Here is a 143,710-nt window from a genome sequence, read left to right as displayed (position 1 = left end):
GCCAAGTCTTCCGTGGGGGAGCACGGCCGAGGTGTCCCTGGGTGTTGGGACTGAGAGCTCGGTGAGACAGGGCTGGGGAAGGAAAGATAGATGTCACCCCAGGGGTCTGTGGTCCCCCTTAGGGACCTCTACTTATCTCCTGCCTTCCCAGCCCCTTCCCTGTCCCACCTCCCTCCTGTGGCAGAAGTTGGCTATATAAAAAGGCAGGATTTTTGAGAACAGATGAAAATGGTCTTCGTTTTCTTCCCTCTGTGTTTGCTCACTCAGTTGACTGACTGACTTCCTAAGTCAGAATTTAGCACCTGTCACCTCCCCCTCCCACCCTCCTAATTTCCCTGCCTTGTGATTTGGGTTTTCCCTGGGCATTTTCCTACCCCTTGGCCTGTGAAATTTCCTCCTATGGGCATCACTTGAATTTACATGCATGATGCAAAGGCTGACGAGGGAAGATGAGAAGCATGGCAGCCATGGGAGGGGGACATTGTTTGTATAAAGCTTCCAGAAATGATAGCAGAGCTCTGAGCTGGACAGTAGGGATGGCTCTGCAGCCTGATCCAACTATGCTGGGCCAGATTTGGGGTGGAAACAGGCTGGGGAAAAGCATCTCTCCTTGGGCAAGTTGCTAGAGGAGCAGCAGAAACTCCCGTGCGAGCTGAGCCAGACAGAAAGGAGCATTGTCATGTCTATTTTAGGATTTTGTGGTGCTGCTTCTCACCACCCCATCCAAATACATCCCTTTAATGGATGTCGCTTGAGAGGAAACACATACATTCTACTGTGAGAGGGTGCCTGTGCTCGTAAGCCTGTTTTCCCAACACTATAAATTGGTCCTATAAAAGATGTTACCTCTCCCTGCCTCTCCTTAATAACACGTTGTTGTGGCTATAACAACACTTCGCCGATGTCATATTTTTCACCAGGACTCCAGTCCCCCCCTTCTTTTCTCCTCCTGGGTACTGAACGGCTCTCAGTAAAATCAGGTAGTTCAGCATCCCTGCATCCCTGCATCCCAGCCCCGGTGGCAGCTGCTGGGTAGGGCAGGAGTGGCTGGGCACGTGGATGTGAACAGAGGGGTCTGGTGAGGATGCTTTGGGAGAAGGTGGGATGCTGGGCACAGAGGGGAGGGCGGTGGTGATGGGGCAGAATTTGGGAGATGGGTGGCGGTAGCCTGGGCACACATCATGAGGATCTCTTGGGACCTGTCTCTGCCATCTTGTGAGTAAACCCACTGCTTTTTCAGACTCACCTTCCTGGGATGATCCCTCTCTCTATCACCACGTCACAGTGCCCTTTGGGGACCCCAGCTTCAATGAGCTTCAATGGAAGCTACAGGCTGGTTCTTGGGGGCTCAGCATTCCTTGTGAGTGAGGAGCATCGTCAAAGGCAATAAGCGCCTGCCTGGCGGATGGTGCTGCCCCATGCGGCACAACGTGACACTCAGGGTGTGATGGAGCAGCGAGGGTGCCCAGCTGGTGCTGGGGCAGCCCATCTCTTTCCCGTCCCAGCCCCAGCACAGCCTTGGCTCAGTGCCAGGGCCCGTGGAGAACATCGGAGATCCTGCTGATGGCCCTTGCAACTTGGAAGGGGAGTGGAAAGGGAGACCTTCAGTTTTATTTAAAAACCGTAAATGCCTGACTCCCCGCCTCAAGTGACCAAGCTGGGAAGTGCTCATCTGCATCCTGTCCCCGCTCCACCCAGCACCACTGCGACCAGTAGCAAAATGAGGTCATCTCTGCATGACAGGCATCCAAGATGTGGCACCTGCTGGGTCTTCACGTAGCCGCTGCTTGGGGCTGCTCCTCTTCCTCGCATGCACGGGGAATGCAGCAGAGCAAATCAAGTCTGAAAGTTCACTTTTCTGTATTTTTTTTTCTCCTGAGGACCTCAGAGCCCTTTCACTGAACGCTAAAGATGCATCATGTGCTCCTTCAAAAATAAATATATTCCTTGGGTGCACAGTGTGTAAACAGAGTGCAGTGCGGTTGCCAAAAAACTGTACAAACCCAGCATCAGGGCATTACGTATTACAATAATGAAGGCTTAAAATAAGCTGTTAGAGGTTATTCTTACAGGTGAGACTTTGTGGCATCCTTTGGTCACTGGGTAAAACCTTGGGGGGGGGACTTTCAGTCGTAGTTCGCCTCTTCTCCCACTCGTACATGTGGCTGGGTGCCTTAGGGGTAATAGGGGCGGGGGGCCTATATGCTAGAGAGCATTCATACATCTGGGGTCAATCGGATCTTTACACTTAGAAATGAGACAAACGTGTCGATCCTCTTTGCCGTTCATTGCGTGAAGGGGAACATTTAAAAGGCAACAAATCTTGTCAGCTCACAGTTTTGGCACTTCCTGGCCAATAAGCTGAGCAAAAAAAAACCAAGCAGCTGAAATCTCGCGTCTCTCGCTTGAGCCTAGATTTTTTTTTTTTTTTTTTTCCACAGGAGATCCCATCCCCTTGCCATACGTTCATGCCCTCTCATCTAAGCTGTGTCCCTCCCGCCACGACGCTGCGGTAAGTCGCCATCCAGAGCAGCCCCTTCACTTTATGCTATTCCAGTAAAGCGTGGCCAAGTATTTGCATGACGACGGCTTTAATGAGCTAGTTTTCTGACGATGCATATGATCTTGTCATTTTCCTGACGAATTAATGCTTCTGGAAAAAACCTTTTTAACCAGCTAAAATGTTAACCATTATTGCCCTAGGGCTTATTAATATTTTGGTGTACAGTAGCGACACTGTGAAAACGCTGGGAAGTTGTCGGTATTAACGTTTCTTTGCCTGTCAGGGTATTTAAGTCTTAGGTGTGGGACGTGGGTGATTTAAATAATTCCCATAGAGTCATCAGCTTCCCTTGTCATATGTATGGGGACAGGCGAAATCACGCGTACGAGCATGTTTAACAAATGAGCTGTCTAATGAAGCGCTTTCGTCTACAGGCATTAACTATCTACTGTCAAACAGATGAGTGGGAAAAAAAAAAAAAAAGGCATAACCCCATGTCAAAGTTTTGTACTGTGTCCCACCATCTTTGACAATGGCAACTGGTCCCACCCCACACGTGACAGATCACATCACTGTTCAATGCATTCGGCCACCAGTGAAGCAAACCTGGTTGGTGGGAAGCTGGTGAATAACAGGAATAAACTAAAATAAACCCCCTTTATAGTCTGATAGCAAGAGGCTTGTTTAACAAACCCTAATGAATTCTTTAATTTAGCGGCTTGAGCAGGGAGTCACCAGCCACACAAAACAGAAGAAACCCAAAACGAATAGCCCATAAAATGAGAAGAAATTTCACAGAATCACAGAATGGCGGGGGTTGGAAGGGACCTCTGGAGATCATCTAGTCCAACCTCCCTGCTAGAGCAGGGTCACCCAGAGCAGGTTGCACAGGAACGTGTCCAGGCGGGTTTGGAATGTCTCCAGAGACGGAGACTCCACCACCTCTCTGGGCAGCCTGTGCCAGGGCTCTGCCACCCTCGGGGTAAAGAGGTTCCTCCTTATGTTTAGGTGGAACTTCCTATGCTCAAGTTTGTGCCCGTTACCTCTTGTCCTGTCCCTGGGCACCACTGAAAAGAGCCTGGCCCCATCCTCCTGACACCCACCCTTTAAGTGTTTATAAGTGTTGATAAGGTCCCCCCTCAGCCATCTTTTTTCCAGACTGAAGAGACCCAAATCCCTCAGCCTTTCTTCATAAGAGAGGTGCTCCAGTCCCCTGATCATCTTGGTAGCCCTTTGCTGCACCCTCTCCAGCAGTTCCCTGTCCTTCTTGAACCGGGGAGCCCAGAACTGGACACAGTATTAAATTTAGTATTAAATTTAATATAAGAAAAAGAAAAAAAACAAAAACCAAACAGTTGCATTAACTAAACAGAGGCTTTTTGAAAAGATGCTCTGACAGCACAGCTTTTCCATACGTAAAGGTCAAATATTTGCAATGCCAGGCCCTTCCCCCTGCAGCAGGGCTCGCTAGCCGGCCAGCGCTGCTTCCTAACAGCGCGGGTAAATCCAAAAATCCCTATGGAGGCAGGAAAAATGCTACTCTACGGTTGGCCCAAAACCTGTCCAGTGCTTCTGGGGCATGCGAAATGTCACCTGGTGCTGTTGGATGTGGGGAACAGCACTGGGTGGCCACCAGCTCCTCCCGGCTTGCTGCGAGCAATTAAAAAGCATCTCCTGGGGCTCCAGCCTTTCTTGCCCCTCGGGGTGGGACCAAGTTACTTATCCATGGATGGCATTTCTCAACCCATAAGCAACCTGCCTCTCTGTGTTCCCCTTGGAGCAAAGGCGGGGTGTTGGAACGAGGGTCCCTGTGGGCTCAGAGGGGACGGTGGTGGTGGTGATAGAGCATTGCTGGTGGCTGACTCCGCACCAGGCTGTTGGGAGGAGTTTTGCTGCTGGGGGGCGGGATGTATATAGGGGTCCTGGAGAGCTTGGTCCAACCTGTTGTCTAAGGTATAGCACGTATGTGTTTGTCATCCCCATATCCAGGGCTCTCAACACATCAGGTGGGATTTTTGCTGTGGATGTGGGCTGTGAGTTTCCACCTATTTCCCTGGGCTGGCTTCTCTCCCATAAGTGTTTCCTGGCTCCCCACGTGCGGGAAGCGCTTTTGGGGGATGTTGCGGAAATTCTTTGTCTCCGCTTCCTATTTCTTTTCCTGCTCGCCTTCCCTGCAACGCGCGTGCGCTGCTGGCTGGGACGGCCCTGTGCTCCTTGTTTTGGTCCGTGTCTGCTCATGTATACTTTACACAAGTGGAAAGGGCTGGTTTTTTTAACAGCTGGTGTCAGCCCCGTGCGCTCGGTTATTCCCGGGCGCTGCTGTGGCTGTCCGTGCTGAAGCACGGTGGCTTTTTGCCAGCCTGCTCCGTCCTTCCCGGAGATCAGGGTGGCCCTTGCTCTGCAAAATGTCCCCCGCTTCGGGTGGTGGTGGGGGGGTGCAGGGTGGGTTTGGGTGCAGGCTGAGGGCCTGATTCCTTCTTCTTCATGGCTAAATGGCTTTATTCCCACAAATCACGGGAGGCGGCGTGCTGCCAGAATCCTGTCCGCTTCTGACAGCATTGTGTCTTTTCCTCTGGTTTCCTTTGTTTGGAATGAAAAGGTCAATTATAAAAAAAAAAAAAAACACAAAAAAACTTTCTGGACTAGCTGGTGCTCTAGAAACACCCCCAGGTGCCTGGGTCCGTGGGGCGGTAGCCTGGAGCCACAAAGGAAAGGCCGTGGCCAATGTTTTCCCACCGTGACCCGTTTTTGGCAGTGGCCTGCCCTGCTCGGCCTGATTTGCATGACGAGCTCTATGCCTTTGTGAGCCAAAAAAATAAAAAGCCTGGAAAACTGGGATCCCTCGATGTCTCAAATGAACCTTGCAAACTGCTGCGCACTTCTGGGGCTGTTGTCTCGTGCATCCTGGGCGTCTCTACATGTCCCCTGTGCCCCCCAAGGGACGATGCTCACCCCGCAGCCCTGGGAGGGCCCCTCTCCCCCCCCCGCAAGCTGGAGCTGAGGGTGCTCCCAGTTTTCTTCCTCCTGCTGTAAAAAGAAATTAAGGTTCAGCCTCCACAATATGGTTTTAGGGCTGGGATTCTTTTTTTATTTTTCTTTTTTTTTAAGCGCAAAATTCCTTGGGAAACGTGAGGTTTGTTTCTACAAGGTGGGAGGGCAGCAGCTTCCCGAGATTGTTTAATAGTCACTTAAGCAGAGTAAGAGCAAGTTCCCCTGCTGGTTAGGCGGCCTTTAAAGAAAATGTCTTTCTTGTTGCTTAAGGAAAGGGAGGAATTTAATTTTCCTCCTGCAGATGCCCCCCCCCCCCACTCCTTGCCTGTGCCCTGGGCATGGTGCTGGCCATGTGCCTGTATTGCCTTAACAGCAGCTCAGGGATGGGGTGGGATGAGGTGGAATGGGGTGGGATGAGGTGGGTGGGACAAATATATCTGAAATCTACGGGCTTCCCTTGTCAATTTTAATGAAAGAAAGGAATTTATTTTTCTTTTGCCCAGAAGAAGACGCCACGGGAACAGAAAGCCAGCAGCTAATTCCTGGGCACCCGCATCCTCAAAGTGGGAAAGGGCTGGAGCTAAACTGCTTGTTAGGCAGCCATTTGGGGTGGTAGAACATGGATTTGTGCCACACAGCACGTGTCTGTGCAGGGGGGAGGCCGGTGGCTGTGCTTGCCTTGACAGCAATCGGGGGATGTAGCTTTTGGCCAGGAAAAGATGGGCACCTACACTGCTCCCGTCCCACGAAGCTGGGAGCGTGGCACCAAGCTGTGTCCTCGGTGCAGTCCATTGGGGCGACCTGACCACTTGCTTGTGGCCAAAATATTATAACTCACCGGGAACCTCCTTGCTTGGGAATAAAATAAAACATCTATGGACAGTAAGAGGTATCAAGAGGGATGAGACCCCACCTGGAGTACTGTGTCCAGCTCTGGAGTCCTCAGCACAAGAAGGACATGGACCTGTTGGAGCAGGTCCAGAGGAGGGCCATGGAGATGATCAGAGAGCTGGAGCACCTCTGCTGTGAGGACAGGCTGAGAGAGTTGGGGCTGTTCAGCCTGGAGAAGAGAAGGCTCCGAGGAGACCTTATAGCGGCCTTCCAGTACCTAAAGGGGGCCTACAGGAGAGATGGGGGGGGGACTCTGGATCAGGGAGTGGAGCGATAGGACGAGGGGTAATGGTTTCAAACTGAAGGAGGGGAGATTTAGACTGGATATTAGAAATTCTTTACTGTAGGGTGATGAGACACTGGCCCAGGTTGCCCAGAGAAGCCGTGGCTGCCCCATCCCTGGAGGTGTTCCAGGCCAGGCTGGATGGGGCTTTGAGCAGCCTGGTCTGGTGGGAGGTGTCCCTGCCCGTGGCAGGGGGACTGGAACTAGATGATCTTTAAGGTCCCTTCCAACCCGAACCGCTCTATGATATCTATGATTCTGTGTGTTTGGCAGCCTGATGGCACGGAGCATTTTGGTTTTGTGTTTCATAATCCAGTAGTTACCAGACTGTTATAGCAGAGATGCTGCTGGGGCAAGGGCCAGCCCAGCTCCTCGGCCTCTGGCGTGGCTTCGTGCACCGTGAAGTCACCCGAGCTTGTATGGGAACAGAAACAGGGTGGTCTCTTGGCAAAGGGGTCTCACTGTGGCTCGGCAAACCCTGGGCAAACTCTGTTCTGCGTCTCGTCCCCTTCATCGGTGCCATGGAGATGCTGATGCCTCTGGGGGGGTCGCTAGGCTTGGTATTATTTTAGAGCTTCTAAGTCTTCAGTTGGATTATTTTTTTTTTTTTCTAAGCATTTAGCCAGTACCTGCAGCTTTGACGGTTATCCGGATTTGGTCAGAAATCAGTGAGGTTGAGTCTTTCTGTAAGCCAAAAACAGCCCGCGGGAGGCTGAGCACCAGGCATCTGCCTTTGCCAGGGGTCTGTCCCATTTCTGTGCTCTCTGTACTGCACCGGGGAAAAAGAGGGGGGATTAAATGGGAATTAGGATGGCTGAACTTTGCAGCTTTAGGAGTGGAGAAAGGCAGTTTGGTAACTTCTCCCACCTGCAGCTTCCCATGGGCTCTGTGGGACTCTTGTCCCTCCTGCCAGGCCTCCGCACCCCACAGGCTTTCGCCACCCCGCAGCAGACAGGGAGACGGGGCCAGGGATGGCCGATACTTACCTGCTGCCCCTGGACAACTCCCATCCCGAGCTGGAAATATAATTTACAAACCCTAATTCTTTAACTATAGCCCCATCTAATGGTACGATCCCAGCCGTTCCCTGTACAAGGCTGGTATTTGGGTGGATGCGAATTTCCGCCTGGAGCTGGGGGTTTCTCAGCGGCGTGATGTGCCAGCAGTGCCGCTGGGCCAAACCCAGCTCACCAAATGACACAGCAGAGGTGGGGGCTGCCATTGTCGGCACGCCAGAGGCTCTGGCTGTGCCCCAGCCTGCTCCTTGCAGCCTCAGTATGGCTTTGCCCCCTGCTTTCCCTTTTTACTGGCATAAAAAAGCATGAGTGCCCGTGGCCGCTTTGCTGGGGTGTGTTGGGCTCTGGCTGCGGTTGCCCGAGCCTGCGGTGCCAGGCGGGACACCCAACTGTGTGACAAGGTCCCCAAGACCATGGTTGCTGGTTGAATCTGAGCTAGGATGGCAGCGGTGGGGCTCTCGGAGAGCCCTGGGGGCACGTGGGCTTTGGGAGGGAGGTGGCATCATCGGGCGTCATCCCTTTGCCTCGGGACCGTGCCCCATGGTGAGAGCAAGCCCCATCTCTCCTGCAGCCCAACCCCAGCTCCGAGTTACACACTATCCCGCAAAAACACAGAAATCCAGTAAACCAACAGCCAGAGCCTTCCGCTATTTCGGTTTTTTTCCGCTGTTTTTGGTCTTCGCCCTTCCCTTGGCTCTGGAGAAGGGGTTCCTCCTACAGCCAGGGCCAGACCAGGCTGCTCTGGCGCGGCTGTGGCTTGCTGGGCTGGCATCCACTGAGCCAGCCCTGGCCAGGCTGGGTGTGCCAGTGGCTCCCTGCTCTCCTACAGTTTTCATTTGCTTCGTGGCAAGCAGGACCAGTGAAGCTGGGGAGGGAAACCCAGCACACCTCCCGGTGGGCTGGCTGGTTTCGGGGGGGGAGGTGGGGGAGGGGAGCAGAGAGTGGCTCTTTGTGGGGTCCCATCTGCTGGGAGGGGGATCTCGCCCACCCCCCCCACATCCACCCCCACCCCCCCGCCGCTCCCCCCCCCCAGACCTCTGTTTACCCAGCACTGGCGGGCTGGCTACAAAAGACTACCTGTAAAAATGAGTTTTGGCACGAGCATCCCGGAGAGAGCCTTTGCCAAGGAAAAATATTGTTGCGAGGCTCTAGGAAAACAGCGTTACTCATCGAGGGGAAAATAACCCAGCCAGGTTGAGCAACCTGCGTGGATTTACTCGGCGCAGCTTCATCTCCGACCGGCAGCAGGATGGTGCTTTTCCTCCGTGTTACCTCAGTGCAGGCTCGAGGGTCCCCACCCCCCCGCTGAGGGATGCACTGGGCCAAAGTGGGGGGGCATTTGTGGGGTGTAGCTGGCTGGGGCAGGGGGTGGTTTCTGTGCCGGGGCCGTGCCGGGGTGCTGGAGATGCTCCGGGTGCTCTGCTGTGCCGGGGTGAAGCCCAGCCCTGCGTATGGGCTTGGCAATGGGCACAGCTGAAACCTGCGGGAAAACATTTCCCGCCTTGTTTGTCCCATCACCGAGTCTGCGCTGAAGTCGCTTCCCTGAGTCCATGAAGCAAGCCAAGGCTTAAGGACTTTTTTTTTTTTTTTTTCCAGATGGGAAAAACCGCTCTTCTCCGCAAACCAGACCCAAATTTTACAAGCATCCCGCAAAGCTCTGCGCATTGCTCTGCGCTCGCTCTGCAATCTCGTTTGACTGTCCCGATGCAGGCTGCAAATATCTTTCTGGTGTTTTGCAGCACTTGTCGAAGGTAAGAGCCTGAGAAATCGGACTTGAGTCAGTCAGTGACTGCTGAAACCCTCCGACGCAAATTCTGGCTGCACTGCAAAGGGCAGAAAGACCTTGCGTGGCTTGTATCAGCTTGGAGACCCCTTTTTCTTCCCCAGCGTGGAGCCGCCCTTCGGCTCCGAGCATCCAAGGGGCTCAGGGGACGGGGGTGTGAGCAGGGGCTTTTCTCAGCGCGATGCTGCAATATGCATCAAATCCATATCAGAGTTTGTGCTAATTTTAGTTTGTGGTAATTTGGGGAGTTACTTTTCCCCAGCAAGGCAGTGCATGAGGTCTATCCAGATCTATCACTAGAAAGTGAGCCTAGGTCATGGCTGACTGCTCATGGGGGTGCAGGAAGGGTTTGAAGGCCACGGCTAAACCAGATTAGCCAAACAGGGCCCATGCCCAGCCCCGGGGCAGAGGAGGGCTTCACTGGGCTCCCCACGGCTGTGGGGCAGAGCCGCCCCTCAGTCTGTGCTGCAGAGCCTGTTTCCACGTGCCCTAAACTCCCTCTCCTGCATCCTGTGCTGGAGCTTAATGGCTGTACGGGTGTTTCCCTAACGAAACGGTGGCGGAAAGCTGAGCTTTTGTTTCACCGGGGGGCAGCGCAGCCCTCCTGCCCACAGTTCACCAAGAGTGCTGGGGAAGAGCCCACATTTGAGCTTCCCCGGGCGGACGAGATGCCAGCAACCCCAGTCAGGCTTCCCCAGCACATCCCTGCCATGCTGGGCATGCAGCTGTGGCAGGAGAGGAATCCCAGAATCACAGAATGGTAGGGGTTGGAAGGATCTCTGGAGATCACCTAGTCCCACCCAGAGCAGGTTGCACAGGAATGCGTCTAGGTGAGCTTTGAATGTCTCCAGAGACGGAGACTCCACCACCTCTCTGGGCAGCCTGTGCCAGGGCTCTGGCACCCTCGGGGTAAAGAAGTTCCTCCTCATGTTTAGGTGGAACTTCCTATGCTCAAGTTTGTGCCCGTTACCTCTTGTCCTGTCGCTGGGCACCACTGAGAAGAGCCTGGCCCCATCCTCCTGACACCCACCCTTTAAGTGTTTATAAGTGTTGATAAGGTCCCCCCTCAGCCGTCTTTTTTCCAGACTGAAGAGAGCCAAATCCCTCAGCCTTTCTTCATAAGAGAGGTGTTTGAGTCCCCTAATCATCTTGGTAGCCCTTTGCTGCACCCTCTCCAGCAGTTCCCTGTCCCTCTTGAACCGGGGAGCCCAGAACTGGACACAGTACTCCAGGTGCAGCCTCACCAGGGCAGAGCAGAGGGGGAGGATGACCTCCCTCGACCTGCTGGCCACACTCTTCTTGATGCACCCCAGGATGCCATTGGCCTTGTTGGCACAGGGGCACATTGCTGGTGATCCTGTTGTCCACCAGGAGCCACAAGCTGGCCTGGCAGGGTGGCACTGGAGCTCATGTGGACCTGGGAAAGGGGAAGAGTGAACTGGCCAGGCCAAGGGAATGGGCTTTTTTTCATCCAGACCAGCTACTCCACCAGGGGAGCACAACCAAGGGGTATTTTTGCTCCAACACGCCGTGAGAGTAACACCAAACCTCCTCCTGGGCCCCGGCAGAGACCAGGCGCCAGGTTGGGTGAGAACAGTGACCATCGCTGAGCAGATGCTCCCTTAAAACGAAGGCGGGGATACAACACCTGAAGTCCAACACCAAGGAAAACACTAAGCTCAAGAGAAGTGTAGGCTGAAATAAGGGATTAATTCCCCAAATCTGGCCTGCCAATGTTGAGCCCCCTGATTAAAAGCAGCAGGTCTCTCACCAGCTTCATTGTGACTCTGTATGATGAAGATGGTACAAGGTGAAAATGGTGAAGGCCAGGAGCAGAATTCTTACAGAGAACACGCATCACCTCCTTTTTCCTCATTCCTTACGATTTTCTTATTTTTAGGATACCAAACAACAACTTTGCATATGTGACGGCTTTATTGCACGGCAACGTCTGTATTAATACTAATCTAAAAGCTTTCATATGCTTCTTTAAGCCACTGTGCCACCACAACCCACACCTTTGAAAGGCCTTTCATGTGCAACTGGCAGGTCTGGCAGACGAGCGGCATTTGGGGAAAGATTTGGGATACCCTCCCATGCTTTGGTTAATCTTCCAGCGCCTGGTGCTGGATGTAGCTGCGGTGTGAGGTTAGGAGTTTTATTTTTTAAGCCACAGATCTAAAATCACGTAGCTCACGTTTGTGACCTGCCCCATCAAACCTGGGCCCAACGCAAGCAAGCTGCTGTTGCTGAGCATGGGATCAATGTCACGGCAGGGACCGGCGCATCTCTACGACACATCTCTTTCTTACCACCAGCACGTGGCAAAGCAGAGACCCAACTCCAAAAGCGTCCCCGTTTGTGCGCTGCTTCCCCATGTTGCACAGACGGGCTGGTACTGGAAGCTGAAAGCACTTGCACCTGAGCTTGGTCTGCAAACGAACTCACAGCAGGAGCTGGGGGCTTATTAATTTGACCTGTGTTTCCGCAGGGAGGTGGAATGAGGGGGGACATCAGAGCAGAAAAAGCTAGGAAGTAACAGCTTCAAATAGGAAACTGTAATTTCCACAAATCCTGGGTGCGTATGTATTTTAGCTGGGCTCTTGCTCTAGCTGGTGCCTTTGAGCAGCACCACAGGGATGGAAGGTGCTGGCCCAGTCCCCAGAGTGTGGAGAAGTGGCAGCCAAACACGGCAGAGGAAGAGCAGGAGCTACAGGAGTTGAACCCAGAGGCCAGGAAGAGGAGTCCAACAGGCCGAGACAGCTTAGGGGGCTCAAGCTGGCTTCTTCCCTTGCAGTCTTTTCACTGCACATACACCAGGGGATGGAGAGAAGAGGACAGGGATTGCAGGACCTGGTGCTAGAAAGAGCATTAACAGTGATCTCTCAGAAAGCAGCCTTCACATTGCTACTTTAGATTAATAAGGCTAACTACTGCCCTGAGCTGTTAATCAACCTGGGGAAATAGCTGCCCCTTGGGTGAAGGATGGCTACGTTGCTTCTTTGTACTTCAACAGGTCCATGCAGCCCCTTCACAATTTCTAGAGCAACGGCATAAATAGGAGGAGGTTAAACAGCTAAACCATCCCTTAGACCTCCCCTGACAGCAGACCACTGATTTTATGACCCTGCCCATTACAGTTACCTCAAAGGTTGCATCCAGCTGCTCTGAATCACACAATGTTCTAATCTACGACTTACAAAGCAGAGCACAAGGCGGAAAGTGCTAAAAGCCAAGGGGCAAGGAAGGACAGCAAAGAGGATACGCAAGGATAATATCATACAACAGCCCGGTGCCTTAATTAGCAAGTTGTTTCAATTGTACTGCTTATCCTCCTGGAAGAGCAGAGTCAGGGAAGACCTCGCCTTGGCATCTCCCACGCAACCGCCTCGAAGAAGAGGCTGCACAAGCAACACCCATGTTGACGGTGGTTCTCAAAACATCGTCATTTCTAACACGGGTTTGTCCCTCTGATTATTCAGCTTTTCTCAAAGGACTGGTATATTTGGAACTGAGCTTTTCCAGCCTGTTTATGTTGCATCACCTGGATTTATTGCCAGTGACTCAGTTCATTGCAGATAGTGTTTACAATAACTCTCTTGTGGAAGAGAGCTGCCTTAAGTCAGCCGTGAGGAGAACAGTGCTTCACTTTTAATTGGAGAAAGGGGAATTTAGACATGCACAAGACAGGTAAACTAGGTCCAGTTGGGGTAGGCTTGCTGCTGTAATTACTTTGGTTTTCAATGCACCTGCACATTTCATGCGAAACTAGTTTGTAGCATGCCCAGACTATATGGTACATCGAACTTCTCGGCATCTTGCTTCTAACAGCGCAGCACTTGTTCTGCTCTCACTGAAGGGACTTCGGCTCCCCAGGTGGGGGCTGGAAGCACCAGCCTGAGGCCACTGCCTATGAGGGCAGATGGAGCCAAGGTGACCTGGCCCATGGATCAAACTAGTGCAAAACCCGCCTCTGGCCTCAGCTCCAGGATAAGCTACTTGCTAACAGCAGGTAAGCAGCAAAGCGTGATTTTGGCCAACTGAAACCTTCGCATAACTAGCCTTTGTGCATCGAGGTTCATGCTTTTCTTCTTGTTCAGTCTGAACCGTGGACAGTCCTGCCTGCCTCTCGACGTTTTGGCCAAGGGCTTTTCAGGACAAGGCAAGCCACCCCTACTGCCCCTTGGGGCTGGGTTCACTAAGCCTCAGAGCAAAGGCAGGCACCTTTCTTCTAGGCAGGAGAATGGCTCGTAACTTTTGGCTGCCCACATCCAATCCTTCCTGCTACAGAAGATCACTATCAAAACCCAAAGCAATTATGCTGTTCAAGCTGAGCTCTTCCAGTCCTGACAGCGGCCTCATCCAGCGAGCCAGCAACACCTCTCAGACAGAGCCTTTGGCCCAAGTGACTTGGCTGCTAAACCCACAGTGTTAACATTGCACCGAATTTTTAAAAACCAGCGGGAAGATGACCAGCTTATCTTAGCCGAATAGCCATACACAGCAATGCCAAGGTTTCCAAATTAATAAAAAGGCAACAGCATTACAGATAAATGTATTTTAATTAGGATTAAATACTATCTCAAGGTATCTTGAAATCGCACTTGTACTGTACTAATCAACAGCCAGAGGCAATAAAAAAAGTTTGAAAACGTAAAAGTTCTAACATCCAGCACATAACAGTAAGTGCTGCCATTTAAAGCGACAAACACCACTCCCAAGAACAGATATTCTTAGAGGAAAAAGTCATAACATTTTTGTATGGACAAAAAAAATTAAACTGAAGACCAGAAGAAATATATTAGTGCCTGCCTTTTTAAAAGTTTGTTTTTTTTTTTTTTACATTAAATACAGTTTTCTTTAAAAGCAAGGTACTTTCTAAAGTCATGGTTTATATACTGTATGTACACAAGAGCAGAACATTGTACAGTGTTTTTGGATAAAGCAGCACTAGCTAGCTATAAGCTGGTATGGTGTTGCTGAACCAAAACGCAAGATGACAAGTTAAGCACGCTAGGAGAAGTATCTCCACGGTTGGTATGAGAAAAATAAAAGTATCATGTATGTACAAACTGATTATTCAAACAAATCCTGCAAACCCAACATCATTTGCCAGGGAACTGTACATGCTGCAGCTAATCAATGGAAATCTTACTGCAAGGACTGATCTGACAGACCCAAAGGAACCGTTTTCTCTCAGTAACAAAGTGCATTACCCATGCAGAGAGCACTTACGCAAGTCGCCGCTGCAACACCTCACCCTGGGGCGCAGGGCTCCAAGGGGAGCGGATTCTTACTGTGACCTCAAGTCAAGTAGCCACCTGCACTTCTTCCACTACACAAAATATGAAAATGCCCCAACCAAACCATATGGAATTGAGATTAAAGCTACATTATTAAGTATCTGTATGTGCACTCTTTCTGCGGACAGTTACAGATTAAAGCAGAAAGTCTGCACCCAAGTATCACCAGTTCAGACTAAAATGGACTGGCAGCGATTTCCATAATTAGTGCAACATTAAACTCCTATACTTTATCAAAGTGACTTACTGTTCTTTAAATGCACAATGTGCTTATTCAGGTTTTACAAAAACAGACAAACCAGAACATTGTGCAGAAAACTGGTTTCAGGTTTGTACATATATTTTTTTTTTTCAAGTCTACCCCTTTAGAAACCCACCAAGCTTAGAAATAGTTTGTGCCCTTGTTCAAAACCTCAAAAAATGACCTTTTTTATTCTAGGGTTAACAGCGGGGCATAGAGATTAAGGTTCTTCTTGTTACATATACTTTTAATTGTCATTCAGTTTACATCTTCAGAAGAGGTTATTTGCTGTACTTTTAGCATGCTGTTCATCCTTTTCTTAGTCACTACCCTGGTTTAAGGAACTGAATGTTTCTTCGATGAGGACAGAAGCGAGACAACTTGTTTCTAAACTGCATCAACTTAAAGTTTCAAATTTTAATGGTGTAAAAGGCTGACATTCAATTACAGTTAAGAGAAACTTGCTACACAGCAAACTGCATCCAAATCTATCAGTTATTGATGGGACCTTTAAATTAACTGTTAACAAGTTATTCAAAGCATCCAGACCTGGAAACATCAGATCACCCGGCCAGTGAACCAGCAACTCCCTCCCCCTTTTTCATGAGGCTTTAACGAATGCAACTGATGTGACCTTAGCACTGGAGCCAATGACTTCCATTGGTTAACTCCAATACCCAAAAGGGCTAGGGAGATCCTGTGTTAAGCCCAATGCAATATGCATTAGTGTCATGGAGCAGGAAGATCCCAGTGTCTACTTGTTAAAGTTCACACAAACCATACAGATACAGACAGGATAAAACACAGACTCAAAAGGATCCATTATGCTTGAAGAAAATTCCAAATAAAATGACATCTTCTGCACAGCCCAGCCTCAGACACAGCCACACCTTTATCTAGTATAATAAACTCTGTAGTAAACTGTTTTTGACCTCCATAGAGAGTAGGAGTTGTCAAATTTAAGGAGATAAACTCCTCTCCCTGGGTACTGGTGGCTGCCAGCATACACTTCTTCGTGACAGTCTCGTCTGTACACAGGCACTATTTCATCTAGCTGAGGCTTGTTGGCATTCTTTTTGGCTTTTTCTTCACTGCTAGTATTTTCTGCAAGGAAAAAAAAGCATCAGTTAACATGGGTGGACGCTTTACAAGAGAAAGTCAGACTGATCCGTAGAGGACAAGGCACTCTCTGTCAGTTTAGAAATCAGATGAGTCGAAGGAGTCCATACCAAGGCTGTAGCTAAAGCATTCAAAAGCAGGAGGAACAATAAGCATGCTCACTTTATCGTTAATTTTACAGTTCAATATTAAAACCCACCACACCTATCTGCCCAGCACAGCTGGGTCAATTCACAGAGATGCCAAGCTCTAGTTTCCATCAAGATATTACCCCACATTAACTGACTGCTACTGATCTGACATACTTACCGATTACTTAGTAGTAATATCCAGAAGGCCACTGCTTCCTATGTCAGAGCAGTTCCTTCTAAGAAAAATCACATCCTCATTTCAAAATATTTTTTTCTGATGGTATGCTAATACTCCCTTGTAGGTAAAGGCTGTGACCTGTGTCCTGGCCACTATCAGGAATTGCTCTTTTAAGCTGTTTTGTTGAAGTCTCAAGGAAACTTTCCCCCTAGAAAAAGTTCATGAAGAGCAGGGCACGATTTTTCTTAAGGTTTTCAGTGTGCAGATCCACTATGTTCTATTATGGCACGGGTTTCAATCTAGCTTGCTGAATTGGACAAGAGGGCACACTAAGGAGTAAGTAAAACTTAGGAAAAGGATTTTCTCACCCTCAACTGCTTTAACCTATCTGTGATCAAATGAGGTGACTGAAGTTACTTTCAGAATTGCACTTCCTCTTCAAAATTGAAGACAAGATTACAGCTAGAGGGAAGCTGGGGGAACTAGGAGATTACACAAGACAATCAGTTGGGTCTTCCCCCATGGCAAGCTCTGCAGGACTGACAAGACTGGTTTATATAAATAACCATGCTTACCTTCTTCTTCATCCTCATCATCACTGGATTCGCTGACGTGCACACTGACTGCAGTATTAGGGGAGTCTGTCCATTCAAAATACACCCCAAAACCAATGTCATAATTGTCTGTAGCAAACTCCCAAAAGAGGTAAGACCCCTCTTCATGAGTTGGTACTCTAACTGTAACCACTTCTCCTCGGCCCACTGTGATCACAGAGTCTGCATCCTGCCGGATTTTTTCCTTGAAGTCTTTTATCTGGGGCCGTGTCCACATCGATGGGGCAGCTATCACTGGAACAGAATCTGGAGAGAGGGGAGGAAATACCCCAGTTAAGCTTTTTTTTTAGTTGTTTATACTGAATACTTAACCATGCCTTAGGGGCACTTGAGGACCACAAGCATCATAGTTGCTTCCCAGTAATTTTTTTTTATTATTTTTACTGAAGAAACATCTTCTCACAGTTAAAACTTGCATGAAATGCAGTGCAAGTTTAGATATAACACTGCACACTTAAATCCTAGCAGTTTACCCAACTGCCACATTTAAACCAACAGCGCTGCACAGAAAAGACTCAGATATAGTGCTACAGGTGACGGGGTTACACTGCACAGAACCCTTCACTGAAAGGAGCTTTAATGTGACAGAACCAGAGGTTGTGGATTTGTCTAGAAATTATCGAATATTGACTAAAATAACTAAATACCTCATTACGCAGACAGGGACTGTATTACTGTTGGTTCCATACTGGTATCCAAGCAAGTCTTTTGAGGACTACTGATTGTGGATGAAAGTATAGAGGTAACACCCAAAAATACCAGTGACAAGAGAGATGCTGGGAGGCTACTTTTCCTGCTCCAATTCCACAGCTTCCTAGAAGCTGTCTGAGAAAGATGGGAAATGTGAGGAGAGAGTAGTCCAGGCTGCACATAGGACAGGGCTAAGCCATAGGCATGGCAGGATTCAGAGAGAGTAAGAAGGATTTGGCTTTATTTTAATCTCAAGGCTAAATCACTCAATTTTGACCTGAGTTCAAATAAGAGTGAATGCATTTCTACACAGAACAGCTTTCTCCTAGGACTATTTATGTTTCTTTCCTTCAAATCAAGGGTGAAAGGAGGTTCTGGATCCCATCCACTTTGCCTACTTTTGCTGCATCCTACTTCCCTCCTCCTCAAAGCTGATTTTTGCCTTTGCAATATTGTTTTACCTTGAGAGAAACTGGACCCAGGAATCAAACCTAGCTCTTGCATAGCCCAATGAAGCCAAGCAAAGAGCCATAGTAACCATACTTAAGGCATTTGAATCCTAAGAAAGGCTTTCGCCATTTATTTTTAATTAAGGAATCTAGCTAGTCCTACCTTTTGGTCCATTCTCCAGTGCTTCTTCCAGAGCCTCAGGATCCAGCTCTTTTTCAGGGCTGTCTGCATGTGCACTGGCCTGCCCATTAATTGATGGGGTGTCCCCTGGGGCAGGTGCATTCACCTTTGAGGCAGTAGTCAGAGGCGTTCCTGTCGCTGCCACAACTACCTCCTGCTGTTTTTGTAAGGCTGCCTAAAACAACAGAAATTAAGTTGAATAAAACTAAAACCTTCCAAGAGTCTCTACATAAACACATAAAGACACATTAAAAAAACAAACAGTGTCACCCTCCATCCTCCGAGGAGGCTTGACACAAAAGACCAGAGGCAGCACATGTTAACCAGTGAGAATTACATGTACTTAGTACCAGGGAAAGCGAAGTCAGTTTGTTCCACACTGATGGATACAATTTGGACAAAAAGAGTCAACTTTCAAGTTAATTAGGGCACACACACGTTAAAAACTCTTGCACTTAACTAGGAAGCTCTCCATGTCAGTAACCCCTATAACACTTCTTTCAAAATTGAAAGTGATGACTCGTTTGCTGGTTTTTACCAGCGAGCTGAAAGGGTTTTGGCCTGAGCTCATGCAGGTCTAAAAAGAGCTGGAAGTATTTAAGGTCTATTAAGTACTTGCCAATTTGTGAGTTACCTTACTCAACAGGGTTCTCTATCAAATCCACAATGCCTGACAAAGGCAGTTATTTAATATGAAAGCAGGAAGCGTAAGAGCCACAGGGACAGCGAGTGGTCTGGGAGAAGAGTTATTAAAGCTCAGAGGTGCTGCTTTTAGAATATAACTTATGTACATTGAAACTCTTCAGACAGAATTTATGATGCTGTCCCTGTGCAAAGGATTAAATACAAAAACCAAGATTATACAAGGTAACAACCATCCTTTTGGTTTTTAAGTAGGATGCATTACCCATTTAGCTTCAAGGCTTATTCCCCTGCTCCTAGTTATCAGTACAGAGAGATTACATAGGCTTTTTTGTTGGACAGGGAAAAGGTATAATTGACAGTACTATTCTTTAAAGAATAACCTAATAAGCACATGATTTTGATGGATGAACGGAATATAGGTATCCTGAAGGAGTATGAAGACAATATAGTAAAACATTAGTTACCTTTCAAATTTGAGCAGTTGTACAGTAGACCCGCTTTCTATTACAGCAGTTCTATGCACTGAGACAATGTAAAGTGGTGAGAACTTTTCTAGAAAGCTATTGCATACAGCCTTTCCAGAATTAATTGTATCACAAGCTGGTCTGTAAGCAACCATGACAGAATAGCACCTTTTAACTGCACTAAGGGATTCCAAGGCAGCTGAGTTACAGGCATCTGAAAGGAAAGTATTCCTCCCAAGTGTTACAGAGGGTACCTGAGTCTCCAGGAAAGTCTGAAGTAGAATTAGGTAATTTTAGCTCTGTTACGTGCTTCTTTTTCATCCTTTCTTCTACAAGACTTGGACAAGTAGAGATTTGAAAGATAAACTTCATTGCCTGGCAGACAGGGCACAAAGCCTCTGACTTTCCTGTATCACCTCAACTCCATCAAATCATGATTTGGCTTGGAAGGGACATCGAAAGATCATCTAGTCCAACCTGCCTGCCATGGGCTGGGACATCTTTCACTAGATCAGGCCACTCAAAGCCCCATCCAACCTGACCATCAATACTTCCAGTGATGGGGCATCCACAGCTTCTCCAGGCAACTTGACTCGATCCAGTGTCTGACCACCCTCATTGTAAAAAAAAAAAAAAAAAAAAACAAAAAAAACCCCTCTTCCATCTGTCCAACCTAAAACTATACTCTGAGATTAAAACCTTTGATTCTTGTCACTACGGGCCCTGGTAAAAAGGTCTGCCTTCACCTTTCTTATAAGCCCCCTTAATATATTGAAAGGCTACAATAAGGTCTCCCCCAAGCCTTCTCTTCTCCAGGATGAATAACTGTGAAGACACACAGCCTGTCTTCACAGCAGAGGTGCTCCAGCCCTCTGATCATCTTTGTGGCCCTCCTCTGTACCCACTCCAACAGGTCCATGTCTTTCCTGTGCTGAGGGCCCCAGAGCTGGACACAGTCCTCCAGGTGGGGTCTCATGAGAGCTGAGTAGAGGGGGAGAATCACCTCCCTCAACCTTCTGGCCAAGCTTCTTGTGATGCAGCCCAGGATAAGGTTGGCTTTCTGGGCTGCAGGACCCCACTGCCAGCTCATATCCAGTTTTTCAGCCACCAGCATCCCCAAGTGCATCTCTGCAGGACTGCTCTCAATCCATTCATTCCCCAGACAGTACTGATATTGGGGACTGCCCCAACACAGGTGCAGGACCTTGCACTTGGCCTTGTTGGACTTCATGAGGTTCACATGGGTTCCTCCACACAGGTTCACATAGCTTCCTTCCTTGGACAGTTCTTTGCTAAGGGCATCAGCTTCATCAAAATACAAATGACTTAAAATTCAGTAACTGATTTCCTGTTAAGTCTTTAGCTCAAAAACAAAAACCTTAAGCTGGTAAACCTCAAAACCTTTTAAACCTTTTTAAACCTCAAAAACCTTAAGCTGGCAGTCATAGGCCATTTAAGATTCAGGTCCTGCCCAGAGAGGTCAGACACACTAGAATCTGAAGTCTGGCTTACATATGTTTAAGACTGTTACAGATGGACATCCCTGAATTTTAAAGTAGCTTGAGATGCGAATACATCATGTTTGCCAAAGATACAAGATTCCCCTAAACAGAAAAGCAGTCTTTCAAGTCCAGACACAAAACCCTTGCAAAGTAGTAATGTACCTCTGCTACCCATTGCTACCAGAAATATGAAAGTCTGTCCTCCCACCCAAACCACGAGCAGTCTATTGCAGGCAAACAACTTAATTAGATACTGGTGTCAGACAATAGATGCAAAAGGAGAGAGAAGTCAGTGGTGCTCAAGTCAACAGGGAGGAGCAATCTCAAACCCTGTAGTGATGTGACAGTGCTGCACGCATGTTCAGCTGGAAACACATGGCTGACCAAAGCCTGCTGCTCTGCACAGATCCTCAGGTGCGATACCTACATGGAGAATCACTTAAATAGGTTTGTTCATGCTCAGATGCACTGGCATTTACCCCCATTAAATTACACACACAATAGATGCTGCAGCAGAGCACTTCACATTTGGTCTCCAAGAATAATATCAATCCAAGTAATTAGTAAAGGCTGCTTAGAATTTTCTTAATGGCTGCTTCAGAAAACTACTTGCAAAAGATTAAATAAAAGGGCTTTGGTGTTTGAATCTGAAGCAGCATTAGCCACTAGGACACTATCTCCACTTGTAGCAATTAGCTTTTCAAGGGGCTAAGTGCAGACAAGTTAACATCTCCCAAAGACAGCCTGGGACAAAATTTAAGTTTCTCAGCTGGTCAGTCATACCTGTTGCTGTGCAAGCTGGACTTGATACAACTGCTGCATGTATTGTTGATAATGCTGTTCCTGGAGCTGCCGAATTAGGATCTGCTGCTGTTCGTAGTTGCCCGGATACTGTTGGGCTGCATACTGCTGGAACTGAATGGCAGTCTGGGAGTTCAGCGCTGCCATTATCTGTTGCCTAGATTGGTGGGAGGAGAGTACGAAGATTACAAGCAGCTGAGGGTATTGGGGAAATCCCTGTACTTAAGTGATTTAAGTGGCCTCAAAGACAGTTAATTCAATTCCTGTGAAAACCAATTAAAACAAATCTACATAATGAAGCAGAGCCCGGAAGTAATGTAAATGTGAATTTCGCCTAAAAATATGCTGAGAATATAAAGAAGGGAGCAACATTTCTACCCAATATTTGAAAACATCGAGTGTTAAAAAAAGAGCTCTTACATAATTCTCAATCTGTAGTCTGATAAAGAGGTAGTGCTAGAAAAATGCATGACTAAATTTCTCAATCAATGGAAAAATCCCAGATTTGGTTCTTCCAGAAAAGGCAGAAACCGTCCTTCTAGCAGCCCTTCTACAAATATTGATAAGAACAGACCTGCTGTGGTAAGCACAGCAATGCTTTCGGGTAAATCTAAGAAGAACACACCACATTACTATCTTAATTTTCCAGGACAGTATGCAAACATATGACTAGCATGACTGACTAATTCAGGAATGAAAAAAATGCTGCCAGATAGGGTATCTGTGCCTTTAATAAACTCAACTGCTGAAACTTCAGGAGGAATACGTGGGTTACGTATGCACAAACTCAGTTTTCCTCCTCTCTCCAGAGGGCTAACAGGAGCTATAGAGTGAAAAAGTAACTAGATCCAGAGCTCAGTTTGTCTCACATTACATCCATCAGTGACCAGCTATTGATGCTTCAGAGGAAGAATGAAGTATCACCCAAATGCAGGAGTCGTACTTTCTTTCCTACCCTTCTTCCTTCCCCCAAAATCATCCTCTAAAAGCTCCAGTATTAGACTGGTTTGTAACATAAAGGGCAAGATTTACTATTTCAGCAAAACGGTGACTTTAGATATACTTGGCCTGTATTTATGTATCTGCATTCCTTTTCTGTCTAAATTCTTTAACTCTGTAACCTGTTACAACCACTATTCATATAAAAAAAGTAATCTCTTAACTTCAAGGGTATATCACACTTCCTGTTACTTAGCGCTGTGCAACATTTTTCTGTTGTATTCTCTGCTCATTTATGTCTGTTTAACACTGTGAGAGCCAGAATAGTGTAAAATACAAACAGTAAAACTTGGGGATTAATTATTTGCTCCCTTCTCAAAACCACTACATAGCAAGTGCAGGATCTACTTCGGAGACACCCCGTGCAAAGACATTATTATTATGGAAAATGGTTGCTGACTGATGTGGAACAGCTTTGATAATTTATTATTCCCTTAAATATTGTATGTGCAAAGCTAGATCCATGTTTTCAGCATTTGGATGTCATGGAAACAATGAAATGTAACTACAGCATTCTAAGTAAACAATTTAATTCAAGCTACAAACAGAGGTTAAGTGCATTTGAACATGAATTTTGTACTTCTTTTCGAAATATTCTAAAATCCAGTGACTGCCAGTGTACAAATGAGATCCGCAGACGCTTTACACTTCCTAGAAGGAGAGCACCTTTAAGGAGGTAGTGCTAGACTATCAAGTTAGAAAGTTTCAGCCACACATTCAAAACACCCCACCGAACTGCAGTTACCCCTTTTCTAGGCTCCATCTTCTGCGAAAGGATAGAAACTTTCAAGTCACAGTTCAAACGCTTCAGAAGCCAGAGCCACAAGTTTTCATGAGGTGCAGCCCTTGAACCCAAAAACCCCCAGAGCTTCTCTTTAAACAAAGCTTCTCTGGCACTTTCATCTGAGAAGGCTGCATACAATAACATGTTAGGATAATTATTCTCTGCTAACTGTATCCCTCTTAACTAAGGATGCAAATGTCACTGCCAGACTCGAGTGCTCCGAACTTCAGGTATTCAATTCTAGCATAACTAGTTAGAAAGTTAGATACAATTGACTCAAGTGCAAGGCTGTTATTGTCTTTGAAGTATTATTTATTTCAGCCACTCACTTCTGTTGTTCCATCCGAAGTCGTTCCTCCTCTATTCTCCTCCTCTCCTCTTCTTCCCTTCTCAGTCTTTCCTCTTCTTCTTGCCTACGTTTTTCTTCTTCTTTTTGTAAACGCTCACGCTCCTCCTCTTCACGCCGCCTTCGTTCTTCCTCTTCTCTTCTGCAACATCCACTCAATAAGCTATTTCAGCCTTCCTACAATCCTAGGAGGAGTTACTTTCAACATGCTGTAACCTGCCTTTTGCCTGCCCAGTAAGGCTTTTTGTTTGGTATAATCTCCTCCCACCTAAATTGTCCTGGAATATTGTCTTATTGGACACAAGAACAAAACAGATTACTGTTTAGTTTTACTGCACTCTGCAGTATGACAAGTGTAAATTCTGTATTATAATTTGATTTTCATTCCAATATAGCAGACAACAGTACAAAAAAATTGCCTAGAAACCTTAAACACATCTTCCAAGCTTTAACATTATGTTCAATGATTACATCGATACTATAGTTTAATAATCACACGATACGTAAATGATAGTAGAAGATAGCCTTTGTGAACTTGCTAACCCATACTAGAATAGGAGTTTAAAGCACCTGACAATTTCACATTCTGCCTAAGTTTAGTCCACAGACATATCAGGGCAGACATTTTGTGAAGCATGGATTTCTTAAGCAGATGACAGTATTAGCAAAATTTTTAAAACTCCTTGTATTCCGGGTGTCTTCACCTCAGAAACAATCATTCATTACTGGCAAAATAAAAAGGCTTAAAGAGATTACATGGTACCACAGCCACCTAAGCTTCAAGTATTTATCCTCCCAAGACAACTTTAACCTAAGCTAGCTATGACACTATCCACAGGTCAAGAGTAACACACTTAATATACTTCAACACCAAAGGACTCAAACATTACCTTTTCTTTTCTTGTTCTTCTTTCTCTATCTTGTGGGAAGTGACATATGTTGAAAACAAGTGGCAGCACCTATTCAGGAGCTTAACAAATTCTGTCATAGCTTTTTGCTTTGACATGTTTCCAAGGGCAGCCCATTCCTTCCTGAGAGAGAGAAATAACAGAAGACTCAACTCTTCCGAGTCAGCAATGAACTCTTAAGAACCCAGCAAAGAAGAAAGGTGGGAGACCAGGGACCAAACTTCATCATATGCAGTTTCAGAGAACCAACAACTTTTTTCCCCAAAGACAGTACGGTGCTCTCTTCTGCCTGCACCAGAACAACTCTTTCAGACAGACATAACTGAGTGCTTATATGAAATCTCATACATACCATCAACCCTACTTAGCATTCTGAACTACATCCCAAAGCTTCCCAGCTACAAATGAACCCGAAATATTTTTTACCCTTCTTCCACTCTAGCTTGTGGAAAAAAAGCATACATTTTCCTGCATGAACAAACACTGTAACAACCATCAATTATAGTGCTTCAGACAGCTGAATGCAACTGCCTGTTTCTTCTTAAAGGAAAGCTACGTCCCTCTGGGCAAAAGCAGTACACTGGGTCGAGCTCCAAGAAGCCAGTGCTGTGTTGCACATCGCCTTCACAACTAGAAAAAGCAACAATGAACAAGAGAACTGCTGCCTGAACTGCAAGCAATACAAGAGACGTGCCTGAGACCGCTCAGATGTCATCAAAATTTACTCAGAGTTTGAATGCATCAGATTTCTGATTTCAGAAGTTACCCTTGGTATTAACAAAAGCTATGGTGAATGCTGTTACCATCAGCAAAAGGCTTGGCTTGTTGTAACCCTAGCACGGAGTTAAGGCAAAACGTGGGCCTGCACATTAATGCAGAGTTAGCCAAGTCTTAAACTACTATGAGAAATCAGACCGTAGGCACAGCAGCTTTTCCTAATGTGGTTTAAAAAACCCAACAATTTTCTGTTAGCTGCTTTACTGAACCGTGACTCAGATTTCTACGATGTTTTTGAAGAGGCCACTCACTTTCCACTACCATACACACACACTGACGCAACCCACATATTTCTCTTATTGTGGAAATTGGATGATGTTTTCTTCAGAGAGGAAAAGCAGAATTAAGACCAAGAAGAGCACCAGCCCTTTACCTTCTATCATTCCCCAGCACATCAAAGAATCCAACTTCAGGGCAAGTGTCAGGGTTATAAGGTCCCAGCAGAACCTGCTTGTGCAGTGCCACAAGTTTGAGTTTTTCTTCATATGTTGGATGAAAGGCTTTGCCATCTTTTTCTGCAGAAAAAAAGAAAATTTCATTGTTGTGATTAAGCAAGCACAGGACAGCAAAGAGCATTTTGAATAACCTCTACCATGATTTCCTCCGTAAAAAAGGAATAAGAAAGATAAGTCACAAAAGGTTAGACAAATTAATTCAGTTCTATTCAAATAAAATATAGACCTGTCCTGAAGAAACACATCTACTTCAGCTGCTGAAACTTAATTGTGAAGTGTTTTTCATCATACCATCTAGAGTTAATCTTAGCTAGTAAGTTATCATATAAATATTTATGTTAATTAGTTGAACATCATACCATATGGATCTATATCTCTGAAATATTTAAAAACCTTAACTTGAATTCAAATGTATCTGCCACGTCTATTGTAGTGTGGATAGGAAGGATTTTCCACAAAGAAAGGTGTGATGTTAACTTTATAGATTGCTCCCCTTTCATGCTCTTCGCATTGATGAAAGCAGGACAAGCAAGGTTCGAGGCAAGGAAAACTGCAGAGAGGGAAAAATTAGAATTAAGGGAGAGTTTTCCTTGAGGGAATTTGATTGTGGCACTTTGCCAAGGCAGCTGGAATAACCCCTCACAATGAAAAGTCTTAGAGGTGACTCCATCAGCACCAACACGTACAGAGCGCTCTGGCCATAAGACACGGGTAACATAAGCCTGAACATAATCAGAATTCCAATGGCTCCATGCCAACAACACTTCTGAAGCCGTCCCGGTTAGATCCTGCCACGCATTTACTGGTAAGAAGAGACTTGCATTGATTTAAGATTACATATGAATTAGTCAGCTAGGACTTACCTCAGCACAACTAAGCTGTCAAAACATATCAAAGAAACAGGCACCACTATATGTAATTACACTGCTCATTAAAAAAAGACCTTTTACTTGAACAGGAAAACAAATAAATAAGCATGATCTCCTTTTGGAAGGGCTGAAATGAGGAAGGTATTACCAGAGGCAAACACAGTCATTTCATACGACTGTACTACTAACTGCTCTCTGTTTAGTCAGGAACTGCAGGCAGAGCTGCCACTAGTTTCCAGCTCTCCTTTGGAGCAAGTTGTTTACAGCCCCAAACTGAACAGTCCAATTCACAGTCAAACTTTAGGGCTGACATTTACATATTGCAAAATTGCTCAGCTGATGCTTGTGAATAAGAGTTATTAACAGGAAAAGAAGCAGAGTCTCAGAACAAAAGGGGAGGGGAAATACCTCTACTATGGCTTATTGAGAAACTCAGCGCAAATACTTCTGAAAATTGGAAACAACCCCCAGAGGGAAAGCATTTGCAAGTCACAGCAAGAAGCTGTATTTCTGACAGGGTAAGTTCAGTGTGTTACTGTACTGAGTCAATTAAAACATCACAAGGAACCACTATGTGTATGCCATTCGTTTTGAAGCAAGAATCAAAGAATTAAGAAGGTAAACATTTAATTGCTTGTTATTCATTCCTAGAGGTCCACTTCACTCTTCCAGAATCTCAAGCATTCGCTCTTCCCCCAGTGTCACACCACCTTACAGCAAATATAGCTTTCAGCTTCAAAAGCCGGAAGCCTGTCTCCACAAAAATATCTACTTCCAAAAATACCTGGTGGGGTGGAGAAAGGGGGGATGTAAAGACTGAATCAGAGTCTATTCAGTGGTATCCAGTGAAAGAACAGGAGGCAGATGACACAAACTGAAATAAAGAAGTTCCACTTAAGCATAAACCAGCACTGTAACAGGTTGCCCAGAGAGGTTTTGAAATCTCCATCACTGGAGATATTCAAAACCCAAAGGGACACAGTCCCAAGAAGCCTGCTCTGAACAGGAGGGATAAACTTGAAGATCCCCAGAGGTCCCTTCCCACCCCAACAAGTCTGTGATCCTTAAGAGATGCAAATCACCACCTCCTGGTCAGCCCTCTCCCTGGGTCTCAGGTCTCCTTCGCTCAGGCCACCCAAATCAACCTTTGGCTTTATCCTCAATTCTTCACACTTCACATTTAACACAGAATTTCCTTATTAGGTAGCAAGCACTTCCAATAGCCTCGATAAACAGCCCACACTTTGAAATCATACTTAATATCCTGGGGTAGCATGCTCAAAAGCAAGTCAATTGATAAGGGTACTACATTGAAATTGTGACAGGCTTCTGAGCTAAGTACGCTTCTCAAGGGGGTCCCTATGGCATAGTTCACCTTGCACAACCTGTATACCTACAGTTGTCTGCCAAAAACCATAGCTGTTTGTTGTACTAGACTGCTACTTAAGCCAGCTATCATCATCAGTATTTTAACTCACTTCTGAAGAGGGTTAAAGAGGGGAAAAAAACATTGTTTCCTGTGCTATGCATAGCACGCCTGCATTTTCACAGAATAGAGAAGTCAGACCTCAAGCCCTAACTATCAAGGAAAGCCAAAAGCTGCATTTACTAAGAATGGTGACCCAAGGGAAAAAGAACAAACCAGCTAAATAAGAGAGGAAAACAGACAGATGAGAAAAATGAGACAGGCATTCAGTGACTTGTAGATAATGCAGATTGGAAGCAAACTCTCGAAGTATTTGGAGCCAGTCAAGAGAGCAAAGCTGTATACTAGCCTACTTTTCAGTTGAATTCTTCAGCGTTTGAGACACACTGTATAGTTATCCCAAAGATTTGGAATTGTTGCCATTAAACTGAACCAGAGGACCTGAAGCCATCTACAGGTCAAATATGCCAAAAAGAACATTAGTGAGTCCAGACAAGTAGAAGTGACAAATTTATTCAAGCATCCGTGAACATACCATTTAAGCAGGTATTACCCACACATCTAATACAGCTGCCAGGAAGCTGAAGAACTTCAAAGAGCTCTAGGGAACACACAAAGAAACCCAAAGGATGTACACAGCAGTAGTACAGCAACTATACAGCCCTCCCTATGCCATTGGTATGCCTGACCCAACAGGGCCAGAGAAAGGCTCAGCTTTCTTACAGAAGATCAGGAGACTTCTTTACCAACAATACTTCAAACCATCGTTCACCCGAAACGGCAATTTCTCAAGTCGAGTTACACTTAAGCATCAGCCACGAACAGATCAAACTCAAGCAGTGATTAAGGGTACGGTTACATGAACAAGGCAGACTATGGACCTACGATGCTTTAGGCATTCTGCAGTAAGGGCCCATATATATATACACACACATACATATAAACATGCACTTCACTAAAGACATGAAGCAGTTCACGCAGAACACAGAGAAAGACTGGCTCCCACTTACTGCAAGCTCAGGCCTCATTGACGTGTGCCACAAAACCACACCACGCTATTACTGTGTTGTCACCCCTGGAAGGGAAATCCCTGCATGCCTAATAGCCCTTCGTACCACTGCTCTCCTTGACAGTGGCTACTATGTTCAGACGCCCGCAAAATTGAGATCCATCGAGGGCAACTCAGTTAAAAACTCCAGAAAAATCAGTACTTACAACACTAACCACCCTCCTTGCACTACAGGTAATTAACTGCATGCTTGAAGACCACCATTTCTGTTGGCACGCGAAGAAAACGGAAAGATGAAGCTACAACTAGCAATGCAAAGCAGATAACAGAGGCTTATGTCACTACATAGTACTGCACTGCTGACATGAATTGGTATAAAACCACAAATTTAGACCCAAGGGAGTTTAAGAAATATTCTTAAGAGACTGCACATGCAAGATACTTTTACTGCTATGTAACTTCAGATTTCTTCCCCTGTAACAAACATGGCACAACATGCTGCAGCTTCCGCTCCGACTTCACCTACTGCACTCACACTAAATGCCTAATTCCCAGTGGATAGCATTCAGTTGAGTCACCTAGAAGCAGCCAGAAAACAGTTTGTGAAGTGCGATTTTTCACCTCATAGCTTTTAAAAGCAGAAGTCACATATGTTAATGCTGTTCATTTGCAAAGTTTTAATGAGTGAGACCAAAACTGAGAAGCGCAAGAACTGAATTGCTGCCTGCAGATCCCAGTACGCTCTTACAGTCTTAATTTTCCTCTCCTGAAGATGTTCTGCATCAACAGAAGAGTTACCAACCGGCCCTTTCAATTAAGCGTGATGAAAGCTCAGCTTCACATCAAACGTAGATACGTTATAGGGGTTTTCATGCTCTTGAAAACAAGAGCCTACTTAACTTATGAATTACAATCATGCCATCAAATTAGCCCTCAAAAAAAAGAAAAAGAGGTCAAACAATTAATTTAGAATGCTGTATTGCTGAGGTTGAAGATGCATTCTTGTTAGGAAGGGAGGAAAGAACTTGGAGCAATCAAAATTGGAGTACTTAACATACCAGGGGAGTTTTTAGATACCAAAATGATATGGTTTGTATACTGTCTATTGTACACTGTAAATCACTTTAGGCAGTGCATGAACACTTCAGGGACCGTCACATATTGAAGGTTGGGTGCGATGGTATTTCAATGACAGGATGTGGAAAACCATAACGCCAGGTTGATACCGGAAGAGATTTGCTGGCAGAGCGATGCAAGCCACCCCCTCCTACTGCAGGACACAGCTCACACCTTAAACAATGTACCTTCACTGGCATAGCTCGTACCAGCTCCACAGGCAGCATAACCCTCAGAGACACTTCCCTGCCAGCTGCCCTGGGGCACACAATTACAGACAGTCCAAGAGATGAAGAAACGTAGCCATTTCAGTAACATGACTGCGTTCTCCACTGTACACTGGATCCAGCACAGCGGAGCAGCTTCTTAATGGCAGCCAAAATGCTGGTCGACCTGAACTTGGCTCGACAGAGCAGCAAGGGAAAGAGTGCGTATTGTAAGGCAGGCTCTTGATTCTCACAGAAAAATGGACGGGAGCACTATTAACCACCTATTTTCTATGCCTCTGTTATTCTGAAAAGCTTTTTTCACAAGCCATTATGGATGCTAAAAAAAGCTAGCACGCATCTCCTGTGCGGCCCACGGCCTGACAGTTGAAGTGACCCAGGGTCAAGCATTTTAGATCTGCTTCTGTCTTTATCAGAGACAGAATAAAGTAGCTTTGAGTCTCTTTAATATCCTAGCCTAGTTTCAGTTATGTTTTTCACGTTGTTTATACACACTCCCACCCCGTCTTGTCTTCGGGCAATTCTGTTACATGCAATATGCCACCACAGACAAGTGTTAGCAGTCATTGTAATAAGCAAATTCAAAGTATTTTGATCAGATTCCGCTTTTCAAGAAAGATATATCACTAGTTACAACCAGACAACGCAGTCTGTACACTGGAGCAGAAAGGAAGCTGCTTAACTAGCGATCGCTGCTTACCCTTTGACCTCACCCAGCGACTCCTCTGGTGGACATCCCGACATGAGATCCTTCCATCCCAATAATCACAGTTAATCCCGACATCACCGTTTTCCCAAACAAGTGCTGCCCCAAATCACTTGTTTGTTCCATGGTAGCTGTGTGAGTAGCTAATATACACTGTGGCATAGTTATGAACTAGCTGTAAGAAAGACAAAGTTTTTCAAAGACACCCCCACCTCCAAATCAGTGTAGTTTTTAGAGGAACGGTCAGAAACAAGCTCTCAGCATTGACCTATTAACATGGATCAACCTTCAGATCCCTCGTATGTTCCTCCTTGAAGTAAAGGAGGAATCCATATTTGTTCCTTGGCATCTACAAGGCTGCTATACAAGCATGCCCACTCCCACAGTTGTTTTGACAGTGGATGCACGAAAATCCTTTGGAAACGAGACCAATTATTTTTGGAGACATGTAGATACAGAGCAAGCTAGCGGAATCAGTAATCCAAGTATTACGAGCTCCTGTAACTCACCATCACATTTATAAATAAAACCCCTCATGTTGTGTCACTTTCAGCAAAAAAACTACAGATGAAAATATGGGCAATGACTTCATGTGACTTTTATTCCAGCCATAAGGATAGAGGAACAAGGTCTTCATTTGGGAAGTCTGACAACTCCACACAATGTGGAAAGTTCTCCTCTTATAAGCAAACACATGCGTTACAAGAAATTGCAGAAAATTAAAAGAGCAGCAGCAGTAAGATGAAACATGTTGAAATTAAGCTTTTGATAAAAGGAAGGCAAAAACAAATCCACTGTCAAGACAACACAACAAACTGGAATCTAGAAGCAAGTAACACTCTACTGACTTTTCCCCATCCAAGAGGGGACAAATGCAGAGCAAACGTTTCATTAAAACCTGAGACATAATAGACATAGGTTATAAATAATGCAGATAAGCTCATTCATAGTGTGTAATTTTTACACCGTCAATACTGGTTCCAGTAGAATATTAAACCCAATACAAAATAAGGCCATGGTTGACTGAGACAAGGAATTTGCTACTGCAGAGACAATTCTTTCTGCATCATGTTTTAAGATCAAACGCTCGTTAAGGCAAACCAGAACCCTTTCAAGCAGCTTGTTTTACAGAAACAGTAAACAGACAGAAGTCACAATGCTTCCCACCTGACAGTTGATTGTAGCAGATTCCGACACAGGAAAAAAAAAGAAAAAAATTAGACTCTTATGATCCCTTATAGTTCTTATAGCTTAAGAAAAAAATATTCTCTGTAAGTTAGCATGCTAACAAAAAAAAATGTTTTGTGGAAGGCCATCAGAACAGGGTCAAAGAACTAGAGCTCAAGAAAATCACTTAGAGCCTCACATGCTCCTAACAACTATCAGGATGCAGGTTAGCCAACGTAAAGGAAATGGACAATTTTGTCCTTCTAGCACAGTTTCCACCTGCCGGTATGCTTGCCCTCAGACGTGGCAGCCTTCCTGGGGGGGGTCATCTAACAACTGCCTGCCTCAAGCCCAACCTTTCTAAGCACAGAGCTGTATCTTCCCTAGCACAGGCAGGTTGTTAAGAGGATCTGATCTGTGCCCCACGTTAAACAGCAGCCACCCGAGAGCCAGCAAAGCGATACACATCACTGCGAGGTGCTCACACGCTGTACAGCAATGCAACGCTACAGCGGAGGCAGCTCTTCCTCAAAAAACACACCGTCGATTTCCTCCTCTCAAGGAACGCAAGAGCGGCATGGTCCCTCTGCCTTCCTGTGGAACCAAACCTGGCTGCAGGGGAGCCCAAGCCAAACAGCTCCAGGTCGACAACCTTGTGGGCATCTCATGGCTCTCTCGCTCAGCTGCCAGCCGGAGCCCGGGCCACAGGAGGCTGCGGAGCCAGACATGGAGTTGGCATCCCATGGAGACGGCACGACATCTCACACCAGCGCCCGGGCAGTCAGCAGCCTCGGCGACACTCCCGGAGAGCACTCTTCACCTACGCCTGCAAAGCTTTTCTCCGCACGCCGCAAGCAAGGATTTTTTTAAATTTTTTTCTGTGTTTTTAGGTCGGGCGGTGCAAACCCTAGGAAATGCCTCCCCGGCCCCTCGCTGCGGGCACACAAGGCGGACGGGGCCGCCTCTCCCCCCACCCCAAGGAAACCCCATCCCCGCAAGCCAGCTCCGTCCGACCGCCCCGGCTCGCCGCCGCGCCCGCCACATCGACCCCCGGGGAATCCGGGGCTCCCGGGACGCGGCGGCTCCCGCCTCGCCGCCCCGGTCCCGGCGGGGGGTTTGCTGGCCACGTCGTCGTGCGGCCTCACCTTTAAAGAAGCGCAGCGCCAGGCCGTACAGCTCCTCCAGCGCGAAGCCCCAGCGCCGCTCCGGGCTCAGCGCCGCCTCCTCCGCCGCCTCACCGCCGGCCTCCCCCTGGCTCGGGGAGCCGGGGCCCGTTCGGCTTCGCCCCGCCGCCGGCTCCCCCGGCCCCGGATCACAGTGCGGCACCTCGGCGTTGGGGCTCAGCGTCAGCCCGTCCACGGAGACCTCCAGCCGGTCCGAGCTCAGCACCGCCGCCGCCATCCTCCTCCTCCTCCTCCTCCTCCTCCTCCTCCTCCCCCACCACCCCCTCCTCCTCCTCCTCCACCGCTGCCGCCTCCCTCCCTCCCGCCCGCCCTCCGCCTCCTGCTCCGCTGCGGCGGCCACGTCCCGACTTCCGGTTCCCTCCGACCCGGAACTTCCGGCCACGCCTCCATTGCACACGCCCCGCCCCCGCCCCGCCCCAGCGGCCGTTGGCGGGCGGTGCCTCAGGCCGGCGGGGACCCCATCCCCATCCCCATCCCCATCCCCATCCCCATCCCCATCCCCATCCCCATCCCAAGGGCGGCCTCGGCAGGAGGACGGGGCGCCCTGACCCAGCCGGGCGGCTGGCAGCGGGAGGCTGCGCCCGCAGGGGCCCGCTCGCCTCACGGGCTCCAGCGCCACCACCGTGAGGCGCCTGGCGGCCCCCTTCCTCCCGGCTGGCCGGCCTCCGGGGGCCTGTGGCGGCCTTTCTCCCCCCAGGGATGGGGCTGAAAATAAACTCGCCCCCTTTTTCCCCCGGGCGGGACGTAGGACAGCCTCGGCCCCGCATCCCAGGGCGCAGGAGGTTACTTTAGGGCTTGGGGAGCTGCTGCTGAAGGCTCAGTGTGCTTTTTGGCGGCTTTATAGAAGGGAATAGTGATTTTTCAGCAGCTTTGTGGCACAGATCGAAAGCCTTTTGGTCCAGCTGAAACGTAGCGTGGGGACTGCCACTGACAACTCTTAGGAGACATGCTTCAGGCACCACACAGGCCTGAAATGAGCCAGGGAAAGAAAAAAGTACAAGGGAATTATTTCTCCAGGAGCTGTATCTGCGCTTAGCTCACTGCCTTGTGACCATGAAACACCGTTCTACAATAATACTATTATCATGCGCTAGGCGAGGGGAGAGAGTCACTCCCACGCGTGGCTATGGAGGTTTGTTCCCAACGCCAGCGATCCTCCTCGCAAGACTTCAGCATTAGCATTAAGTGCTGTTGGTCACATTTCTCACCCAAACCGAGATGCAGACTGCACACCTGAGACACGGAGCATCCGTGCCTGGTGTTTCATGATGCCGATGCAAAGGAAGAGAGCTGCACAATTGTGCAACCTCCTGAAACTCAGGGGTCCATGCGGGATTTCCCCCCATCCCCAGTACTTCTGCCTGCCTTCCATTTCTGGGGTTATCCCCTGGAGTCAGTCACGCTGCCTAGGAGTTTATCTACCGTTCGAGGTAGTTATAGATCCATCTGCTGATCTCTCAGGAATGCTGAAGAGATTTTATTTACACACTTATAAAGTGTTTTGAAGCCTTTGGGTGAGAGGGAAAACTAAAGCTTAAAGTACTTAATTTCCAGTTAGCATTTCTTGAGAGAGTGAATGCCACACCGGACACTATTTACTACAAATTGGGCAGAATTTGATACAGATGATGATTCATCTAAGCTTAAAAAAGAAATTTTACAACCAGTGGAGGCCCTCTGTAGCTTCTTCACTAGCTTTCTGTTTTTGTTTTTTTCATTGAAGATCAAACATAGCACTGTATTATTTGCTTTTTCCTGACAAAGACTGCAGAACAAGGGTGTATCGTCCTCTTTTGATGGTTGGAGCTCTCCAGGGCACACAGTTCTCTGTAGCAACTATTTGGTGCTATCTCACAGACCGGACTAACAGCAGAACAGATGATTTTATCTCCTGAATACAAGCCTGCACCCTGCTTTACAAGTCTGTCACTCCATCTTCACTTTAAGATTTGTTAGTCCATTTATGAAATCACTTGTATTAAAACGTCTGTTTTCAAAGTTTTGATCTGACAGATTTCCTGCTTAGCTTGTGAAGTCTGTGCTTCATAAATATTTTCTTATGGCATCAGTGCTGCAGTTTCCCTGGCACACAGCCCATATGACTTCCAACACCTTCAGTGACTTGCTCATGAATCCTGTAAATGAAGAATTATTTCCTGAATGATGATGACAGAGTTCCCAATACTTTATGTATTTGGGAAAACCCTTAGCTTACTTCACAGATAAGATGAAAATGCTAAGTTCAGCCAGTAAATTATTCATTTATTTCTTGTAACAGCTGGTTCTGCACGGGAAAAGAAGCACAGAAGAAATTCCAGTCCCAGAGAGGTAGTCTAGTCCAGCAACAGTGCCCTCCACTAAGAAATGTAGACCTAGAAACTTTATATATCGATAATTTAATTCAAGCTGGTGAATGTTTAGCAGTTTAAAATACCAATCTGCTCTTTGCAATTTTACAGCGAGCCATTAAAATGTTCATAGAGCACTAGTCTCACTTAAACAGCTCTTCTACTCTTCCTGGTGTTGGCAGGTACCAGACCGCCAGCCCTTCCTCCCAGGCACCCATGGGTGAAACCCGTGTGCTTCCCGCGGCGGGGGCTGTCCTTCGGAGGAGTCCTGCTTGCACGGGCTCACAGAGGAAGGAGCCCCGCTTTGTAAGATGTGGCCTAATGTGGTGTTTGCTAGAGCAACGGCTGCTAAATATTTGATTATCTCAAATGAACACCTCCGCTGGGTCTGGCACTGCGCTATGGGCTCAGAAATGCAAATCATTCACTATGAAAATATCGTTATCAGCTTCTCAGGCATGGCTACGTTAAATAAATCAGGTGTGAACAGCACTCCCAGTCCTAGTGTTACCGTACCAGCCCAGAGCTCTTGTGGCTGGGACAGAGGAGAGACGACTGCATGGAATGAAAGGCTACATGCATCTCTGGGAGGGTGACCAGATTAATGGAAGAATTAAATACCCCAAGGTTTGGCAATTGAATTGCATTTGCGAGTAGTAACAGGATTTACCTTTTTCCAGAACAAGACAGTTCTGTTCCTCTTTTTACTGTCTTCATTTTGCATTTGTGAGAGTTGTACTGGCTGAAACAGATCAGGACCAGAAGGAAGAAAGTGTTCAAGTTCTTTTGCTTTAAATTACAGGCTTTCTCTTTGGCTGTCTGCCTTTCCTTAAAGGATGGATACAAGCTGTTTGGTTAAGGCTGATCTTACCCTGTAAAACCATCCATGGAGGCACTGTTATGGTGTAGTGGACTCCCAACTCTGCTAGCAACATAAAGGAAAATAAATTTGATTTGTGCTTATGTCTCTACATCGCTTTTGCTGATACAATCTAGACTAAAGAGTATGTGTAAATATTTTTGTTTTCTCCTTATAGGTCTCTTGATTCCAGTCATTTTATAGAAATTGATTTTTTTTTTTTTTTGGAAGCCTGTTGGAAAACATCTTTGTCCCAGGAGCTACAGTGGATCTGCCAGTGTTGCCCGTTTTGGTGGCCTCTCAACCTCATCTACCACCAAGCTGCTTTTTGTGGCTGTTTATTGGTTTTCCTGAAGTTTAGAAGCCCAGGGTGACCTTACTGAATGTGTGACAGACATTGGATCTTCTCAGTAGCTCTTTAGATGTTCAGCACACATTAAACTCAAGAATCACACTCCAGCCTTTTGTGCATGCGCAGTAAATTGGGCTTGGACCTACAGGGACTGGCAGATCTAGGACAACCGAGTGTGTAATGGCACCACAGGATACATTGAGAGAAAATTCTCTTAAGTCGTTTACATCTGTCCTTTTTTATTACTACTTGTTTATTCAAATGTTGTATATCTGTGGAGAAAAGTAAGCCAACGCAAGATTTTATGGTTCTACTTTTCAGTTAAGCAGGGGAGCACTTCGAATCCACTTCCGCAAGACCTCCACCACGGTCTCCTCTGGATTAAATAGTTTTAGTTTTTCTAAGAACTAATGGAAACTGGAAAAACAGAGGGAGAGAGAAGAAAAAAAAAAAGAGAAAGGTAATTTTCTGAGTAGAAACCTGTATGCAATTTCTGAGTAGAAGCCTGTATGCAATTTGGGTCAATGCCTGAAAATAACCACAACCCCATTTTCTTTTTCCTTCAAGAGGCCTCCTTTAAAGCATGGTCTAATCTTGCCTTACACCCCAGAGCAAACAGTGCTGTGTGCTTCACGTTCCTGTTGGGCGACTCTGAAATTCAGACCGCAGCACAGTTGCAATTTTGCAAACGAGCTGCCATCCCTTCTGGGACCTCTCTACAGCGGGGGGGATGAGAGTTGTCTCTGCTTTGAAGCTAACACCGTTGACTGCGCTGCTGCCTTGCATTTATGTAGTAATTCATGGCGACATTCACGCGGATTTCTCTAAATTGTTACACAAGGTGCAGAATAACAGTTAATCGGATGTAGGATCTGACAGTACCTTTTTAGCCGTGTCAGCAAACACTGCTGAAAATGGGTTTATTGACAGAGTGCTAGAGCGACTCCTGAGGAAACATACATGTGCTAAAGTCCATCTTCACTAAATATTCCCATTTTGACAGACAGCAAACATCCTGTAGCATGGACGCAGCCATACCAGCTACAGGTGATCATAAAAGAACAGTTCAGGGTAATAAAATAAGCGATACCAGTTTAATATATCTCACGCTGATATGATTGCATCTGCAGTGGCGTCACTCTGTAAACGATCACGCCTTTTACAGGCACATGAGCTGCGAGAGGTAGTACCGCGCTGTTATCGAGAAGTCTTTGCTAAACAAGATACTGCCAGGAATTTGAGCACTTCCTGAATTTAAACAACTCCTCTAATAAAGTGATTTTACAGAAGAGAGAACATGGAAATTGATGCAATTAGCAATTGCGTTTTTGGCTATCTGCCCGGTAAAAACTGTGAATCAACAGCCAAATGAATGATTTCCTCCCATGTAAATTCAGAGCACCTATGGATGCTCTTTTAAAACGCCTCCAGGAGGGAGTCGTTCCTCTGGGTCAGGGTCTGATCCCAACTGGCCTGTGTCCCCAAAGGGCCCTGCGGGGCCAGCTTCTTCCTGCCCTTGAACTCTTCTGATATTCCAGGCACATCTTCTTTTGTGCTGTACTATATACCACCAGTTTCTTCCCACCACTTTATTCCCTTTCCTTTCAGCTTTATTTGCAAATAAACTATATCTGCCTTGGGGCCTCCAAGCTGCCCAGTGGCACAGGAAATGATAGGCAGAGAGGGGATATCATCGCAAAACCGGTTGCTGGTCCTCCTGCCTGTCCTTTGGGAAGAGCAAGGCTGTGTGCGCGATACGTGTCACTATTCACGTCGCTCCTTCCATTCAGCAAACAGAAGGATAACACACCTTTCAAAAGCATGTGTTAAACCTTTCCCCTCTTCATCTAATTATCAGATGCACTCTTTAATGGAGAGCATGCAGCTGGTTCCCATCTGCTCAGCTGTGGCTCACTTTTGTATGTTGTTGTTTGGATAATTTTTTTTCCCTGCTTTGGGTTAAATTGAGAATGAGGTTTCATGAAATGGCTGCTGTCAGAAGGATCTGCCCTCGTCTGCTCCCAGCCACACACCACACACTCCCATCAGCATCCTTGTTGCCAGCTCATCAGACCTCTCAGCAATCCCCTTCACCTTATCAAGCAGGCAGAAAACTATTTGATTCCTGGGTGCTGGGTTAGTTCTCTGCTGGCTCAGAGAGCAGGCCTGGTTCACCGAGGGGTCAGGAAAGCACTGGCGGCAGCAGGAACATGCCAAATAGCAGTGGTCGCACTCCACTGCTGCTCCCAGCTGCGTTCTCCTGCCCTTTCCCTGGTGCTGCATCTAGCGATGGAGTGGCTTCAGGGTGAGTTGATTCAGCTGGCTGCTCTGGCTGAAAACTACTCATTTTTATGGCACGGTTAGTTTGCCGCTGTTATCAGCCAGATGAACAGATTCGCCCTGTGGCCACACAGCCACTAGATGCAATATAAGGAAAGCAACGTGAACAGGAAATACGGACGGCAACTAGCTTGTAGAGCAGCTCAGCTGTAACACCAAACTGCACCCTAAGAAGCAGCCACACCAATCCCGCCGCCCCGCTGTTACTGGAAGAGTCAGATCGCTAGATAGTTTGCTTCCCTGCCTATGCTCTTCTGCTCTAATGAACGTATTTTCGGTGCAGGAAGTGTATTTTTATCTCCCTGATTCTGTGCAAGTAGCATTGTACTCCAGCGGGCAATTTCAACCTCTTCTGATTCGTGGACTGCTAGTGGAGAGGCAGATCCTGCACAGCAGGACTAAATCTACAGACTTCCATTCCTTTGTGGCTTTTGTGGACCTTGGAAGTTGTTCTCAGCGGCAACAACCGTAGACTGAAATCTGCTGCGCAGCAGAACTGCTGAGAATCACACCGGCCCCATCAGACCGGTGATAGCGTTTTGACATCGTTTTTCTTCTCCCGTTTTTTTTCTTTCTCATCAAGGCTAATAAAATCAGAGCAGATTATGGTGCGCGGGGCTGATGAACAAAGACAGAAACATTGAGCTAAAACCTCCTCACTCTGGTTTCCGAATGGACAGCACAGGACAAATTACTGAGGCAGGACTTCCCATTGTCTGTATCTGTGAGCAAGCTGTCCTCAAAGGAGATAAGCAGTAACATCCTTTCTTACAAAAGTAAGGCAAGATCCTTTGTTGCAAGGCAGAGCCACAAACCCAAGTTTGCGTATGGGCTGCAGTGGTATCCGTGCCTTTTCTTGGCTTGCAGATGCTCCTTTTAAGAGAGACTGTGGCTGCTCTCCCCGTCACTGCAGAAGGCTGTGTTTTGGTACCATGGGGTTTGGGTGGCAATACTGGCTCGTGGTGACATGCAGCCTCCTTCTTTTTACCCCACCCTCTCTCTCTCTGTTTTTAAACTGGCTTTATTCCCAGAGCTGGTTCACAGCCCAGCCCCGTAATTGAGTCAGTACAATTGTCAGGGTGAAGGGCTGCAAGGAGCGGAGTGTGAATGAGGGAGACGGCAAAGGGAGTGGCAGGCAGGATCTCCCTAACCTGCCAAACCCTCATTTTTCACCAAGCCAGAGTTCAGGACCGGCACATTTAGTACATCCATAATCTGACCCAGCCCCTTTGGTTTAAAATGCCTACCTTATTTACACACCTCTGGTCCATACCTTGCTGAGAGGAATCCGTATCTTGAGAGGAATTGTTGCTGAACAGGTCATGTGTTTTTCCTCTTAAATATAGGGAGACGCTTATCCTCTTCCTTTGACATGCTTTGCTGCAAGATAATGAAATTTTTGAATGAGGAGGGGAATGATGTATTAACATATAATTTAAAGTAATCATGGAGTCATCCACTGGGCCCCTCATCGTGTATCTCATGTAAAACAAGGTCCAGGACGGCTGGCACGTGAGTGTCTCATCAGGGAAAAGCAGGGCAAGAAGTAGAAAAGAAGTTCTCAAAGGAAAAGCTTAACCGAGGTGATTACATCTCACCAGCCAGATTTCTGAACTGTATTCCCAGGAGAGAAATATCCGAGTGCCTGATTCAGTGGTGGTGCGCTCCTACACACCGGTCCTAAAATAGCCAAGGTTAACAACACTCAAAATGTCAGCACTAGGCCCCCGAGATAAAACGCTATCATGATGAAAGGAGCAATTCTCTTGCTTCCTTCCGTCTGCAGAATCTGTATAAGCTGGCCTCCACTTAAGGAGCCTTACCAGTGCAATTACGTGAGTTAAGAGCTGGGTCTTTTGCTGACATAGTTATGCTGATAAAAGCCCTCGTTTAGATGTAACTATACAGACGTACGCAGGAATAGCGCGTCTTTAACCTCACTGAGAAATTCACAGCAAAAAAAAAATAATAATCTCTAGTATAGACAAGCCCTTAGGCTCAGAACTACATGGATGTATGATTTCCTTTTGTGTGTTGCTTTTATTACAGGCCTCCACAGAGTGCCCGTCATTGTAATCATTAAGGAGCCTTTCTATAACAGCAAAACAACAATATTTTCCAGCTAGAGAACAGGCTCTGATATTCACAACAGCAACTGACATTTCTTTCCCGATCAAAACCTGGGGAAGGAAACTCCTTGCCAGATGGAGTCCCAAACATCACTAGTAGCATGCCCAGCACCTCCCGGTAACCTGTTAGCCACGACAGACAGCTGGTTCTTGATAATCCTCCCTATTCAAAAAGAGGGCAGTAGCAACCTTTGCTGGTTGAACCTTATCACTGTGGTGTGAAATGCCGCATTCAGGTCAGTGGGTATTCATTCCGACCCCCTCGCTATGTTTTGTGTGCAAAAATGTAATTGTCTCACTGTTGATCACTTTAACAGAATTATCCAGTCCCCAGGCTTTAGTGGTCATGTCAGCAAGGGTCTGGTCATGATTAGGACTCCCAAATCCCACAGAAGTAAGTAAAAGTAGCCAAGACAAGTGGTTTGATGAAAATAATACTTATTTAGAGGCAAATAATTGAATGCACTGCAAACTAAGAATTTCGATCTTTTTAACAGTCACCTAGGAGTCAGGAGAAAAAAACTTCAGGAGGACTGGGAAGTCCTGAAGATCCCAAGAAAATGTCTCTAACCACAAGTGAAAGAAACAAGATGTCAGCTTTAGCAACACATTCATTGCAAAAGGATCCAAGTTTTCAATTCATTTTCTTCTTTGAAAGAGCTTGTTTTCCTCAACTTGTAGAATATATTACAGGGAAAACATCTGTTTTGAAAGAAAAGTTCTTTTTTTGACCCCAGCGACACCTTGCAAGAGCTTGCCTCCTAATGCCTCACAGGAGTTAGTTTGATGATGCCTTCTGACACCCTAAAGCTCCCAGACTCTACAAAGAGGTAGCGAAGGGATTAAATAAATTACTCGGTCACTGTGAAAAATCATAGCCAGGGAGTCAGAGCGCCAGGAGCCTGAGGTTTCTATGGCTATTGTACGAGACAGACAGCTTCATCTTGTCACCCGTGTAGGATTGCAGTACCATTTTTTTTTCTTCTTTGAACAAACTGGCTCATGGCCAATGATTTACCGGTCTCACTTCTAAAAGTGTAGAAGCCACTTAGTTGTCACAAAGCCTCAGACAAAGGCAGGAGAAAAGCTTTGCAAAAAGTCTCAGCCGTCCCTATTGAGAATGGAGGCTGCTCAATAGCTAAAGAACTGAGCTCTTAGTTATCAAGGGATATAGTAAAGTCTTAAATAATCTGCAGACATTAGAGGACAAATAAAGGCTCTGGCTAGGAAGTTATTGAATGTTCAAGGATTTCCAGTATCCTGTTTCCTAGGTGCCATTAAAAGCCCACAACCTTAAATTCCGCAGCAGCTCGGCTCCCCCTGTGATACCATTATGCATACATGGCTGGACACAAAAAATGTGCCAGCTCTTACCTGAAAGCATATTGCTACACGCTGTAGCACGCAAATTCACCTCTGTCTGTTGACACAAGTCACCCTTCTTCAGCATCACTTTATTTAAACCACCGTACGGTGTGTTTGGCTGTGTATTAGAAAGAAGAAGAAACAAGCACCCCTGTCAGCTCCTCATCCTGCTAAGGCTGCTCGTGCCGCAGCACAGGGAACAGCCGAGTGCCCTGGCAAAGTGGGGGAGCCCGAGGGGTTTCCAGAGAGCCGGCAGGGAAGGATGGGCCAGCGCCCGCAGCACCGTGCCCGGGCACCGAGGCTGCTCCCCGGCTCTCTCCCCAGCTTCCCCTGCGACTGGAGGCCGCTTGCTTTCATTTCTGGGTGCCTCCAGTTTCCTCATGGATGAAACATCCGTGCTTGGGAGCTGGGTGCAGCCAGCGCTCAGAGACTTGGCCAAGCCTGTCCCGCCGTGCGTACATTTCCATCCCGGCGGCTTTGTCTGATGCCAAATTGTTCCTCACATTGCCTAACTGTCCCGTCACCTTTGGTAACAGCCGTGCTTGGCAGCCAACCATTTCCTCACAGACTGCTGAGCTCACCGCCGCTCCAAACCTGTGTCAGAGAAGTTGTTCGAGCTGTCTCATTTGGTTGCAGAAAAATGAACTGGCATGGCTCACTGGTAATGTCAGCCCAGCAGACAGCAGGCCCAGTGACGGAAGGGAAGGGAAAGGAAGGGGGAAAGCAGAACCAGAGCAACCAGGCTCCCCTGCTTGCTCTGCCGCTCGCTGGCTTTCACAGCTGCAAGCAGGTCGCTCAGCCTTCCCGTGTTTTAGCAGCCTGGATAACGTACCGAGGTCCTCAACAGAAGGAATTCCACAGAGTGAAATGCGGGGATTACTCCTAAATGTTCTGTGTTCAGATTTTAGGAAAGAACCGGCTTTACTGCAGCATCCACAGTTTCAGTGCTGTCCTTAGAGACCCAGCCAAGGCCCCATCTCCAGTACTGCAGTGGTGTGTCGTCCTAGCACAATTCCACAGTCATTCGCTTCTCTCTCTTCACTCTAGATTAATAGATCACGTTTTCTTGAACAGCCCTGTTTTTAGGGGAACTCTGAACGCGGGTGGTGTGTTTTCAAATATATGTGGCCCCATCCAGTTAAGGACAAAACCGGGCTTCATGTGTTGTTCATATTGCTGGACTTGCCCCACACAGTACAGACAAGCTCAATTTATAACCGTGTGTGAACAACAGCCAGCAAAACTGCCCAAAGGCAAGGTTGGCTGCTCGGTCGTCACTGTGTAGGCATCGCTAACAGCACGTAGTCGAGTGCTAGGTAAAAGTCAGGCTACATTGCAAAGCCAGATAGAATTACCTTTCTGTTAACAAACGGTGTAAAATTACCCAGCTTGGCTAACCTTGAGTTCCTCCTGGTTTCTGGGGAGTTTGTGTCCCAAATTCCTTGAACTATATAATGATTGCTGTAATATTTTATTTTGGTTGTGTGCACGTGAAATAGGGCGGACTGGTAATACACCAGAGACTGTGTAGAGCAGCAGCTGTTACACTTTCAAAGAGCATTACCGAGCTTTTTATAGTTGGCTGCAGTTGACATCACGGCTAAATAGAGTCTTGCTCTAAAATATATTCCACCCAGCCTATGCAACCTTAAAGCCATGCATTGCTGGGAGGAGAGAGGGTCATAGGAAGCAGTGCAATGCCAGCATGGAAGTTAAAGCCTGGGGATGCATTTTCTTCTTTTCCCCACATTCATTAGGAGAAACGAAAGACTTTTCCAGGAAGAGCAACTTTTCCAGGAAGAAAAGTCTCATCTTGGGACCCAGCATTCAAATCCGGCCCAGGTCTGCAGTGACCAGCAGCTGTAGTGACGTAGCGAGGAGGTGGCTCTCTTAGTGCCTCACAGATGACTGTCCGGACCGAAAGAGGCTAAAATCACAGCTGCTGCTTTTACACTCTTAACCACTGGTGCCACCGTGATGCTGCCAGAAGCTGAGTAAAAGCATCTGTGCAATAAAAACCACTGGTGAGGAGCATCACGCACCCAAGCCCCTTTATGGACCGGATCAGCAGCTTCCAGAGCTTTCAGGAGAGTGTCTTCCACCACACTTGCTATTAAGAAAATAACAAAGCTGTGTTTGGGGGAAGCTTATCCAGAATTTGGGATTGTTATTGGGAATAATGATGCCTTGAGGGTGACATCTGCTGCAGCACAGACCTCTGCAGCCCAGCCCAGCCCTGCCCTGAGGACCTGCTGCTGTGGCATGAGGGAGCACAGTTTGGGAACAAATCCCTCAAACCTGAAGACGGGGACTCACCACACTGACCCAGAGCAACTCCTGCCCATGCTCTGCAATCTCTGCAGCTAACACAAGGGGATTAGCGACTAAGGGAAGCCTTTGGGCCAGGATGGCCCTCCACATCACAGGGCTCCATGAACTCACCTGGGCACGTAAAAAGCCACACGCTTGCCCTGCCTGCTAGAGAGAGATGGGATGAGATACGTGATGTGCTTCTTCCCTATGCCTGCCCAGCATTTCTGTCCAGCTTAGCAATGATGCCAGCCCACAGAGCTGAAATCACACACAGTAATCAAGTATTTTTCCCCAAAGTATCCAAATTGTTGCCCGGGTTCCTTCCGGGTTCCTTCTTCTCTTTCCATCATGACATCTGTCGGCTGACGACAGACATGATGATACAAGAACAGGAGCAGCTGCTGTGACTGCTGTATGTAACTGGTTCTCTTCCACATGGGATATTTGGAAGACGCTTTTGGTCCAATTTCTTTCAAGGGTGCTGCTCAGGGGAATGTCCATGTGATATGATACAAGACATGCAAACTAGGATACAATAAAATAGTGGAGGCTGGAACACTGCTGAATTAAAGTTTAGTGCAGTGGTTTCCCCCGTGCTGACTGTATGAGCTCTAGCCCCCAAAATGTCTAAATCCACCCTGTATTTGCATGTGTCTGAAAATCTATACTACCATATTGCTGGAGATACTCCATGTGAACGGCCTGGGATTCCTGAGGTACCCTTCCCAGCTTAACATGCACTGCACCTGCCCTCTCAGTCTGTGACTGAAGATCGTTTGGTTTTCAGCTATGGTTTCTTCCGAGATCCTAAAAGACCTCACGGGAAAATGTCCATGTCTTACTCTTTCCCTGAGCTGCTCTGTTTCATCTTGCAGGGACCCACCATCCTGACAAGAAGTCCACTTAAAAGGCCAAGCCAGGGACGTCTAGCCTACCTTCACCAGGAAAGGCTACGGAATGCGAGGAGACGCATCAGCGCGGTCTGAGAGCCTTCCTTGGACATTGCTGAATTGAACACACATTTAGGTGGTGTGCCAAAAATATCATGGGTAAAGAGTTACTGGTACAGCCCTTTTCACAATCTGCCACTGTTTACAGTCTCAAGGGTGTGATGGCACAATTTGACCTTAAAACTGCATGGACACAAGCCTCCTCTGTGCTGGAAAACGCATCATCCTCCTAGCCAAGTGCATGGGCACGTACCCAGCGTAGCAGCCAGGAATGATCAGCACTACCTTCCCCTGGCCAAAATGTCAAATGAATTTCTGCTTAAACACGTGACACCGGCAGCCACAACAAGTCCTCTCCAGCCTCACCCCAAGGTTGTTGCTGCCCTCTTTATGCTGTGGGCCCACCTGGCACCACACGAGGGGACCAGTGGAGAGCGTCACTTCATGCAGGGCAACCGAGAGTGGTGCCCTCCAGTGTCCCCACGACGTTACCAGTGCTGCCCTCCGCTCCTCTTCTGCGCTGTAATAAAAACACAGTTCTAACAGCAAAATCTCTGTTTTAGCAAGTACTGGTTATTTTCTTCAGGAAGGACATGGAAAATAACACTTTGCTATGTAACAAAAGCCGCACTAGGAGTATTTTGCTAATGTAGTCCACCCATAAATAGGTCTGACAGAAACATTTCCTCGCCAAAAAATGTGCCAGACAAAGCAGGTACATCTCTTGTTTATTTCTGCCGAGTCTACTGGAGGCGCACCTGGCAAAGGTATTTTCTACTGAGCTTTCCCCTTCCAATTTATACCATGCTCAAGGGTCAACTCACAGATGGCCCAAACTTCACCCAGGGAAAAAAAAAAAATTGCAAATATCTAAACTATGGCTGTTCCGCAAGTGCTCCAAAGAGAACTTTATGACTCATTTTGTTCATTATTCATGATTTCTACATGCCTACACGGAGAAAACCAATAACCTGGGCCCACAGAAATAGAGAGGATTTCACAGGAGTCACTCTCCTTTTGTTGTAAAGAAAGCATTAAGTCTTTCCTACTGCGTGATGTGGTCCACGGTTTCTGCATCTGCTGAAAACACCAGCAAGAGTTTGGGAACTGACCCCAGGAAATGTGGACAGAGGAAGAAGGTCAGGCAGACCTGCAATGACCTGGTCTTCTGCAGCTCTTTACATGGTCCTAAATAAAATTCCCATCTGAAACCAGCTTTTCCACTTTGGTTTGCCAAAGGAACCTGGTGATTCCTTTGCAAGATGAGATAAAGGCCTGCAGAGCAGGAAGCAGGTACCGATCCTGCTTCTAGGATCTTCTAGGGACAACCCTGTGTGTCACTGCCAGCGTGCCATGCACCTTGCCTTCAGCAATGGGGCCACAGGCAAGTTACAGTGGCATTTGATGTATCCGTCTGGATGGCCCAGGCTTGGCTATACACTCTTAATGGCAACTTGCTGCTGCGGAAAGCTGAAATGCAAAGGCCTGTTTGAGATGAAGGAGGTCAGTGGTCACACACGTTCTGGACACTTTGGATGAGGAAAGAACACAACATCCAGGGGTTTGCTTGTGTGGGCACCTGCGTGGCTCTTCATGTCTTGCAGCTAGAAATTATCCTGGTCCCACAAGGAGGAGCCTGCTCTGTGCAGCCAGTGGAAAGATCACCGTTTGTCTGAAGAGACGCAAAATCAAGCTTTTTGGGCAGGGAGGATCAGGCTTCGATCTGTCAGGATTTTCAGCGTCACCACGTTCCCTGTTTCTGCTGGACTGTTCTGTACATGACAGGACTCCTGCCGCCTTATCCGATAAGAAATACAAAACGCGGGGGAAGAACAGTTCAACCAAGAGAGATTAATCACAGGAAACTCCTTATCTTCTCACTTCTGCCCTTTGAAGACCCCTTTTTCAATCCTGGCAAGATTTGAGAGAAGTACATCCTTTCTGGAACGCTAGAGAACCACAAATGCTGTTACGCTGGCACTGACCAAGGCAACCATGATGTAAAACACCCAGGTGATGCTGTGACTGACGTGATATCGTGTCCAGTTTTGCAATTTCCAGCCGCTGTCATAAAGACTTCTTTGTCTACAGTCACGCTTCAGGCATTGACAGTGAGCCTGAGGGTGGTGACAAGAGAGAGTAGCAGTGGTGGAACTGCACATGGAAACCTAAGCTACAATGCTGCTGTACCCTTTTTTGATCACTCAGCCTTGGAGCAAACTCTTGTCACTTCTTTATACCTTCGCTTACCTCAAAGACCTTCAGACAGCCTCCCACATGTGAAGATGCGACAGCAAAAGACGAAAAAAACGTGGTCTTGTAAAGATACGGTGGGATGGCGAGGGTGGCAGTAGAGAGCTGCTGCGATTGCTGCCGCCTGGAGTCACTCTCGATCTGGGATTGCAGTTGTCTCATTTGGAGTAATAAATGTATTTGCTCTTTGGCACGTGTCCAGCGGCACGGAGAAACTTCCAGGGGGCGGGGGAAGAAAAGCTGTCAAGGAGAAAAGTCTTAAATCCCCCAAGTAACATGTGTAAGACAAGCTTGGTCAAATGCAAAAGAGAGGGTGAAGAATCAAGGGGACTAAAAGATAATGGAGAAGGAGATAAAAGTACCAATAAAAGGAAGGAGAGGAAGACCTTTAGACAACAAAGGAGAGGATTAGACTAAGGAGGTGACAAGCGCGTGCCCCTGGCAAACAGGGCCACAGTCAAATAAAAAATAACCCTGCCAGAAATAAAAGCAGAGGAGCTGAGCTTGAATAAGAGGGGAAGGAAAACAGCTGTCCTATAAAATGGGCGTGAGAGAAGAAGAGCCATTTTGAAGGTCTGGAGCAGGGCAGCGGGGGGGGCAGCGGTGCCAGGTGGAGGGCAGGGACGCGGCCTGGAGAGCGGGTTTGCAGAGAGGAGTGAGGCAACACATGGGACGGTATCAGGATGGTATCGGGTGGCTTATCTGGGACGGTCGAGGCAGGAGGACGGGTACCTTTCTATGCAAACGCCTGGAGTTTCTGTGTGAGTCAGACACCAGAAAATTGTGCCGTGGGCTTACAAAAACCAGGATAACCCACGGGAATAATGCCTACGGGGTTCGTCGCGTGGTATTTTCCTTCTTTTTCTTTTCTTCAGTGCAATTTTAAATAGCAGAGAAACATGACTCAATTCATGCATGGAAGAGAATTACTTCATCAAATGGCATAGTAACCGCTGTGCTCCCCAGCTACCATCACCAGAAACTGCTGATTTAACGATCAACTGCAAATCCCCAACTCAGGTGGAACTTCCCACCTTCCATCTACATGTTAAAGCTGAAAAAAATCTTCCAAACTGTACAGAGGCCTGAATATCTTTGAAATGAAACAACCCAGGAAAAAAATGCTAGAATAAAACAAAATGGCTTTGTTGCAAATGCCACAACACACAAGAGACCAACAGTCCCTTGTCTCCAAAACTAACCAGAAAAGAAGATGGGGAAACATTTAGTGTGAATGATAAGACTGAAGCCAGAGCACCGGCCATGGCATGTGCCTGAGCAGCAGCGGGGACGCGCAGGGAAGCCAGCTCCAGTCAGTACCGCTCAGAGAGGGAAGACTTGTGGGGTTTCATAGCACCAGAGCGGCCAGAGGCAGAGGGTGGATCCGTGTTTGTACCGTAACAAGCATCCAACCTTACCCGGAGAGTCCCAGGTCTACGTATTTCCTTTTGGTTTTGAATCACTGGAGCAAAATTTGCTTCGCATTTCGAATCTTTTCTCCATAACCATGAGACACAATCTTTAACAAAAAAAAAAAAAAAAGAAAAAAGTGAAATTCTCCTAAAAAATCTATTAATTTCAGCAGCTCACACATCACACAGATCCCAAACACTGCCAGACAGAAACAGAGAATCTTGTGACTGTCACTTGCGAAGTCGGGGTAGAAGGAAGACCACCACATGCAGGGGATGATGATAAGGGTTTAGGAGTCCACCAAGAAAAGGCACAAACAATGCCTTAACACCGCTTGCTGAGGTCAAGGAGCCTGAAAAAGGAAGAGAGGGGACTGTTCCGAGCTTTTCCTTCTGTTATTCAGTGCTATTAAAAGAGGATGTGGCCTCTCCGCTATATATCACCCTGCCTTCCCCAGCCAGCCCTGCTGCGTCTGTGTATTCTGGCTGCACCCTGGAGGGCTGCCGCTCCTAAGTGGGTGCTGTATGAAAAGGAGGTAAACAAGGTCCTGTCTTTTTCCTTAGCTTTTCCATTCTTATCTTCTTCTTCTTTTTTTCTTTGGTTCACCTGCAGAGATGGAGTTTTTTTCCTTTGCTTGTACAGTGAATTAGTTAAACATTGCTGGGAGTTCAGATAACCCTGTAGTTTTATATATACAACCGCCTGCATCAACAGTCATTATAAAATTCTTCATTAAGGAAAATATCTCCAAGAATGTTCAGACCTTGTTCGGAGCATGTCAGTAAGCGAAGCAACACGGTGAGCTCTATTAAATAGAGGCTTTAGGTTCTCTCACCGTACCACAAGCTATAAAATCAGAGAGGGGACAGAGACGAATTGCAAGGAGGAATTGTTCAAGCCTAGGGCTTGCTGCCACAGGGATCTTTGTGGGGTGCCCACTCTCTGCAGAAGCAACAGGGAGAGTCGGGTGCACACATCCTGCCCTTCTCAGGGTATCTCAAAACTCAAAGGCAGGCTGAGGTTTAACAGCGTCTAAATCCAACCCTAAATATCCCCTGCCTTTTCAACCAGCCTCTCCCATCTCCAGGTAGCTTCCTCCCTGTTGCCCTTTCCTTTCCCTCTTCCCACCCCCACCATTTGCTCTTATCTCCCTCCCGCTCCCAAATCCTTGATCTTCCTCTCCCTCCGAAGGTAGGGAGCCAGCTGCCGGCCATCAGACTACTCTGCTCTTGCCCCTTTGCCACAGCCGGGTCCCCTCTGAACCTGGGCATCTCGCCCCAAATCTGCTCCTGTTGGGATTTAGCAAATGCAGCCCCTTGATCTTTTCATATGCATTTGCCAGGTTCTTACACTTCCCCCACGGCCGGCCGCTTTCTTCAAGGCTTTCTCTGTGTCTGAAGCTCTTATCAACTCCTCGGAACAGAATACACGAATGGCACCACCGGGTCCTGAAGTCACGTCTCACACCTCTCAGGAAATGGCTTACCCCACCAAGTCACATCCCCCTCCTAAGCACAGGGCTAAAGTCACAAGATACTATTAGTTCCTTGTTGCCGAAAACAGAGACAGCAGTTTAATTTTCAGAGGAAAATAGATCCTGCGTATATAGACGTAATCAGATCCCAGCCACGCAAGACAGTTCATCTCAGCGAGAACACAACCGCTTGTCACAGTGCATTTATTTTAACCCCGTGGAAGATTGTGCGTGGAGCTGTTGGGCAAGACTGGCCCTTTACTTTGTGATCTGGAATAACTGGTGGCACTGCAGCTGGGCTGGGCTGCTGACAGTGTCCTGCGTTGGGGATCGACGTCACCAGGCTCTAACATCATCCTGGTTCTCCAGTGCAACGGGCTCCATCCCATATTTCTTACCTGTAGGACCAAAAGCCCTAAAAGGGGTTCAGCCCAGCCCCTTGGTCACAGATCACACTACTCAGGACACCGTGGCCGCGCCGCCATGGGTCCCACTGTCAGCCGCACAACGGGGACAGCACCGCGCTCCCTTTCACTCCCCAGCCCCAGGAGCCTGCTGCCAACCGGGACAGCCTGGGGACAGCCTGGGAGGTGTCCGAGTCACGCTTCTGACCTTGTACTAAGACACTGGACCCACCTCACTGTCTCAGAGGTGGAGGCGAGCCTGAGGGTCAGAGACAAGTACAGCTATTTCAGTTGTGCAGACGGTGAAGCTGAGGCACAGAAGTCGGCATTTTGCCTGGGCCCACACGAGAGACCAGAGAGGGTGCTGGCGATGCAAGAGTGGCACCCGCAGCCTGCGGCGCTTTTCAAACAAGTCACCGTACCACTCACACCCACCACACACACGCGATGGGAACGGTACAGCCCTAAGCACGAGCGTGCCGTCGTCCATCCTTCTGAGAGGCAGAAGGAGCCCTGGGCTGATCAGGAAGGCAAAAGCCCTCTTCTCTGCAGGGTGCTGGTCCCTGTCTCCGGGGATGCTGGGATCCGTTCTGGGACTCCCCTAGGAGCAGAGGATGATGTGCAGGGTGAGGCAGTGAGGACCTTCTCAGCACCCTGACGGGGCTCTGGTGAGAAGGAGCTCTCAGGGACACCGATGAACATCCAAGATGGCCAGGCAGCTCAGTTCTCTCAAGACTATTTTTCAAGGCATCTACAAATTATGCCGAAGTGAGGACTATACGCAGCTCACCTTCTCAAGCTCTTCCTTGTTGTAGCCATGAGGGCTAAAACCGCAAACACTACAAAATGACAACTTTAAATCAAAAACACGACATCACTGTGAGATCTCAGATCTCTACCTAAAAGCCTGGATGTGCCTCAATATATATATCTCTCTCTGTGTATGTACACTGGGAAGACCTGATAAACCTCTAAAAGCATTTGGAGGCTGTAAAGAGCTTTGTCACAGTGACGAGAAGCAATTGGTGGGAAACTAAGCATTCATTTAAAGATTTCCTCTTAGGCAGAATGAAAAAAAAACCCTCAAAACCTAAGCCTAGCATGCATTAATGTTTTTTGCTATCAGGGCCCTGCTAGAGAAGCTGGAAATTATACGGCATTTTCATGCCAGCAGAAGCTCTGGAGCAAATGTAGTTATGTGTGCAACCATAAAAATGTGTCTGGTCCACAATTGATTTTATTTGTGAGATAGTTACACAGGCATTGCTTCTTCAGTATAGCTTAAACTTCAGCTAAGCTTAAAAAGGAAAAATGCATTTTTGTTTTTTCTTAAACTTTCTCTCAGTTAATGAAATGAGGTTTGTGTGACCACTGTTCCTTTTTTGGTCAGTCTCCAAAGCTTTTGAACCTGTTGGCCAGTTTCAAGTAAAAACCGATGTAGAAATCGAGATCTCCAAGATGCCAAGTCTTTGCAAGTTTAGTCGGGAAGACAAGAGACCGCTAAATTCACACTACTAAAAGCTTCAGTCTCAGGTTTAGGCACCAGAGAATTCACGTTAAAGATATCCACCAAAAAGAGAAAAATAATAAGCTTTGCTGGGATGAAAAAATACGGTGCAAGAGCTGCCTTCCCTGCAGAGTCCTAGAAGGAAGGAAGCGATGTGACAAGCCAGAGGAGACTGAAGACAGCAAAGGCCGTACTAGTGGTTACAAACCACCGCATGGCAAACCCCGTCGCATCTCATCCCCGGCGGGAGCGAGCCGCAGAACAGCTCAAGTGTGTTAGTTATCTAAAGGGGTGCGTTTGTTTTGGCAGCAAAAAGACACGGGTGAATGTCACACTGCTGCCTGCTCTTGCCATGCATTCTGGCATGCTTCCCAAGCCCCAGCTCCTCAACTCACGTAAGGCAGGATCTTAATCTGCACGTTTAAAAGATGACTTTGTGGCCTTTAACAGCCTGAGAGAACCTCCCCAGCCTGACATGCAAAAGGCTGAAAAGCCAGCAGCCAGCAAACCCTGCACAGGGCCCATCTCCCCCTTCTCCTCCAAAATCTCAGTGTTTCAGAGCCTGTCGCTGGATGCTCAGAGCTTGCAGCAGTGACGTGACAGCGTGTTCTCCACCTGCAGCTTAAAATTGTGTTTTTAGTGCAGGCACAGGCGCATTTGGTATTGTGAGAGACCCCTCAGCACAGGTACCTCAGTGCAGAGACACTCCCAGCACAGACAAAAGCATAAGGAGTTTCTCTCTTGACAAACAGAGTGACGATCAACGTAATCAGCCTCTGAAGCAGGCTGTAGTCTCTGTTATCTACACAAGGTAGGCTGCTCTTCCCTTAGTTATCTCAAGTTTAGCCATCTTAATTTCAAAAAGCGAGCCACTTCTGGACTTATGTCATAGCTTCTGCCTCTCGAGGGAAGAGGTAGAATCCCCCGTTTGCGGGGACAGGACACAAATAAAAGCAAGTACGCAGAATGGGAAAGGACAAAAAAGTCTGAATGTCTTCTTAAACGCTTCCAGCCCTTACCTAGGTATAGCACCATGCAGTTGCTGACACCCACAAGGCATTGGAAACCTCCTCGTCAGACTTACAAGGGGCACAGCAGCATGCAAAACCTCTTCAGGGAAAGGAAACTCTGCTGCATCCAGACACCGTGGGTTTCTTCTTGCTGCAGGAGGCACGCTGCAGTACCTCACAGGCATCGCTTTTAGCACATGGGTGGGATGACAGTCTGTGGGAGCTGCAGAGAGGTGTGCCAACGTAGGGAGGGGAGAGAAATGGCAGAAGAAAGCAAAGAGCTGTCTTTCATGCCCTCCTGCTTGCCTGGGAGGAGGCAAAAGCCTCCCACTCTGATCTCCAGCAAACTTTACAATTAGAGCACTGTCCCCTGGCCTTTCTTCAATCTTAGATCCCTTCCAAACCAAGCCAATACAGAAGGGTGGCCAGGAGGATCCCACAGAGGAAATTAGTGTGTAATGCTTTGAGCAACGGGAAAGGGAAAATACGATTCCTGGGCTCTGGTCTTGCCCCAGAATTACTCCGCTTTTGTGTCCAGCACATAATGCTGGTACGCAGAAGAGGACTCATCACTAAGCTGTATCAAGATGCTGGTGTGAGCCAGCCAGCCCAGAAAAGGAAACGGAGGCAGAGAGGGTGGAAGCACACGGAGGTCGGCACCAAAGGCGCGCAGCCAGGGAGGGCAGGCTGCCTACAGCTGCCTCAGCCACGCGCGGGTAAACTGCCGGAACGCCTGCTAGAAAATCGCCGGCAGACGGGTGATTCTGTGACCGAGCGTGAACCCCATTCCCTGGAGCCCGTGGGTGCAATCTGGGCTGCATGAAAGGCACCGGCCATTTTGCCCACGTGATTCAGTCGCAGCAGCAGAGGTGCACCTGGCCTGTTCTACAGAGCTGCAAAACACAGGCTTCCCATTCCGTACCGCAGAACTGGCGGTCAAAATGCACTCCTGTACAACATCTATTACAACAAAGTTTATGTAGAAGTTTGTGGTTTTTTCTTCCGCTGTAACAAAGTGGACTTTTCTTTTTTTATGGTCTATAAATGTTATATCTGTGTCTCTTAATGAAAGTTTTCAGGCCTAGACAATGCCTCCATTCATCTCCTCACCAGGGGAAGCATGCCAGCAGCTGCTACAGGAGAGCTATTGGAACACCTCTGGTACCTTAAACTGCAAGGGAACCGAGAAGACTTTTGGCCCGAAGGATGTCACAGCAGCCAGAGATCAAAGAGTCAGCCCATTTCCAGATTTAGCAGTTGGGAATAGGTCTATTAGCTCCCAGTACTCGCTCTTTCCTGAGTATGTATTCAATATACATTGATAAAGTAGTCGTCTTAATGGGAAGTCTGCCACTGAAAACCACCACGCTCCCGGGGAAGCCTGTCTCAGTTTTGTCCTCTTCTAGCTCAGCACCAGATGCAGGTGTTGGCAGCCCTGGAAGCACCCACAGATGGGATCCCCTCGTTTCCCACCTGGCAGTGCCCTCACTTGTACAGCCATCCCCAGGGCTGCTGGTGACCCACGGGTGGGGAATCCCAGAGCTGGATTTAAAAAACCCCCACAACTGCTGTTCCTGTACAGTTAATTTAACTTGGATTAGTTCCCTGATCATGCTGTGTGGACACACATACAGCTTAGCAACCCACCCAGCTAAAGGGAAAGCAGTGGGATGGGGGTGAACAGTGGGGGGCTGCTGCTGCTGAAAGAAAAACACGTGTACGTGTGTGAAAAAAAAACCCCCACATTTCCCTGAAAAAGCTGCTCTCTGTCTGGTGTACATAATCCACCCTGGTCAAATCATAGAAACTAAAGTCAATATCCCTATAAGGGCATAATTCAAAGCGGGATTAAATCCTTCAGAAACATAAAGGATGTCACATCTCTATTCTGCATTACACAGGAAAGAAACCTCTGCCTGTGTTTGTCAGCAAATGTTATTTGATGTAAAATAGACTAAAATATTCATCATGTAAATGTAATATGGAGTGATTCCCTTTTGATGCCACCTGTGGCATCTTCTAAATCTGCACAGAATCTGCAGAGTTAATTCAACCCTCCCCAAGTCTTTTATTAAAAACCTAAAATAATGCTGTCCATGCTTTCTGGATCACCACTCACCTGTGCCCTTTCTCCACCACCATGCCCTCTCGTTACACTGCTAATTGAGAATGCTGTACAAGGCTCATCTTTCTGACAGCTGTCTGCAGAGTACAGGCCATGATTTCGGGAACAAACGACCTAGAAGCTTTATTAATGAAAGCACCCTGATTGCTGCATGTGTAAAAGCACAAAGGTACAAATGCTTTAGGACTAAAACTTTCAAAAATGGCTGCTGACAATCAAAGCACTATTCTTTCATACAAAGTCACTTTTCATAGGAGACAGTCCTGTAAAGCAAAAAGAGGACAAAACCCTGTTAAAGCTCCTTGGTGACAGTCAGGTACGGCCTGTTGTAGCGTCCAGGCACGGGTTTGGTGCGAGACCTCTCCAGCTGGGAAACTGTTCTGGCTCCGCACGGGAGCACAGAGCCATTAGCAAGTGGGTGGGAAAGGTGGTGACACCAGCGTCCGAAGGTGGTGACACCAGCGTCCGTCTCTGCCCTGGCTGAGCTGCAGGGGCTCTCCAGGTACGTTTAACTGCCATCTGAAAAAGAAAGATGTTTTCGCAGCAGCGGCAGCAGGCACAGCAGGAGGCCGCGCGCCGGCCGCAGAGCTCGCAGCAAAGCACTGCCACCAGAGCAGCGGTGGCCAAGGGAAGAGATAAGTTTTGTTTACTTTGAGTCTCACACCATGCCAGATCCCCCGTTCACCAAAGCGGACAGCTGCTGGAGAACACCCACCTCCGCACCAGTAACTGGAGGGAGCAAACTCCATCACCGCATCAGCCCAGATGTTGTATCAGAAATAACCCAGATGTAGGACTCTGCCCCATGCAAGGCGACAACTTCCCAAAGTCAAGTCATTTTGCCCACGTAAGGGGGATGCAAACCCCGCTCCGCTCTCCCCTTTGCTGCCCATGTTTTGAGCTCGAGGGCCACCAGCCATCGCCCCCCGGGCCAGGCACGGCGGGGCTGTGGTGTCCCGGCCGCCGCCGAGGCCTCTGGGCTGGGCCAGGCAGGGGACAACCCCGGCGGACACCCCACCAGCAAGCCGGGGGTGCGGGGCCCGGCGGGGTGCCCGGACCTCCGCGCCCACCTTCCCCGCGGGGCCGTGCCACCCCCCTCCCAACCCCCGCCCCCGCCGAGCCCCCTCCACGGCTATAAAGGGCGTCGGGGCGGCCCGGGCCCCCTCCTGGCCCGCTGCCATGGCCGCGCTGCGCTTCGGGGAGCCTCCGGCGGAGCCGTCCGCTTTCCCCGCAGGACGGTGGGCGGGGGGCGGCGGGCCCGGCGCGGCCTCCCCCGGCCTCAGGGCGCTTCCCGCGGCGGGACGGGCGGCGGAGCCGTCGGAGGGGGCGCCGGCGGCGGCCTCACAGCGTCGGAAGCGGACCAGCTTCACGGCGGCGCAGCTGGAGACGCTGGAACTGGTCTTCCAGGACACCATGTACCCCGACATCTACCTGCGGGAGAAGCTGGCCGACGCCACACAGATCCCCGAGTCCCGCATCCAGGTGAGGGGCGCCGGCCGCGCCGCGCCGCCCGGGGCCGCCCCCGCCCGCCCTCACCGCCGCCCTCTCTCCTCAGGTCTGGTTCCAGAACCGCCGCGCCAAGTCCCGCCGCCAGCGGGGACCGCTCCGCACCGGCCCCGCCGTCCCGCCGCCGCCCCCGGGCTACCCGCCGCCGCCCCGCTTCGCCGCCCTGCGCCCTCCGGAGCGGCCGCGCTGCGCCCTCTCCGGCCTGGCCCCTATCGTCCCCATCAAGGAGGAGGGCTCGGCCCCCGGCGAGTGGCCGCCGGCCGCCGTCTTCCCCCCTGGCCCCGGCTTCGAGGGCTTCCCGGCCGGCCGGCCCGGCGGGACCGAAGCTGCCTCCCTGTCGGGGCCGCCCCCCTACCCGCCGGCCCGCGCCTTCTGCGGGCAGTACTCGCCCGTCTCGGACGCCGAGGACACCAGCGGCTACTCGGAGTCGGGCTCGGAGTGGGAGGAGAACGCCCTGGGCGCCTTCCGAGCCCTCTGAGCGCCGGCAGGACCCGCCCCGGCCCCGGCCCGGCTGCGAGGGGCTCCCCCGGCAAACCCCCGCCCGTCCCGGGGCTCCGCGGCTCAGGGGAGCCGTCCCGTACCGCTCTACCTCACCCGGCTCCGCCGCTGTTGCACTTTATCCGGTAGTAACTGATTTTACCTATTTATTTAAGAAAGATACGGGTCAGCGCCACCAGCTGAGGGCATCTTTTCACACTGTATTTAAAGATTTCCGTTAGCATGTTTTGTATTTCTATTTAACCTTCTTTAGCCAAAAAGCTAACCAAATCCACTGTGTGTCTTGGGAACGGGGGCTGGTCGTAAAAAAGTAGAAGAGTGGGACTGGTCTGTCAGGATTTTTTGACAGAGGGGAAAAAAATAATAAATAAAAGTTTACATTCTTGCTGTACTTTGTGTGTGTGCCTGGGGCAGGGACAGGGTTTCTTACCTTGGCAGAGGTGGGGTAGAGAACAGCGGTGGTAGATAGCCCAGCTGCAGGTTCCTCTTCCCAGGGCCTGGAGAGCCACGGCCAAGGCTCAGGTGTGAGTAAGAGACATAAGGGGCCTGAAGGACGGGTTACAAAAACTGCCTTAAACTATCGCCGTCAGTATTTGCTTTAGATCTGCTCTAAACAACCACCCCCATCCCTGAATGAAAATGCCAATTTATGGCCGAAGTAATAAAAACCCAAACCCTCAAATCATCATCTTGCTCAAAAGCCTCAACCTTGCCACTTAAGCCAAGGTTAATGTTAAACTACAGAAAAGCAGTAGTATTTTGTGAACACTGTAAAGACACATAAGCTTTGAATTTGAATACCGTAGACTATACATAAGCTGTTTATGTGATTGGTAGTGGGCTGAATGGCTCTGCACCGAGAACCCTTCTGAGAACACCAAAATTAATAGTAACAGAAGCCTCTTCTGTAATTCCATTTATTAAGGAAGGATATATTACTATATATGCATTTTGAGGATAAGGCCAGTTCTTCCTGCCTACAAAGCTGCACTTCAGAGCCTTACAGAGCAAGTTCTAAGACTCCAGTTATGGAAGAGCACCTGAATGCCGTGAGGCTCTGACGGTTTGGCAGCACAGAAAAGGTGACCCATGTACTGATGGCAGAAATACCCTATATGGGGAATCACGCCCAACAGAATACGGCTACCAATGCACAAAATCTCTCAGTGTCACCCCATAACGCACCTGTCCTTGCAAGGTCTGGGACAGCTGAACTGTGGTTGAACTGCAAGCTTGGAAGGCAAAGTGGCATAGCAGGATTGTTGATTGATATCCTCCCTCCAAAAAATAGAGCTGTCCTTGGAGACAACAAAAACCCAAAACCAAACAAACAAAAAAGAGGCATGAAGCAAAAACCAACCAACATCAGATGCGTGCACCTAAGTGGACTTCGGTGCCTAAGGAGCTGTTAGCCTTAGGGGTCAGGAAGGCCCCAGAAGAGAAGTACTCCAGAAGAGAAGTACTTCTAGCAGGAAACAGAAAATGAGACAATAATTTCTTGGTGGTGCAGTGTGAATTCAAGTTTACCTCCTCTAAGAGACCAAACTAACTTGTTCTGCTCCTGCAGACTCAAGTTACAGTAGTTGTATGAGCTCTGCATTAACTCTGACCCAACATACCACTAATCAAGGGGAAATGCAGCCTCCCGAGGGGGGGCAGCATGTATGTTCCCATTACCTATGTGCGTTGGCCAAATGACACGTGAAAGTACATGGATACTTTTATCACAAATTATGTATCTTCCTATTATTTTACATTACCCTGCAATGATTTAAAAACCTACCTCAAACAAAGCATGTTGGAAAGAGCACGTTTAAGAATCCACACGTAAAAAACATCATACCTACAGCACCAGAGTTAAGATTGGAGCGTGGTGGTTATTGCAACATATTCTGGTATCCAGTAAGAAATGAGTTTGTCATGAAATGCAGGTTCCCAAATCCTCTTTGCTGAACACCATTCTTGGTAGTGGTATCTACCAGTATCTACAACCTCTCTCTCCCTGAGTTTGGGGTGCTTTTATCAACAGCAAGCTGCTGCTGGAAAAGGTTGTCCTTGCTGTTTACTGGTAACCATCGCCCCTGGCAGCAAACTTGACACAAAAAGTGAACTTCAGCAGCCGAGCTCCCCGAAACGGCACACCAGCGCGTTTTATGAGCAGCAGATGACAAGGACGGGGGTAAAGTAAACAGCAAGGGGATGGTTCCTTTTTCATGAGTTACCCATAGATCGTGTTAGTTACTGTCAGACTAAACCTCTGTGCCTTAAGTCAGGCTTTGGCACCTTCCCCTGTTTAAATAAGAAGGGTGGTGGGAGAGGACCTTTCTATCTTCTTTACCGAACAGATGGTAACACCACAAAATAATGAGTAACGTAATTACAAAAGCAATTGCAGGGACCGCTAAAATGTTCTATTGTGTTATGAGATGTAAATTTCCATGGATCACTCAGCAAAGTTAGTGTTTAGCATTATTTTGTAATATCCCAGGTAAAGTTTCTAAATACATTTTAAAACAGCTACTCACCTTGTCCTCGTAACATTTCACTTTCAGCAATTAAATAAAATTCTCTTAAAAAAAAAAAATGACCTGAGACCATATGCAAAAAAGTTTGCGTTTTTGTGAAATATATCAACTCTCATAGGTCAATTTATTCAGAGTTACAAATTTTGTTGAGAATAAAAGATTTATGCATTTCTCTTAATTAACAGAACAAGTTTAGCTAAATATAAACTCTGCACTAAAGTTTTGCAGTGGCACAATACCAACACAGAATACAGAAGCATCTTTAAACTATACAAAATTTTAAAATTGAAAATAATCCTGTTTACATATTCTTTATACATTAACATATAAAAGACCTCATTTAATGAGGCATCTAAAAGAATCAAAAACATCTCTACAGCTATCTCTGAAAATTCATATCTGGAAACAATTCATTACACAGAAGCTTTACAAGACTATTTAAACAAACCAATACACACTTTTTACAAGATCAACATTCCCAAAGGTACTCATAGGCAGGTTGTCACTTTTCATTTTTGCTCTTTACCTCACTGGTTATCTTTAATTATAAAAATCTTCATATTTATATACGTTGGGTATTGTTGGATAACCAGTAATCTAATTTAAAAGTTGTGCAAAACAAACAAAAATTTGGAAAAACAATATGTTTAACCAGTTATTTATATAAAATACCAAGTAAAGCACTTCTTTTGCCCCGTGTGAAGGGAAAAAGCCATAACCAATCTCTTTCTGGAAAGCCACCAGTTACGTTTTTATATTCCTTCATTAGACTCCTTCTATAAGTTATGATAAATTAAAAGTTCCAACAAGACATCGACCGATCGATAGACCTGCCCAACATCCTCAAGTCTACAGCTTCTGTTTGCTGCCCGTGTCCTGCTGCTTCTTTAGATGAGGAACACTCAGCCTGCGTTGTCACCACCACCACCACCACCACGCTGCCTGAAGGCTGAAATGGCATCTCTCCATACCTACCCAGTAGCGCAGCTTAACGTTACAAAGACCTGCCATGGGGCTACTGGTTTGAGCCATTTCCTCTTCATCACTTCTAACATACCCAGAGCCAACAGCAAGAGGTGCGCAGAATTCATCTGAACTTTTAAAAACTAAGTTCGAATTATATGAAACTATGTTTTCAAGTTAATTATAATAAATGCAATTACTAAGAGATTACCAGTTAGCAAAACTACTGTATGTGAATAACAAATGGAGAAATCTAATGTAACGCTGGCCAGTAATGCTGGTTTTCTTAAGAAGCAGATATAATATATTTAAAAGGGTCCTTTCTGAGAGGTTTTCTTTTCCCTTATCTTCTGGCAGTTAGGATATTTGGTGAAGCCTATATAAAGGAAGAGGATTTTCCAGAACTACTTGCTGTACACTTGAAAGAAAATTTTCAGTCTCTGTTGGTGTTATTAGCTGCAAAAGCATGTAAATTCCCCATCTGGCTCAGACCACTCTGAATATGTGCAACATGGATCTCGACGTTATTCTGAAAACAACTGCAGGAAGAAAAGAAGAAAAAGAAAAAAAAGTGTTAAACCCCATATTTAAGAGTTGTGTCTGAATATTTCTACAGTGAAAGTCAAGGTACGAACACAGCCAATACCAAAATTCAGATGAATCAGAGAGTAGTATACACTAACGCAACTTGATAGAGACATATGTGAAAACAGCATTTGCATAAACAGCTGCATGAAATCAAGAGTTATGGACTCTGGTACTTTAAAGAAGACTTTAACACGACCAGAGTTAATGAAATAAAAATATTGCAAAGACATGTTAAAAAGCCCAAAATAAGTACAGTGAAATTGAAACATCATCACCTTCTTTGCAGTGTACGTCAACCTTTAGTTGAATCCATTCCAACATGCCGTTTGCAGTGTTGATTACAGAGAAGTTTCACTAATGTTTGGGGTTTATTTTTGTTTCTACTAATGAAAAATAATTACTTTAAAATAAAATTTTTTAATAATTACTTTTAAATCAAAAGGCCATCCTATTATCTTTACCAAAAAAAAAAAACCCCATGTGCAGCCTCCCATTATTATGTACCAATACAAGTATGGAGGGTATAAGGAAATACTAAGCATTTTGGTATATTTTCTAAATTATGTAATTTAGCAGCATTATGATTATAAAAAAAGTCATGGTCACAAATGGCTGGAGGCTGCGGGGTATTCCAGACAAGTATCACTGCATTCTTGCTATTTTTATAATGCTTCCTCGGGCACCTGCTTGTGACAACTGTTGAAAAACGGCCCATCTAGACTAGATGGGCCTTTGATCTGGCACAATATGGCTGTTCTTCTGTTTCTGGGTTTAAAATACTGCTAATGGAAGCTGGTCAGAAGCTATAATTGTTTCATATGCCAACTTTTGATATTTACAGACCAGAGCTTGAGTAACTATGCAAAAAAAAAATACTGGAATTGTACTGGTTTAAAGAACTTATAATACATTTACTAGTGGGATTTCAAAGTCTGAAAATATTCTAAAATAACTTATTAGTTGTTGTAAATAACTGAAGAGCAAGAAAGTCTAGTTGTTGCTGCCTCAATTTAACACTTTTTTCTTTCTTTAAAAAAATAAATCAGGTGACTTCACTGATAAGTTCAAACAGAAAACTGCTAATTTCACACTCCCTTTAAGAAGCCCCCTTGTTAAATGGGACCATTCCTATTAGTAAAAGTTACCAGATTAAAACCCTTAATTATAATCAATGTTCACCTCTAAAATACCATAAGAATTGCCTGCTGGCACAAAATGTGTAATTAAGAATTAAATATTCAAGAAGTAATACCTGATATTTGAGGAGTCTATTGAATTCTTAATGTCATTTAATGAATCTGTTAGTGATTTAAATTCAAAGGAATTCAGGTCACCTCCTTCTGCTAGACACTGCAGGAGAAGAAAACAAAAAATGTTCTCACAGTTTGGCACAAAGAAACTGACAGAGCCTTAACACTATGTATTTTAAGAGAGAAGCTTTATTTTTGCGAACATTTTACCTTAATCTGCAGTAATATTGCTGTAAGTCTAGCGATAAGATCAGTTAAATTTTCACTTTCAACACAAAGCTGTCCTGTTGTTGAGGAATTTGCTTGCCTGACGATCTCCTGAGCCTCCTCTTCACACCTCCGCCTCAGATCTGTCGGCTGGTCTGCAGGCTGGAGGCCTTGGTCAGGAGCAAGCTGCATAGATATAACGAAGAGAAATGAAGAACAAAGATCTCCTTTGCATTTGGTGTATGTGTGAAATGACAAATGATTTCAAAGAGAGTATATTTTTTTCTTCGTTTATGTACATGCATGTCTATTTCAAAACTGGACACTGGCATCACCAGAAGTGTCTGCAGTCTGGGAAAAGAAACACAGACAGACAGAGGCAGGGACAGAGAGAAGGAATCTTACCTCATAACAATACTGTTGAACTTTATGCAAAACTTTATTTAAGTCTTTGTTTAGCTGTTCTAGATCTAGAACAATAGTTGCGTATCTCCTCTGGAACTCAATGCCTATTGGCATAGAATAGGATTTCTGTGGAAAAGACAAAGCCTGTTAAAGTTAATGCAATACTGGACTTATATATCTTTTGAACTCATCAAAAGGAATTTTCACTTGAAAATAATACTGAGATATTTGAAATCCCAGTGTTTAATAGAAAAAGTCAACATACAAAATATCAAAACCTAGTATTGCTATTTAAAGCTGACAGCTGTGTAGTAACTACCATGCTTTTATTCCCTTCATAAAGTGCCATGATAATCAGTGTTGGTAAATGCTATCGAAGACAACTGTGGTCCGACCTCCTTATTTCTCCAGTAGTTGGGTATGGCTTCTCCCTCCTGTATGAACAGAAAACTATCCTGTCAGTTGGAGAACAGTATAGGACAATACAGCCACGACGACCTCTGCTGCAAGATGGGAGGCACAGTCATCTAGTAAGTTAGTGGTCACCTGAGGATGACTCAGTGCTACGTACCTTCTGTTACACCTAACAGTTCTGCCAAAAGCTAAAGGTGCTAAAGCTTATATTTGGTAATATAAATATTTAGGGTAAGCACAGTTTTCCATAAAAAATAAATACCAGAGTACAGTATGTTTTTCTGTTTTCAGAATGTGTCTTGGCACTGTTTGGGTGGTATTTATGAAATTGAAACAAAACATACAATATATTGTAAAATATAAAAAATTGTAAATATAAAAAAAGGGGGCTCAGGGGAGACCTTACTGCTCTCTACAACTACCTGAAAGGAGGTTGTAGCGAGGTGAGGGTTGGTCTCTTTCCCTAAGTAATAGGCAATAGGACAAGAGGAAATGGCTTCAAGTTGTGCCAGGGGAGCTTTAGATTGAATATTAGGAACAATTTCTTCACAGAAGGTGTTGTCAAGCATTGGAACAGGCTGCCCAGGGAACTGGATGAGTTGCCATCCCTGGAGGTATTTAAAAGACTGGTAGACATAGTGCCGAGGGACATGGTTTAGTGGTGACTTGGCAATGCCAGGTTAACGGTTGGGCTTGATGATCTTAAGGGTCTCTTCTAACCAAAATAATTCTATGATTCTAAGTGGGCTCTTGCAAGATAAGCAAGATATATTTCCACTGCTTCTCAGCCACAAGTTTGAGATACAGGTACCTCATACAATCAAACCTGTAGCCATAGATGTCACACCAAAAGATGAAGCAAATTGCAAAGTCAAGAGCCTTCATCAGGAGGATCCAGGTCAAAATCTCAAAACTGAGGTTTCAGTTATCAGTTCAGTTGTAAGTTCCCCATTAAACTTAATCACTGAAATGATTTCTAGGGATTTGCAAGCCTGAATACCAAATTCATAGGGCTTTTAACTAACACCATAACTTCAGCATTCACTTAAAAGCAAACTAGAAACCAGCATATATTTGACATACTTCCTGCGGCTCTGGAACATAAGGAAAAAGTTGTAACTTTCAGACCTTCTGCAGTGCCCAGCCCACCTAGGGCAGACTGGACTACTCCGGTTGTGAAAGCCGCAGACAATTATGAATTCCCCGTCAGATAGGAAAGGCTAAGGGCGTTCTATGTTAGTGACGGTGAAATAAATATTTCTCAGCACCAGCACTATTTCTGATCCAGGAGCTACCCGAGATCTGGAGGCACTGCACAAACAGCTGAACTGTCAGACAAAAGATGGATGTTTTTAGTAGACGGAAGCAGATAACATCTCTGACACTGAACATCTACATGCTTCCCTGGAACAACCAGCATCACCTTTACCTTGTCTTTATCACAGGTCAACTGGAAAAAATGAACTAGCCACCCTTTTTATTTAGATGTGTTTATCCAAATGGGTATCAGAAAAGTGTTTACTGTTTTATGTACATGATAACTTGTTTATAGCCTGTAACCAAGATTAGCAGTGATGTCAAGATGCTTAACTATTAATAAGCTGTCCTTTCAGAAAAATGAAATAGAAAATGTGCAGTTGTATGTATTAATAGCTCCTCTGAAGGAATCCCCTGCCTCATATAAATTTATTATTATTGCCAGAAAATAATGGACTTTATTCAGTACCAGTTCTGATTTTGGTCAGTTCCATTTATTTCTACATTGGATCAGCCACTACAAGAAAGTCTCCATAAAAGGATTGCTTTAAACCAAACAGCGGTGTTACTCTAACTATTATCAAATCACAATTGTATGAATTATCATCAAAGTCTGACAACTAAGCTATACCTGAATGAACTCAAAAGATTCTATTTTATTCATGTTCAGATATGTTACTGATATTCAAGTGGACTGGTGCTGGAAAAAGATTCTTGTTCGAAGAAAAGACATTTTAAAGGAGAAACAATATATACTCAGCAGCACAAACATAGACGGGATTGCCAAGGGACAAAGAGGATTAGCAGACAGGCTAAGAATATGGCCCAATAGAAAGGTATCGCTTCCTCTATTTTTATCAGGCCAGCCTTGAATAGTAACAGAGGTTGCTTTATGATTGCTGGTTTGCAAAGGAAACCACGCAAGGCAAGAATTTCAAAAGTATCTCAAAGTCCTTATCTAGGCTACAACTGAGCTAAAATATATCAAACTTAACATTTATTTCTACATCCTCTTCTTCCCTGTTGCTTTTTTGCTCTTTCAATTTTGTTATTTTCCTTGATATTCTTATTCTACAATAGAGTTAATTTATGGCATAGTAGCTAGTGACATGTTAATACCTGGATTCTTGTCAGAGGAAGGCTACTGTCATTCCTAAGGATGTCCTTATCTGTGCAAAAGTACTAATATCTCAGTAAAAACAAAAAGGTTTTTAGTTTAAGAAGAGTTGTTAGTTTTTCAGTATCAGAGTTACAGGTTGCAATGGTATGTTTTAATCTTCCTTCTTTTTGCATCTATTTTAATTTTTAATATGCAAAATTAAAAGACAAAACATTTGATGCACAGGAAAAAATAATGCAGTAACTGAAATGATAACAAGGTTTTGAAAAACAGCATCACAGCACAAAAGAAGAAAATTACAGAGATGTAGGGATAGGGCAGTAGGAACAGAATAACAACATGCATGTGCACATGATCACTGAAGGGACAAAGAGGGAAATCTTACCACAATAAATCAAATGCTTCAACATTCAAATATTTTACATGAAAAAAATAGCATTCTAGTTTCAAGAAATAAAAAGGACTCCTCTTTCTCTCCACAAACCTTTAGCTTTCTGTCTGTATGTTGTAGAGACAACTGTCTGAATGGATGTTAGCAGAAGGTTGAGACTGATAGCTTTCCACTTTCAAGTTGATTGATAGCCATGGGTGGTAGAGGAGACATTCTTATCATTTTGATTTACTGACTGATGATTAGATAAAGCCTAGCAAGAAAAACTATTCCGCTGCTGCTAATTATGCTGTAGCTGCTCTGGTATTGCAATTTTAAATGCTGGTCAAGGGCACTCAAAGCTTTATATAGAAAATCTCTGAACTGAGTTATTGTTTTAGACAGAAAGCTAAATAAATAAGTACCTACCATCCGCAAAATAAAATTATGACGAATGTCTTACCATACAAACTTGTACCCCAGATTCACAAAGTACATAGTACTTCCTTACTTTACGTGTCAACTGACATATGCTATTCCGATGTTAACGTTAATCAGTTTCCAAAGCATAATGCTTTCAAAGGAGAATCACATTTGAAACAACTGACCTGTCTGACTTGTCTTAAAAAAAAAAAAAACACCATAAAAAAGTTTCACATTGTGGAAAGCGATAAAAATATAGATTTTTATCTAGACTCTAGTTTTAATTGTGTCTATTTGCATTAGCTGTTAAAGCATATCCTGTTTTAAGAACTGAAAAGAGAACATTCTCACCAGCTTTTCTGCTTCTGTATTCATCTCTCTCAATTGTTTGATGTGTTCCTTCTTGATCATAAGGATTTTCGATAACCTGGTCTAAAACAAAGGAACTATTTTTAGAATGAATAGGTCCTTAAGCAGTTTTGAAATGCCATAGAAATTCAAGATAATAAAATGTGTTTCTTTCATCATTTTAAAATACATTTCTCAGTTGTTCATCAAGTTAAGACGCAGAAATTAAAATTAATTAAAATTAAATGATGGATTTTCCAGAGATTTTTAAAACATTTTCAAGTGCCCTGGATTGGAGAATGCTGAAATCCATCAGCTGAAATTCCCTACAGGAAGACTAATATAATTTATGGCCAGCTACAGCCTGAAGAACCAAGAATCTTCTTTTTTTGCAGCCTGAAGGAAAACAAAGGGTATCATCATGTTCTACAATTAATATCCCTCACCTTACAATACCTTTTTTCACACAGTTCTCATCCTGTTCTCAGCTGTGCCCTCGACCGAGCACCAGCCCTTAGTGTACACTCCCTACAGTAAAACCTGGTATAGAGATTGGATCTATTTTATACGGAACACCTCTGGGCTTTCCATTTCCTTCTTTCATAATGGAAACACCCTGTTTCTGCTGCTCTTGGGACCTAGCAGGTTGAAGTGGAAATCACTGGGAGTGCTCTCAACACACGCATCGCTCCTAAAACTATTCATGCTCTCGAGGGCCCCGAGAGAAACACTAGCTCTGATACAACCAGCAACAGCTTTATTACCGAGGTAAACAGAGACAAGATTTCAGGTTTTATATTGCGAAGGGCTTAACTGCGTCCTAGTAGTAGAACATGGGACTGGGAGAAATCCTAGTTCAACATACATCTGCTTATATACAATACCCATTGTTGATTTTCAAGTTCAGTCTTAACGCAGCCAGCTCTCTTGCCCTCACAAATCCTAATGGTAAATTGTTCCAGGACCTCTTTCAGCTAATTATTAATCTTCTTGGAATTTCCATGTTAAATGTGTTCTCATTCACTTCATAGTAATTTGTTCTGCCAAAGCTGTTTTTCAGCTAAGTATAGGCTCTCCCTTATATTTATCCCTGTTTATTCAGAGACAGTAAAAGCATCTCTTCTCCACTGTTCTTTCACTAGACCAACCACAACCCAAGCCTTTCCAGTCTCCTCTCCCATAAAAGGCTCTTGACCTCCTACACTTTTGTGGCCCTTTCTGTATCTTTTTTCCATTCACTGTCATCTTTCCTGAATGTGAGCAACAGGAAGCCTGTACCGGTATTCCAAATGACAGACTTATGAACTAGACCTGTCAACTGGCACCAATACTTCTCTCTTTCTTCCACAAATACTTTGCCAGATGCATCTTACGAGTGGATGGCAAGCCACGGTCAGACCCACAGGGGCAATACTGCATTGTATAGGTTATCACTCTTCCAATTCTAGCTGCTCATTTCTGTCCTTGTGCTGTCCCCCAATACCCATGCTGAGCCAGCACTTGCATTTTTTCAGCTACATGAAGTACCCAATCAGGGAACCAATAATAAGAAAACAATAAGTTCGGAAAAGGCAAGAAAAAAACGTTTTAGAATTGTTACTTGTGAGCTGGGTTGTCTCTCTGATAGTTTCTAACACACCACACAATTGCTCGTGTTGGCAAAAAAACACCTGGGCAAAGAAAACACTGTACACCATCCGCCACCGTGCCAAAAAGTTACTTATCAAGCTCTGCTGTCATCACCATCCGGCAACTGCCTAACATAGAATGGTTTGGGTTGGAAGGGACCTTAAATATCATCTAGTTCCAGCCCCCCTGCCGTGGGGACACCTAGAGGGACACCTCTCACCAGACCAGGCTGCTCAAAGCCCCATCCAGCCTGGCCCCAGGGATGGGGCACGTCTAAGTCCTTCTCCTTTATGAAGCTGGGAAGTCCCCAACTTAATGCAGAATATATTATTTGTCCCCCAACCTCACAAGGTATTTGGTGCTTAACCTCCCCTTTGACGTTCAAACATATTCAAGGATGCAAGGCCCAAGTTCTCCAGTTTATGAGCTTGGATTTTATATTATATTCATTCTATTTCCAGATATAGTCCTGTGATCAACATGATCTGATTCTTTCTACGAGAAACTCTGACCTTTCACTGTATCTATGATGTCAACCAACTTTCACTCATTGGTACATTTTATTAAATAGACTTCCATTTTAATTTGCCAGTATCATCAGTGAATGCTTTAACTCAGTTCAGCCCTATTTTCCTTAAGAAATTCTTGCCTACCAGCTCTATTTTCAGCATAGCTCATCCTGTTTGTCATAATTTATAGTTCTCATTAAACTGGAAATGAGGTTTTAGTACAATGCTTTTCCACATTAAAAGAGATGAAGGAACAACCCAAACAGTATGTTTAGATTTGTACTTTACATTTCATTTTTTAGTCAATATTTATAAGAACACAAGCGTTTCAAAGTAAAGTGTGAAATCACTTATTACGGAATATTTTCAAAATTTTCATAAGCAGAAAATAGTCAAAAAAACAGTATCCATTTTCAGATTTTTTCCTCCTGCATTTAAGCTGAGAAGCTCATTCCTTTTTCCACGGCAATCAGGAAGACACCAGTTCACCTTTCAGAACGTGCTGCGTTAACATGCTCCCTCTACTGGACACGCAGCAACCCTGCAAGCAATCTGGTTCGTCCTAGATTGTTTCCTTCCCAACCCAATTTTTTCCCCCAAAACAAAACAAGAAGAGGGGCGGTGGGAGCTGTAGCTGAGCGCTTGGAAAAACGTCCTCCAAATTTTAATCCTTACTAGAATGTAATCTATCCATTCTGACATGCAGTATAAGTTATGAAATATTTAAGGATACATTACATATCGCATGAAAGACTTTTTTTAAAATTTATGACTTGTTTATTGTTTACTTATTTCTTAATATCATAATGATAGTTTTTGAGCTATTCTTTTCCTAATATGCATGTTTTTCCACAGTGAAAACCAGAAAGAATAGCAGTCTCCGATGCCGAAATGTAAACATGTAGAAATTAATTTAAATAAAAATTTAGAAAAACTAAAGACTCACCAGTGTAGAACTATGATTAAAATAGTTGTTACAAGTCACAATGTTTGCTTAAAACTGCAAGTTATACATAAATAGAATATCCCTAACATTTAGTTGTTGGTGTCTGCACGTAATTTTGGCTACACTTCCTTTTGCTACAAATTAATTTCAGAACCCATAAAAGAGAACTAAGGGGTGGGACTGAAACCTTATTCAAGGCGTACTGCATTTTTTCCTGTTTTTTCCAAAATGAAATTTTCTCCTGAAATTGTTTATTCATGGCATCATAAATAATTGCCTGGCAATAGCTCTCCAGAAAGTTTTCTTTGAATCAAACATTTTCTGATCATTTACTTCCTGAATCACCATTAAATCAGAATGAGGGGTTTGACCTTTTCATCGTACCAGCATATAAGAAAGGCTAGAACATCTTTAATGGTCACCTTTAACATAAAAATACATCTGGACTGGTGAACACAGTGCAATCAATAATCAGTATTCACCAGCCTCACCTATTTCACAACACCAAATTTCAGTACCACCCTTAAACTTCTAATAAAGAAGTTGATGCTTAAAACCCTTAAGATTCTAGGCTTAAAAATAATGCATAGTAGTCCTTCAGTAAAGAATTGTGAAGCTTAAAAAACCATTTATCAAAACCTGGATAAAGTATTAAGTTGCTCACATAAACAAATGCCAAAAATCTGTGGCTTGATTTTGTTCAGAATCTTTTGACAATCTTCAAGCAAAAATACATATTAATGCGGTACCTTTGTAAAATGCCACCCTTTGTAATACAAGCAAGAGGCCTATATTTTTAAAACACAGATTTCCTTATAACAAGTAATAATATAACGCCAAACGTGACTGAGAAATCACACATTTTCAGGTTTAAAATTCAGAAACAACATCATAAACACATCGATTTGATGCACTGAATAGTTGCAGAGCTCAATACACCATAGGTACCCAGTTTCATTGATCACACTCGGTGACTCAAGTATGAGGATAACTGCAGATACAGTTTAGCAGCATAAACAAAGATCATATATTGTGTGTATTTCAATTTTTAACATAATTAACCTTACAGCAACTAACATCTATTTTAAATTTTTTTAGCTAAGCTAGATGCCAAACCACCTTTTTCAAAACTAGCTTCATACAGGTTTCCCCTAAAAAGCTGAACAGATCATTCTGTCAAATAATAAGTTTTATTTATATTAATATTTATACATATACAATTATATGTAATAAATAAATATTTAATATATAAAATTATATTTATTTATATTAATAAATTTATTATGTTGAGTGACCAAAATATTAGTGTCTCATGTGAACAACAGACACAATTTGATTCTTTTGACCAATTACACATACTTCAAAATATGAGAATCGTTTAGCAATATTATTTCTCAGTTCTTAGTATTTTAAACACAGATCATTCCAATCTCCTTTAGCATGTTCAAAACAGCTTTCTTTGTTAAAGAATTCAATCACAGATCTTAAGGTAAACCAATATGAGCAACTGCATTCTTCCATCACCCTGAAGAGTAACTTGCTTCAACGAGTTTTGATATTCAACGAATCTCAGATTCCTAACATTACTTGTCTGTGTTCTTCTGAACTGGTGTACAAAAATCGCTGAGGAATTATTTCATGAAGATGAAGATAAAAATAGTTTCCTTATCTATAACATGCATGTTTGCTCTCAGGGAAAAGAGTGCTTTTTTTTCTTCTGCAAGAGGGTAGGACACTACATAACATAAAGTACAACATTATACAATATATGATAATGCACATAGACAAATATTATTTGCATAATGCAAGTATATTTTAAATAAAAAAAAGTTTTAACACAATAAAAAGTTTGCAGGTAGAAATAATTTTGGTTTTTTGGAACAACTGGTAGAGTTGGGAAATATAAGACACACTTTTGGAGACATAAGTCCCTCCTGCCGTATGAAGAGCAGCATATTTCAAACCTTATGAACAACTGAGAATATTAAGAAGGGGCAGGGGGGGGCATAAAACCAAATATTATTAAGATATTTTCAAAAGTTATTTTGGGTATCACCATATCTGTCATAAATCAACAGAAGGTCATTTAGCTGCAGAAGACTTGGCAGAATAAGCACAAAAGGACAATATACAACAAAATTAAGAGTTGCAGTTAATGCTTACCACTTGAATGAGGAATTCTACCGGAAAGCCTCCTAGTGTTTCAGTATCTGTGCCTGAAATTTTGTTTTTCCACGAAGATTGTCCTAATAAAGGGTCACTGTCCTATACAGGAAAGAATATTTAATTTAATAGCTTAGTTTTAGAGGGATTTGCTAAAATTTTTATCTCTCTGAATAACCTCAGAAAATTAATCTCAAAAACTGTTTAAGGTAACAGCTTCAACATGTATCAGAAAATATTTCAATGATTAATATTACATGGAAAAAGTAACCTACTGTAATTGGAGACTGGAGGGAAGGTGTGTACTGCAATCGGGGAGGGGTCATAAAGAACCTTGACGGCCGCTGTTTCTGTCCAAAGGCAGCAATTGGCATGGTTTCATGAGGCTCGTTACTCTGTAAGACAGGAAAAGGAAGGATATACTGAGCTTTCAGATTAATTTTACACACTTTTTGGAGTACATTGTTTATTTCTGGAATCTGGACTAACCATGCTTATCCACGCCCCAACCCAACAACATTAAAAGATTAATGTTTTGCTCTTGGGCTAGCAGGAACTTCAAAATCATATTCCACCACTGGAGTTTTCAAAGTGTTATGGCATCACGTGAAATAAAGCCTGCAAGAGTATTTCCGAAATGGCTCCAAACTCAGATCACGACAGAGACTAGACAGATTACGGGCCCTTAACAGATTCAACACTATGCAAGATAAAAAAGAACGTGAGGTCCTCTAAAAAGCTTGCAGTCTAGGTCAGACTGTTTCGCAGGAACAATTCCTGGAGCTCATAAATTGATACAAAAGCCTATGAGCTAGGAAATAATTCCAAATTGTTTGACCAAAGCAACATCCCCGCAGGTAGCTTCATTACCATAAGAAGTTTCAAAGTGAGGTTAAATCAACTCATAACACTTGCTTGCAACTACTGCAGGCCTTTCCAGACTTTGGCAAATTACAAAGGGCCAGGTTTTCTTGAACATTTTCTGCAAATCCTGCCAGGATCCCGTAGCAGAATTTTCTTTGGGATCTTACATTACTTGTTATATTTCTTCATATTAATCTCAGGCTATTATAATAACCTATAATAGTAGGTCTAGCAAATTATTCCAGCGTGAGCCATTATGTTTTTACATAGAGGGTTATCCTGTTCTATAAAACCATAAACAGTAGAAGCTAATTCCCCTGGAATTTCTCATACGTCTATTATGCTTGTTTCTGTTTTATGACAATACCACCGGATGTAGTATTTTGAATTTTCTTTTTTTTGATTAAAGCATACAATTGTAGATTTTTAAAATTTAATTTTATTTTTTGTTACAGCTATTTTAAGAATGCGTCATTAATACTTACAAGAACTTCATAATCTGGGACTGTGTGTGTTCCAAGACCTGCCCTGTCAAAAGTCACTCTGTATGTAGCATTAAGAGTGTCTACAGCGTCTATTTGTCCAGTGAATAGTCCATCATGGACACCTCGTAAACGTGCTTTAAATAAAACAAAACAAAAGCAAAAAAAGAACAACAAACCAAACGTTATAATGTTCTGATACCATTAAGAAAAATAGACTTAATACATCTTTTGCAAGTAACCCTTTATATGTGTATTTAAAACCCGCAGATTAAATGGAAAAAAAAAAGTAAACCCACAAAAAAGATTGTATGCAATAGAAACACGACCCAAGTTTTTGTCAAATTTATCTTTAAGTCAAGTGTTACCTGAATCTAATCCTTAGCACTACACTTATGTCTAAAAAACCCACTATTTAATACCCAATACCTTCTGACTGACAGATTTTGCAGGCAAAAGTCAATTTCTGGATGATTTTGCATACCGTTTCTCTTTGATCACTTCTACTGATGCATATTTAGCAAAAGACAATGATGGGAGCAGCTTGAAGGACACATCTCTAGGAGAGCAAGGAGAGGCAGTGTTGTGCACTCCTGCTCTTCAGCAAGAATTAAGGGCAGTGTTGCTGAAGAACGCAAAAAGCAATGGACAGTAGTGGCTTGAGTGGGAGATAACATGCTTACGTGAAAAGCACCTGGATCACTAACAGACAGGACGGAGGAATTCAAGGTTTTTTAAAATTAGACAAAACTTGTGGAATGTTTTTAACTATATTCCTTCCTCAGTTATGCATAAGTTTTTTCAGTCAGGTAATGTCATGTTTAGTATACATGTCCAACTCCACTGCAATATCAATTGTATCTCTCTTTCAAAACAGATATTTTTATATTTATGGAAAAATAAAGCTCAAGTTTTATATTAGGTTAGATTTTAAACTTTCAGACAGCACTCCACTCTTTACATTTAAGCATCTCTCTTTCTCCAAGATTTATTACTAGACATTAAAAAATTAAAAAAAGTCTACAATTTTAACAGCAGAAATAATAAAACATATCACTGTTTTAAACAGTGTTTTAAACGGTTTAAAGCCATATCACTGTTTTAAAAATGCTAGCTAATCCTCACAAGCACCTTCTCAATAAGTTAAAAATAAAAACATACCGTTTTTGATGTTTTACATTTGTTTTAACTATGTGCACTAAATATATTATGGTTTACTAAAATTTCTGCAAAACACCTGGCTGTTTTTTTGTTTGTTTGCTTTTAAGAATTTACCTGTAACTTTTGTTCCTATTACAAGCGGTAATGGAATTTCTTCTGGAAGATCTTTGAACTGTGAAATATCTGCAACTTTCCGCTGCTGCAAAAGTCTTATTTTCTGACGTTTCTGTTTTAACGCTGATCTCTCTTCCTCGAAGAATGCAGAGGAACACCTATAATACAGTTATGTAAAACTATACTTAAATTCAGCACTGAAAACGTATGTACGTGAAGACATATCAAATAAATAGGCATAGTTTACACATCAGCAAGGGAAAATGAAAAAACCTGGGGCGAGGTGTTAAAGAGAAAAGGATTTTGTTGAACAGATTTAGACAGTCTTACTCCCCAGAATTATCACTCCTAAAATAACAGTTTATTTAAAAGTAAGACTCAGGAATGCTAGCTGTTGCATTAGTACCTCAGAAGAGTATGGCTTTTTAGGACTTTTTCTGCTTACAGGGATCCACCTGGTGTCACAACAAAGCTAAAGCAGGTCCCACATCCAGTCTATTCTGAATACCAGTTCAATGCATGTAAGATGTAAGGAGGATTTACTGTGAGATCCCTGGCTGCCATCACTTACTGATACATAGTAGATCCCTTTCACGTGTGCTCATTAGCTCAATTAAACTAACTTAGTATGAAAGGGCACCAGACTCAGAACATAAAAGGGCATTTCTCTGTCTCATCTCCTTGTATCTGTGCAGAGTACAACTTAGTCACAAAATCTCTATTATGCACATGAATTGTTCTGAGATTCATCACAGTAAAAGTACAAATTTGTTTGAACTTGGGCTATTGTGTAAAATCAGATAATCTCTAGCAGTCCCCTCCCCCATTTTGGGGGTGTCTTAACATGTAATGTAAAAGATGGAAGACTTACTCCCAAGGCTGTTACTTGGTTTTACTCATTTTCACTTTTAACCTACTGAATAGGCGCGATGCATGAGGGAGATACTAAAAGCATAAAGACATTAAGGACTCGATCCTGTCTCCCATTTCTTATTAAAAAAACACTTTGATCATTCTTGTGTCAATGAAAGAAGTCATTTAAAAAAGGCGCACAGATATTGTAGGTCTGCTTAACTGCAGAAGCAGTTATTTATCAAATAATTTACCACCTTTGTTAATTGCTTTACTGCAGTCAAATGCAATTTAAACATTTTCTATGGAACTCATACAGTTATATATTGATCAGTGATCAACAAAAAGTCCTATTTTATGAGGTTATTTTAGAAGACACTGACAACTCCTCTGTTGGTTACCTCTCCTACACTGCAAATTATTTTCTATTTAAAATCTTTCAAGATCTTCTTCAGTACTGAGCAGTCAGCTCCTATATCCAAGTCTGCTTCTACTATTCTCTTATTATACGCCAAAATAAACATTCTTATGTTTTCTTCTGTATACCTCTCACCTGGAGAGTTCCACAAAGTCATTTCGCTATTCTCCAAAATTTCCCTTCCTTGCAACGTGTATGAGAAGATCATAAGAACTAAGCAGTCAGGATGCTGAGACCACTTTCTTTTATACTGACCATCAGTTTCACATTCATTTGTCTGTATGCATATATCATTTGCCTTTTATCTTATACATGGTTTCTAAGTTATACGGGGCATAGACCATCTATTTTGTCCAGTGTGTACAGTGTTAACACAATGAGATCTTAGTCCTAAGCAAGACATTAAAAACGCACAACAATGAATGGGAATGAACTGAAGCTGTGATGTACTTCTGTCAGGCACGTGCAGTAATGTGCTGCACTGAAGGTTCCTTTAGGCTTCCAAATCCCTATCACTGCAAAAGTTGTCACTGGACAAAAGTCTTTGTATGGTCTAGAAACTCTGTTGTAGATTAAGCAACTGTAGGTGTGGGCCCCACTCACCAGTTTACCACTGAAGAGCAGAATGTGTTTACCTGGAATTATGTATTGCCTAATGATCCTCATTAGGAATTCAAAATACCTGGAAAGGCACATGGCAAAGAGAGAGTGATGGTGGTTGGGAGAGTTATGCAAAGCTTATTTGGATAGTCTCATTTAAAGATGCTATTCGCTTCACACTTACTACTGGGGAGGAACAAGTGTGAAATAATGCCTGCCATGGGCTGTGAATGTGAAGAAGTAAAATGCAGGTCAGAGTTTTTCCATTCCATAGAGGAAAACAGTGTGACAAGACAAAAAAAACCCCAACAACAACAACAAAAAAACAGCAAAAGGCAATACAGACTTCAGTATTAGTCCTTCTAATCATGTACAGGGTCTTGCATCAGGAACATCAGATATTGTCTGATGTTCTTTGACCTGTGCTCTTAGAAATACTAATCACTGACCTTGGAGGGCCCTACAACAGCAACTACTGTTCTACGGCTAGCTCAGATGTTCTTACAAATTCTTTGTTCCTAATGCTGTAGGTAATGGATGTAGAAAGTATTTGAAACATATTTCTAGCTTATGTTAATCTCCAAGCCCATCACCCCAAATATATTTAATACAGGTTATCTCATCTTTGTGTTATTCCTATGAAAAAAATGAAGATTAAAACCATGGTACAGATCACATCGCAACCTCTTTAGTTTTCTATGGAGATGTTTTAAGAGGTTAAACATTATTCTCAGTTTCTACCTCGCTCATAAGAATTTGAACTAACAGAGTAATCATTACCATCATACAGTGGCAGGACAAGCATATCTCAGCTTAATTCATATCCATTGCTATTTCACAACCCCAATTAAGTTTATACAGAGTACACAAGACTAACTATTACCTCTTCCTTTTCTTGGAGCATATCTTTCCCCACAGTCTACTGGAATCTTACAAGCTTTGCAGGCTCCCATGAAGAATACTGTTGTGCCAATCAACCACACTGTTGATGGTGTGATAGGACATTTAAAGTAGCAGCAGACATTAGAAAATATTACAATATATTTAAAACAAAATTTAAAAAAAAAAAAAGACAACCACGTGCACAGCTATCACACAGAGACACTATTATCCTCTGCCATCAACACTGTGGATGCAAAATGTCTTTTTTTTTTTTCTTCACTCATGGGGAGATATCAGTAGTAACACGGTATTTAGCTTACTTGCACATCATGAGTACAGACAGAAGAAATTTCTAACAGAATAGTAATGTAAAAAAACCTTTGCTCTAGAGGTAGATGAAAATCATCTTGAAAAAGCATTCAAATGATTTAGAATACTTCAAAATCTTGTAGAACTAAGGACAAAGACCACTCTGGACATCTTAAGAAAGACTACCTATAAATAATTTTTTAAAAATTATTAAAGAAATGAAGAGCAAACAGGAATGCTTATTTTATGTTGGTAAAAGACAAGAAGTTGTAAAGTTTTGGTTAACAAACAAAACAAGACTCTATATCCCATCAAATACTTGTAGTTCAGAATTCGGAGAAAACAACTTCCTGCCCATTTAGACCTGTGGTTCCTTAAGCATGAGTCTCTCTTTTTAAAAAGCTAACTGTATGATATCTCAAAAACAACAACAAAAAACCCAAACAAAAACCAACAACACTCCCTTCTTCCCTCCCCCCCTCCAAAAAAAAGGAAGGAAATTTTATCAGTGATCCAACAGACTGTTGAATGAGGCAAGTTGATCTTTTCTAGTAGTAGCCCCTTTTGCAAAAAAGTCAAATGTGTAAGTGACGCGTAAGATGAAGTGGTGTCCAAAGACACCATTTCCCTCTCAGCGGGAAGCATGACGATAGAGGAATGAAAAGCTATCTCAGTTAAGCTCAAATTATATGAAAGCCTTTTCAAAAGGAACTATTTTTAAGATGGCTCTGCTGCCTTCCCTTGACTGGCAATTTTCAGTTATGTAAAGTTGTTTATAGGTACAGGAGATGAAATAGCCTCCATCAGACAAAATATAATCTAACTCAGTACAGCGATCTATGAAATGGATTCAGTGCTTTGGTGTTTGCATTTTCATAAATAAACCACGCTTTTATTTCTGCAACACTACTTGTATATTTTTCTCCCGACCTTATACAATGACAGGATGGCGGAGTTTGGGAGAGACTTCTGGAGGTCATCTGCTCCAAACCCTCCAGCAGGGTCACCTACAGGAGGCTGCCTAAGACCATGTCCAGATGGCCTTTGAGTATTTCTAAGGATGGAGATTCTCCCACCTCTCTGGGCAACCTGTGCCAGTGCTCAGTTACCCTCCCAGTAAAAAGAAGTCTGTCTTTATATTAAAACTGAACCTCCTGTGTTTCAGCTTGTGCCCATTGCCTCTTGTCCTCTTTCTAGACAACACTGAAAAAAGCCTGGCCTCATCTTCTCTATGCCGACTCTTCAGATATTTATACACAGAGATGAGATCCTCCCCGAGCCTTCTCTTCTCTAGGCTAAATTGTATAGCTTCTGTGAAAAGGCTGAACCGAATCAGTGGGTTTAAGAATTAAGAATTCTAAATTAGAGAAAAAAAAACCTACGGCCTTAGTTAAATTCTGGCTTCTTCTCCAAGAGGTACAATATTTTATGGGTGACTTTATCCTCTCTCTGTTTTGGCAGCCAAGCCAGGAAAAGTTGAGGATCTATAAAATGGTTTAAAAATAATAAAATAAATGAGATGAAAATGTGCACTTGTTTTCCCCATGAAGAGCTAGTTATAACCAGAAAAAAATACTTAGTGAAAAATAGGCCTGTCTTCCACACCAGGCAGCACTGCAGCATAGAAGATACAATAATAGTTTCAACATATCCTAGCTTGGATACTCAGTTATCCAGATTGGGAAGAGCACATTTCAAGTATAGGCTTATGAGGACTACATGGACTGGACACAAGTATATAAGGAATAAGGTGTGTGTGGGAGCAGGGTGTGTGCTCAGAGAACACCTTTTCAATAAGATGTTTTTCTACTCTCAGCTGTTATTTTGCTTTACTATCTACACACAAAATTATTTTAGAAGGAACAATACCAGTAACATCAAAACTACATGTAGTTATTAGTTGAAAAGAAAGAAAGAAAAAAGAAATTACCTCCGTGGTTTTCCCATTAATCGTCTGATTTTCCCCCACTCTACTCTTGTCAATTTTCTGGTTTTCAAATTTGGAAAAGATTCTTTCAGGCATACACAGAAGTCATTATCTCCTTCAAATAGTGGTCTGTTGAAACACAATTGGTCCTCTGTTAACTACACTTAGTAAACTTTTGTCAAAGGATTCCAAAAAACATCCATCGTAAGAAATATATTGAAAACAAAAAGTATAAACTAGTCATATAAACAAGACACTCCTACTCAAAGGACAAATTTAACCTGAAATAAATTCAACGGAAAACAAAGACAGAAAGTTTCCAGGACTGTTGTTCTATTTGAGCCTTACTATCAGTGATGTTCAAAAACGTTCCTCTCTTGTTACTAGAGGGAAACATATGTATTCATCCTGCTTTGTAATGTATATAAAGGCACCAAATGAAATTTCAGTAAAGCCAATGCAGCATCATGAGGATACTGCAACACACTGAAGGAAACCATAAAGAGATGGTGAGGTATTGAGAATAATGGAAGGGACTATGTGACATTGAGAAAGACAGTACCGTTTTCATAAATTCATTCAATCATAACCCAGATACTCATCAGAGTGTTCCAAAATATAGGAAATTGAGCCAACTTGTCATTCTCTACAGCTATACAGGTGAGACTTATTGTATCATACCACGACTCCATGATGAAGCAGAGGATCAGTATTATAGAAGTGACAGTTCAGAGAACCTACCTACACAGCTTATGAATTTCTCTTTGATGCTATGACCTGTCTGTATCTCTATGTTTTATGACTGCCTTTTACTTTGTAGTACCACATCCTTCTTGGGCTGAAGTGACAAGGGAGCAGCAATGGATATGCCGTTCTAATAGCAGGTTAATCATGAAAGACTATGTGCAACCGAAATAGATCTCGCCTGGTGAGAACAAAAAAATAACTGCATCCAAGATAAAGCCACTTTTCTCCACTCTCTGCAGGGCACTGGGGCTTACAGGGGGATATCCCCAAGTACAGAATAAAGAGGATCTTGGAAGCAACACCACTTTCAAGTGAGTGTGCAGGGGGGTGGGAGAGAGGAAAGGTGCATGGAGATAAGGAGACTTAGGCAAGAATGGAAGAGAATATTTTTGCAGTAGAAGGATCTGCAGCTGTGGCATGAAGTGAAAAGGAAACCACAAAGAACGATCAATAAGGCTCAGGAAACAGACAAGGAAGCGTATAAGAGTTTTATTTTTTCCAGATTTACTGTCACTAAGGCAAGGTATCTGTGTAAAGAACAACTGTTTTGGGGTTTTTTTTTTTTGAAGAAAGAGAATCTGTATTTGATTGTTTTTACTATCACTTGTCCCTAAGCAGGCAAACTGTAAAACCACAGCATCCACAAGATTGGAAGCTCTGGGAAATGGTGTAAGCAAGCTACGACTGCATCTGGTTCTGAGGGCCTATGATCACTGTAGTAGTAAGCAGCTCTTTAGAAGTCTCTGTGTGTCAGAAGTCAGTGGGATTTTACACAAAACTGTCCTCTGCAGCAGCATAGAGAGAATCCAACTGAAACGGCTTCAATAATCTAATAACCACAGATGATAGTTGTGGAGATTAAAGTATTTCAAAAACTTATAGTAGACATGCCATTTAAATTGATGATTTCCATCTCAGATGAGACAATTTGATTAAAATATTTTGAGACTTGTACAGTGAGCCATATTTTGTCAGTTGACAGTTAGCTCTATGCTTTAAACTTTTTAAAGCTTCTCATTAAACCTCAATCATATTACTCAAAACAACATACATCAAAGGTTTTCTTCCACAGATATGTAGTTTCTTAGTAAACTATGTTATAATATCTTAACATGATTATATCTTACTAGCATTACAAGCTTACATTGGTAACTATCAAAGAGGTTTTCAGAACTACCTGCTAAACCCAAATTCTAGTCTACTGATAGATGTAAAGTTCCACAGACAATTATTTGAGAATAAACTAAAAGCTCTTAGACTGCTGTATAAATCATAATTATAAATGTCACATATTAAAATTACTACTAGGAATAAGTAGGGTTTGGGTTCTTTGTTCTGGGTTTTTTGGTTTTTTTTCAAATAAGGGGAAAAAAAAGCACATAAAGACCACTTCTTTCAAAGGAATTAAATCTAACTAAAACAGACATGTAATTTTTCTACTTCTGATGAACATATCCTAAAATGTTTTTCTGTTGCTATGACTGCCTTTTCAGTTAGGGAAAACAGCCACAGCAATCGTGATTAAAACAGGAAGGAAAAACGGTAATTATTTTGTTATGAATAGATTCTGGGAAAGAATGCTTGTTAACTCTGAAGCCATTCTTTAGAATATTAAATGCTAGTGTTTCATCTGTTAGTCAATAGTGTAGATTTTAAGATTCCATTCATCAATAATGATTTTTACATTTTAGAATTTTTAGTTTTTCATCATTAGGGACTAAATTATAATGGTTCTTTTAAACAATTCACACCACCTTGCTAGTGGCGTTAAGAGAACAAGCGCCAAAGACTCTGAGGCACAAATTGCAGAAACGATCTCGGAGACAGGAGATCTAAGAAGGACGCTGCTATCTAGACAACAGCCGAACAGTTACAACCTGGAGCTCTGTTAATGATCACAATAAAAATGGGATGATGGGGAAGAACTATCTGAAATCAACTTTTACACCTTTTAGAGAAGCAGCACCTTATGAAGCAGCAGATTCCTTCCCATCCCCCGTGAGCAACACAGATGCAAGGGTTCAAAAAAGTCTAAGTGTTCTGATAACTTCATGCTTAAGATACTAAAACATTATGAATAAAAGCTTGTATCTTTTATAATAAAGTCTTATTACATTATCTTAGTATCTTAAGAAAAGATGCCTCTTGATAGAGGCAGAGGTGATAAAAAGAAAATTATTTTCATGAAGGAAGGCTTTCCATAGAAGACTACCCAAGGAACTACTCAAGTAGTTGCTCATTATAAAAAAATAGAAAAAAAACCACAACAAAAACAAACCAATGAAATAATTTTCAATAACTAATAATTTAAGAATAAACTTTGGAGTATCTAATCAATATATGGAAATTTCCAGATCAATTTCAGAAAATGACTTGTTTCTATGCTAATATGACATAATTATATAAACCAAACATACTTATCTATATTTGAATAGAACCATTCGTATATGCACCACTTGTGAGCTTTGGGAAGTTTCAGCAGGTTACGAAGCCGTAAACCAATCTTCTGCGATACCTTCTTGTCTGGTGTTGGCATTGTTGTGTTAAACTTCTATGCAGTAAAATAAAGGAATCAGTTAAATACAGTCTAACGATTCTTCGATATTCAAATAATTAAATTAGATTTTCTTGATGAAACTTTGCACATTAATAAATGGTACATTTTAATCACATATACTGTTTCATGACAATTTTTTTTGTTGCAGATCTATAATAATCCTTACTGTGCTATATCAGCAATGCAATCAAACATAAGAGATGGCAAACTTTAGCACGATCAATACAACAAGTTATCTTTATACAAAACTCGTCTAACAGAAACATTTTTCAACATGGAAACTACATTATTGGTAACAATAGCATGGCACTAAAGTACACACAGACTTCAAAAGTTTGAGGCACCGCTGAACATTGTCTCAAGTGAGCATACGTGACATTGTGGCTCGGATGCCAGCAACACCCACTGCCTCATTTGCACTAGTGCTTTGACTCTTAATAACTCTTCTTAAACTGAGGATGAAGCTAGCACAGGAACGTAATACAGACAAACATTTGAGCAGAGTGCTTGCTTTTTAAAAAACTGCAAGAGAAACTAGCATGGACATAAGCAATTAAGTTTTAACTACATTGGAAAGCTATTTTATAAATTACAGAAAAGACAGTGTCTTAGATTGCATGCATGATACATAGACCTGCATTTAAACAAGACCGCAGAAAAATAATTCCATAATTTTGTTCCAGTGATGGCTGTCTTAACTGACAGAAAGAAAAACTTATTTGCAAAAAATAACAGCTTTTTGAGAATATTAGTTTAACTGGGTCCCCATGCCATGATCAATTGTTATCCTTCCCCAAACGCTCAAAAGTAGTTTGACCTTTAGTAGCAGCAATAATAGGATAAAGCATAAAGTAGACACCTTGCTGGCTCCTGCTGCACTTAACCACTACCTTCGAGATACAGGTCGCCTTTCTCCCACTGGAACTCCATGAAACAAAGCCTAGCAGGACAGTAAGATCTGTGAGCTACAGCAGCTGCAGTCCCTCACAAATATTTATCTAGCAATCACCGGACCTCCTGAACCAGACCTTTAAGTACAAACCAACCGGGCTTAGAACATTATCCATGCATTTTTACTGTTAAGAAATCATGGTTATGAATAGAGAGAAATGTCATGGTCCTCATCTCTGACACAACGGACAAAACAAAATGGCAACTGCTAAGTCCTCCCCATTTGACACTGCAGTTCAGAAGGCAAATAAGACCAGCATTCAAATAGTACTTTTTCAGTGTGGCAAATTCAGGCTCGTAAGGTGATGATACAGAGAAGTGATTTGGATGACAAAGCTACTAGAGAGCCAATTCTTTCAGAGATGTTGCCCTGTCAAACACAGCAAATAAAGGCCAAGAGAAATTACAGCTGCTCTTTCATGCTATATCAAGGAGTAGACAGTCAAGTGGAGGAGTAGAAAAAACAAGCTGTTTGAATTGGAAGACATTATCCTTATAGGATCAAGACAGTATAGATGGCCATGAATACATTTAGGCTACAAATCTAGAGCAAGTTCGTAACTGTTGGAATACATTAAGTTCTACAGCAACTTTCTAAATGATGTAGTGAATGCAAGAAACCTAGTCAGTTTTTAGCTGAAGCTGCATAAATTTATGCAGACTACAAGATATGACTGTTTGCAGGAACAAGATGGGCAGTTAGTCTGGAATCCCTTCTAGCTCTGTATGCTTATGTCCAGGATCAAAAAGAAAAGGTATTCCCATAAACAAACTGAGGAACCCAGTTGTGAGGAAGAAAAATATAAAACTGTTTTGAATTGTGGTTTACTCCTAGCAACAGCTTTCCTCACAAGAATATTCATAAACTGATAATGCAACTTGAAAAGCAAATGTATTCTAGTTTTCAGCTAACACAGATAGGACTTGTTCCCCTTTTTGGTAAAAATATCTGCATACATGTAGGTACCTGTGGAACCATCGCAACCTTCTGATTTCTTTTGGGTGACCTTGTGTTTATTTGTCTGTCATCTTCTTCACAGAAGAGTCGACTCCGTTTTGAATTTCTGAAGGGCTGCATGTATCAAAATTAAGAATGAATTACAAGAAAAAAAAATATCTGATTTCTCTGTTCATGCACAGAATTCACAGTGAGAGAAATGGAATGCATTTTCTCTTGCCACCTATTGGTTTTAAGGCACATGGTACACAATAAATAGTGCCTCCTAGCAGTTAGAGATCTAAGAGCTGAGAGAAGAGAAGAAGGAATTTAAGATTCCAGGCTTTCCAATGCTAACTATAACCCATTACTATACTGCTGGCCCAGTTCCACAGAAGTATTTAGAACCTAACTCCCACTTGTTTCCAGAGGAGTTAGGTGTCTAAACGCTTGTGTATCTAAGCTTAAAATAGTCCTTGCTTTGGTTATAAGCACATCTTTTAAACAGTTTGTTCTGAATTTTGGGTCAAAAAAAAGTTTATTCAAACAGTGTATTTGTTTTGGTATGTTCTCAGTAATAACGTTAGCTGTATATAATTTTTTTGCAATGAGTTCTTATAAGTCTAATAAAGTGTTGTGGGTTTGTTTTTTTTTTTAACTCATTGAAAGTGCCTACACTGCAAAATGCTAAGAAGCTGAAGTCTGAAGAAACTAAAGCTTGAATAAGTTATGTGAAAATATCAGAAAAGAGAAGAATTTAGAATTTATGCTAGTTAAAATTTACTTGGGTGCTAAGATCTTATAGCTCAAAGAGAATTAGAAGGCTGATTGAAAACAAGAAACCATATTGCAAATGTGTGTCATGAAAAAAATCACTTCATTTAGTTATTCCTCAACATTTTACCCTATAACAAAAAACTCATGCTTTTAATGAGGACAAGAGTAACCTATGACTGGCTGTTAGTACTGAGAGCTTTTCCTCTATGAAGACTTTGTGGCCCAACAGAGGAGCCAGACGCAACTGAAATGTGTCTCCTCTGCAGAACCCCAAGACTGCACTCTGTAGCATTCCTTGTACTTCAAGCTATTTACAAAGGTGATGAGTAAAGGCAGAACAAATGCAGATGTCACTTCTTCCAGTACAGATGGTGAAAGTGCTACAAATTAATATGGGTATGGAATCTATAGCACCCACAATGTGAAGAATACTGATGACAAAGATAAGCCCTTGAGTCAGAAACAAACAAAAAAAAAAATCAAAGTGAAATAAAACTTCACTAATAAGCATTTACACTTAAGACAGACACGTAACAAGTTTGTGACTGATTAAAGTATCTGTTTGAAAAGAGATATTCTCTATTAAATTAATCAGTAGTAGCAAAAAATCTGACTGTTCCATGCGATGAGAACAGCTGTAGCTTTCCCAGGAAATGTGCTTTTCTTACTCTAAATTATATGTATATATTAAAAATATAGCTACACAAGTATATTTAAGTAATAGTAGCACCCTGTATGTGCTAGACAACCAAGCCCATTCAGCACACAGAAGAAAACATCCATTCCTTGTTGATGTTACAAACCAGGAAAGTGACACACACTGAACAGAGGAACTACAAGGTAACCAAGTGGTTAACATAGCAATTAGTTTATCATATTAATTGTTATGGATGTTGTTTTTCTCTCTTCGCCTAAATACATCAAGTTCTTTACTTCACATCTTCCAATTCACTAAACCTTAAGAACAATGTTAAATTTCAATTCGAATGTCTTTATGTTCTTTTATAACATCTCTGCCATCCTTGACAAACCATCACCCTAAAAGAGAAAGGTTGGAACTATTCTAATTTTTGAGCAAGAAAACAAATCCACAATCCTGTTCCAACAATAAAAACTCATACATTGCAGAACTCCAGGACTTTTTAATTACAGCATTCTGCCCACAGGATGAAGAGCGAGGTTCCTATTGAATATTTGCAATTATATTTCAGTCTTGACATTTGAGATGATAGTTCCAGAACAACATTTTTCTCCCAAATGTCTATATAGCTCTTTGTGATTTTATGACACTGTACCAGATGAAAAGCACGTGCCAACACAGGAACACAAATGCTAAAACAATCTAGACAAAACTTAAGAGTTCCTTCAACCTTATGCTAAGGCTACGATCCAGATCAAGAGAACTGCTTTACAACCCTCAATAGAAGCAGACAAATTCTACTCCAAGGAACCATCCAAAATGATAAGAGTGTTTCATCAGTCTGGACTGACGGTGTCTCACACAAGATTAAAACAACAAGTGTCACAAAGAGGTATCATCCACGTTAGCTAAATACGTCAGGCATGTTTGGAAAGATTTTTCCACTAAGAGTACAACATATCTGCAAAAATTCCAGTGTTCAAGGAACTCAAGCTACTACAGAAGACAACATCACCTCTCAGCAACATGGGCCACTGCTAACACATCAGACTATCCACTGATCTTTCTCTCAGCTTTCTACAGAGTACTGAGCTACATTAAAAGTTTGACTCTTATTTTTAATACCTACAGTCAGCATACCTAAAGATTGACAAGGTTTTCGTACAAATTTTATGGTTAGTGACTTCAGTTCTTTAGCACACGCGATCTTTTAAGTTACCAGTAAGGCTTGTTTCTGTGAGAATATAAGCATTCCTGGGGAAGAGCTGAAAACTGTGACGTGAACTCCTGCAGGAATTAAGGGCCATCACAAAGTTCTGGTCGCTGTCTGGAACTGCATTTTGTAGACCTTATGTTCTCTAGCATAAACATATAGCAACATGTGTATATATATATATATATATGCGCATGAATCCTACCAAAATAAATACCTTCTCTGCATAAGTTTCTCTCTCCAGAGAGATGACAGAACAAGCTATATACGGACAGATGTTAGTCACATTGCTTCATGCACTACTGGATGCTGCTCAGATATTTTGATTACGTGCAGAGCAGGCAAGTGTGATAGTTTTCAAACATAATGTTTCCCTTCCAATAAACAGGCAGTTCACAAAAAATAATGATTTGAATTAAAAAAAACCCAAAAAACAGGTGATAGTTGGCAAGTTGGTTGCCGTTACGGTAAAAGGCGGCGGCACCAGAAGGGTATGGGAGCAAGATGTGCCCAGCAATGGCGACAGTGTTTCATATACTCTCCAGGGTGCAGTAAAAAGAGCGCACAGTAGTAGACAAATAAGGCACTGGGTGCAATATAGCTGGTGGCAAAACCAAACCCAAATCACGTAATTCAGTAAGGTAGAGAAGGTTGAGAGCAGTCAAGAAAAGCTTGAATGTGATACAACGGGGAAAGAAATAATAATGGAATATTTCAAAAAGAGAGAGGGAAATGGTCAACCCAAACACATGCCCTTGGAGGCTTGCAGGCTCTTTACTTTTCATTTCCCCACCCCAAGGTTGTTCTTTAACAAAAGAACTATGAGACCTCTCAGAATACCACACCACATTTCACTGACATTCCTTTATTTTTATTAAAATCTGCCCCTAGAAGGCACAATGATGGAAGTGCATTATGACATTTTCCCTTCCTTTTCTTTATGCATCAGTTCTCAGCAATAATTAGAAGTGAGGTATTTCATGAGATAAAACAAATGCCTGATCAGAAATGGTGATTCCTAAGTTCAAGGTGGTAGATACAGTACAAACACGTCGCAGCACTTGCTTTACAAAAAAGAGAGAAAATTCTTATGAGCTATCTTGAACAAGGTCAGCAATTTAATTTGTTTGATTATTCATTTACGAAATATGTTTTCACCTCATATTCAAACTGTGTAGACCTCTTGTGAGGGACACAGTTTAACATTCGGAAATTATGAAACTATAAATCTCAGCCAAATTTTTTGATCCTTAAATTTCACTCACTTTATGGTATTTTACTAATCCTGAAGTTGTCTTTTTATTGCTTCTTACCATTTCCACTGCAGAACCAGCATTCTTGCTTTTCCAAATGGGTGTTTTCTGCAGAGAATTATACTTTTCATTCCATGAACTGGATAAGCTTCCCTCTGTTGTGAGGAAATCATGTCATTAATATACATACACATATGCTTTAACATAACTACTATCCAAAAGCTAGCATAACATCATCAACTACTAATATAATTTTGTTACTTGCAACATCTTCTTTGGATTAAATTACAAAAGGATTTTAGATTTCAATATTCTTATTAAATTGTTCTGAACACTAATTAAAAAAATATTGAAATATATTTTCAGTACATGGAGAAACATGAACAAAATATTTTTTACTCCCGAAAACATTTAGATTTCTTGAAACCTCCTTTGCTGGAATCAGCTACTTCCACTGCCAGGTTGACCCACATCTAGATAGCTGTACCGTGGCTGTAACTGAAACCTGGAGAAGGTAAAGTTCTACAAGACCTGGCTTCCTTCAGGTTCTAAAAAATTAAGTGGGTGCAGATCAACAAGTAAATCAAATTTTATTGAAACAAACCTATATTAGTTACAATATTCAACAGACCATGTCTTCTTCCTTGTGTAATAGAAGCCTTGCAATATATATAAAGAAACTTTTATTGTTGGGCAATTATAAGTATTCAAAATCTGTATGAATGTTCATAAAGACAATTTCAAAGAAAAAGACATAAGAAACAGATTTTTGATGTAGCCCACAACTTGCTGACAGAAAACACAATGAGATTGTGAAACTCCTTCCTAATGTAAATTTTGTCACGTGTGCAGGTCTTGCTAAGAATCCTTCTCCTATCTCATCCTGAAGAGATGAAAGATTACCTCAATTTTCTCATCAAACCTGACACCTAGGCAGTACTTAGGAAGAAAAAACACATTTCAAGAATTCCACCCAGAAGAGCAGTGTCCAAATACACCACAACATATGTAGTTTCAACCACCAAGGATTACTAGTCTATAGACTAGTAATAGACTAATAGTCTATAGACTACTAGTCTAACAAATATCCACAATAAACCCAAGCATATTTCAACAAAAAAACCCACCCCTTCTTCAGTGTTATTTTCTTGAACTTTTTGAAGCCAGAAACTAATACCTGAAAGTCAGATTGGGTACAAGTAAATAACACATTAATTTCTCACCTTTCAAGCTCACAAGTGCTTTTGCTGAAGAACCTGCAATGTATCAAAAAGTACACATAAATCATAAGTTATTTCAGACCATACAACCTATGCACAGTCTATTCATTCTTAATTAATTCTTAGGCAGAAAGTGGAATTTAATATTAAATCTTTCACAGCTGAATGAGTGAACCCAGTGCGCCCTCCATAGCACAAAGTATAGCATTATATGTTTAGTACCCAATAAATCTTGAAAGCATATTCATGTTTTGTTTTTTTTTCCTTTAGTTTCACATCTACAAAACAGCTTCAGATGCTAGCACTTTTGTTTAACACAGCAAATTCTGACCAAGCTTTATGTCCAAACTACATACTTCCATGTGGCTGCTTGTTTGATGCAGTTGCAAATATATTATACAACTGACAAGGAAACTGTAACGAATACTACTTTTTTTTTTTAATTATTTCTACAAATTCAGAATTCTTCGATGCCAAAAATTTCCACGAAAACAGTAGCTTATGCTCTCTAAACTTGGTTCTCAAGTAGGGAGATGGATAGTTAGTTGCCCCCTGGTGGAACCTCCTTATTCAGAAAGGCAGCAGATGCGGATACTATAAATGCAGACGGAACCTTTAGTTTGGTTGAACTTTTCAAACTGTGCAACACATCCATCAAAATTTCACTGTTCCCCTTCCACTGTATCTGTAGGACCTCTGCAGTGCTTCTGGGCCAGGAAGGACAAAACTGGGCCTGGACAGGCCAAACAGGACAAAACTGACTACGGCCTTCATACTCTGGAGTTTTCAAGTGTCTCTCTAAGAATCAGTTGTTTGAAGCCACTACATTAGCAGAGGGGAAAGATATTTCTGCATGACAATGCTTCCACAGATTCATGCTTTTCTCTCAAATCAACTTTATCTTTCCAGTTACGTTCCAGTGTTGCAGCCACTCCATCTTGCATTGCATCCTCTTTTTCTCCTCGCTTTCCCCACTCCCTCCTTCAGCTTCTCTTTGGAATTGCTGTTCCAAGAACACTTCTGACTCCAAAAGTCTGGAAATTCCTACAGGCTGCCCTGTATCTGGGTCCTAACCACACAAACTTCACAGTGCCAGAGATCCTTGCCTCTATGCAGTTATGTTCCAGGGAATATCACAGAGACAAAAAATGAATTGTCCCTTCTCAGGGAACAGAGCATTTTGCTTTGGGGTAGACTGTTGAAGAGAATACAGGTGCAGCAATGGCAAACCAACCCCTACATTTCTTATTTTTTCATCATATTATTTTGTTTACTGATATCTTATTATGCTAGATGTTAAAAAAAAATTCAATAAAAAAGTTTCTATTATTTTCAAAAGATTAAAAAACCCCACAAAACAGTTTAAGATGTGAAATGGAACTAGTTTTAACTCCCTGACGGTTTAGAGAGCCTCCCCTCCAGCATATCCCAAGTTGTTCAAATCCACAACAGCTAACACATATGGTTTTACATATCAAAAACAAGGTGATAAACCTGGGCTATACTGTTACCCTTCTCGCACATTTCTTTTCTGAGATATCACTTTCGTTGTGTTGGAAACCTAACAGTGACCGGTACAGGAACATGCTTCTATGATGATCTGATTCACAATGAACTCAGCTCTTGTAACTAAACTGTAAGCTTAAGGTATCACAGGATTAAAGCCTTTTCTTTTTTTTTTTTCCCCTCGTACTAATAATCAGATACCGTACATCGTGCTTGCATAAATACATGGGTATCCTGCTATCAACTAAGAATGCAGTCCTGAACACTAAGAACAATGAAGAACTAGTGTCCCCCATAAATTAACACAAGGGACAGTGGGAAACGTGTGCAGGGATTAATAAGTACACACAGTTTAAGAACATGGGGAAAATAGATGTCATTGGCGACGGAGAGGCAAGAACCAGGGTCATCAGGACTGTCAAGTGGAGGAGATGCTGGCTTTTCAGAATGGATCACTATTGTGAAAGATCTGAGGCACTTCATCTGTAAGACTGAATACATAATCATTTCCCTCTTTTTTTTTTGACCACCTTGCTCATATGAATGAAGTTCAGTCAATTCAGTCAAGGGTGAGTATGTCAACAATGGAAATGAAACAACTCAGCAAGAGGTTGCAAAGCTTTATATGGGGATTGGTGTGAATCTCATAGCTGAAAGTGCCCGAGATCCTTTGCTAACCATCAAACTCAGATGCTTCACCTGTGAGACTGATGATGGGTCAGTAGAGCAGGGCATTAGATGACCAGCCTCAGAAACAACAGGAACAGAAACAACTTCTCTAAGTGATGGATACCAGAGTGGTACTGCACTACCTTCTAGCTTTGTAAGATTACCACTCCAAAACAGCATTAGTCACCAAGGACTTTTCCACATGGGATAGTTAATTTTTAACAGACGCATACTAGAATAAGGCTGCTCATTTGTTTTCACTTAGCCTGCAACTAAAGTAACGTAACTGGAAAAGGGCATCTTTATTTAGGAATACAAGTGTTCAAATAAGAAAATCCTGATCTAGGCAAGTTCAAAGTTAAACTAAAGTATTTTAACGTAACAAGTTGCAGATTATTAACACCACCACTTCTGTAGCCTAAAGCATTAGAATACATGTAGGATATCAAAATGACAATGGAGACGTCCTTAAAAAAACCTTAATTTTACCTTAAGGGCAACAATATGATACATGGGTTTTCCTCTCAAGTTCTTATGTATTGATTTTAGGGGCTACCTGCAACAACACCAAATTTAAAGGAATACAGTACACCTCCCTGCTTTTTCCATTTAGTTTGGCAGTATTGTACATACTACCAAGGACACAAAACCAGAAACTAGGATGGTCTTCTAAGCAATAATGTGTTACAATAAAAATCAACCAGCATTTAATAAGATAAAAGCATTTCAGAAACTATAAAAGCTGCAAAGTTTTTAAAACTATCAAAAACTTCAGTTAAAATAAGGATTAGATTTATAATATCCCAGCCTCACATTAAATGCCAGTAATTTTGTATGCTCCTGTTCTGCATAACAAATATATAATTATAGGCAGTCTTTTTAACCAGCATTTTAATTATAAATATACGAGATTAAAGTAGAATATACACACATGCTTGAGCATAAATACCTATTATGACAATGACACAGATTTCACTTCTACAAACATCAAACACTATAAAAAAACAGGTGGAAAGGAAGAAATAAGGCCTAGGAATCATTTAGAGTATTCCAACCAAAATCAGGGAGGTGACTTTCTTAGTATTAAGAGTGAAAAAAGACCTCGACCTAGGAAGGAAATACAGACAGCTCACCACAGCAGCAGCTCAGGAATTAGAAGACCTGCTTTTGGTAGCCTACGCTGGCATACTATTCCGGTGCAAACCGCACGATTAGCTTAGTCTTGTCTTAGTATCCTATTGAGTATTGCTTTGCATATGTTGTTAGTAAATTAATTACTTGAACACACTGTTCACACTTGGCTAAGTTTGAAAATCGGGAAAAGATTCAGAACAGAACTAGGAGAAAGATTAGAAGATCTAAAAAACATGCCTTATTGCGAGAAAGTCAAGACACTCCAATCTTGTTCTTCCCAAAGAAGGTCAAGATCTGCACTGATCACAAGTATCTACAAAGGAAGATAATTTAGACAGTAAATAGCTCTGCAGCCTTTTTTTACAAGGCAAGGCATAACTAGATTTGTTAGAAAATGACCCTGGATTAGTTCAGGATAGCAATGAATACAAAGTTTAACAGATTTTATGTAACTACACTAAGAAAGGGCATGCCGAGCTCTCTATCCTTCAAAATCTTTAAACAAAGTTTGCATCTATTTTTAAAGAGAAAACTATAGCTAAAAAGGAAGCATGGAACTGATGCACAGAAACTCCAAACACAAGTATCCTAGCATGCTTAATGAAGAATGTAAGACGATTATAATGGCATTTTCTGGCCTTAAAAAAAAAAAAAATATCGGTAAAATATGTGCACCACAGATGTGCACTAAAAATAACTGTGTGCTAGAGGATGAGGCATTTAATAGTAAGATAACAGGAAGCTCATTAGTAATGAAGAGTCAGGAATAGGTGTATTTATGTGTTTTATAACACTTGCAAGAAGTGATTTTCAGGAAGTCCATGTAAAACCAAATTAAAGAAAAATCAATCAAGATTAGAATAACCTCAAGTCCACCAAGTCTAGCACGATAAGGACCCTGATGTTTTCACGCTAGGCTAGCAAGGAACCCCATCGGCTTCAGCAGCTGACGGTGGGGCCCCGGTGGGTGGATAGCTCCCCGAGCCAGCGGCCACCAGGAATCCTTCCTCTAGCCCCAAACTCCTTCTCCCAGCACAAGGGAGCATGTACAGGGGATTGCCATGAAGAGAACCTAAAAAGCCTCCTCTAACTGCTCTGCCAGTAGGAACAGACTTAAGGAACTCTGATGGTTTGCCCTCCAAAAAGTATTTCTGATGTGGAGATAGGCTTTGAGGTATGGGAAAAAAGCACCAAAACTTTTCTCCTTTTCAAAAATCAAAGTTGGGTTTAAGTTTACAAACAAGCATCGATCCTCCTCTCCCCATTTGAAAATACCATAACTGAACAAAAGAGGTGGAGTCTGACTGCAATTCAACACGGGCAGCTGTGGATGCCCTGATGTATATTTTCAGTGCTAACATGAAGCAAAGCAGTTTAAATACAGCTTTTCAACAGCTGATCTTAAAACAGAAACACAGACAAGCACACTACATATGTGAAAGTGTTTTCAAATTTTTTTAACGAATTTTTAACAGCTGATTACAATTTTGAAAAAGAAAAAATGTTACAAGTAACCAAAGGGACGTTCCATAGCACCAATTTTACTAATGTGTGGGCACAAAGGGACACATGTAAATCAATATAGAAAATTCTAGGGTTCAGATAAGCAATTACATAACGTAAAACATTTCCTCTCCAGATCTTCAAACTATTTTGTCTAAATTCTGCACAGGTGAGCAGTTATTTTAACATCAGTTGCATGACTACCTCAAAAACCTATGTAATTAAACTACATCGCTGGCACTGAAAATGTGTGACAAAGGAAATTCACGGAGAAGAAGGGAAAAAAACAAGCCTTTATTATAGACTGAGTCATTAGCCCTCTGAGAGATCATTCATCTACACAACTACGGCACAAGTTGTTTCAGCAGAGGAAGCATCTCAAGTGATGGCCACTAAAAGGATAGCTTATTCAGGAAAGCTTAGAAAGTATAAAAAGCATGCATCAGAGGAAAAAGTCACTTCGGGTAGCTTTGAAGCTCCCTCAAAACTTTGGGCTTGTTGAAGAGGTAAATAAATAAATAAATGAACAATAATTTCTAGCTTCAAGTATGAACCAGTATTTCCCTCACCTTATGAGCCCACTAACAAACTGACATTTGTGTATTTCAGAATCCTAATTTAACTACTGGATGGAAGTCAGTTTTTCAGCCATATGAACCCTTTTACAGGACTCGTGCAGACGACAACCACAATACCAAAGCCCTCTTTTTGAAACACTGCATTCTCATGATGGACAATATGCTGATACCATGGTAACATACAATTTTAAAGGTATGCAGCACAAACAATCACAAAATTATTAGTTGTGGGTACTGTTTAGCAGCCACTGGACTAATCTTGCGCCTTCTCTCAAATGCTGTATTCTCATATAGTTCTGCTGATTTTTTTGCCTCAAATGTCCACAGCACAGTGGTGCTTGGCCTCGTGGCCCCTTGGGACTGGAAAATGGGAGTGGCAGAGGTGTGCCACATCCCTCCTCCAGCCATCCAGGAAGGCACCAGAGCAGAGCAACTGGCTGTGCAGGGGCAGGGTGCCTGTGAACCACAGCCTAAGGTTGTGCTGGGGGTAAAGACAATGATTTCTGCATGAAGTGCCGCCCTTATGCTGCAGCCTCCACCCATGCGATAAATGGCCTTGCAGAAAGATCCTTGTCCCTCTTCGCTGCTTCTCCCTGTTCTAAAACTCAAGCCCCTAGATACAGTACAGACATTGCGATGTCTAGCAATATGTGATATTCAGCAATATACTACTGTTTTTAGTATTTGTGCTGTAAAAGGTTAACATTTTGACATCCATCACTACTACAGTCTGGCTTCTTTCTCTGATTCACCTGCCACTTGTTGGTGTTTGTCTACATACAACACACAAACACCGCACTCCGCGGTACCTCAGCAGTTTACTCCTGGCAGCGTCCCCGTGCTGATGATCATTTAGTTAGCTAAGCATGCTTTCACTTCTGTCAAAAATGGCATCTCACTCTCACTTTTACAGAGCTGATCCTAGCCATCCTCCTCATGCAGACTTGCTTGGGCAAAAGAATGCACCAAGAGGCAGCTTTGCCCATTCTGCTGCCTGCAGAGCTCTGCCTCTACCAGGACTAGCAGAGTCTTCTAGTCACATTTGCATGTGTTGTCTGCATTATCGAAGTCTCGCCTCAGCTTTACTGTGTGTACTTCATAACCGAGTAATCCATAAATAAGATTGCTATGACGAGTAGCAAGACTCAGGACAGCATTATGCACACTCCAATGCAATCAACTCTTTCCCTCTGCTGAGGCAGACAGAGATAGCCATCTGGTTTGCAGCAGGAAAACTGCCCACCACTTACCTCCACTGCAAAATTACCAGGAGATAAGGGGAGGGGAAATGTATTGACTAAAATTACTCACTCATCGGGCACCAACCCAACAGTCTGCAGAATCGAATTTTGTCTCCAGAATATAAATCCAATGATTAGTATTGGAAGTACTTCTGCAATGGGGACTTCTGCAATTCTGGCATCTTTCAGCTACAGGATTTGCCACGGAATTGTTCTTTCTTCACAGAACTTTTCTCCATCCCAGGTTACTATATCCCTCTCCCCTGGCAACATTAGTAAGAAAACGCCTCAGATACAAGAAACACATGTAAACTTATGGACTGCCATCTCCTTCATTTTTTAGGTTGTCACTGTGAACTCTCTTACCCATTTCAAAAGGACAGAATGTCAGCCTTAAAGAATGGAACAATAATAACTTTAGCAGATAAAATAAGCACATATTATGAGAGTCAACTATGTGCATTACATTTATCTCCCTCCTGGGTTAAGGAATATTCACTCCCCAGTTGCACTACAGAACTTGGCAGAGGGCAAATACATGCTATTAGAATACTCTGGGACAAATTCCACTTAAGCAGATTTCCAATTTGAAAGTGAAACTGCACAGTTCTTACCACACTGCGAAATTTCAGTTTTCTTGTCACCGAGTATGCTGCGTTTACGTACAATTCTTTTTATGTGAAAATTCAGTTATGGCCTACTACTTTACTATAAAATATGCTGGAGAAAATTCATAGGGATTATACATAAATCTGAAAGTCTGGTAGTCATGAACTATTCTAACTTTTTTAGGAACTTATTTTTATACTGCTATGGAAGAGACCAAAAACAATGTTGCAATGCTTACTGTTATTATCCCTTATAAATTAAGTTGCAGACTGAAAGCCGCATGAAGTCAGTGTTAAATCAGTCAGCACTAAGTTTATACCTTCATTTTAAGTACAGGACTGGAAATGAAAGAACTATGTATGGCAATAGTTACAGTGTAATTTAAAAACGTCCAATTCACCAAAATTGGAAAGCATAGGAATGGAAGCACAAGGCAAACCCTCTTTGAAACTTTCACATTTCTAGCAGTTCATGAACACTAGAGAAAAAATTAAGCTCCCCCTCTATTTGATGAAAAAAACCCCAAAACATCCCCTACCTGCACCAAACTGAGTTAAATACAAACCTTGGGAGCAAGGTCAGCACAGAGGAAGCATACTACACACTGTGTCTGCTCCACCTGCTGAGCAGGTACTATAACAATGACACTGCTGGCAAGGGTCTGAGCAGTCCTGAGTGAAACTGAGTCACGCACTACTCTAGTATTGGTTATGGGTGAAGCAACGCACCTGTCAAATCTTCCTGATGTCACTGTAGGCAATATAAAGGTATCAGAGAGACAAAAAAATTATTTTTCATACTTTATGTTAACTTCTTGAAACACATGAAACGCTTCTCTGGAAAATGGGTAGGGCAAAAGCAAGAACAGTAACTTAAACACCGTCCATTCTAGTGAAGAGGGAATGTAAACCCAATAAGCAATAAAACATTGCTAATTATTAATTACAGTTGTCTCAGTTCATCCATGACTTACGTTAATCAGATTCTAATATGGTACAGTGTACATGACTGAGCTGTACCAAACAGAGTGTCAGTTACGATGATCCTTTATAAATCTGTTTGGTTAAAACAATGACACATACCATGTAGGGATATTAACCATTTTTTCTCCTGACAGTTGTCAGAGCTGTAACAGAGACCCACCCACCATAGTCTGAAGCCATATTTTAGCTTTGAGTCACTTCTCTCTGAGAATCTTCTGGTACAGAATAGTCGGTATGTTCGTGAACTTGGATGGTGATGCACAAAACTGTCATCAAAAATATAAGTCTACCCTCTTGTATGTACATTTATTGAAACTACTAAATGCCCAGTTTTGGCTTGGCACATATTTACAGTTTCATTTGAAGTTTTACAATGCTTTATATAAGCTCAGTTCTGCTAGAGCTGTATACAGAACAACAACAGATAGTAAGTGACAGACTCTGAAATAAATTTAAAGCTTCCTGGATGTCCGAGAAGCAAGTGGATTTGTTTTTTTTTTTTTGTCTTTTTTAAAGCAATAGTCATAAAACAATAGAATAATTTTGAGAAAGAAATGGTTATTAGTCTATGTATTTTCCTAAATTGCTCAATAATTCAGTGATTACTGAGTAATTTTCTATAAGGACTTAAAACCACTAAACTGAAACCATTATCAAAATTCAACTATGTCATGACTACTGTCAATATAATCTACAAGGCTACACGGTCAAGCCATTGAGGAGAAGCCCCCTTCCCCAGTAAATCCCCTCTGCATTCTAATCAAGTAAACACCAATGGATTCCACACATAGACTGATAGAACAAAATCTCAATGGAAAAATAAGAAAATTATTTTTCTCCTCAAAAGAGTAGAGCCCATAGTATCTACCGACAGTAGAGGGGCATTTCTCTACCAGGTCTCCATAAATCACTTCCAACAACAGACATCTCTCTCCAGAGAGCTCTCATGAATTTACAGATGCGTATTCACACATCACCTTTTCCTTGCTGAAATAGCTCTCTAAATAACCACAGTGAATGCGCAGAACCAACAGTTATATACAAGCAGCATCTGCAAGTATCCATACGCATGACTTAGGCCTGTATGTAATTGCACATATATGATCTATCTAAGCAATACCTTCACATTGGCTTTTTTCCACCTTGTTCATTATTTCTACCTTGTGCACCATCTCTGTGACAAAAGCTGTCTCAGCCTTCCAAATTGCCCCACACAAAATCCACCCTTTCCTCTGTCATCCTTTAGATCTCCTTTACTTAGATGCTGTCTTCAGTTGTAAGTGACAGAACTGAAAATCCAGCAGTGATTATGAGAGCATACGATAGGTATCAGTTGTTGATTTCATGCTGTTCTCTGTCTTGTGGCTTTTCAGACGGAAGATCACTACTGCAGCTTAGTGTAACACTAGAAGCAAAAGGGTAATAGGGTAAAGGAAAGACAGCAATACAGAAAGGGCTAAACCCATTACTTTTTTTTTTTTTTTAGGTATATCCTCCCGTTCAGCTTAGAGCTCTATTAGGTACTGATGGTTATCACGGAATCCTTGCCTTTTTCTTTCAGCAAGCAGCTTAGTGTCTTGTGGCACATGGACACAATTAATCTAGAAGCCGCAGCACACAGAAACTGTCCCACCAATTACTTCCAACGCTGCTGAAGAACACAAAGAAAGCACATGAGAACATGACCGATTTCTCCTTTACGTGCCCCTATTTATTGCCCTTCACATTTTCACTTTCTGGCATACCAGGCACCTTCAATTATCCACTTGAAAAACTTGGTCTTCCTAAATTCTATTGCATTCTTTGTAAGAAGACATATCAAGGTAGCATGTAGACACATTTTATATTAAATAACGTCCTCTTCTATAGCACTCAAGTACCTTGTGCATGAATTGATATATACAGCAACACATGTATCTTTCCCATGTACACTCATGTTTGCACTTAATCCTCATGTGCATTGAAAACAACGTTCACACAAACCCTATGCAGGCGTATAAGTCTGTATGCCCACAAGCAAGCATCTATTTTCATACTGTCTTGCTATACAGCTAGCTTTCACCTACTGACAGACAATGCAGGGTCTTTGAGCTCTTCCCTCTGCATTTATCAGTGCCCCCTAGATGCAATGTGCATGCCCTAGCCCCCCTAGTCCTTCAGAGGTGCTCACACTGTACACAGCACACCCTGCGCACACAGAAGTCTTCCTCCCCCCCTAGGACGACAGGAGGGACGGGAGCACAGGGCTGCTCACCCCTTCCCCGGGGCAGGACGCTCCCTCCCCCGCACCGCCCTCGCCCCCACAGGCAGGGCAGGCTGTCAGGTGTGCCCCGCACACTCACTCACGCCCTGCCCTCCCCTCCCCGCCCGCCTCCCGGTTCCCGCACCCCCGCCCCGCACCCCGCCCGCCCGGCAGGTGACGCCCGGTCAGCCCCGCCACCTCACCCGGGCGGGGCGGGGGGGCCCGGCCCCGGCAACCCCCCAGGGCAACGGGGGTCGCACCCTCGGGAGGAAGCTCTCCTCGCCCGCCGCCCTCCCCACCCCACCGGCTGGGCCAGGGCCTCGCCCGGGAGGGGCTGCGGCGACGGGGCGACGGCGGCGGGGGGGGTAAAGGGGGGAAGAGCCGGGCCGGCCCGGTTGCCAGGGAGGAGGCTCGGGCTCCGGCCCCGCACAGCGCCCACGACGAGAGGGAGGGAGGCGGGCCGGCGGCGGGGCGCAGCGGCGGGTGTCCCGCTGTGGGGAGGGAGGCGGGGGCAAGGGGTGGCGGCAGTGCCGGGCGGGCGGGCGGCGGCGGCACGGGTGGCTACTCACTCTCGTCAGGCAGCTGATCGAGCTCCGCCATCTTGAACGAGCCGCGCCGCTTTTTCAAAGGCTGCCTAGCGCGGTGCATTCTGGGGGAGGAGACGGGGCCTTGCGCGAGGCGGCGCTGCCGCGCGGGGGGACGGCGCTGGCGGGCCGGGCGCGTGCGCGGGGCGTTAACGGGCGCCCGCCGCCCTGAGGAACCGCCGGCCGAGGGGAAGGGGAGGGTGGCGGGCGCGCACCCCGCGCTGCTCGGGGCGTGTGGGGACGGGCGAAAATAGGCTGGTTATAGCCCCGATCCGCTGCGGTGCGAGGGGAAGAGGGGGACAGTGCCCGCGGCAGAAGGGGTACGCTGCCCCCGCGGGCCTCTCCAGTCCCGGCAGGATGAGGGAGAATGGGCGACTGGCGGTTTGGTGGCGGTGGACTGTCACTTGTCCAACGGGTCACCCCAAAGCAGCCGTGCTAGCTTACTGTCTTTGAACAATCCCTATATTGTGTCCATCTTCCCTCATTAAATAATATTTTTTTTGCTAAACTGTACTTCTTTTCTTCCTTGTCTCTGCTTTTCACTGTCCCATGCTTAACCAAAATGATTGCAAAGGCGAGACTTCAGGAGGACTAAGTAGGTGATAAGAATAAAAAAAACATAATCAGTCCTGGCGCTGTAGTTACTCTCTGCGGCCCTCTCCCTGAAGAGGTGACTGAAATGCTCGCCAAGGCCAAGGCCTGAAGGTCAAGGTCTCGCTACTTCCCACCCAGCGCCAGGGGAGAGCCAACAAACCACTGGCAGGGGATGGCTGTTGCCTATCAAACTCCTTGTCTTGGTCTGCCCTCTAATGCAGTCCCCTGCCATCGCAGCGGAAAGCTTTCAGCCAGCAGCAGAGGTGGTTTCCTTGAGTAGTCCCCTTCAGTCTCCACACCACAATGAATTTTACAGCTTCTGCATCAAGAAATCAAAGCATGGAGATACTACACTACACCACAAGCACCTTAAATGCTTATGGACCAGACTCTACGTATATTGGGCTTTGACAACAGTACCTACTGCTACTTACACCACCCACAATGCCTTTTTTAATGTATGAAAATGCAAAGTGAAGTTCAAAATAAATTAACAGTATCTCTTAGTCAAGCCTAAATCAGTGTCACGTCTTAAACATATTGCCAACAGCACCACGGTATAATGCAAAATGGACAGCATGCCTGTTCGTTTCTACCTCTTTAAAAGCACCTGCGTGAAACCAAGGATTCTGCAAAACACAGTAAACTTATCTTGGGACATGGAATACAGTTGTTAATTTGTGGTGTTAATTTACTCATGAACTCAGATGACTAGGCACTCTAGCAGGTTGAAAGGGACAGGATATAGGTCATGTTATTAAGCAATTTTAAAAAAAATAAAAGATCAACACTACCTTTGTGCTTAAGAGGAAGAAAGTGAGTTTCTAAGAGAAGAAACGAACTGAGTAAAATCCTTTAGAAGTTCCCCCAGGGCTTTCTATGTACATTGCAGCAGAGTTGTGTTTTTTAAAAAAAAAAAAAAAAAAAGTGAAAAGACAAAGCCTAGCAAGCATTTCCACCCCGTTTTTCAGGTCACTGAGAGGCTGTTCAAACAGCCTGCCTTCCCCTTAGCCCCCAAAGGGACTAAGACGCTTCAGCGAGAGCCTTCTGCACTGCGCAGCTGAAACAAAGCAACCGTGGCAGGCAGATGCAAAGCAGCGTAGGCATTAACACTAAAACTATTAACAAAAAGCAACAAAACAGTAACCTGTGCTATTTCAAAGGCAAAACCCCACGTGACATTAAACCCTCTACTATTTTCCCCTTTAATAAAACTTCTCCACCACCCAAAAGGCCTGACATGGACAAGACCTTCCAGGCTCCGGTAAACAATAACATGTTAACAACACTAATACTTTTCCTGTGTCTCAGCTGGGCTCCCCTTGCTCCAAGGGTTGTGTGTTAATGCTCAACCAAGAGTGGTGACACCGAGACTTCTGCAGTTGACAGGAGACACCGATCACTGGCGAGATTTTTACTGCTCTGCTTTGCAAACCTTGTCATCGGGTCTCACTGTGCTGAAAGCGGCGGTTGCCCAGCGCCACCCCGATGCCAGAGCTTTCACCCAGGAAAAGGATTTTTTTTCAGGGAAGGGAAGGGAAGGACAGTTTTCTACAACATGGTCACATTTCGCAACACTCCTCAGGGCCTTAATTTCTAGATGGGAAAGTGGAAAAAAGAAACCAAAAAAGCCTTTTAGGGTTTCTTTGTATATTATGATAAAACTAGAAAACAGATTAAAAAGCTGAGAGATCGCCCCTCGCCCACCCCCAACACCTCCTGCCGTTCATCTTAAAAATTGCCAGGTCAGAAGGCAGAATTCATCTCCCAATAGCATGACGCTGGATATTCCTGCATTTCATTCCAACAGTTGCATTTGGAAAACGTTTAGCAGAAGCTATTACCATTCACTGTGCTGAAAGGGTAACAGTCAACACCGTATTACAAGGATTCCTGCTATGACAGTTTTTACATCTTGGCCTTTCATGAATGCTGCAGTATCTCTAAATTCTGGTTTTTCATTTCTCCTGCGCCTGCTGTCTCCAAGTCACACAGATGCGCCCCAGCCGTAGCCAGTGCCATTTGTCAGCATCGTGGACAAATAACACAAGGTTTTCAGCGCGTCCTTTCATCATCCCGGCAAACGTGCAGTTTGCACTTGGGTGACAGGGAGATGACACGACTGTTCTGACGGACAGGCACGGTGACCAGGAACATTTGCCATCAGGTACTGCCAACTCACCCGCCTTCCACTGATGGAGGGAGATCTTTCAACTGGCTCCACTCACACCCTTCGCTCTCCCAGAGGGTCATGTTAGGCAACTGCTCTTAATGGTGCGCGCCGAAACGCTGCAGAAAGCGCTGCCGCCCTCCCATGTCTCCTTAATTACTGCAGATGATATTAAGACACGGGTTTACACCACCTACTAATCAAGGCATTCAGAGTCTTGTCAGCACAGTGCAGGTGGAGCTATGTTCCAGGGAGAGGAGACAGGTAGGGTGTTATTTTCTCACCTCCCCTAGGCAGGCACTGGTAGCAGGAAGAAAAGCACGGACAGCTGGCAGGAGAGCGTGCTCTCCACTCACTGAAGCATGTTCTTGTGAAGTCCGAGTCCTGCTACTGCATTAATCACGTTATGACATTTGAATTTGTAACAAGAGGGTGGGGGGAAGCAGTGGTTTCCCCTTTCAATGCTGGGAAGCCATTTCTCCTTCTCCCCTTCAGACTACACCTGTGGATCTCGCTTTCTGTGAAATGCCCACTGGCCCACATGCTGCCTTCATACTGTAATGAACAAAAACCAGCAAGGCATCTTGGCTGGCATCTACATCTGCATTTCTTCTCACAGGTGCCACTGCATCTCCAAAATGATCATTTCTGGAGAAGTCGCCTGGCATTTATTTGAAAGTATAAAAGGCCACACAAGCTCTTGGTCACATGAATGTACTCCACAACAGTGGAAAGTATTTTTTTTATGGGCATAACATAGGAGTGTGAGTATAATGGACCAAGTTAGGCGCCTCACCACATATATAAAAGGAATTTAAGCAAAATTTTAAGTGGGATATAAACTGGCCACAAAAAAACCACTTCAGCAGAACATTACGTCCCCAGAACTCATAGAGGGAGGTCTGGAACAGTCTTCCACAAAGCAAACGGAAGCAAAGGCCTCAGTAGTTACAAACACCGCACAACTCATTAAAGAACATGAGTACAAATCTTTATGGTACTGAGAAAGTTTGATGTGCCCAGAGGTCTTTTTCACATGTAAATTATTTGGGGCTTTTTTTGCCCCCACTTTCCTCTAATTAGAAACAGAAGGGTAGGGTGGATTTCATTAAAGGCCGTACCAACTGATTTAAAGATTGTTTTATGGCGGAAGTACAGGGTTGGGTGACCTGTGCTGTCTTTTTTTCTCAGCCACTTCTTTTCTGCATGAACTTGGGCAAATCACAAACAATTTACGCCGACTGCCAATCAGTCAGCCTAGGCTGCTTTCCTTCAGTTTACCCAATCCATATAAACTGCGCGGACTATCTTAACATTTGCAGGCCATTGTACAACAGAGCCTCCAGCCATGCTAAATAAAGATAAAATGGTTAAATATTTATACATTGCAGCTTCTTCTAGTTTAGCATTTAGATCAGAAGTCATTCCTCAACCTCCCTCCTCTGAAAAAAGCAGATGACGTCACGGGACCTACTGTCTTCACAACTCATTCTTTTCAAGTAGTTTTGACAGAAATGGGACTGCCTATTCATCCGGCTCTGCTTTGTGCATGTAGTCCCAAAGTAATGCCTCCAGTGGCTGTCACCCTGCTGCTCTTCCCAGCCTGGCCCCAGGGAGAGGCAGGCTGTATGCTGGGTCACAGCCGCACCAGCGACTGCTTTTGGGAACAGAAGGTCCACTTTGCAGTCAGGACAAGCCAGCAGCAGAACCAGCACCTGAATTCACGTGAGATTTTACTAGCGGGACAGTCACACCAGGGCTCTCCTACAGTCCCCAAAGGGCACCTGCTCCCTCTTCAGAAAGTCCTGTTCCACTGTATCTTTTACTGCTGTATTTGCGAGGTTAGAGAGAGACAGCTTGGGATATACTTGCTTATGCTGCAATTGTAACTGAGCACTACACACAAATCATAAAGCACTCCTGCTTGGGTTGGAGGAAAAGGGAACTTTGAGCCACCTCTGGTACGGGTGACAGAGGGAACATCAAAAGCACGTACCTTTAATTCCTGGTTCCAAACTGAACTGTAAACTGCGGTTTTATTTGGTTGTTGTTTTGTTGGATTTTTTTGGGGTTGGTTTTGTTGGGGGAGGTTTTTGTTTGTTTTGGGGTTGTTTTTTTTTGAGGGGGGAGCCTACCTCACAAACAAGCTGAACCAGTTTTTGTGCTCTCTTTCAGGGACTGACAAGATTACACTTAAGCGACTGACCAAAAGCTTCTGTTGGAAGCAAAACGGTGACTGGCCACTGGTTAAGCTACTGAAGAACCAGAAGACAGAGACTGCGTCTTCACTGCCTCTCAAGATCCACTGGCACCAACCTCAATCGATTCTCCTGGGTTGAGCTGTCCTAAAGCCATATGACTTACCCAGTCCTTCCACATTTCCTTCTCTCCCCGACATCAGCTTTGTTTTCCATCTACCACTCCTCACTCCTCATCCTCCTTTCCTTCAGGGGTCCTGGAAACAGCTGCACCATAAGCAGCCACTTTGGCTTTGAACTCCTTTTTCAGAAGGCACTGGGACATGACAACATTTTAGGAACGGATCTGTGGTTTCCACGCAGGTTACCAAAGACTGAAGCTGCAACTGTCAGAACGAGCTTGAACTGTCCCTTCTTGGGAAGGGCAATGTCATAGCGGAGTAGATAATGAACACACTGCCAAGCAGAGCTGTCCCTGGGGATTAGCTCAGGGAAATCAGTAATTTTTCAAGAGAAAGAACTGATGTTGCTCCCTAATCAAGTAGTCCCATATTGCTCGATGACTTACTGGAAGTGAGAAGTAACAAACATCACTAAACATTGAAATGATTAGTTTATATTGATGTTTCAAGACAGGGAATTCAAGACTACCCACAGAGCGGCAAGAGACCTCACTCCAGGTCACGATGAGTGAAGCTTGAGCCCAAACTCAACTTACGGCTTTGTTAGGACTTGAGTCTACAACAACCAACTTACATCACGTTGAAGGTAGATATTTAAAGGAGGTTTATTGGGGCTAATACTAAATTCAAACAGCCACAAGTTCATTTTCCATGTTTACCACACCAACTGTTGACAGATCAAGTCTCAGTGGAAAGTCCAAATTTTCATTTCACCACGACTTCCGGAAACGTGACTACAGATTTCAATATTTGGCATTTGATCTTCAGAGAGAGAGATATCATGTTTAAGAACATTCTACCAAATACATTTAAATCGTGACTCAAAACCAAAACAATTTGGAAGTTTTGAAACATAAAGCTGTTAGTATGAAATTAGCTTTTATTTTTTACCTCAAAATAAATGCACATTTATCATTTATTCAAATGAAAACTGAAAAAGGGTATCTCAAACAAGAGGAAACCTTAACAGAGCAAATATTGCAAACATCCTCAAGTTCCTTATCCTGCTATTGCCCAGCTCTGTTTGGCTAAAAACACAAGCTTGATTTACTTTATATTTTTTTTGGTCAGTTTGGTCAACTAAAAGGAACGCTTGAAAGCCCCAGAATTAGGAGTGGTATAAAACAAAACCAGGTACTCGTTCTCATCAGAATTCAGGTCCATGTGTTGCCACACATTTATATAAAACTTTCACTAAGTGTTGTACTAAATAGGATTTAGTAACCTCTTCTGCAGTTTAGCTCTTGATATCTTGGTAAGAGAAGTCAATGCGTAAGCATGTCAGAAGTCAACGCTATAGTGTAACTACGGTATAACTCTAACAGGGCTTCTAAATACTGTTCACCAGAGTGACGTCTTATAGTTGAATTTCAGTTTCAGCAGGTACTTCAGATTTACCTGAGCAACATCATACACAATATATCTGGGAAGAATGTTAAGGAATAATTACAGCAGTTGATATCAGTAACACAGAAAAACCCTCGAAGCACAGTCAAACTTCACCTCTGAACACAAGTTACCATACAGATGCCTGTGTGATTAAACAGTTCTAACAGCTCAAACAACAAATCTTTAAACACAAATTTTCTTTGAATCTGAAAATGTTTTATACAATAGTTAGAAACAAGCAACTAACAGTCATATGGAGAATTAACGATGGTGCAGCAGGAATCCCGAGTGACAGGCAGGTGAACTGACTTAGATATAAGACTGTAGCTCTTGAAGATTACTTTTTGCCAGCCAGAGCTATAACACACAACATCTCTCTTGCTATCTAAACGGTGGAGCAATGTAGCCTAGATGAGCTCTGCAGTTACAGACTTGCCATCTACAATTGTAACTGTAGTTCTATTGCTACCTTCCAGCACGAAGTCATTAATGTCCTCTTAATTTCCTCACTAAAAACCCAAACTAGAATCACAGAGAAGAGCTCTACAATGGTTAGTAGTGCTTGCACATTCTATGACCACACCATTTTATTTTTTCAGAAGACAGTCACAGCTCACCTATTTGTTTCTCAATGCTTTAGGCCTCAAATTTACCTCTAATCCAAATTTTAGATTAAAAGCATCCTCATTAAACACAGTGTAAAACGAAACAAATGCACATCATGTTATCTCAATTAGCTGTTATTAACTGTATTATATTTTATCATCTGACCAAGATAGATGCTATATTTAAGAAAACCCAAGATAAAAACACTATTGCCACGAGTTCTGTTGCCAATACTGCTTGTAAGAGGAAAACGGCTTACCAAAAGAGAAGAAAGTTTCTACACAATCCAGAGGTTGTATTAATGGGTTACTTGCTTCACTGGCAGTGAAGAGATTGATCTGGGACCTTACATGTCACTTATTCTTATGATCTCTTGTGAACGTTGAGAACACATTCATTTGGGGGCATTTCTGCTGAGGGAGAAGCTTAATGGCTACATCTCCGATGGGCATCTGAGGTTTACCTCAATATTTGCAAAGGGTCTGGGGAACACAAGAGCAGCTGTGTGATGAACGACTCCATCAAGCCACAGAGCTGGCTCCCCCACCTCCTCCTGGCCAAACTGGCCAGCCACAGCACCACAAGGAAGAGACCGGACTGGAGTGATGTGGAACAACCACAAGGCTGCATTACCCTCCCCTTGTCCTGGCACATCTCTGGGCAAGGCACTACTGGGCACTGTCACCTGGCCATTCCAATGCCTTCGGGTATTGAGTCTTGTTGGGACAACAGCTATTTGCTACGTGTATTGTTTCCTTTCGTGCAGAATGACAATTTATGTGTGAGAACTGTAAAATCATCTCCTTTAGAGAAGAGACTCTAAATTGTCTGCAAGTACCCCAAAGCAGATCTAAAAGAAAGATTATTTTTTGTTTTGCACCGTGCAAAAACTCCTGACTGACATTAGCGAGGTCCTGCTAAACTCAGCCACACTGAAACACAGCGTGCAGCCAACATAATAGCAAAGGATACTCATTATACAGAAGACAGGTATCATTAATTCCTGTTGAGATCCCATTCCCCAAGGGAACCTCTACACCACCAAGGGTGGTAGTGGCTGTGGGATCAGGCGCAGTTTTGCCCAAGCCTAGAAAGGGAAAAAAACATTAGTTACAAATCTAGAAGGCAAATGCAGATTTTGCACATAAAGAAAATGACCTGGCTAGACAAATATTACTTCACATATATTTTCAAATGCTGACAAGTGCAAAAGTATCTTAAGAAGAACACAAAGGATATAGTCTGTTTATTCAGTTCAGCATCACCATACTTATGGTACTCATACTCTGCCACATTAAAAGTGAGAATTTTAGACTTTTGGCTGTTAATTGTGTAATCTGTATGATCAAAGCTAAAACAGATCAGACTTACAGCTCTCATATCCTAGGTCCATTAGTGAAAACGTGCACATTGCAGCGTTTTCAGAGAAGTATAACAAACCAATTCTTATTCTGTTTAAACTCTTCAATACAAATCTGATTTGACGTCCATAGTAGCGTGAGTAGTACGCATTGAAAGAGATGCTAAATCACATTTTATTTTATTTTAGGCAACTGATTTTTTAAGCCTCTCAAAATGAGTAGTTTAAGAAAAGCCACTCATTACTGAATGTTACTGTTCTCCGCTCTCCCATCTCGGTACAGAAGACAGTCATGATTACCATTTCTTTTGCTTGAATTAGAGAGCTAAGTCTTTTCTCTCATCTTCTTTTTCAGTGCAATATATTGATACTTCTTGCAGATAGAAATGTAATGAGAACAGCTGTTCCATCTGAACTTTTATTCTTAGATTTTTCCCTTCTCTCCAAACTTCTAAGGCACTTTGAAAGCTAAACAATTATTCTTCTGATCTATCAAACCTCTCATCTTTCTTTGAAAATACACAGTATTGTTATGATGAAAGCGACTGAGAAGTTGGAGAACGCACCTTACATTTTCTCTTGTGTAACATGAAATTAAAGTTTCCTCCTGAACTTCAGGCAACACATTAATTTCAGTCTTAACATTCGAAGTGTAATAACTCCCATCTCCAAACACCATATACAAATATACAGATGCAACTATAAGGCAACAGTACGCAAACTCTTAAAGGAAGTACAACTATGAAGTGACTACAGTACTATTCGCTAAGCTGAGAGCTACAAGGTGAGTTTGCCATCAATAACAGATTACCAATGACAGCTATTAATGCTTACCTTTCACACTGTGTTTTCCCTTGGGCAATTTTGTTATGTGAGAAGCATTCTTTAGCTCATACCTGGACAGCACAAAGAACACAGAATAGCATTTTACATTTATCTTAAACTATCTTGGTGATTTTTTTCTTTTTTTTTTTTTTCAGGCTTCACTTTACAGTGAGTTAATATGAAGTTAATTTAGATTCTACTCTTCTGGAAGTCAACAGCCTTCCTTCGTTGTCTTAGTCACTAATATTAATGATACTAGCATTTAGTTTAAGATTCTAGACCTGCAACACTGATTTTTTTCACCACCAAATAGCTCTCATTTTAAGAAAAAAAATAATCTTGTTTCTAAAGAAATATAAAGTGCTCTTTCTTCACACTGAAGAAAAGGCTTGCAATTTTAGCATCACCATGTATTAAGCACGTTCGGCAAATGCTCTTCATAAGTTACTTACATATTTCCAAGGGCAACTTCTCCCAGTAGTATTAAGCCTATGGGATCAGCTTGAGATGTGTGACAGTAGTTGGCACTCTTGGACACCATGTCTGCAAAATAGATGCCTTTCCCAAACATGTAGCCGGTCTGCAAGCAGCAAAAGAAAGAAAGGAGAGAAAAAAAAAAAAAAAAAAAAGATTGGAGAGATTGGGACAATAACACAAAGGCAGCATTGAATCCACCTGGCTGAGCTCCCAGGAGAGCAAAGCTGCAACTCAAGCTCTTGTGGACATCAGTCAGCAACTCGGTCTGGACACACAATGCTGCCTGCATGCCGAGAGGTGACACTGAGCCCTCCCCACACAGATATTCTCCTATTTAGGTTGTCTCCAACTGTGGCCACGTCTGGGCACAGGGATGGCGGCAGCCAGAGAAACTATCTGTTTAACGTACCACAGGAGCTTCAGGGGGAGCTATTCGGAGACCCTGCGAGAGGATACCAGCGAAGTTGGTGGTGCGGGAACCGTGCCACAGCAGCTGGCGATTATGAAGCTGCTTAAATGGCTTGTAACGCTGACTCTCTCCTTCACGCTCAATCCTGAAGATCTTCAATTCAAGAAGGGATAGGAGAAAAAGAGCAACCAAGCCAATAAACCATTACCTTCATGCAACTAATCATAAGAAAAAAAAAAAATCATCCAATCTGAAATATGCACTAATCTGCTAGGAAAATTGATCTGGATGGGTTTTAGTATTTGCAGTTTGCTATGTCACGTGAGCAAAAAAGAGGTAGCATTTATCACACAGTACTTGTTATTGATTACTTCTCTGCCCTCCCTTCTGCATTTTCATGAGACCACAGTTTTCTGAAAAATCATTCCATGATCTAAGGCTCAATTTTAGAAGATGACTACTCCTCCAACCTCCTTTTTGAGGCCAATTAAATCAAAATAAAAGCACATCCCCAAAGACATCTCAGTAAGCTTAGACTCATCTGTGCCTAGACTTTCGCTATTCTATTAAATAGCAACTGGTCTATCAAACCATCCCTTCAACAAAGGAAATCAGATACGCTACTCAAAAATAAAAGGGAACTGCAAACAAGTAAGTCAACTTAGAAGAGTCCATCTTCACAAACTTAAACCCCTGTATTGCCCAGCTTACATCCACGACTTTGAGATCATATGCATTGTGCGTAGCAGCATGAGTATTTTTCACATATTGTTTAATAATCTTGGCTTCTTCTGAATCTTTGTCAACAACCTGCAAAGAGGCAAACAAGAGAAGTTTCTTTAGCATACAAACCAGCAGGCTTCTTATAACATGATGACATCCACCCTGTGCTTGCAACTCCCCCGTTTAAGGCTCCTTTATCATTTAAGTGGAAATTTATTCCCAGCTACAGGAAATGTACAGGCATACAGACAGCACTCTGTCACAGAATCTTGCCGATGGGAAGGCAACTCTGGAAACTAAGATGATTTCCAACTCTCCTGCTCAAAGCAGGGCCAGCTGGAGGAGGTTACCAAGGGCTGAGTTCAGTCAGGCCTTCAACACCTCCACAGCCTCTCTGGGCAACCCTTTCCAGCGTCTGGCCATCCTGACAGTAAACAAACACACACCATCAACAACAAAACCTTTTTCTTTTGTTTAAATACATTTTCCTGTATTTCAGTTTGTGCCTATTGCCTCTTGTCACTGGATAGCATTTAAAAGAGTCTGTCTTCTTTACTCCCTTCCCCTAGCAGGTATTCATAGATATTGATAAGATATCCCCTGAGCTTTCTTTTCTCCAGGTTAAAAAGCCCCAGCTCTTTCAGCATCTCCTCGTACAACACATGCTCCAGTCCCTTAACCATCTCAGTGTCCCTTCATGGAACTCATGCCAATACATCTGTCCACTTAACAGTTTAGGTGATTTGTTATACTCCAAACTAACAGGACATCAGTTTGTATTCACAGTCACTCCTTTTAGTCAATTTCCTTTTATTTCCTTTACCTTAATATCAGTTCGAAGTTTTTCATAGTTGATGTCAATTGGGTCTTTATCTCCATCTTCATTTCCACCTCTGAGAAGGCTGTAAGCAACCTCAATATCGAGCAAGTTGTCCAACATCTGCACTTTAGCCTGAAGAATTTATTAAAGAGGTTATTTCACTTGTGCCTTTGACATGTTCAGAATAACTCTGCAATACCCCAAATTATAAGTGTGTATGAATCACTGGCCACACACTGCTATCTAACAAGTACTGCTTCTTTTTTTAAAAAAAAAAAAAGAAATATATACTTAAATATATTAAAACGCAGACACACATATATATAAATAGACCATAACATATCACATATATATCTTCTAATACCTTATACATATAATTATTTGTGTATGTCTACACATATATGCACATAAACAAACAAACAAGATATTCTGAAGAAAAAAAAGCATGAGGTTAAATTAAGTCTTAAAACCTCACAAATCCTCTGTGTTAGATGTCTGATATCAGACCTGCTGCCTGCAAACCACATACTGTTTCCAGTCAATACCTGAATGTATTCCAAGTTATTTAGGAGAGGTGGTTTCTTCATCCCAAAGTCATGAGGAATCAGAGTATAGAAGCGGTTGGAGAGGTCCAAGATCTGGGATTCTGAACCACTGTCAGAAACTGCCTGGACAATATGACAAGCACCAAAGAAAATTACTGAGTAAGATTAAGTCTCCATAGCAATAGACACACATGAGATACTTGAGGACTAATACACAGAAACACCAACACAAACAGTGTTAATGCTGAAACTCTCACAGAACTAAAAAGGGCAATTCTATTTGATTGGTTTGGATGTAATAAGTCACAGCACTTGCACAGAAATACACAGAACTTCTGGTATGAGAAAAATCTAATGGGGATTATGCTTCTGGAAAGCAAAATAAAGGCTTCTGGATATGGAAGGGGTGAATGTCCTTGGCAAGGTTCTGGTCTGCTCTAACAATTGAAGTAAAACTTCCCATATCTACGCTTTGCCAGGGAGCCCATGACAAAAAACCTGGTATGCTGGTACACTTTTTCAAGCTGTTCAGGAAATGCTATGCAGTGATTCATGGTCCAGATCATAATGTGTAAATACAGTAGTGTCATCAAGCCAGACCCTTTACTGTGTCAACTTAACCTTTATTCTCATCCTCTAACAGATTTCTCTGGGGTGGAAACACCAGCTAGATCAAGACACCACCTTCATTTCCTCAACTGCCACTTATGTCTGGCTCAGCCTAAAGTTTGTCCTACAAAAGCATGAAAGATGTAGTACTTTTGAAACACTACACGTACTGCTAAAACTGGCACAACAGTGAAGAGAATTAACTAGTTGCCCATTGACGCCACATCCTCTTCTCCAGCAAGACAGAATACAGACCTTTATACACACAGCTCAGCATCCACCCCACCGTGAGCCCAGAAAAATTTCTGAATCCCCCTCTTGCTCTAACATCTCTTTCATGCTCACCTGCTGAACCTCATTAAGGATGGAATATGCACTCTGGATCTGTCGCTTGCTCAGTTTTCCCAGTGGCATCTTCTGCAGGTCAATCTGATGAAGATTTAAATGATTAAAACAGGATTTCACTACATTGAAACTGCGGCAGCATTCCCTCTCTGGTTTCTAGGGAACTAATCTCTCCATCCTGGTAAGACTGACCACACAAAGAATGGAAACATTTCAGACTTGATATTAATCTCTGTGGATTGAGGAATGATGTCAGAACGACAGTGCACGCTACTGAGAAGACATACTATAAACAAAGGAATACTGCAATAGGAAATTAAGCTAGGGCAACACAAAAATAGGGTACTAAGCACCTGGCTAGAAGTTTTATATTGACCCAGTGTCAGATGTATTCCTCAATCACTTCAGTAACCATACATTTCAGGCTGGCAAAGAAGCAAACTAAATGAAATAATTCTTGTTCATAACATCACCTTTGTTTCTAGGTATAACCTAGACACCTTCTTCCAACTTTACCCTACAATTATCAAGGGTCTAACACAAAGAGGTTATAAGATGCTTCATATTCATCAATGAAAAATGAACAAAAAAAAAAAAAAGAGCAACCAAGTTAAAAGCAATGTCTTGGTTGCCTGCATTTATCCGCTGATTTAATTTATATGTTACTTTTATTTGTGTATTGATGGATCCTGGCAGAGTTTCGGATTTGAATTAAATCCTTGCATAGTTAAGGACCATCTGAATGCAAAAACGTTTGACAAAAGTCAAGTCCAATGGAGCCTTTTACAAAGATCATACATACACCCTCTGGACTCTTGACAGTACTCACCGTACACACTGCACGTCTAGCCTTTACTTAACTTGATGGGTTTAAGATTCAGCTCAAGGACGATCCTGTGAAACCATGTATATCACGTACTGTCTGGATAAGTTCCACATTATTTATTCACTATGGAGCTAGGAAACCCGGCTGTATGCAGATCTCTGCGAGCTGAACTCAGAAGTATTTTCCAAGCTAGACAGACTGGTGTGAAAGCCCCAAGGTAATTTTGTATGGAGATTTCCACCCAGTACTGGGCTTAGGAGAGATTTCACCTTCAGCTGCAGCTAGGCATACATAAAGCCAAATACTGAGAAAAGCCAAGACAGACTGCAAGAAAGTGACAGGCTTCAAAACCGATCATGTCTTAGGGACACAAGAGTCACAAAGCCAAGATTAATAACCTAATGAAAAATAACTTGCAATAGATTTGTAGTTCCCAAGCTTTTGGAGCCAATACTTTCTTGTTGAGTACCATCCATCTGTACTATCTAATTATTAGCTGAAACATTATGAAGGACACGTAAAAGTAAAATGGGCCATTTAACTTGGATGTGCAGAATAGCTGCGGACACCTATACTACCTATAAGCCATATAAATCTATAAACTAATGTGTATAAGCACTAATACATAAATACTAACACCTATAAACTAACACATCCCCCAAAAACATGACTGAGTAATATATCTCTTACAGAGCCCACACACAGCTAAAGGGCTGGAGTTTGTGTCTCCTATGAGTCATGGTAGGTGAACAGAACCCTGCAGAGCTAATATAAAGCTAAACTGCACCCAAAGCTTTACCATTAGATGCATCCAAAGAGCACAGCAGCCAAGGGGTTGGGTCTAGAACAGGAGCACTGCAATTACTGCCAGATGCACTGAGTGTAACATGAACAATTAACTCCACATCCCAGATATATGCACCAAGAGCGTCATGAGAGGCAAGGGAGATGTTTGCCTTCCACCCAGGCAAGAGAGGAACACGGCACTAGAGTAGACTCAACCCTCCAATGAGCCATTTCATGTAAGGCAATAATTGTAATAAACCCCTGTATGCTTGGTGAGGTAAAACTCCTGAAAGCCAAATTAGAGGCAGGAAGAGAAATGCATCAGATAGTCTTTCTTTACACAGCAGTAGATCTAAGAATTTGCTAGAGTTGTGGCAGAGTGAGAGTGCCTGCATGGAACGAAATACTTGAGATCAGGCTGATTAAAGGAACCAAGAAGCCGTTTTTGGAGGATGCACAGAAACCTCTAACTAGGAAAAACATTATTTCCTCTAACGGAAAACAGCTGTTCGGCAGCAACAGCACAGGAAGATAAATCTAATAGGAAGACAAGGCCCATCTGGAGTCCCAGGTCTCCTATAGATCTGCAGATGGTGTGAATTAACATAGTTTCAACAGAGTTCTAAAAAATCAAGTGATATCAGATGATGATCAGTTCAGAGTCTTTAGCCAGTTCCAGTTACAAAGAATTATTAATATTTTAGAAGACCTTGATGCAAAGAGCCACTGAAGATACAGGACAACACAACTAACCCAAGGGACTACAAAATATCGGTCAAGCCATCTGAAAGCTTTCAGACAAGCTGTATGAAATGGCGCAACGCCTGTTCTGAAAAGTAGATACACAAGATACTCATACAGCGACCAAACAACAGCTGCTTAAATATGAAGCCTTAGGGCAGGATAACTAAGCTGGCTGAAGAAACCGAAATTTGTTATTTCGAATTAACCTGGTTTGAATGTCTGCATCAAAACAAACTACAGGATCTCCGAACACCAGTAAAACTGTCTCTGTGCAAGGAGAAACCGATGATGCTACCAGACCACTCTCTGAAAGCTTGGTAGAAGCATGGATCAAAAAGCATGGAGGAAAAGAAAAAAGGATGAAAATAGGGTATTGTTAGAACAAATGAGAAATACAGCAAAAATATCTCAAGTTTGGCCCTGTTCAGAAGAGGATCTGGACTTTGTCACGGCATTTCATTAGTGCACGTATCAACTGGCAGCATTTCTCAAGTCTGAGGTGCGTGCTCTTTGCTACCTTAATTAGTGGCAGTGCTGCCCCCCCTCGATATGTGGTTCACCGCTCACAAAAAAAAAGTACCTCCAGCCTCACATCACCAGAAAATTGGTTACATGTATTAATATTTTAAGAGCATTCAGCGAATAGTGGTCACGATGCATGTGTCAGTGGGGAAAAAACCAAACAAACAAAACACCCCCAAAACATAGAATAATTACTGAACCCAGGACTGGCAGACGAGTTTCTCAGAGGCTTGTTAAATTGAAGATGCTGATACAGACATTCCCCACTGAAGAACAAAGAATGCACCCACGTTTTAAAAACTGCACACTATCATAACTGAGTTACTGCTTCCAGCGCTTAGCAAATTCTGGTCAGACTCTTGCCCTTATTTTAAGGCTGATCTAAAACCCGCACTGACTTCTAGGAAGTATTGCTTATGGCCGTGTAAGTATCATGGAGGGTAAAAGAAACATGAATGTGTGTAGTCACCTCAAATTCCACCATTGCTTTCTTCATGCTCTCCACATCAAAGATCATCTTAATAAGGTCTTGGATTGGCTTAGCAAGTTTTGATTTCGTCCCAGCACCTACTGTCAGTTTCCTGACAGCTTCTTCATCCTGGGAGGTAAAAATAGTATCAGAATTAGCAAAAGCACAAAGGATGAAAGTAACAGGTTGGCTGCCATGGTAACAACTCCAAACCAATTTAGTGTATGCACACTACAACTAGCCTGAAGTTCATGGGGAGCGTGGGACATTGCTCTGACATTCTGGAACAAAGTGGGTTTAAAAATCCACCTATTTAGTAATTTGGCAGATGTTATTTCAAGAGGTGGCACTGTAAAATATAAGTAGAATTAAGGGAATAGGAACTCTCCATGCATCTCTGCTTCACTTCAAGCAACAGCATTAATTACTTTTTCTGCAAGCTTTCTGCTACATAGAGACCTTGATATGAAAAAATGACTGTTTACTTTGTTGCTTTTGTGACAAAATAGAGATGTAATAACTAGTTTCACTAAGTTTCTGTAATAAAAAAACTGTCATAGGTGAGTACAGGAATCATCAGTTAGGCGTAATACCATCCAGATGCTTTCACGGACAGACCGTTGCACCAATAAAGCACCTGTCAGATGCTTCAGAATATCACTGTACAATGCAGCGTAACAGACACTTCACCGCTGCAATATTCAAATTTCCAGAAATAAAGCTAAGCATGGAGTACTTCACACTGAAAGATGACATCAGGCAATCTGGCCACAGAAAAATGCAATGGCTTGAAAATACGTTCTCTGGTATCTTTACAGCTATTATCAGCATTCAACTATTTAATGTGAGGATAGTTTAAGTTACTGGTATGCTTTTAAATAAACACACAAACACCCACTGGGCAGAAGGAAGAGAATTCTTATTTAGCTTAGATGCCTAAATAGCCAAATCTTACTGGCAATGAGTAATTTTTCTTTCTCAGCCTGCTCAATATGCGCACTAAGCAGAATACTCCATAGCAGTTGCTTCAGCATTTGGGAGAATATTGGATGCAGAAGACAGATGAGAAGTATCTATTTTGTTTAAAAGAAAATGGTGTTTTCAGACAGGTTCCATGTGAAACGACTGCCGAATTAAGTTCAGATTAACATCGTTAAAGTTACAGAGTAAACAGGAACAAGCTCTGAAAGGACTTCAGACTTGAAAATGGGGAACTACTTGGTTTCCCAACCCATTTATTTTAATGCATGACACTCATTGATCTACGGCTCTCCTCCTGTAGCACAGGGAAGATGCAACAGTTGCACCTGCACTTCATTCCTCAGGTTTGTTACCTGTAAGTGATCCAACAGCAAGTGCAGAACACAACAGTTACAGCAAAGCAGCTAAGCAATGCCCCGCCTGGTATGGGGACATTTCGGAATTACCTGTCCATAATCTATTTCCAGTGGGTAGAATTTTTTTGGATATTTAGTGAAGTTCTTTGAATGCCAAGAATTGCCGGTTTTCTCTTCATACAAATTCAGGAAGTGTTCAATGGCATCTTCTTTTGATGGCATCTGCTCCAGCTTGTTACTCCCGATTACAGTGCCTACGCGACCCCAAGATCTGAACACCCAGTATCTGGAGAAGTGAAACGTGAGAAAAGAACAGACATAAGATACTCTGGCTCCAGATCTCAGTCCAAATGAAACCGATCCCGCAACAACCATGTGGCTGCACGTGAATCAGCCACTTGCATACCATTAATTTTATGGAAGACATTCCCTATCAGCAACTGCAGGAGAGGATCAGAAGAGCCACCCCAGAGTGTAGGTCCAAGGACTGGTGTTAAAAAAACAAAACAACAACCCAAAAACAACACCACCCCACCCCCCCAAAAAACCCAAACAAACCCAAACCAAAAACCCCCTCCAGTGTTACACACCAGCTCCATCTCTGAGGATAAAGATATGCACAGCAGGAATAGAGAGGGTAATACCTCGTCAGTCTTAATGTTTTGCAAATACAACTCTTCAGACTGTTGGGGTCTTATATTTGAAAAACAAACACCAGGCATGTGTAAGCCTGGGACTCAAAGTCCTAGAGTCCAGATTTTTAGAGAAATCAAGTAATTAAAGCATTTGTTTATATTGCTGACACCACCTTGGGTGAACTTCCATAATATTTATAGGTATACAACCAATCAAGCTTTCCAAATTGTCAGGCGCTAAGTGTAAGCACTGAGATCCCTCCATATACTGAATCACAGATCCAGTTAAACACTTCACATACAAGAGGCATCAACAAAAGCTTATTATGAAGAACATGGTAAAGTGTGATAAATCCGGAGCTGAACCAGGGTCATTGCTGACAGCCATTAGCTCCCCTTGATGTCTGTGCGTCCCTTATGTGCTCAGGGAGGCAGTTTCATTCTGAAGAACACTCTCCATTTTTTCATCTACTCAGTAACACAATCACCAGACAGCTCTGCCACGCGCCCGATGAGACTGGAAAGCCAAACACATGATTGTCCCCTGACCGTTTCAGTGCATTTTATTAAGCCTTAAGGCACTCGATTCAGGACTACGTTGTGGTAGAATAACCAGAATCTGGTTTTGTCTCCCAAGCTCACAGCTCTACAATCAGAAGACAAGAGTAAGTTGGAGAACACGGGAAAGATTCCCAACATCACAGACTTTACATGTAGGGTCTTGATGTCAGAACGGAGGAACGTTCACCAAACTCTGCTCCTGTACTTTCAAGGGCAGCCATCAGTCACAGAGCACTGTAGCCCTTCTGATCGCCAGTTAACCCAGACACCAGCCACACACCACCTTGCTCATCCCTGGATGCAGGAATGAACACTGACAGAAGCAATTCTGCATCACCTCCCAACTTAGATTTTGTTAACATCACCAAGAAATGCCTCCACGCAGAGCGGAGGTCTCCCCAGGGGTCATTTGTCATTTGATTGCTTTGTAGGTTTTGTGGTTGTTTGGTTGTGGGGGTTTTTGGGTTTGTTTTTGTTGTTGGTTTTTTGTTTGTTTGTTTTTTTAGAGATAAATATATCTATCCATATCTCCTCACAAAGACACTTTACTCATACTTGGCTTTTGTACATGCCAAAACCCCAGTATTTATTGGGAATAGTGAACAAAAGTATTTCTAGTGAAAACTAAACTCACCTGTTCTCTCTGTCATCCTCTAGCAGCTGCAGTTTATAATAGGAATTTGTTCCTTTCACAATATCTACTAGGCCCAGGGTTGCACTGAAAATCTTTCCACCTTTTTCAAAGACGTGAGCAGAATCCTCCAAACCTACAGAGAAGAAACAAATTAGAACACGGAGGAGGTTACCATTTTAGGTCTCCTTCCTACATTTCCACTCACCCAAACGTTTCACAAAGTAGAATGAATCTTAACAAAAATACCATAAAAACAGTGACCATGTGCTCATTCAAAACTACTTGAAGCATTATTTTTTTTCCTAATAAATTGTGGGTGCACACCTTTAGGTATAGTGAAGTAAACCTTAATTCTAACTAGAGAAAAAAAATTGTAGCTTTTGACAAAGTGCCATCTAAAATCTAGTATTTAACACTAGATTCTCAAGAGAGACACAGTTCTGCAGGTGTCACGGTAGCAAATGGACCAAAAAACCAAAGCCTGGCCTTGGATGCAGCGTGAATTCACAGAACAATGTCTGTGCACCGTCGGTTTGGAAAGCAGCATCAGCTGTGCCCCGAAGAGTCTGGGGGCAGGTGCTAATGCCAGACCTGTGGCCTTTGCTGGCTGGGCCTTTATTCACCCCACTGACAGATGCTCCTGAAGCTGAACAAGGTGCATTCCCCCATTTGAAGTGGTCTTTCTAAAAGCTGCACTAGAAAATCCTGGAATATCCAACTTTAGATGTCAATCAATATCCTTCCTTGAATAGCAAGAAAAAATGGTTTAAAAATTCATGTTCCTTTGATGGAACCCTTATCCTTTCACAGAAAAACATTTTGCAAACAATCATGCATCCTGAAGACTGTGTGCAGTGCAGGCGCAGCCATCGTTATCACTCACCAGAATCAGGATCTACTGCTGCTCCACCCTTAACTGTTAGCTTCATTTTCTTTTCAGACTTGCTGGGTCCTGAAGCGAAAAGAGAGTTAATTTTTTTTCCTAGGCAGGAAACACAGTCTGACTTGAATCAACACTTAAATTCTCAGTTTGCATAATTATCACCCTAAGGAGACTTCAAATCAGATTCCCAGTATATGAGCACAATGACTTCAATGGCTTTTTTTTTTACCTGGTTTTAGCAGCCAATTCACAGCCCCCACCCTGCCAATTAAATGAAAAGTAAGATCTCCCCAGATTCTATCTGTCTCCTTCCTTCTGGCCCCAAGAGGTGGGCCATATCTTTTTTTTCACCTGCACAGCAGATAAATCACATTTGTGGTTGTGTTTAAGTGGGATTTAAAAACCTCACAGGGCATGGGGGTTGTTCAGGTCCCCTGGAGAAGCTACTGCTGTGATATAGTCTGGCAATAACACACCCAATTGTATGACAAAAACCTACACTTGGAGGACATGGAGAAGAACAGGTTCTGAAGATAGGCGAGCAGACTCGACAGTTTCATTCACTGTCGAGCATTAATAGCGCAAGCTCTCTATGGTATTGATGAGGAATGGCACTGGTGTTGGGTATTTTTCCCCCCTCCATTAAAAAAACCCAACCAAGTAGAACAAAGACCCGTTGCTCTGGACCCCAGTATTGCCCTACTTGCTAACACCCCCTGGGGGGTCACGGTAGTGTCTGTCACACCTTGGTGCCCCAGCAACTCCTTGGAGCTGCAGCACTGACCCAAATTGGCAGAGAAGCTGAGTTATAATGAGAAAGAGTCTGGACTGATGTCAGGGAGCCTCGGCACATATAGCACGGAAGATCTCTGAAGCAAGACTGAACTAGGGGAGACAACAGCCAGCTCAGGAGACAGCTCTGTGTTTACTTAAAGCTAGTCTTGCCCTGAGGTCTCATTACTTATTATGAGAAAAAGGGCAGAGAACTCAAGGAAAGGGCAAGGATAGACTATACCCAGGTTTGCTTTGTGCACGGCACAGCAATGAACAGGCCCGTGGAGAAAAAACCACTTTGTTCTTCACCTTGTTCTTCTTTGACCTTCCCAGCACTCTTTGTACTTGGGGGCTTGCTGCACTTCCCATCCACGGCCATTTCCTCGTGCTCCATTTTCACCTCCGCACCCCAAGGTGAAAGCGCATGGAGAGACACAAGCTCCTGGAAGTCCTTGCTGGAGGATTTCACATCCTGAAGAAACTCCTCTGAGACTACACGGACTTTGGCCTCCTTCACTTCTTCCATCTTCTTGCTCATTTTCTCCACATCCTCTGCAGAGGAAAGGTGGGAAATGGAGGAAAAAACCCACATCAGTGAGGTTTCAAACTTTAGCCCCTTCCTCTGGCCATGATTCAGGGCTCTCTAACAGTTTGTGGAAACACAATTCCACCACATTTTGGATTCACCATGTTCTTTGGAGAACAAAATCCCTATCAGCTCAAAGCTGCAGCTTGGGCTAGAACAGGAACACTCCTGTTTTGCCTGGCTGGTCCAGCTCTCCCTTTTCTGGAGCTCGGCTGGGGCTGCGCCAGTCCCTCTTGGACCTCCTGGCAGGCGGCAGCAGATCTCCTGCCTCAGCAGCCAGTTTCCACCTTGACTTCAACAGGGAGCAAGAGCAGACCCTAAGTTGCCAGCAGAGAAAACAACTGCCCTTGGGTGCCCAGTCAGCTCTGTGGCTTCTCCAAGGCAAGCATGGACACAGCCCCCACGCAGCACCTGCCATCCCAACAGGGGTGGCCTGCATGCCACCATGGTCTGCATACAGACCCAAGCTCTAGCTGCTGCAGACCTGACAGGGCCTTACGGCACAACCGGCAGGGTTAATGTGCTAGGTAAGTAAAACTCAAACAGCACGCATCTGTCTTTACTTTTCCAAGCACACTAAGGCCACGTGCGCATACAAAACACTCCCCCTAATCCAAACACTGATCCCCAGACAGCTCCGAGGACGTGTCCTCTGTAATCTGCTCAGCTCTGTTACCCGTGCAACCAGTAACCAAGGCACAGCTGCTCACTCTGTGTGCTGATGCACAGGGTGGCCTTGTTAGCTGTTGTCGTCATCTTTCCTCCCAGGTCCTCCACAATGCTCTTCACTTCCTCCTTGTTCTTTGACAGCTTTCCAAGAACCAGGATCTTCATGTTGGTCAGCGGTTTGTCTAAGGGTCCAGAAATAGCACAGCATGTTAGCAACAGGCAGAGCCCCCTCCCGACAAGTAACAAGCACAGAGGGACGGCATCCCCCCCAGTCAGAACAACGAGTCCAGTGTCAGGGAGACAAGGGTCTAAGCAGGTCTGACCTGCATTAAGCAAGCAGGAGGAAGCTCCCCTCCACCTAGGAAATGCAACAAAGCTCAGCACTTGCCAACATACAGAAGGGATTCAAGACAGGGAAGATGGATATGCAGGCAAATTATTTACCCCTTTTTTCTTTTTTTTTTTTAAAGTTAATTAATTAAAAAAAAAAAAAGAAAAGAAAAAGTCTGCTTCAGCACTGTGCTACTAGAGACTCTGCTCTCCTTCCCTCTTTTTTTGCTGCCTGGACAGCACAAGAGAAATTCACAGTAACGTGAAAGCTCCCAACTCTTCAAAAGAAAATCTGGTTTTGATGGGATGGAGAGAGACGACTGATTCTGAAGCAACAGTGTTCCTATATTACAGTACATTCGAGTCTTGATCTTATAGACAGTACAAGGTTGTACCATGCAAACCCCATAACAAGTAAGGAGCAAACTGGTAACCATCTGAGGCTACACAGCAAGTGTCAAAGAGCATATCTGCACTGCTAAAGATAAATACTATTAACTCTGGTTGACCAACTGAGGGTTTTGTTTCCTCATTTTCCCCCAACTCAGACTAGTTAGGCTGCTAGCAAACAAAGTAAGTTAGCTTTAATTCTGGTCAATGTTTTGAGTTTACTTTCGGGCACGCTGGGGCTGGAATCAACTTGACAATCAGAACCAAGACCTGTGTTACTTTGTCTTCATTGCTAAAATAACATGATCTGTATAAAATTGATGATTTTGGATCTGTATAAAAAATGATCTGTGCATAATTACTCCCACCCTTTTCACCAACTAACAATAATCCTCTGCTCCCAAAACTATGGCCAGGGCTAAGAAGGCTGAGTAAAAAAGAGGTCAGCATAGCTCTTAGTGGACAGGCTACATCACCAAAGCACGCAACTCATTCCAACAGTGTACAGGGGATTTCTGGAATCCAACCTTTTGCCAATTTGTGGGCTAGAGACAGTGCATCTTTTTTTGCATAAGGGGAGCCAGTGATTGGTAAAGCCAAACCCCAATAGAGGATTTAAAAAACAAAACCAAAAAACCTCTTGCCCTTAAAACCTAACACAATGTGGAATATCTGGCATTATGTAGGTCCCTGGATGTCCCCCAAGAAACCAAGCAAGAAGGCATTTCGCAGCAGGTCTCCCTCAGGACACATTTTGCAACATCAGCCTTTAAGTTTCTGATTCATTGCAAACACATCATTTCCTCACCACCAACAAATACCCAAAATGATTTGTTAGAAAAAAACCAAGACTTCAAGCCCACATCCCCAGGTAAACCACCATATCGAGGTCTACCTGCACTAGGAAAATGAAGCACATGAGATTCCGCTATGCTGGTTTTCTACTAGGAGAGCTCTGCCTGCTTGGGAGCAGAGAACAGCATGCCTTTCAGGGTGGCATGCTTGTCTGGCTGGGAATAGCATTACACACCATCCTGAACTTCAATAACCCATGCCCAGCCAGCTGCCTACCTCTGGGTGCAGACACGGTCTCTGCCAAAGGAGCAGAAGCGGAGGGAGGAGGCGCAGAGTTCACAGTCGCAGCATCTGGAGGGAATACCCTGTCCTGCTTTTTACACTTAAATTTCTTGAGGTAAGGAATTTCCCGAAACTCCTGTGGGACGGAAGCATAAGTAGAGTTCAAAACCAACAAATACTATTGTAAGATTTAAAGTCTAAATTGAGCACTGGCCAGATGTTGGCATTTACTGCAGGTCTTGGAAAGGATTTCCGAGACATTTATACTAAGTTAGGCAAATACCCACTTTACTGACTGTGAAAACAAAGCTAGAAGAGCGTAAATGATGAGTTTCAAATCAAATCAGCAACATCTCTTTCATTTTAGCATTACCGGAAAAAAAATGATTTAGTTATGCATTAGCTGTGCTTATTCAATCTCCTTACAAGAGGAGATTTCTTAACATCAGTTAAGACACGTGCTTCAGATTATCAAATTTGCAGTAAACACCCACCTTTGGGATTACCCAGTCTTTCCTGTTGGGAGTCTGCGTTTTAGCAACACACTTAGTCCAGGCAGTAATATCCCCCGAACAGTAATATGCATCACTCTTGAACACAAACTGCCCCTTACACTCCTCGCAGGGCAGCAGAGCTCCAAATGCCATCCCATCTGCTACTCGGTCCAAAATCTAAAGCAACAAAGAACACAAAACAGGTCATGGCAGAAGAAGACTGGAAGCCCACACACTGCACTACGCTGGGCTGCACAAGAAAATAACTGTCAGGCTGCTGGCATGCAGACACAGACGTTTCCAGTGCTTGTCATGCAGACGCTGCACGTACACCAACACTATTACCAGAACTGATTGATGTACAACGCCTTAAAGACATGACACAGCGTTTGCCCGGTCACACCGTACCTGCTCACATCCACAACTTGCAGTATCTCCTATCGGGATTCAGCATTCAGGAGAGCATATCTACCACACAGCATCCGACCCACAACAGCCAAAGAGGAGACGAGTTACCACATCTGAGCGCATGAGTAGGTAGGTGGGCGTGTAGGCTCAGACAAGTCCCAGTTTTCCTCTGGACTTTACCCAGAGCGTATTTCTTGACCATTTTGAGTCTAGACACTTCCCACATCCCAGCCCACAATCCTTACAAAGAGTCTTAATAAATACAAATATTTCAACTGATGCGTGGCTCCAAAAGAGAGAAGACTTTCACAAATTACACAGACTGAAAAGTGACTGTTTTCTCTAGAAAAGATGCTAGGAAACAATCTGTGCAATTTTTGCTTCTTTTTAATAATTTAACAGTTGAGAGAGGCAATGTGAAGTGCCATAACTAACCTGCTCTTGATGAGCCAGCAACAAAAAACCCCCATGGACCAGTTTGGGCATAGTAGAATAAAGGCACATCACCGAGACTAAGGTGTTGAATTCAGCATCACACACGACCACACAGCCCTTCGCAAGCCAGTGTAACAGCACTAGTATCAGAGTCCTGGGACAAAAGGACTGGGCTTTGCACTGAATTCCTTTCTGAAGTGTTTTGTTAGGAACATGCTTCAGACTTGCGGACTTTGCAGCAATATTGGTTCAGGTCAGCTTCAGCGATTCAAAGACCCAGCACACATGCAAAGCAACTACAGACCAACTCACAGCATTCTCCCCTGATGGAACTTCCTGCTTGTTGGCGATCAGCAGCTCTTTCAGGTCGTTAGTGGAGCAGACCTTCCTCAGCTCATCCTTGATGCCCCAGATCAGCTCCGTCTGCTCCTGTTGACAGAACCCAGTGGCTTAACTACCTGCAATTGATCGCTTGCTAAGAGTAGTCCTGAAATTGCAGTATGTAGACGAGGTTTTAGCAAGACCATCTTAAATGCAGACCGTGAGATGAAGAGCACCAAGAACCAGTAGCTTTACCAAAAGGGAGAGTCATACATTTTACCCAAATACTTAGAACAGGTCTTTAAAGCCATGTGCTTCAGATTTCAGCATGAATACACGAGCACATCACGGCTTCAGCAAGTACTCTCTCTTCACAAGACTACACGCGGAAGGACATCCCTACGGGATTCCGTATAAACCAAGGCTTCTCCATCATGTACATGTGAAGAAAGGCCACGCAATAACCTTTACAGCACTATTCCACACAAGAAGGCACAAGCAATACTAACGAGACAGCTAACTTTTAGGTAGAGTGGAACCCGTGTGTCTGTCACACTTCTACCCTTAGCAAGCTCTCAACAGCCTTTGCAAACATGACCTAACTACTTGACACTGCCAACAGCGTGGATGTGGCTGCATTTGAGCCTTGCATTAAAGTAAAAACCAGAAATGCTGTTTGGCACTGTTCTTCTTTAAAGCCATCTATGCATAAGAGGAATTTCTACCAGATCAGTCACCTGCAGCGGTGCAGAACAGCCTGCACATTCTTTTGGGCCTTTCTACAAAAGGTGAAAGGGTTGGACAGCAAAGTAGCATCCTAAAATATCTCAGATAGTTTCTGAATGTTATTCGCTGGCTACAGACAAAAATGTGATCTACCTTGGAAGAACTGGTTGACCATACTAAATGGTTTAATTTTCAGTGTTAATGATCATACTCAATGAAATGCTGTTAAAAAAAATTAATGAACCCAAAGTTAACCCTGATCTGCCCTAAACATCTGCACTGCAGCAGCAAAACTTTGAGAATGTCTCAGCTAAGTTTTGTTGAAAATTAAGGTACTGCCACAAAACAAAACTTTTGTTCAAAGGCGGAAAAAACATTTTTCTACAGCTCCATTAAGACTTCAATTGCAGCAAAAGCAGCGTGCTTATTTTTTTTTCTTGGGAAGTACCTATGCCAAACTTTCAATAAATACAAAATTCCTGGTGCTCTAACTGGGGATTCTTCCCATGGTATTCTAGAAACGGAAAGGTAGAAAGCTGTGATCTATCACACCTTGTACCCAAGAACTGAGCACAGCTCCCCAGAGGGTGAGAGAGATATGATTTCTCATTAATCTAGTTCCGCACTTTACCTCTGTTTAATTTTGACAATGAGCTATTTATTGGTTTCCAAGCTCTTCTGCAACAGCACTCGGACTCACAACCAGACGATACAGGAAGGACCAGAGAACCAGTCTCCCTGAGAGAGAAGGCATTTTACCTAATCTATTTAAATCCAATAAGCACAAGTCCTAGAAATTTTCCTTCCTGTCTTTCAGGAGACAGCCGCAGGGTGAACTGCCTTCAGCAAAGCCTTAGTGACAGGGCGTCTCCTGTGCCAGGACACAAGGACCGGCTGTGCTGCAAGCCTGCTTTGTCTGGGCACCAGGTACAGCCCCCCCTCTAGGTGCCACTGCTCTTCAGTGAGGGGCTGACACTGCACTCTTCTAACAAAGCTGGTTTTAAGATGTGATCAGCTAAAACTCACCTTCAGCTGTTTTTCCTGCTTTGATTCTTTCTCTTTTTCTTTTTTCTGTTTCTTTTTCGCAGTCACATTTCCATCTACCTCTTCTCCTTTTCTCTTTCTAATAGAGAAAACCAAAACAAAACACACACAAATGAAAGGAAGTTATTTAAATGCCTTTCCAGCAGTTACCAGAGTTCAGTTTACTGACTGCTGATATCTGCAGAGGCTTGAATATCCTCAGTTTTGGCAGGCAAACCCATTTTTCAAATTCCTCGGTGCTAGATTGTAGACACGTACTTGGCTCCGCAATGCGAGCCGCCTCAATCAGGTCAGGTACACTTAGAGCTTTTCCGCAGGGTAACTGTATGGTCTGGCAGAAGAGTACGTGAAATACGGCAACATTTTCAGGCATATTCATCTACACCTGCATTAGTTACACTAAAGGTGTACCTAAGAATCACTGAATATAAACACAACTCTCCAAATCTGAGGAGGTGTAGATTAAAAGACTATAGCGTCTTTCAGCTGAATCAGCTTGTTTTTTCAGCTTATACAGTCCACATTGACATAAAGGACAACAAACATGATAACATTAATAGTCTTAACACATAGATATCTCCCAGCTAGTTTCTCTTCAGACTGGAATTAAGTCAGGTCTCTAAATCAGGCAGGAGGAAGTTTCTACTTGTAAAGTGCTCCCAGGCTGACAGCGGTTTCGTGATGTGTGTGAGGGAATTTATTGTTAGTAGCTGGGGCCTTAGAGCTGTGCAGGGAGAAGTTACAGAAAACACTGCTCGAGAAAGACTGGAAAGAAGAGGAAGCCAAATGAAAACCAGGGGATTTTGGCAGACTTCAGAATGACAAGAGACCTCAGAGGAAGATCATTTATGTTTCCAGAGTTGTCTCATCCCCTTGGTCTGCCTGACTTCAAAATACATCAATATCGATAAATCAAATCAGTGCGTGCTCTCCTCATGAGGAAATATTTTGCCCCACTTGAGGCAGGATGGGCCTGCAACTTGAGGCACAGCATGAACATAGCTTGGATCTCACACCTCATTTTGACAGAGCTGCTATCATTTCAAAACACCAGCCAGGTTTCTTTTTAAGAAAGCATCTCTCTTAACTTTATAAGCTGTGGCTGACGGTTAAGCCATAAAGTTGACATTCTCGATTGCTCTCCTACTTACAATTTTAAACGCTTCACTTCCAGTACTTTGCTACCGTTAAGATGAACCCTTTATGACAGCTTATTAGATATAAAGCTGCACGAGGATGTCAAAAGGTACTGTCAAAAGGTACTCTTCTCCCAAAGACTCAAACATTAGAGACCTGTAAGTTCTAGTAACTGTCCTGGCCCTAAAATCAGGCCAAGTTCTCATTTTATTTGCTGTGGCCACCACTAGCCCATCATTAGCTCCTCTGACCAAATCATGATTTAGAGCACTTTACAAGTCCTTAAGGGGCTGGTTTTGCAGAAGAGCTCATTTTTCAGCTGTCCCCCTGCAAGGTCCCACCCATCTGAGCTGGGGCTATGCTGTGAAGCACGCTGCCTCAGGGGGCACAACAGCAGCACTGTGCTACCAGCAATTGCTTGCATTTCTTAGAAAAGCTCCATCTTGTTTTCTAAATCAGGCAAGTAGGAACCAGCATGGTGGGACTGGATACAGCGCACACACACAGCTGTGCCTTCAGAAGTCCCCAGGACAAGCAAGTCCCCTCTCCTCCCTGGCCGCAGCCCCTGCAAGGGGCAAGACCAGAGCACCCACTGAGCCCCCACCACGAGGATCATGAATTCTGTTAAGTTTTAACAGTCACGGGTACACAACATCATCTGGCAAAAATATATCAGCTTGAGCCCAAAGCGTTCTGCTGCACCTTCCCAAGACAGAGGGCTTAATAATGCAAGTATTTAGGATGGGTGCCCAAGCACTGTGTATCTGCAGTGCCTCTCCCTCCCCAGGCTGACAGGCCACCTCCAGCAAGCCAGCGCTCACTCCTATGCCGTAACTTGTCTCCCAGTCTCCAACAGGAGGAAAGCCAGCAAACCAGCCGCTGGAAGGCAATCACCCTGCCGAGAGGCCCCGTGACCCAGGGAAAGCTTCCAAATTCCAGCAGGGACTCACACTTCTGGCAGCTTCATCGCAGAGTTAAGGGGAGCGGGTTGCTTTCACAGAGCAATTACTGTACCTGTTCCAGCCACTTGAACAAACCACAGAGCAGGAGGGATCATCCCGATTCCAGAAAGGCATAAATCAGTCAGTCACCACCTTCTCTTTCGTCCCTGGCTATGCCCAACCAAGGCTTAAAGCAAACACTAATCGTCATTTTATACAGCCTGGAGAAGGGAATGGTAAAGCCAAATTCATCTTGCATCTTCCCAAAATAGCAGATTTTAGAACAATCGACAAAATACACGCTCACTGACACGCACATGAATTTTATCTTCCGTCCTTGGGACCAAACACTGTGTGTTGCTAACAGCAGCTGGGTACTCCTGCGCACACCCTTCCTCCTGCTGGGGAAGGGACAGTCTTCCCACAGTGAACGGGTATGGCACAGCAGCTTGCTTTGAAGGACTGGTACTACCAGCCAATACAAACCCCTTCTTCTCACCTTCCTGGGGGATACACAGCTACAAGACTTATTACAACTTTTGAGAAGATGAACAGGGGGGTGAAGTGTCCCACTCTAGCCTGGCCCTTCCCTATCATCTGCTCTCTATTTTTCATGTTCCCCTCCCTACAATGAACATGAAGGCTGGAAAGGGCAACCCTGGATAATTTAAGCAGCCGACACAGGGAGGAACAAGAACTCCTCTTTTCTCCTCCCTGTAAAGCACCGCCAGATTGCTGCTGATCTGAGTACTTACCCTCTGCCTCAGGCAACCTCTGCAGTTAATCCGGTGCTGCATGACATCTTTAGAATGACACTTTGCTCCTGTCCTGGGCAGCAATTCTACCCAAACAAGCGAGGCAGAAAATACAGGAAGAGTATCACAGCTTGGAGCAGGAAGGCGAAACACATGCTACCAAAGAAGCACAGTCAAAGGGAGCTCACAAGCTGCTACTGCATTACCTACATCAGTTCACGAGCACTCTTTCCACAGAGAAGCTACTGGCAAGGACACAAGACTCTCTTTCCCCAGGCCTGCAAAGTGCTGGGGCACGACAGCCTGAAGCCCAGGGGAGGCTCGGTATGTCTCACCCAAAGCTGACCAAGGAAAGAAGCCAGCATCCTTGCAGTAAACCTTCCCATTTTTGCCCTTCAGAGGGAAGGGATTTTCCAATCTATTCTTGGTAGCCCTGCTCGGCACCTCAGTTCTCTCATCTGCCATAGGCATGTCACACCACCGCCCTTACGGAAAGGGCTGACAGGGCAGTCCCAAAGTGTGAGCTTCTCCTCGGAGTATGGGCTAGATAAGCAGAAGCAGCATATGAATTTGGATGTGTCACATCTCAATTGCAGAGACGTCTGAGTCAAGATGTAATTTGGACGAAGTATCTTTAAAGATCATTTTGGGAATCTCACCTACAGCAGATGCTGTAACATCATTTCTGTGAGATGCTGTAATTTCTATCGTTAATTTCTGTAATCTGACCAAACGCACAAGATGAATTATCGAAGGTAACTGCATCTCGTTCAAGCTTCCAGGGTGTTTTTCTTTTGGCTTCTCCAGAAATTCTGTGCCTTCTTGGCAGAAAATCACCAGGTAGGAAGCACACCGCACCTCTCCACTCATTCTGTTTATTTACACTCTCACGCATTCAATTTGTTTGACAGACAACTATTTTTCCAATTGACCCTTAACACCCTTGGCTCAAGCGCACAGCCCGAACAGCAGAAGAAAGGTAGTGGAGCATAAAAGCCAGACAGCGCCTTCACAGTTGAGGGACTTTTTCATGCAGCGCTTAGAAAGCAGGAAAGATGAGATGTCTTGCTGCTTCTCTGGCATGAGGTCCTGGTTCACATTACCCTACATCACCAGCCTAAGCCTTTTTCCACTGCAATCCTAGGCTTTTATTTACACAGTGACTTGGCAAACTACTCTGTGGCCTATCTCTACAAAGCCTTCTTATTTTGCATAGCATCCTAGAAGTGGCCCAGAAAAGCAGAGTCAGGGCAGACAAGAGAAACACTTACACAGTCAAATCTCTAGAGCTTTGCTGAAGACATGGGAGAAAACTACAAATAACCCTGTTAAACTCACACACTGTTCTAGGACAAAGCAGAACATGCACCTCGGCACAAAAATCAAAGGACTACTTGAAAAGCTGCAAGTGCATTAAAACTGTACTTCTGCTTATATCCTGCAACCCACACAGTAGTAAAATGCCTGTGTGAAAAGATGGCAGGCTGCCGGGCAGACGCAGACAGCTCATCGCAGCCTTCAGGGGTTCAGAAGAGCGAGATGAACAGCACAGAACCCGACGGAGCTCTGGCTGCTCCTGAGACACTGCAGGACCTTCCCCACGGTACCCGCACCACTGCTGAACGCTGCTGGAGCAACTGCTTGCCAACCAACAGTAAAGCGTGGAAGTTGAATGGCAACCTCCTAACAACACATAGATCCATTTATCCTTGCTCTGCTCTGTCACCTGTGGTCAAGAATGACATTCACATACGTGCAGGGCTCTGAACAGTATGCCGTGCCCATCAGCCATGTAACCAGAAGACCAATACTGACAAAGACTGCACTGATTTCTCATGGCTACAGGTTCTTGGAACCCAAAATCAGTCTCACTGGGTAGTTCCATGGCGAATCCTTGCAAAAGTAAAGCTGAATTCAGTCTATAAGGCACACGGAGAAGCTCAATGTTTTACAACAAGATCTTTCCTGTTCGTAGGACTCAGGAATACCTTATGCTCCTTCCTCCACATGGACAATACAACACTGGGTTGCGTTATGAAGCACGACTCTAGGCAAAGTCACTTCAAAAACAAATAACAAAAGCCTTCGTTAACAGAGAAAAATTGACCAAAGCTAGCAAGCCACCGGGAAGCACTTCTCTGTCAGTACAAGTTCTGTCAAGAGCCTCCACTAAAAATTTCAATGCAAGGCAATGAAGTTTCAGTTGTACCAAAAAAGATTTAGCAAACAAAAGCATCCAAGTGTAAGCACTACACAGCCAATAAACACCATTATCAGATTCGGTGCCTGCCACAGATCAGTGAGTGGCTCATAGATAAGAGATGTCAAATCAATTCTCTGACAAGCCGTTAGAGCAGAGAAACCATCACTGATAACAGCATCACACAAGGAGGCGCAGCGCCCAGTATCCATTTGTATTAAGCATGCATTATTTTATGGTTGAAAGCCCTAAATCAGTCCTCCAAGTCACAGCTGTTGGTCTCTGCATTTTCTCAAGGCAGTCAGAGGGGGCAAGCGGACTGCAGGCTCCCGGGGATGGGGAATTTGTCTGTTGTCATCTGCCTAAGGTCACAGGAAGGACCAAATCCTCCTAAGACCAATACTCTTTAAGAGAGACAACAATGTCACAAGGTATTTAACGTGGACGTATTTGAAGGCAAGCCACGACTCCTCTAGACAATGCAATTTGTTAAATTGCCCACGTACCCTTCAGTCTTGGTAGCCGGGAGCTGCTTCTTCAGAGTTTCTTTATCTTCAGCTTTCAAGATGCTGAAGCCCAGGAGCTGGGCGGCCCCGTACGCCGGAAGGAAGCCCAGCTCTGCTCGGCGGCTCACAAAGCAGTCGGGGTGGTACCAGTTATCTATCATTCCCAGCTGCGGCTTTTCAGGATGCACCATCTTCTTGGAAATCCGGATCTGGCCCTGAGGCAGATTAAAGCAACACAAAAGAGTTAGGCCTTGTGGAAAGAGCAGGATGTTAACAAGCTCGTTACAAACATGATGCTTCCTAAACACCTGTAAAATAGCAACAGTTCCTCTATCAAAGCCTGAAACTTTTTTTTTTGTTCAAGCCTTTTCACTACAGTTACGGCTTCTTTCTTTACTCCTTCTAGGTTGAAAAACCAGCCTTGAGTAGTTTTCTGTTCAAAAACCACTTAAAATGGGTAATCTTGTAGTCTGCATTCCCTCAACTCCCAGTAAACTTGAACAAGCAAAACTCATACGACTAAACCATATACAGGAAACTCTATAAAGTAACTTTCTGTTGCTATCACTCAAGCATCAATACTAACATGATCTCATCCCATCTTACTGCAAATTACTTCTCAGATGCCAAATAAGTAATTGTTTTAGGTGCTTTCAGACTGCAATACTTCATGCTCCAACAAGGAATCATCTACACAACAGTCATCAATGTTCCTGCAGATACAAGCGCACCAGGACTTGCTAACTTCACCCAACTGGCACATCTATTCACATCTATCAGAGGTTCACATCTTCATTTTGCCAACTGCCTTAAAGCAGAGCACCAAGATATGTTCAACTACAGGGCTGCATGGCTGTTTTTGTCCACTTTCATGGAGTTAATATGGATACACTGCACGCAGAGCTGGTCTTGCTGAGGAGAAGGAAAAGGCCAACATCTTTGCGGTGCGGCAACAAGCAGGAAAAGCTGCAGTTAGTGGTGTCTCTCTTGCCACAAGAAATGCTGGCAAGCGGCATTCCAGCCTGTTCCAAGACCCAAGTGAAAGGAAGCATCAGCAGGTTTGAAGCCCAGGCTACAAGGCCTGAGGGATGCCTTTACCGTCAGCTGTCCAGAATGCAGCTGCTCCTCAGACACAGAAATGCAGCTCTGCAAGTGCTTTCCATATGCAGGACAGACAGGAAGCCATTATAAAAGTCACTGTTTGAACTGGAACTGGTGGGAGAAAAGACAAGAGATGGAGAACTAAGAAAAGCTTTTTACCTTTTCTATTTTCTGTTCACAGCCTTTACAAGTACTTCTGTTAGACTTAGCATATTCTGCAGCAAAGTCATTTAGGCTCTTCTCAGCCTTGCCACCTCCTTCCTGTTCCCCTCCTTTTCCTGGAGAACAAAGGCAAATACAGAGTTCGGCTCTAAAAGGCATTCCCTTAATTTCTTATTCCCTGTCCTAGATTGTTAGCAGTCTGAATTAATAAACCTCTGTGTTCCAGCAATCCTTCTGTCAAGAATGTGGATATAGAGCAAGATAAGCAGTCCATGCTTAAAAGCACTTTTGAAATAGGAAGAAATCTTTAAGCGACCAAATAGGAATTGTACAGGATTGCTTATTTAATGATTTTAAAAGACTTTCAAAGGTGTGCAGAGCTGACCCGTTTTACCTCTTCCCTGAAAGCAGTATAAAATGAGATCTCACTGAAGAACTAACTGTAACAGGAGTCACAAATAGCTCTGCTTCAAAGCAGAACTCCTCTTCACAAGTGCTAGTTTCCTTTTATTTTTTGTATTACTGTGTTTCAACAGGCAGACATCAATCTGAAACTGCCCGGCATCCTTCGTTTATACAAAGATGTGGTGAGTTTACTGTGGTCTGTACTTAGACCCTTCTCACTTGCTTCCCTCACTCGCCTGTTCGTGGTGTAACATTTTCAAAGAGCCACCATACCCATATGCCACAGTGAAGGTACTATTAAAACAACATACTACGAAAGTATTTGTTAGCATTAAAGAACTGAAAACAAAATACACTCCTTCATAACAAGAAATATTTAGCAGTACATCTGCGAACTGATTTGGCTTTTTCCCTCATTGGTTTAACACGCTGGATCATTCTGCCAGTGCCTGAGCCCCGCAGCGTGAGGAGACCACAGCAATTCTTCCGACATCACTTGCTGAAGAGACGCGGCAATTAAGTAACCACAACAGCAGCTTGAGAAGAGACCATGGTTCCAGCTGAACCTCCAAACATCAGGACACCTCCGCTTACCTCCTCCAGGGCCTCCAGTTTCAATGGCTTTCTTGATTTTCTCCTGATCTTCCCAACGGAGCTCTGAGAAGCCATCAATGTCTGTGTGGGACACGATTCGAGCCCGCTTCCAAAAGCAGCTGTAGTGGTGCCAGTGAGGGACTTTGCCATCAAACATGGGCGACTAGGAAAATGGCACATTAGACCAAGATGAAGCAACTCGGACAGAGTCAAGGGTGGAAAAAAAAAACAACATAAAAAATGTGTACATGGGTAAACACAAGTAATTTCTTTTTTCTTTCTCTCTTTTTTTTTTTTTTTTAAATTAAGAGACAGATACTATTTGGGACAAAGTCTAAGAAGAAAATCTAGTACGACAGACAAGCTGCTAGAGAGAGGTCCCAAAGGGGAGAGAGATGGAGGGAGCATTTACCTAGCTTAACCAGTTCATCATCCTGCTGTTTAGCCCATCTGTACCGCTCAAAACAAAAAGGTAACAGCCTCAGCATGGCTATAACGAACCCTGAGCAGACAGGGTCCTCTACGAGAAGCAGAACATCTGCAGTGATGAGCGAAGCAAAACAGAGATTGTGGAAAAAGAGACACAAGTAACAGCACTTGGCTCATCTGCTGCAATCTCCTTCGAGACTCCTGCAGCACAAGAGGTTGCTGGTCTTACTCTGCAGGACCTCTGTGCACAAGGCACAGTCCCTTTGAGAGACGCTTCTCAAGCAAACTGTCCATGCCAAGGAGAGCCCTTCTCCCGGCAGAGGACAGGAGCAACAGCTCCAAGGACTGCAGCCTGAAGAAATCCCTGAGGGGGCTGCAGGAGGCAGAGCCAAAATTTAAGGGAAACACCAGAGCCCAACAAAGTCCCCCCTGTATCAGGATAGAAGCATCACTCATATCCTCCCTGAACGGCTGCTCCAGAGTGCCCTGCCTCACACCAGCCTCCTCGTGCAAGTGCTCCGCTTGCTTATGACTCAGACACATTAAGTACCAACCTGGCATTGTTCCTGTTACCCATCAGACAAAATAACCGTAGAGTGGTTTGGCTACAAATAACGCACACAAACAACTGCTGTACTAATAATACTCAGGGTTGTATAATTATTATTAATAATGATACAGAATTAACGACCTGGTAAAGCATTCTACGTATCAATCACCAAAAGCAGGGATATCTCCAAGCTGAAAACAACAGCAGACAGTTTCGTGCATAAGCAGGAAGGAGGAGGAAAGGGCTTCAAAGACCACAGCATGGGACTAAGAGAGCTGGGAACCCCAATTACAACTAGCCATCAACCCAGACTATAAGAGGACGCTGGTACTTCCAGCTGGACTCTTCCCACAAGCCAGGGTTCGGATTACCCAGTTACCCTCACAGCACCACAGACACCCAGCAGCCACCCTGGGGTTGCTCTCAATGTGTCTGGAAGTCACATACAGCTCTGAAAGTTGGTCACCCCCGAGCTCTGGGCTCATGTTTGGAGTTTCCCTTAGGGGGCACAAGGCACTGGGGTGCGTGGAAGGGGACAGAGCTGGCTCAATCTCGAGGGCAACCATGTAAGCAGCACATAGATCTCCTCCACCACATGGAGTTGTGTACCTGGAGCACGACTTCTCTCCATGTGGGAAATGAAACCTCCAGGCGAGCTAGACCTTGTTTACACTTCTTCCAGCTCGCCTATCTCTAGACCATAGTTTCCTAAACAAACTATGGAAAAAGAAGAAATCGATTCGCTTTCCTGTTGCGCATGCAGATAACAGAAACTGCTCAGTTCAACCTGGAAGCAAAAGCCAAAGCTATACTGGCCCTGCAGGGCCTGGGTGCCTGCTCTGTGCCCAACACTGAGCAGCTCACTGTCATTCAGAGCTCTTCACGTGGAAAACCAAAACAAAAGGGGGGCTACAGTAGCAATAGCACCCAGCTAACAACTTTAATGTCGTCTGCACAATTTGCAAAAGACCTTGGTGCACCGAAGGAGGCGCAGAGGCTGCTCTGCCGGGGATTTCCCCAACAGGAAACAAGGGGCCCGGGTGCTCCGGTGAAATGCGGGGGGGGGATACTCAGCAGCAGGGTGCAAACAGTGCTCTGCTGGCACAAAAACCAGCAGTGGGGAGCCCTTTGCAGAAAAGATCAAAGTCAAGAGGTTGGGGGGGGGGGGTGGGGGTGGAAATTACAAATAGCTGGTGTAAGACCAGCAGTTTTGGGGAAATAGTCGGCTAAAAGGCAGTGGCTTTGTGAGGGATGCCGTGGTCCCAGCTGTCCCCCTCCACCTGTCCCCAGGAGATGGCTCAATAAACCTGACCCTACAAAACCAAACACACTCCCTGAATGAAGTGAAGGCACGCTGCGGTCCCACAGGCCCCCCGAGCTGAAGCAGACCAACCCGCCTCGCACCAGCTTAAACTGCGGGGCCAGACAGGAAGGGATAACAAATGTGAGGGATCTGGCGAAGTAGCAGCCGGAGCAGGGAAGGAGGAGCGGAGGAGAGCAGGCACCTCCAGCAAGAAACAAAAGAAAAAGGCAGCAGGAACATGTGCGAACAAACACTGCAGCTTTCACATCCTTCCCAGGGAATGGAGGCTCTAGGGAACAAAAGTGGAGGCAGGTTATTTCCCCTCTGGGAAACCGGCTCCTGCCTCCACGCCGGGCAGACCTGCCAGCCCTGCCCGGGCAGCCAGGCATCCATCTCCTGCCCCGCGGGGTGCCGAGGTCCTCCCCTCCCCGGCAGCCTGGGCCAGGGGCGACCCGGCCCTTCCTCGCCCCTCTCGAAGGGCACAAGCGACTCTGGGCCGCACAGAAATCACTCCTCAATGGGCTGGGAGCCACAGCATCCATCTGCAGGGCTTTTGCTCGAGGCACTCGCATCCCACGTCCTTGCCAGCCTTCCATAAATACGCATACACGCATTCGCTTATCTTTCACAGGACGCGCAGCGGATCCAGCCCGCTGTCCATCTGCGCTACCTGAATGCTAGAGGTGCCTTTCCATGTTCCCTGCTAAAGACAGGCCGAGGCCCATCCACAGCCTGGGAAGGCAGCGCTTTGCCCTTCCCGAGCAAACCCCCACCTCCCGAGAGAGGCCGACTCCCTCCCCATCCACCCACCGCAAGGTGCGATTTCATCCGGCCCAAAACGGCACGTCCAGGTCCATCCGTGCACAATTCCCACCCCTCCGACACCGGACAAGGCCCTTCCCTTCAATTTGAAAGGAAGCCAAGCAAATCTCTTCCTCAAAACGCAAATAATTTGAGAACGACCGGCAACAAAACATTCAGTTTGCTAATTACCGTTGTGCTCCCTGTTTCGTGCCTGCAGTGTGGCAGCCAGCCCCGTACTAGCTGCCTACCGCCGGCAGCACCAGCCCACCGGCTCTCCCCGCTGCCGAGGGGGGCGGAAGGCAAAACGTAGGGCTGTTCGCGACCTCCGAGACGTTTCGGGTCTGTTTCATATGCAAAATGCGCACCCGACGGAGACGTCCTCTGACGCGACGCCAAACGCCCCGAGTGCCAGACGCTTCCCGGGGCACGGAGAAGCCAAGCCGCCGCGATCGCCCCCCTCCCGCTTCCCCGGTCGCCGGATGGCAACAAAGAGCCTCTGTGCGCGCCCCCGCGCCGACCCCTCCGCCTCTGCAACCCTCCAATGCCACGCTTAACGGCGAACTTGGCACTGCTTCGCCTCCGGGTGCCTTTCACAGCCCGGGATACCGGCAGCTCCCGCCCCACCGCTGCTCCGGGAGCAACGGGGAGGGCTGCAGGGACCGGCGGGTGAGACTGCTGCGGGCACCAGCGCGGCCGCGGAGACCGCAGGGAGCGTCGGGCGAAGGCGCCACGGCTAAAAATAGGCTGCGCTTGCCGCCGCGGCGCAGAGAAGCCCGGCCGAACGGCCCCGCGCCGGGAGATGAGCCCCGTCCCGGCCCCACCGCCCCCGGCCGAGCCGAACGGTCAACCCCGCCCACCCCCCACCGCCGGCCCAGGCCCCGCCACGCGGTACCTGCACCATGAGGGCCAGGCGCAACGAGTCCTTGGCGATGCTCTCGCCGCATTTCTTGCAGGAAGCGCGGCCGCTCTTGGCGTACTCCGCCCGGTACAGCTTCTCCGCCGGCTCCGCCATCGCCGCCGCTCGCGGAGCCGCCCCGCGCCGCGCACCCTCCGCTCCGCGCTCCCTGTCTCCCCGTCCGCGGGAGAGCTAGCCGAGCACCGAGCGCGCACGCCCGCCTCAGCGGGCGGCCGGATCCGCCGCTCGGGCATCGATTCGGCGTGCCTGGCGGCGCCTGGAACGTTCCGGTGTAGCTACAGTGTATCAATGGGGAGCTGCGGCGGCGGGTCACGTGGCGGCGGCGCCACGCGGCCCCCGGGGACAGGACAGGGCGTTCAGCGGCCGCCGCCGAGCGAGGTCCCCGGGAGCCCGCAGGGAGAGGAACGGGGCGGCGTGTGTATCCCGGCCCGCCGGTGCTGCGGGAAGCAGCCGTCCCTCGGTCAAGCGCTGGACAGGTGGCGTCAGTCCCGTTCGGCAGTTCCCTCCGGTCCCCGGGGACGGCAGCAGGGCGCCGAAGAAGGCACAAAGGAGCTCCTTGATGAGTTAAATCCCGCGTTTCCCTCTCTCAGAGGCGGTAACGTCCCCTCGCATCAGCAGAGGGCGTCGGTCCTATGGCTTCGCTGGAGAAGGGGAGAGCGATGAAGTTGTTCCAAACCCTCGACGAGTATTTATCGTTAGTTTGATTGCGAGTCTGCAATTAGGGGTTCGGGTATGTTCGGTCCCGGGTGGGCTTCGGACAGCTCGCAGGTGCGTCAGTCGGAGCTGCAGAGGAGCATCCCGGTAGGGCCCGAAATGTTCCTGCGCCTCTCATCTTCCCCTCTCCCGGGCTGTCACGCTTGCCGTGAACGTTCGCCGCCGCGGTGAGCCCTCGGGCAGCCCGCAGGCCGGCAGCCTGCCAGGTTGAGAGGACGTACCCTGAATTCATCGCTACAGAGTCGGGGAAAGAAGGGGAAAAAAAATAAAATAAATCTCTGCAAAGCGCTAGATGGTGCTGCGTACACACGGTCGGACACGGATGCTCAATACCGCGGTCTTCGCTATTTCTAATTACTTCTCACAGAAGCTCCTGAACCAGACGCCACTGGTTCAGAGGCAGATCCGCGTATTTAGTCTCACCCTGGAGAACAGCGAGAGACCCAGGAGAGCTCGCCTAGATGATCCCAGCAGGAGCCGGAGGTGGTTGCTCCCCACGCTGCCCAGCTTTACCCAGTTTGAAGGTGACTGGCACTGAAGTGTGGAGTTGCGCTCACCCGTTTCAAGAAACCTACTGCCATGCTGCTCCATCCAAGGGTTTCCAAGAGAGAAGCAA

General features: G+C 44.1%; 4 protein-coding genes across 6 annotated transcripts; 1 reads left to right on the top strand and 3 right to left on the bottom strand.

Annotated features, from left to right (window-relative positions):
- Nucleotides 1-14,010: 14,010 nt before the first annotated feature.
- Nucleotides 14,011-34,003, bottom strand: ACBD3 (acyl-CoA binding domain containing 3). The gene is made up of 8 exons (XM_074578999.1): nucleotides 33,720-34,003; nucleotides 25,973-26,114; nucleotides 24,805-24,945; nucleotides 23,898-24,056; nucleotides 21,768-21,942; nucleotides 18,356-18,548; nucleotides 17,015-17,299; nucleotides 14,011-16,115 (listed from the first exon to the last, which is right to left on the bottom strand). The coding sequence occupies exons 1-8, from the start codon at nucleotides 33,973-33,975 to the stop codon at nucleotides 15,904-15,906; spliced, it is 1,563 nt and encodes a 520-aa protein (XP_074435100.1). The 5' UTR covers nucleotides 33,976-34,003; the 3' UTR covers nucleotides 14,011-15,903.
- Nucleotides 34,004-57,751: 23,748 nt separating this feature from the next.
- On the top strand, nucleotides 57,752-58,926 carry MIXL1 (Mix paired-like homeobox). The gene is made up of 2 exons (XM_074578215.1): nucleotides 57,752-58,082; nucleotides 58,156-58,926. The coding sequence occupies exons 1-2, from the start codon at nucleotides 57,780-57,782 to the stop codon at nucleotides 58,582-58,584; spliced, it is 732 nt and encodes a 243-aa protein (XP_074434316.1). The 5' UTR covers nucleotides 57,752-57,779; the 3' UTR covers nucleotides 58,585-58,926.
- Nucleotides 58,927-61,216: 2,290 nt separating this feature from the next.
- LIN9 (lin-9 DREAM MuvB core complex component) lies at nucleotides 61,217-102,738 on the bottom strand. 2 transcript variants are annotated; one of them, XM_074578997.1, is made up of 15 exons: nucleotides 102,660-102,738; nucleotides 91,629-91,661; nucleotides 90,466-90,560; nucleotides 86,553-86,657; nucleotides 84,495-84,628; nucleotides 81,334-81,459; nucleotides 76,343-76,500; nucleotides 75,071-75,204; nucleotides 73,997-74,116; nucleotides 73,722-73,823; nucleotides 68,478-68,558; nucleotides 64,543-64,668; nucleotides 64,141-64,323; nucleotides 63,933-64,030; nucleotides 61,217-62,631 (listed from the first exon to the last, which is right to left on the bottom strand). In XM_074578997.1, the coding sequence occupies exons 1-15, from the start codon at nucleotides 102,736-102,738 to the stop codon at nucleotides 62,526-62,528; spliced, it is 1,680 nt and encodes a 559-aa protein (XP_074435098.1). In that variant the 3' UTR covers nucleotides 61,217-62,525. The 2 variants fall into 2 exon arrangements, with proteins under 2 accessions (XP_074435098.1, XP_074435099.1); XM_074578998.1 differs by lacking the exon at nucleotides 86,553-86,657.
- Nucleotides 102,739-108,398: 5,660 nt separating this feature from the next.
- PARP1 (poly(ADP-ribose) polymerase 1) lies at nucleotides 108,399-143,327 on the bottom strand. Of its 2 annotated transcripts, none has more exons than XM_074578995.1 (23): nucleotides 142,357-143,327; nucleotides 138,379-138,541; nucleotides 137,377-137,495; nucleotides 136,117-136,331; nucleotides 130,560-130,656; nucleotides 128,799-128,915; nucleotides 127,644-127,820; nucleotides 127,144-127,285; nucleotides 125,394-125,534; nucleotides 124,407-124,649; nucleotides 123,324-123,392; nucleotides 122,441-122,573; nucleotides 120,701-120,896; nucleotides 119,274-119,402; nucleotides 115,927-116,010; nucleotides 114,973-115,095; nucleotides 114,431-114,559; nucleotides 113,596-113,694; nucleotides 112,885-113,037; nucleotides 112,451-112,578; nucleotides 112,008-112,069; nucleotides 110,786-110,900; nucleotides 108,399-109,241 (listed from the first exon to the last, which is right to left on the bottom strand). In XM_074578995.1, exons 1-23 carry the CDS (start codon nucleotides 142,474-142,476, stop codon nucleotides 109,160-109,162), a joined length of 3,036 nt encoding a protein of 1,011 aa, XP_074435096.1. In that variant the 5' UTR covers nucleotides 142,477-143,327; the 3' UTR covers nucleotides 108,399-109,159. The 2 variants fall into 2 exon arrangements, with proteins under 2 accessions (XP_074435096.1, XP_074435097.1); XM_074578996.1 differs by lacking the exon at nucleotides 142,357-143,327 and adding an exon at nucleotides 141,654-142,295.
- Between the last annotated feature and the right edge of the window lie 383 nt (nucleotides 143,328-143,710).

The sequence above is a fragment of the Larus michahellis genome, chromosome 3, assembly GCF_964199755.1.
Source record: "Larus michahellis chromosome 3, bLarMic1.1, whole genome shotgun sequence".
Taxonomy (NCBI): domain Eukaryota; kingdom Metazoa; phylum Chordata; class Aves; order Charadriiformes; family Laridae; genus Larus; species Larus michahellis.
This window is presented reverse-complemented; position numbering and strand designations above follow the sequence as displayed.

What these genes read in the sequence shown, in the direction of transcription:
- ACBD3 (XM_074578999.1), bottom strand. Translation starts at nt 33,975, where the DNA reads ATGGCGGCGGCGGTGCTGAGCTCGGACCGGCTGGAGGTCTCCGTGGAC. An exon ending in CTTCGGATGGAACAACAGAA is followed by an intron (nt 21,943 to 23,897) that starts GTGAGTGGCTGA and finishes CCACCAATCTAG; the next exon opens with GCAACAGATAATGGCAGCGC. An exon ending in TGATGAGGATGAAGAAGAAG is followed by an intron (nt 16,116 to 17,014) that starts GTAAGCATGGTT and finishes TTTTCCTTGCAG; the next exon opens with AAAATACTAGCAGTGAAGAA.
- MIXL1 (XM_074578215.1), top strand. Translation starts at nt 57,780, where the DNA reads ATGGCCGCGCTGCGCTTCGGGGAGCCTCCGGCGGAGCCGTCCGCTTTC. An exon ending in TCCCCGAGTCCCGCATCCAG is followed by an intron (nt 58,083 to 58,155) that starts GTGAGGGGCGCC and finishes CTCTCTCCTCAG; the next exon opens with GTCTGGTTCCAGAACCGCCG.
- LIN9 (XM_074578997.1), bottom strand. Translation starts at nt 102,738, where the DNA reads ATGCACCGCGCTAGGCAGCCTTTGAAAAAGCGGCGCGGCTCGTTCAAG. An exon ending in CGATCAGCTGCCTGACGAGA is followed by an intron (nt 91,662 to 102,659) that starts GTGAGTAGCCAC and finishes GATACATTGCAG; the next exon opens with GTTCTTCAGCAAAAGCACTT. An exon ending in ATAGACTCCTCAAATATCAG is followed by an intron (nt 62,632 to 63,932) that starts GTATTACTTCTT and finishes TTCTTCCTGCAG; the next exon opens with TTGTTTTCAGAATAACGTCG.
- PARP1 (XM_074578995.1), bottom strand. Translation starts at nt 142,476, where the DNA reads ATGGCGGAGCCGGCGGAGAAGCTGTACCGGGCGGAGTACGCCAAGAGC. An exon ending in GACCGTGTCTGCACCCAGAG is followed by an intron (nt 125,535 to 127,143) that starts GTAGGCAGCTGG and finishes CTGGACCCTTAG; the next exon opens with ACAAACCGCTGACCAACATG. An exon ending in AAGCAATGGTGGAATTTGAG is followed by an intron (nt 116,011 to 119,273) that starts GTGACTACACAC and finishes AATCTTCATCAG; the next exon opens with ATTGACCTGCAGAAGATGCC.